The 115,732-nt window shown below is 45.1% G+C and overlaps 2 protein-coding genes across 4 annotated transcripts; one reads left to right on the forward strand and one right to left on the reverse strand.

The window, feature by feature from the left end:
- The first annotated feature begins 3,324 nt into the window (after positions 1-3,324).
- Positions 3,325-69,049, forward strand: LOC116974536 (Golgi pH regulator). Of its 2 annotated transcripts, none has more exons than XM_033023111.1 (14): positions 3,325-3,410; positions 9,265-9,324; positions 16,019-16,122; positions 22,635-22,741; positions 30,744-30,845; positions 39,286-39,406; positions 42,490-42,570; positions 52,945-53,054; positions 53,903-53,991; positions 56,616-56,708; positions 60,853-60,948; positions 63,925-64,014; positions 66,079-66,144; positions 67,998-69,049. In XM_033023111.1, exons 1-14 carry the CDS (start codon positions 3,369-3,371, stop codon positions 68,202-68,204), a joined length of 1,368 nt encoding a protein of 455 aa, XP_032879002.1. In that variant the 5' UTR covers positions 3,325-3,368; the 3' UTR covers positions 68,205-69,049. The 2 variants fall into 2 exon arrangements, with proteins under 2 accessions (XP_032879002.1, XP_032879001.1); XM_033023110.1 differs by having other exon boundaries at positions 3,328-3,410; positions 39,283-39,406.
- A 528-nt stretch (positions 69,050-69,577) lies between these two features.
- pdzk1 (PDZ domain containing 1) lies at positions 69,578-99,960 on the reverse strand. Of its 2 annotated transcripts, none has more exons than XM_033023108.1 (10): positions 99,901-99,960; positions 87,134-87,362; positions 85,851-86,082; positions 79,186-79,322; positions 78,334-78,529; positions 75,877-76,073; positions 74,773-74,979; positions 73,554-74,000; positions 71,310-71,523; positions 69,578-71,216 (listed from the first exon to the last, which is right to left on the reverse strand). In XM_033023108.1, the coding sequence occupies exons 2-9, from the start codon at positions 87,341-87,343 to the stop codon at positions 71,464-71,466; spliced, it is 1,686 nt and encodes a 561-aa protein (XP_032878999.1). In that variant the 5' UTR covers positions 87,344-87,362; positions 99,901-99,960; the 3' UTR covers positions 69,578-71,216; positions 71,310-71,463. The 2 variants fall into 2 exon arrangements, with proteins under 2 accessions (XP_032878999.1, XP_032879000.1); XM_033023109.1 differs by having other exon boundaries at positions 87,134-87,354; positions 99,901-99,950.
- Positions 99,961-115,732: the final 15,772 nt, after the last annotated feature.

The following is a 115,732-nucleotide window of genomic DNA, read 5'->3' on the forward strand; positions in this document are numbered from 1 at the left end:
AAAAACAATTTCACCCAGAGAGTTGTGAATCTGTGGAATTCTCTGCCACAGAAAGCAGTGGCGAATTCAATGGATTTTTTCAAGAGTTAGATTTAGCTCTCAGGGCGAAAGGAATTAAGGAATATGGGGAAAAAGCAGTAACGGGGTACTGATTTTAGATGATCAGCCATGATCATATTGAATGGCGGTGCTGCACCTGTTTTTCTATGTTTCTGTTTATATTAACTGGAGTGAAATATCTATGCAAGGAAAGTGACCGTTACAAGACACTGGGATGACTATTTTTGGTTCTGAGCCTCAGAGAGTGTGCACAGTGCTGTATTTTCGAGTGGAATCACAATGCTTTTTTTCTGTTCCTCCCTCCCTCATTCACCCTCTCCCTCCCCTTCCTCATTCACCCTCTCCCTCCCCTTCCTCATTCACACACTCCTTCGCTCATTCATCGTTCTTCCTTTCTCTCCCTCATTCACCCTAGCCATTTCCCTCCACTCCTTCATAATTCATTCGCCCTAACCCCTTCCTTCCCCTCCCTCATTCATCTGCACCCTCCTCTCCCCTTGTTCATCCTCTTTCTCATTCACCCTCCCCTCTCCTATCTCATTCACCCTAACCCCTTCCCTCCCCACCCTTATTCAACCACCCCTTCCTCTCCCTTTGCTCATTCACCTTCTCCCTCCTCATTCACCCTCCCTCCTCTCCTCAATCATTCATCCTAACCACCTTTAATTCCTCAATCACCCCACCATCTCCTCCCTCATGTCCCTGTTTCCCCTTCCCTCATTCACTGCTTCTCCTTCCCCTCCTTCACCCCCTCCTTCCTCATTCACCTCCTCCTCTCCTCAATCACCCATCTCTCCTCTCCCCATTCACCATCTACCACCCTCAGTCACCCTCACCTCCCTCATTTATCCCACCCACCTCTCCCGCATTCAACCCCTTTCCATTCACTTCTTCCCTCCCCTCCATCACTCACCCCTCCACTATTAACCCTCTCTCCTTTCCCCTCCCCATTCACCATCTCCATCCCTCTCCCTCATTCACCTTCTCCCTCATTCACCCTCACCCTCCCTAGTCCAACTTCTCCCCTCTGTCGTCTGCCCACTCCCTTCCCTCCCTCTATTCACCATCCTATCCCCTCCCTTTGCCTTCTCAATCCTTTCCCCTCGCATCCCTCATTCACCGGCTCCTTCTGCTCCCCTTCCTTCTCTCATTTATCCATCCCTCCACTCCCTCATTCACCCGCTCCCTCCCCTCCCTCATTCACCCTCCTTCCGTTTCGTCATTCACCCTCTTCCTCCCTCTTTCACACTCCCTCCTCTCCCCTGCTGTTATTCACCCTCCTCTCATTCACCTCCTCCCTTCCCTCATTCAGCCCCTACCACTCCTCTGCTCTCATTCACCCCTACCCCACACTTCCCTCATTCACCCCCCCCTCATCACCATCCCCATAAGTCCACCATCCCCCATCACCCCCCACTCTCTTCCATGCCCCCCGCCCGTCCCCTATTCACCCCCCCTCATTCATCCTTCCACCTTCTCCCCCCTCATCCATCACCTCATTCACCCCCTTCCTTCCCCTTTCCACCTTCTCCCCTCCCTCATTCACCCCTCCCCTTCACCGGCTTCACCCGCCCACTCTCACACTAACATCCCTCACCTGTTCGCTGGGGTGGGAGATTGCAATCTTCACGTGGTCCGCAAATGCAATCAACCTGGTATGCACAATCAAATAAGATCAAATAGAACAAGTTGGCTTACAACTTTTGGCTGTGCACGCCATACGCAAGAAGAAGACCCGTTCCCTCATTCAATTAGTCACTCTCCCACTCCCTCAATCACCTCCAGTCTTCTTCTGTCACCATCCTTCTCAGTTTTCCCCCACACTCCCTCTCCAGTTGCCATCGGGGGGGACCCGAAAGCTGCAAAAAACATAATTTTTTTTTGTGTGTTTTAAAACATTGCGGGACCAGGGTTTGTTTTTAGAAAGAAGGTAGACACAAAATGCTGGAGTAACTCAGCGGGACAGGCACCATCTCTGGAGAGAAGGAATAGGTGGTGTTTAGGGCCGAGACCCTTCTTCAGATACTTCGTTTTTAGAAAACTGTGTGTTGACCTACAAAATAAATGCAACATTCCTGTGAAGGGGGAATAAACGGAGATGTGCAAATGTCGGGATCTCTCTCTTTCCCCAAACACATCCTGTGCGTGAGTTCGCAGCTTTATCCTGCGCTACTTAATCGAAGGGCGAGCGGACAGACGGACGAAAGCAACGAGCATAGAGTGGAATAGATGACATTTCGGGTTGAGACCCTTCTTCAGACTGAGTCAGGGGAAAGAGGAACAAGACATATAGACGGTACTAAGGACAAATGAATGGAAGATATGCCTATATCTCCCGTTTCTCTTTCCCTTGACTGTCAGTCTGAAGAGTGGTCTCGACCTGAAATGTCACCTATTCCGCTCTATGATCGTTACTTTCGTCCGTCTGTCCGCATGTTCGCTCGCTCTTGGTGCCGGCGCTTCTCCCCTCAGACTCCGCCAAACAAACACACACACACAGCATGTCCGGCAGATCGGTGCGGGCCGAGACCAGGAGCAGGGCGAAGGATGACATCAAACGGGTCATGGCAGCTATCGACAAAGTACGGAAATGGTAAGGAGGAAATTTAAAAAAAAACACCCGAAGGAAATAGATGTTTAACAAAAAAAGGCGATCGTTCTGTGTCCGTGTCGGAGGGGAGGGGGGGGGGGGGGGGGAGGAGAGGAGGGGGGGGGGGGGGGGAGGAGAGGAGGGGGGGGGGGGGGGGGGAGAGGGAGAGGGGGGGGGGGGGGGGTTGAGTGGGTGCAATATTTTCTGGAGCTCCTTCCTAATGGCAATATTTTTCTTTTCACAAATTCATTTCACTTGCACTTTATGTGCAATGTGGTGAATAAAACCGTATTGTATTGTATTGTATTGTATTGTGTATGTTCACAGTTAATAAGGAGGACTAAGCAGGACTGACAAAATGATCACCTGCAGCTGAGAAACAAAAAGCTGATTTGTGTATGAAGACGCCATGACCAAAGCAAAGATACTAGAGCGGAGACGAAGGTAGACAAAAATGCTGGAGAAACTCAGCGGGTGCAGCAGCATCTATGGAGCGAAGGAAATAGGCAACGTTTCGGGCCGAAACCCTTCTTCAGACGGAGACGAGCGCCGGTTACTACAATGGTGCTGAAGCTTACCCATGACGCTACTACGGCTTTGTCGTCCAGGGAGCGAGCTATAGGATCTTTGGTTGCCATGGTTTCCTCTGGCCCTGCGTCGCGTCGCGCCGCGTCACGCGGTCGCGGGGTGATGACGCGTGCGGGAGCAGGAGGTCGTCATGTCGTTTGTTGTGGACTCCGTCATCATGTTCTCCTCGCAGGTCAGTAGCTGGGATCGCAGGCCCAAAGCAGGCCGGCGCTGCCGCTTCCCCCAGTGCCCTGTGCCGAGGCTCACACCCTGCGTGCATCTGGTCAGCGCCATCCTCGGCCACTCGGCCCCATTCTACCGCCTCCCCCCCCCTGACCCGCCACCGCTGGGTAACCAGGCCTGTGGATGCCGGCGCACTCTCCTCCTACTGTTCAAGAAGGAACTGCAGATGCTGGAAAATCGAAGGTATGCTGGAGAACCTCAGCGGGTGCAACAGCATCTATGGAGCGAAGGGAATAGGCAACGTTTCTGGCCGAAGACTCAGGCTGAAGAAGGGTTTCGGGCCGAAACGTCGCCTATTTCCTTCGCTCCATAGATGCTGCTGCACCCGCTGAGTTTCTCCAGCATTTTTGTGTACCCACACTCTCTTCCTATGTTGGGAACCTGGAGAAATCATTCAAGCATGGTTCACGGAGTCACAATGTGACTCACATAGCACGGAAACTGTCCCTTCGCCCCCCCCCCTCGTTCATGCCGACACAGATGCCTTTCTAAGCTCGTCCCACTTGTCCGCTTTTGACCCAGATCCCTCTAAACTTTGCGTAGGAACTGTAGATGCGGGTTGACACCGAAGGTAGACACAACATGCGAAACAGGCACCATCTCTGAGGAGAAGGAATGGGAGATGCTGCCTGTCCGACTGAGTTAGTCCAGCATTTTGTGACTATCTTCCCTCTAAAGGTTTCCTATCCATGTACTTTTTAAACTTTGTAATTGTACTTGCCTTTACCATTTCCCCTGGCAGCTCATTCCAGCACTCTACTTTTCCCTGAGTAAAATAGTGCATTTTCTGGAATTATATCAATCAGATCTTGCATAATTGGTCTTCCTACCAGACTCTGGCAGCTCATACCCAGCACTCCCTGTGAAAAGGTTGCCACTGAGGTTCCTTTTAAATCTCCCCATCTTATGCCATTTAGTTTTGGACTTCCCTATCCTGGCGAAAAGTACAACCATCCACCTCATCTATGTTTCCCATGATTTTATAAACGAATGCAAGGTCACCTTTCAGCATATTTTGCTCCAGGGAAAACAGTCCCAGCAGTGGCGGGGCTTGTGATGGAAGTCAATATCACTAACAATTTCTCCTGGACCAGCTTTATTGAAGTAATGACCAAGAAAGCACATCAACGCCTCTACTTAATTAGAAGGCAGATTTTGGCATGTTCCCTACAACTCTCACCAACTTCTACAGGCATGATATTCTTCCGATTTTTTTTCTTTTCCTAACAATGAATCAGATTTTTCAATTTTTTGACACAGTTTAGTTGGCAAGATCGTAAAATAAGAGGGTGAGGGTAAGAGAGTCAGTGGAGGTACCAGTCTGGAGGTGGGCTAGCATGAATCATTGTGATTCATGATGGAAGTCAGCAAGGTCACCCAGCAAGGGGGACACGCGGGAGACCGTGGGTGGAGGGAACACAACGATGCTTTTTGGCTACTGCTGAGATCAGCCCGGTGGCACCTTGCTAGCTGTGACGGTTTGTCGGAGGCAACCGGAGAGCAAGCGGGTGAGACACGGGGCCACGAATGGGAGCCCGGGCTCGGGGTGACCGGGATGCCCGGACAGCTCAGACGGGGGTGATGGCTGCAGGGAATTGATCCCCTCCCCCTCCTCTCTTGTGGGGAAAATCAATAAATTAACACAACAGTGTTTTGTGTTTCCCATATGGAGCTGCGACAGGAAAGGGAATGGTACCGGCGATGATAGTGGGGGTTAGAGAGATGCGGGGCCCTACCTTCCGGGCAGCGGCTACCCCCTCCCCTTTTTTCTGTTTATATTGGGAATTTTTGTTTTCATTGTTATTGGCAGAGGTTTTTAGTTTTCTACCTTCTTAGCGTTGTAGATGTGACATCAGTGTATTGTCAGTTAACTGTGCCTTGCAGTATTGTGCATAATTATGCGAGATGGTACCTTTCTAAGGTGATGTGTAGGTTTTACTATTGTATCCTTTTGGCATCTACAAATAGCTCATTTAGAAATTCAGGTAACATTTTTTATAAAGATTTTTTTAGCTGTATGAAGTCAATTATTTAATGAAATATTTATCTTTTGGGGGTTAATTTACTGGCTATGTGTAAGAAAAATTCTAAGCTTCTGTTATGTAAACTACCAGCAGAAAGCTTATGAATTACTTTCAATTTATTGAAAATGCAGGGGCCCCCTGGACCCCAACCGGGATGCTGCCCCTGGACCCCGCTGGGGGCCTAGCCGGCCTCTAGGACCCCCGGCCAATACTTCCTACTTTTTTTCTGGAGGTGAATATCATGCCTGCTTCTACAGATGTACCATAGAAAGCATCTTATCAGGATGCATTATAGCTTGGTCTGGAAAGGAAATGCAGCGAATTGTGGACGCAGCCCAGATCATCATACAAACCAACCTCCTTTCTATTGAAGGTACACAAAAATGCTGGAGAAACTCAGCGGGTGCAGCAGCATCTATTGAGCGAAGGAAATATGCGACGTTTCGGGCCTTCTTCAGACTGATGGGGGGTGGGGGGGAGAAGGAAGGAAAAAGGGAGGAGGAGGAGCCCGAGGGCGGGGGGATGGGAGGAGACAGCTCGAGGGTTAAGGAAGGGGAGGAGACAGCAAGGGCTCGAGTCTGGGTAAGGATGTGATCGTACAGTTGGAGGGCAGGGGGGGATCACAGAGGGTGTGCAGTTAGAGAGGAGGTTGTGAAACTGTCTCCGGAGAGAGGAGGAAAACTTCTTCAAAGTAGGCATACCTTGAGGAGATATCGCAGTGGAGTAGACAAAGTGTTCAAGAAGGAACTGCAGATGCTGGAAGATCGAAGGTACACAAAAATGCTGGAGAAACTCAGCGGGTGCATCGGGCTCCTCCCTTTTTCCTTCCTTCTCCCCCCCACCCCCCATCAGTCTGAAGAAGGGTTTTGGCCCGAAACGTCGCCTATTTCCTTCGCTCCATAGATGCTGCTGCACCCGCTGAGTTTCTCCAGCATTTTTGTGTACTTCCTTTCTATTGACTCCGTTTATACCTCACGCTGCCTTGGCAAGGCCAGTAACATAATCAAGGACTAGTTGCACCCAGACCACTCCATCTTCACCATTCGCCCACCAGGGAAAATGTATAGAAGTGTGAAAACGCACACTGCCAGATACAGGGACAGTTTCTTTCCAGCTGTTCTCAGGCAACTGAATTATTCTCCCACAACCGGAGAGCAATGATGAACTACTTTCATTGGTGACCCTCGGACTACCTTTGATCGGACTTTGCTGGCTTTACCTTGCACTTAACATTATTCCCTTATCATGTATCTATACACTAAATGGCTCATTTGTAATCATGTTTTGTTTTTCTGCTGGTTAGCATGCAATAAAAGTTTTTCACTGTACTTCAGTACACGTGACAATAAAATAAACTGAAACTGATTGGTATGTCTGCTGTTGATCCCCTCAACTTCAAAAGGCAAAAGCAGAGTGACCCAACAGTACATTTCAGCAGTGGAGCACATCAAAGTAGGCATACCTTGAGGAGTACTTTTCAGCAGGTGCTCTTTATTGACTTTACGATCCATTGCGGAATTGCTACCACTCTACTTTTCCCCAAGTAAAAGGGTATGCTGCTGAAATTGTATCATCAGATCATACAAAATTACCATTTATCTTGTTACCAGACTCAGACTTGCCAAACTTTGACTTCTGAGGCCTGAAGCTAGGGTGACACCTGTGCATCATTAAAGGAGTGTCACTCTGTCAGATATGTCTTGAAAATGAAGTTAAACCAAGTTTCTGTGTGTTCTGCTAAGAAGAAATATATATTTTTTAAATCTTGTAACTCTACTGCTTTCTCCATGAGGTGTCATCATCAATGTCCCCATCACAAAACAGATGATCACATTTCTGTTTGCAAAAAGCTACAGATAGACATAAAATGCTGGAGTAACTCAGTGGGTCAGGCAGCATCTCTGCAGAAAAGAAATAGGTGACCTTTCGGATCAGAACACTTCTTCAGACTGAAAGATAGAGAAGGCCAAAAGAAACAGAGCCGGCAACAGATGACATCAGGAAGGGTGGAGTCCATAATGGCCCATTGTTGGCTGGGTAAGATGTGCTAATGACAGGGATACAAGGATCTGAGCAGTGGAATTAGTAGGATATCTAGTGTCTGGGAGGTGGGGGACACATGAGGTGGGGGGGGGGGGAGGGCGGGGTAAGAAATGCAGGAGTTAATTGAAGTGAGAGAATTCAATGTTCATACCGCTGGGTTGTAAGCTGCCAAAGCAAAATATGAGGTGTTCCTCCAATTTGCATGTGGCCTCACTGACAGTGGAGGAGGCCCAGGTCAGTATGGGAAGGGGAGTTAAAAGGTTTGGCAACTGGGAGATCGCCTAGCCCAAGGCGGACTGAGCGTCGGTGTTCAGCGAAACAATCACCCAGTTTGTGCTTGGTCTTGCCGATATATAGGAGCCTACACCGGGAGCACCGGATACAGTAGATGAGGTTGGTAAAAACAATACATTGGGTGCCAGGAAGTGGAATTAACTTAGTTTGTTCTGTTGACAGCAAGGCTAAAGTGGCTTGCTCTTGTTCCATAAATGTTCATGATTCCTGATGCATAAAAGCTGGGTGCAGCAGTTCCTGTATCAGTGAGCTTGGCTTCAGCACCACAAGGACCAAAATTCTACAATTCACTCACAAATCTCTTTCTGTCTTTGTCATTTATCTCAGTAATTAAACCCGCATAATTGATCAAATGTTTAGTCTGTTCCTAATGAGAATGTTTTTATGTATTAAAAGCTAAATGTAAGTTATTGATTTTGCGTGGTTTTCACGTAGATAGCCAGGAGAATGGCATTGATCTAATTATATTCCAGTGTACTCAAGGCAGATCTGTCTCTTTTCGCCCTCTGGACACTAATCGCTTTCAAATTTGCAACTTCTATCCTAGCCCAAACCATGTCCTGGATTCTCTGTTTGTATCTCTCCCTCCTTCAGGATGATCTTTAAACCTCCACTCTCCACCCCCAAACCTCATCCATAGCATTCGATGCTCACAATGTGGCCTCCTCTATATTGGTGCGACCAAGCATAGACTAGCTGACAGTTCTGCAGTGCATTTACACTCAGTCTACATCTGCCATCTTGAGCATCACGTTGTGTGTCATTTCAACTCCCCTTCCCATACTGGCCTGTCTGTCCTCCGTCTTCTCCACTGCCACGGTGAGGCCAAGGGCAAACTGGGAGAACGGTGCCTCATGTATCCACTAGGGTGGCTCACAACCCAATGATATAAACATTACATTTACCAATTTCAGACAATCAACATCCCTTAATGTTCCTTTTCCAATCCCACCAGGCCACTCAGTAGCTCTTTTCCTTTGATCACCTTTTTTATTTCCTTCTCCAACCTGGTTCTATCTGCATTTGATCCCTCAATTATTTGGGTTCACATCACTTACCAGACTCTGTCTCACCATTCTCTCTCACTTTTATATACTGGCCATTCTTCCTTTACATTCAGTCCAGAAACAGGGCCTCAACCTGAAATGTCGACGATCTCCATGCTTTTACAAATGCTGCTTGAGCGGGTGATTTCTTAGTTTAGTTCTTGTGCTCCAGATTCCAGCATCTGCAGGCATCTGCTGTCTTCATTGACTAAGCTGTTGGTCACCTGTCCTAACATTCCCATGCCCATTCATTCTGGTCCTAAATATTGTTTGGATATAACACCTGTAATGCGTCTTGAGCCATTTGCCTTTGCTAAACAATACAGTATATACAATTGTTGAACTATTTTGGTGCTCCATTGTAACCGGATATTTAAATTATTTTTTTCCTCACCAGGTACTTTTTTTTGGCTTTGGATGGCTTTTCTTCATGCGCCAGTTATTCAAGGACTATGAGGTAAATTCCCCAACACTAAAATTCACACTGAGCTGTAGATAGTACTGAACTGCACGTATCTTGGTTAGACCACAAGCTCAGCTCCGTGGACAGCTGTAGACATCGGGTACCTCGGTTAAACCACATGTAGAGCACACAGAGAGCTATGTATAATGAACATTGACCACACAGAGAGCTTGGTATAATGAACATATAAAATCAGTCTGAAGAAGGATTTTGACCCGAAACATTACCTATCCATGTTCTCCAGAGTTGCTGGCTATGAAAGTGCAGGAGGACAATGTGAAGAATAAAGGCTCGCACACAACCGATGGGCAAAATGAATTTATACCAGGTCGTTAAGCTGGAAAGTGTGCAGAGAAGAAATACGTGGATGGTGCCAGTACTCGAGGACTTTGGTTTTATAGACAGGTTGGGCAGATTAGGACTTTATTCCTTGAAGAGTTGGATGCTGAGGAGTATTCTTATGAGTGGGTACAAGATCATGAGGGGACAAATGGGGTGAATCCACAGTCATTTACTCAGAGTAGGAGACATAGGTTTAAGCTGAGTCGGGAAAGATCTAATAGGAACCCAAGAGGCAACATTTTCACACAGAGGGTGGTTGGTGTATGGAACGAACTGCCAGAGGAGGTAGTTGAGGTAGGTGGTATAATAACATTTAAAAGACATTTGGACAGGTACATGGATAGGAAAGGTTCAGAGGGATATGGACCAAACATGAGCTGATGGGACAAGCATAGATGGGGCATCTTGATCTCCATGGACAAATTGGGCTGAACAAACTGTTTCCATGCTGTATGACTCTGACGAAAGCATGATGCACAGGCCGGAGCTCATTTCCTTAGTTCTCTGTTAACCACTGTGACGGGCTGTGCCATTTTGGTATCGAACCGTTGTTGGTCAGGCTCGAACTCTTGCATGGACCAGGCTTGACCTGGGCCGACCAATCATGCAGTCATGAGGGCGGGCCCTCGTGGGGGTAGAGAACAAAGGATTTGGCGGTTGGAGTTTAACTCGTGTTTGCTCACGTTAAATATTAACTTGATCCGAGCGTGAGCGACAGGGCTGTATCGGTTAATTATTCAACGGAATGTTTACACAACGCATGAACCTCTACAGTGGTGACCCCGATGATCCAAAACGGCCTATTTTGGATTTTATCATGTTTGCAGCCGACAACCCAGATCAGCAAAACACAGTTTCGATCAAACTGCCCACTTCCTGGACATCACAGCCCCACGTGTGGTTTGAACAGGCTGAAGCCCAGTTCCACATTCGCCAGATCACTGCTGATGCCACCAAATGCTACTACATGGTCAGTGCGCTGGACCAGGACACTGCCGGGCGCCTAATCGATTACCTTCGCCAGCCACCAGCCGACGACAAGTACAAGGGCCTCAAAACACTCCTCTTGCGCACTTTCGGTCTCAGCAGCCGCAACAGGGCAGCCAAACACCTGCACATGGATGGCCTATGTGTCCGCAAGCCGTCCGTGCTTATGGATGAAATGCTCACATTGACGGATGGACACAAGAACTGCCTCCTGTTCGAACAGGTTTTCCTCGAGCATATGCCTGATGACATCCGCCTGCTCCTCGCGGACGACAATTTCACCGACCCCCGAAGGCACGCACGGCAATGAGGCCAGCCACGAGCGACACCGTCAAAGGTAAGTGGTGCTACTACCACCAAATATGGGGTCTGAGGCCCGCCGATGCCAACCATCCTGCACACATCCAGGAAATGCCTCGGCCGGACGCCAGTAGTGGCTACTGCCAGAAGCATCGCCTCCTCTGCACCTGGGACCGTCATTCGGGGCGGCATTTTCTCGTGGACACGGGAGCAGAGGTCAGTATTTTGCCCCCATCGGAGGCTGACACTCGTTCCGGAAAGATGGGACCTTCTCTGGCCGCAGCCAATGGCAACAACATCAAGACGTACGGGGTCCGCACAATCCCACTCACCTTCAACGCCTATCACTTCAATTGGCCCTTTACTATCGCCGACCTCTCCCAACCGCTACTGGGCGCCGATTTCCTCCTGGTGCACTCCCTGCTGGTCGATGTGACAGGACAACGTCTCGTCAATTCTGGGATGTTCGAGTCGCTCGCCTTGAGCCACGCAGAATTGACTGCGCCACATCTTGGCTCGGTGACCTTCTACGACAATGAGTATGCCTGGATCTTGGCCGGTTTCGCCGACTAACCTCACAGTTCACAACGGCCAGCCCAAGCATAGGGTAGCAATGTTACAAAATTTTGAGATTTTAAAAATCAAGTCTGTAATTTATCCCATCAGATAAAGCATAAAAATAAGTTTAATTTGACACCTAATTCACTTTCATATCTCAAGTATTTAAAAAGTTATGGCCATTTTCATACTGGGAAATGAGCATCTTGTTCCCTATTGATTTTCTATGGACATAACAAAAAAGCTGTGATCGTGAACAGTCAAAAGCCCATAACTTTCTTAAAAATTAAGAGAACTGAATGAAATTTTCAGTTATCATAGATTGAAGCATTCTGAAACAAATATAAAATAATCTTACTTGGATGACCTGAAATTAAAGCATATAATTAGTTAGTTACCTAATTGTAGCTAATTTCAGACTTCAATTACTAGATCTAAACATCTATCCATTTCTTAATAAATGATTAACATTTTTAAATAGCCTAAATGTCCAAATAATATTCACAAATAATTCACAATAAAACATGATTTTTAAATCTCATTTACATTAATTTATAGGCCAAATGGAAGGAATTTAGTGTTTAATTGCTGTAAATAAATGCCCATTTAAATCAGCTTTCCAGTGGGTCCCTGTGGAACGCGCTGGTTTAGAACGTTCACATTGCGGTAGATTTGTGCCCCAAATGCCGAGAAAAATACTGCGCGATATAATGGGCCCAAATTGAGCTACTCGCAATATTAAACTTAGTATAAAGGGATCTTTAGAAGCCCTTTTTAATGTAAAAATATACAACCTAACTTCTGCTATTTGCTTTATGAGACCCTGCGGTTGCTGACGGTCGCGGGTTTAGAGATTGATTTTTAAACTACTATAACTATTATTCAAGGCCTTTAAACCTAATAATAGCTTTTGCGACGGGGTCTTCCAGCGATTTTTCGTTAATAATTAACTAGGCTGAACATTTTCGATTGGAACAGCTTAGAGAAAATCGCGTTTTAAACCCGCCCCCTCTAAACGGCGCCAAAATCGCGCACACCCTCATCAGCAGATCTTCAACGACGCTTCAGGTAGGCTTTGCAACATACCTACATAGGGTGAAGCACCATATCCCCACCACCGGACCGCCACTCCATGCACGCGCACGCAGGCTGTCCCCCCGACAAGCCCCAACTGGCCAAAGATGAGTTCCGCAGGATGGAGGAAATGGGCATAGTGCGCCGCTCAGACAGCCTGTGAGCATCTCCACTTCACATGGTCCCCAAAGCTGGAGACCCTGTGGGGACTACCGCCATCTCAACGACGTCACAACTACTGACCGATACCCTGTCCCTCACATCCAGGACTTCACGGCCAATCTGGACAGCACCAAGGTTTTTTCCCAAATCGTCCTGATACGTGGCTACCATCATATTTCTGTCCACCCAGACGATATCCCCAAGACGACTCTCATCACCCCATTTTTGAGTTCCTATGGATGCCTTTCGGCCTCAAGAACGCCGCCCAGGCTTTCCAACAGCTCATGGACACAGTGTGCCGCGGGCTGGACTTCGTGTTCATTGACCTCGACAACATCCTCGTTGCCAGCCGCTCTGGCCAGGAACACCGTGCACACCTCCGGCTCCTCTGCCAGCGGCTCAACGTGCATGGCCTGGCCATTAACCTTGCCCAGTGTTAGTTTGGCCTCCCTTCCATCAGTTTCCTCCACATTAACCAGCACGGTGCAGTTCCGCTCCCGACCAAGATCGAGGCCATTCGCCAGTTTCCGAAACCCTCTACAGTGAAGGGATTCCAAGAGTTTGTCGGCATGGTAAAATATCACTGTTTCATGCCAGCAGCCGCCAGGATCATGCAACCGCTGTTCAAGGCCCTGGCCAACATGCCGAGAGAGCTCGTTTGGGACGATGCAGCCACGACCGCTTTTAACAACGCCAAAGAGGCAAAGGCAACAAAGATGGTACATCCACGGGCCAACGCACCAACAGCTCTCAGGGTGGACGCATCTAGCACAGCCATCGGTGGAGCGCAGGAACAACTGATCAATGGAAGCTGGCAGCCCCTCGCATTTTTTCAGTCGTCATCTGACCCCCCATCTCGAGCAGAAATACAGCGCTGTCGATCGGGAGCTCCTCGCGCTCTACCTGGCCATCCGGCATTTTCACTCCTTCCTTGAGGGCAGGGGTTTCACAGCTTTCACCGACCACAAGCCACTCACGTTTGCCTTTGCTAAGGTGTCTGATTCCTGGTCATCCCGGCAGCAGTGCCACTTGGCCGACATCTTCGAGTACACGACTTGCGTCCAGCACATCGCAGGCAAGAACATAGAAACATAGACATAGAACATAGAAAATAGGTGCAGGAGTAGGCCATTCGGCCCTTCGAGCCTGCACCGCCATTCAATATGATCATGGCTGATCATCCAACTCAGTATCCTGTACCTGCCTTCTCTCCATACCCCCTGATCCCTTTAGCCACAAGGTCCACATCTAACTCCCTCTTAAATATAGCCAATGAACTGGCCTCAACTACCTTCTGTGGCAGAGAATTCCACAGATTCACCACTCTCTGTGTAAAAAATGATTTTCTCATCTCGGTCCTAAAAGACTTCCCTCTTCTCCTTAAACTGTGACCCCTAGTTCTGGACTTCCCCAACATCGGGAACAATCTTCCTGCATCTAGCATGTCCAACCCCTTAAGAATTTTGTAAGTTTCTATAAGATCCCCCCTCAATCTTCTGAATTCCAGCGTGTACAAGCCGAGTCTATCCAGTCTTTCTTCATATGAAAGTCCTGCCATCCCAGGAATCAGTCTGGTGAACCTTCTCTGTACTCCCTCTATGAACAACCAGGTCACAGCTGCGTTGTCCCATACCGCCATCCACTTCCACGTGTGCACGTGCCCTCACTGTCCACTGGATCGCCTGCTTTGGTGCGTTGGTGGACATCCCCTCGGACAGGTGCGCGGGTCACCTCCGAGTAGTGGTCAGCAATGGCCCATCTGCTTGATGCTCATCTGAACAGCACTACGGCCTACCACCCGCAAGCAAACGGCCTAGTGGAGCGTTTTCACCAGCACCTAGAGGCCCAGCTCACAGGCCCAGACCGGATGAATGAGTTGCCGTGGGTCCTGCTGGGCATACGCAAGATTCAAGGTTCAAGGTTCAAATTTATTTGTCACATGCACCAATTAAGGTAAATTGAAACGAATTACCATGCAGCCATACAATTAAAAAGAACACCCAATACACAATAGAATATAACCTAAACATCCACCACATCATTCTTCACTGATGGAAGGCAATACAGTTCAGTCAATCTTCCTCCTTTGTTCACTCGTGGTCGCCGCTACGGACGGCCCCATGTACAAGCCCTCTGGTCGGGATGATCGAAACTCCGACGACGGGACAGATCGAACACACTCGCGGCTTGGAATTCCCGAATCGGCCACTTCCTTACCAGAGACCGCGGCTTCAGGATGTTATTGGCCGCCGGCCGGTGGTCGGAGCTCTTCTCCGGCGATCCCTGGCATGGGATCCCAGGCTCTGGATGGTAAGACCGCACCACGCTCACGGCTAGAAGCTCCGCAGACCATGGCTCCACGATGCCAAAGTCACCAGGCCAGCGATCAGAGCACTCCTTTCTGGCGATCCCCGGCAAGGGATTGCCCCGCTCCGCGATGGAAAGTCCACGCTGCGCCTGCTGCTGAAGCTCTGAGCCCGACTCTGGGAAAGGCCACTCCAAGCTGTCAGGCTGCGAGGGGGGGCGAAGAAGCGACATGGAAAAAAGTTGCAACTCCGTCAAGGTAAGATGACTGAAAAACGGTTTCCCCCTACCCCCCACATAAGATGCCGAGAGACATTAAAACAAACATTTGGACATACTAAAAAAACAAATAAAAGTTGAAATAACAGACACGCTGCGGGCGAGGTAGCTGACTCGCAGTGCCACCCGATGGGAAGCACTGCCCCGAAGGAGGACCTGGCAATTTCTTCGGCCGAGCTGGTGAACAGCGCCCCGCTTATGGTCCCAGGGGTCTTCATCCCAGTGGCACTTGGACATCAGGAACCGACCATGCTGACGCACCGCCGAGGGTCATGTGGCAGGCTGAGCCATTTTGGTATCGAGCCTTTGTTGGTCGGGCTCGAACTCTCGTGTAGACCGGGCATGATCTGGGCCGACCAATCGCGCGGTGAGGAGGGCAGGCTGTCGTGGGTTTAGAGAACAAAGGATTTGGTGTTTTACTCGTGTGTGCTCACGATCGACGGCACGGTATTAGTTAAATATTAACTTGATACGCACCTGAGCGACAGGGCTGTATAGGTTCATTATTAAAAGGAGTATTTACATAACGCATGGACCTCTACACCACCTCAATTTATTGTGAATGCCTTCTTTTTCCACATCTGATTCAGTGCTCTCTTCAAAATGCAGCGGCATTCCTTATTATATATAATGTATTCCATTATAGGTATTCCTATAATGCCAACTCTCTTTTTTGTTGTAGGTCCGACAGTATGTTGTCCAAATAGTTTTCTCAGTGATGTTTGCTTTCTCCTGCACTATGTTTGAACTCATCATCTTTGAGATTCTGGGTCTTTTAAATAGCAGGTGAGTGTATCCTTTATTGTAATTGCATAGGTTTAAACCTCCCAGTCTGCTCAAGAGCATCCTTTTATAGTTGAGTTGTATACAAAGGATAGCAGAATTCCTTAAAGACTTGATTTGGAATTAATTGTATTCTGGTTACATCTCAAGCACAACAATGCAAAAAGATACATTTTACCTCACTTTTATTTACATCGAAAAATGTTTTGCTTCAGTTTTTAGGGTAACCCGAGGCAATTTGTTGATTAAGTTACTTTGAAGTGTACAGGGATGGTATCCATGCTACAGAAGGGTTCTGTTCGTGAGAACTCAGTAAACTCAATTTTCTATAAATTGGAAATGACCATAGAAACATAGAAAAATAGGTGCAAGAGTAGGCCATTCGGCCTTCGAGTCAGCACCATCATTCAACCGTTTAAAATCAGTACCCCTGCTTTTCCCCCCGTATCCCTTAATTCCTTTAGCCCGAAGAGCTAAATCTAACTCTCTCTTGAATACATCCAGTGAATTGGCCTCCACTGCCTTCTGTGGCAGAGTATTTCACAGATTCACAACTCTCTAAAAATGTTTTTCCTCATCTCAGTCCTAAATGGCCTACCCCTTATTTTTAAACTGTGACCCCCTGATTCTGGACTCACCCAATGTCAGATGCAGGAACATTTTTCCTGCATCTGGTCTGTCCAATACTGTAAGAGTTTTATATGTTTTGATAAGATACCCTCTCATCCTTCTAAATTCCAGTGAATACATCCCAGTCGACCCATTCTTTCATCATATGTCAGTCCCGCCATCCCGGGAATTAACCTGGTGAGGCTACGCTGCACTCCCTCAATAGCAATAATGTCCTTCCTCAAATTAGGAGACCAAAATTGCACACAATACTCCACAAGTGCGGTCTCACCAGGGCCCTGTACAACTGCAGTAAGACCTCCTTGCTCCTCAACTCAAATCATCTTTCAATGAAGGCCATCTTGCCATTAGCTTTCTTCAGCTGTACCGGCATGCTTACTTTAAGTGACTGATGTACAAGCATGCCCAGGTCTCGTTGCACCTCCCCTTTTCCTAACCTGACACCATTCAGATAATAATCTGCCTTCCTGTTCTTGCCACCAAAGTAGATAATCACATATATCCACATTATACTGCATCTGCCATGCATCAGCTCTCTCACCCAACCTATCCAAGTCACCCTGCAGCATCATAGCATCCTCATCGCAGCTCACACTGCCACCCAGCTTTGAGTCATCCGCAAACTTGGAGATGTCACATTTAATTCCCTCGTCTAAATCGTTAATTTTCTATTGTAAATTACTGGGGTCCAAGCACCGAGCCTTGCGGTACCCCACTGGTCACTGCCTGCCATTCTGAAAAGGACCTGTTGAAGAAGGGTTTCGGCCCGAAACGTCGCCTATTTCCTTCGCTCCATAGATGCTGCTGCACCCGCTGAGTTTCCCCAGCAATTTTGTGTACCTTTGTTAATTCCTACCCTTTGCTTCCTGTCTGACAATCAGTTCTCTATTCATGTTCTTACCCTCCCCCCAATATCATGTGCTCTAATTTTGCGCACTAACCTCTTGCGCGAGACCTTGTCAAATACTTTTTGAAAGTCGAGATACACCACATCGACTGGCTCTCCATTATCCATTCTACTTGTTATATCCTCAAAAAATGTCAGATTAGTCGAACATGATTTCCCCTTCATAAATCCATGCTGACTTTGACTGATCCTTTCATTGCTTTCGAAATGCGCTGCTATAACATCTTTAACAATCGACTCAAGCATCTTCCCCACTACTGATGTAAGGCTAACTGGTCTATAATTCCACGTTTTCTCTCTCCTTTCTTAAAAAGTGGGTTAACATTAGCTACCCTCCAGTCCACAGGAACTGATCCAAAGTCGAGAGAACGTTGGAAAAGTATCACCAATGCATCCATGATTTCTATGGCCACCTCCTTGAGTACTCTGGGACGCAGACCATCAGGCCCTGGGGATTTATCTGCCTTCAGTCCCAACAGTTTACCAAACACCATTTCCTGACTAAGACTAGGCTTGTATTCACTGGAGTTTAGAAGGATGAGGGGGATCTTATAGAAACATATAAAATTATAAATGGACTGGACAAGCTAGATGCAGGAAAAATGTTCCCTATGTTGGGCGAGTCCAGAACCAGGGGCCACAGTCTTAGAATAAAGGGGAGGGCATTTCAGACTGAGGTGAGAAAAAACTTTTTCTCCCAGAGAGTTGTGAATTTATGGAATTCCCTGCCACAGAGGGCAGTGGAGGCCAAATCACTGGATGGATTTAAGAGAGAGTTGGAGAGAGCTCTAGGGGCTAGTTGAGTCAAGGGATATGGGGAGAAGGCAGGCACGGGTTATTGATAGGGGACGATCAACCATGATCACAATGAATGGCAGTGCTGGCTCGAAGGGCCGAATGGCCTCCTCCTGCACCTATTTTCTATGTTTCTAATATGGACTCCCTTCAGTTCCTCCCTCCCACTTGGTCCCCTAGTATTTCTGGGAGATTGTTTGAGTCTTCCTTAGTGAAGAGAGAACCAAAGTACTTGTTTAACTGTTCTGCCATGTCTTTGTTTCCCATTATAAATTCAACTGTCTCTGATTGTAAGGGACTTACATTTGTCTTCACTAATCTTTTCCTTTTTACATAGCTAAAGAAGTTTTTAGAAACATTTTTTATATTCCCCACAAGCTTTCTTTCATGCTCTTTTTTCCTCCTCTTAATTAACCCCTTTGTCCTCCTCTGTTGAGTTCTAAATTGCTCCCAGTCCTCCGGTTTGCTGCTTCCTCTGGCCAATTTATACGTCCATTTCAAAGACCAAAGGAACACCTAAAAAGTGAGATGCCTTCAAAAGTGTGATGTTAAGAGTACAGATAATTTTAAGGAAAATCAAAAGAGATTTTCTAAGTACATTTTAAGGGAAAGAACTAGAGAAAGAATAGGGCCCCTCAAAAACTGAAGCAGTCGTCTTCTATGTGGTGTCGCAAAGGATGGGCAAGGTCCTCAATGAGTATTTCTCTTCTGTATTTACCATGGAGAAACATGAATACTGGGGAATTTGGGACAGTTAATAGACGTCTTACAGAGAGTCCGCATTACAGTTGAGATGGTGCTGAATGTCCTAAGGCGCATTAAGGTCTTGTGCCCAATCAGATATATCCAAGGACACTGTGGAAAGTTAGAGAATAAATTGCAGGCGTCATAAGTGATAGGAGCAGAATAAGGCCATTCGGCCCATCAAGTCTGCTCTGCTATTCAATCATGGCTGATCTATCTCTCCCTCCTGACCCCATTCTCCTGTCTTCTCCCCATAACCTCTGACATCTGTACTAATCATCATTAGACACGTGTCAAGTACCAAAAGACAGGCTAATAGTGAGCCTCTATAACCATATAACCATATAACAATTACAGCACGGAAACAGGCCATCTCAGCCCTACAAGTCCGTGTCGAACACTTATTTCCCCCTAGTCCCATCTACCTGCACTCAGACCATAACCCTCCGTTCCTTTCCCATCCATATACCTCTATTTAAGAAGGGCTGCAAGGAAAAACTTGGGAACTATAGATCAGTGAACCTGACATCTGTGGCAGGCAACGAGGTACAAGAGAGGATTCTGAGGGATAAAATATGTATGCATTTGGATGGATTGGGGCTGATTAAGGATAGTCAGCATGTTCTTGTACCTGAGCGATCTTCTGAATCTGAAGAGTTTTTTGAAGAAGTAATCAAAAAGGTTGATGAGGGCAAAACAGTTGATGTTTTCTCTATGGGCTCCATCAAGGTATTTGATAAGGTTCTAGGTTAGGCTGCTCTGGAAGATTAGATCGCATGGGATCCAGGGAGAGCAGGCTGAATGGATAGAGAATTGGTTTAATGGAAGGAAGCACAGGGTGATGGTGGATGGTTACTTTTGGGATTTACGATGTATGATTAGTGGTGTGCCTCAGGGATTAGTGCTGGGCCCATTGCTTTTGCAGGTTTATATTAATGATTTGGATGAGAATGTAGAGAGCATGATTAGTACATTTGTACATTACTACACAGCGAAGATGGTTATCAAAACCTACAGCAGAATTTCTCAAAAAACGTAATGTGGAATTTTTAGCCTTGGCCGCCCTTCGGAACCGATTTTGTAAAGAGCAGGCTGTAGAAAGACAGTGTAGATGAAAATAATTGTTACTAGTAAGTGAACTGTGACAAATGTTTATCTGGAGACACAATAGACTGGGATCTGGATCAAAAAACAAAACTGCTGGACGAACCACAGAGTTACTGCAAATGTTTATTTGAATGCAATCCTGTGGAGCGACGGAAGGAGTTAATCTGCTAATCAGTGACCAAATAGCTGCAGTTTAGTAAAAGAAAGTGTGCACTAATGAGAGATGTCTTGGGGTTCATGACAATTGATCTTATCTAAAAGAGAGTTTGGAGAAGGCAAACATGTTTTCTGTGGTTAACCCATGCATTGTTTCCTGATGAAGAGATTTGAGTGCAATATCTGAGAGAAAAGTCTGGGAGAATTTGTGTAAAGCCAAAATTTCATGTCAGGTTTCCATAACCCAAGAAGCCCCTGTAGTCAGTGTTACAATATAGAAAACATTGCAATCAATTTGAACACAGCAAGCTGCCATAAACAGCAGTAGCGAATGATCAGATAAACTGTTTCTGGTGATGTTGGTTGAAAGAAAAGTAGACTTGTATTTCATTTACATCTTTCACCATCTCAGGGAAGGATTTTTGTATGACAGTCACTGTGGTAATGTTAATGATCAAGAAGGTCTTCTGCACAGCAGGATTCTGCAGACTATAATGTGCTGATTACTATAAAATCTTTTTTCATTTATGTTAGTTGAGTGCTAACTATAAGCCAAGTCATCAAGGAGAATTCTGCTCTTTGAATAGCCCAGCAGGATTGTTTATATTGCTGCGAATGTACGTGTGTGTCAGACTTTCAGTTTTAGTGACACATTTGGATTGTTATCTCTGCATTGCATGTGAGATTTGAGATTAAATCAGCCTTTAAGAATTGCTTGTTTCGGATCTGAGCCAACTGGATTTCAGCCACCAACTGTTAATGTGTTCTCACTGAACTATTCCAAGAGACAACTCTAATATTTATGATGCATTTGTGGTTCAGGTAATCTTAATCTATAAATATTTTAGTGCTTGTCAATTTTCAACAGCTTTGTGTTATCGTTGTTTAAACTCCTTTTATATCAGTATCTTGGACATGGATTTCAAAGAACATCCAACATTCACATTGTCACAATTCTCTTCCGCCATCTGGCTTTAGTTATCATTTGTGGCCATTGTTTCATATGAATCATACTTCTGCCTTATGGGGATTGGTGTTTTTTTTGGAAGATTGATAAAATTAATGAAATGTATGTTAAACGCAACATAAGTAGATGTGAACATTTTATTAGTTATATGATATTCCCTGGTGATATCATATCCCGAATATTGTGTACAAGTCATGGTCTTGCGAAACGTGATAGAGTGGAGGAAAGTTCATCAGATTGATTCCTGAGATGGGGGCAGGGAGGAGGTGTGGTGCTGGGAGGAGACTAATCAGCCAATGCCTTTATTTTCTGGAGTTTAGAAGATTGTGAGAATTTCTCATTGAAATTCTGCAGGACTTGACAAGGTGGTGCAGGATTTACTGGCTGAATTGTCCAGGACCATGGGAAGTCCTGCAGAATTTCAAAGTGAAGGGTCAGTTATTCAAGTTTCAAATGAGAAGATTCTTCAGGGATGGTGATATTTTGGAATTCTCGAACCAAAAATGTCGGGGAGGATCCTTTGTTGAGAATATTTAGGATAGAGGTCAATAATTTTTTGGAATTAAGGTGATCCAAGGATTATGTGACATATGCAGGAATGTGTTGGTGGTATTTTTAAAAACACAGTCATGATTTTATTGAATGGTAGTGTATGCACAAGAATAGAATTACCAGCATGTTTCTAATTCTTCAGTTCTTATATCTTAACCAATATTTCAATGAAATTGAATTGGTATAGAAAATGGAAGACTATGGCTCTTGCCATTGGATAGAAATGGAGAATTTTGGCCAGCAAAGTAGCCATCCAGATTCATTCCATGTTCATTGTTATAAAGACCAGATAGAAGGTATTATTATCCTATCAAATCTGTTTGCATCTAGTCTGAGCCTTCTTTTGATCTGTATACTGAAGTGAATGCAATCAATTTACTGTGAGTGACGCAGTACATGGGAGCGTAAGAGTCTCCAATTAACTAGCTTGGTCTCATTGGATTGGATCAATACTAGGCAGATGGAGACAGAAGGTTCATTTGGATATATAATTACATCCCAGAGAATAAGGAACCTAAATTTTATTTCCAGATGCTAAGTAAGGACTTTACTGTACAAATAAAAAAAACATAAGTAACAGTCATTAATTAAGCTATTAATTGGCAAAGCAGACATTTTAATGCATTTAGACTAATTTATATTTTTGACTTGTTCCAGCTCACGATATTTTCATTGGAAATTGAATTTATATGTCACACTCGTGGCACTTATATTTATCGTCCCTTTCTACATCGGCTATTTTGTGGTCAGCAACATTCGACTTTGTAAGTAATCATGCTATATCATGCCTGCAGTGTGTATAAATATGAAGAAAATTGCATTTTTACAGTAGGTTGAACTAAAGACTATCTCAAGACTATTGTTACATACTAACATACTAGTAAAGATGCCAAAATGTTTCATTCCGATGCTTGCTTTTGACCTCTAAGAAGGAATATAATGTGGAAAAATGTCATACACTTAAGTTAAAAAAAAAAGGTGAGAGAGTGAAAGGTGTTGGTATTCAAAATAATGGTGAGAGAGTGAAAGGTGTTGGTATTCAAAATAAATTTTCATTGTAGTTTAGAGATACAGGGTGGAAACAGGCCCTTTGGCACACCGAGTACGCACCAATCAGCCAACACCTCAACACTATTTCTATTCTACACACGAGGGATATTTTACAGAAGCCAATTAACTTACAAATTTGCACGTCTGGAATTTAGGAAGAAACTGTAGCACCAGGAGAAAACCCACAAGGTCACAGGGAGAACGTACTAACACGTACAGACAGCATTGTCATGATCGAACCCGAGTCTCTGGTGCTGTAAGGTAGCAAGTTATCGCTGTGCCGCCCATATTTATTGCCCCTATATTTGCCAATTTATAATTTGGAGAGAATAAGGCAGGGTCCAAATGTTTGTCAAAGAGTAAGGTCTTAAAGACAAAAAGAGAGAACGGTGAAGATGCTTATAAAGGCAACTACAGCACTCAGATCTTGGCCCCTGAGGACACACCCATCAGTATTGGAGTAATTAACATCTGAAATGATCAATAGACTGGAATCGGAAGAGAGCGGAGATCCTGGAATGTTACGGAATGGGAGAAAAGAAGAGGTGAGGCTATATAGGGATTTTATCAGGAGGAAGATAATTTTTTAATAAATTGATAGGTTGAGAGCTGGTGTATATCGATAAGCATGAATTGTAGATTAACACTATTTAAGATGAGGGTGGCAGAGCAGTAGTTATATCCTGAATTAATAAATTAACTGTAGATGGTTTATGCATGCAACCTATAACGTAGCTACCTCAATACCACTAACCACGCCTACCCATATCAGTATAACTGTGATATCCTCCCCTTGTTCCCCCCTGTTGGTTCCAGCACGCCTGAAGACTAGATGCAGTCAGTGCTGGGACGTGTGTACCATGTGCTATAATAAAAGACTCAGTAAAGGTTACAGTGTGTTAGACTTCCTCCTTTACATGGTGTCAGCAAGTAAGCCTAGCGCCTCCTGTTTATCGTTTTTTTATTTCTCCCTTGTGTATCAGTGTTTAATTTCATTTTGTCATGGCATCTTCATGCCGAAGGCCATCTCCCCTTGTCTTTGACGCTGACATTGCGGAACGATGGGCTACTTTCGTGATGGACTTCAATCACTTCGTTAATATTGTGCACCGAAATGACCCAGATGTGGTCAAAGCCTCCCTTCTGTTGAACCTTGCCGGTCCAGATGCCATGAAACGGGCTCAAGCTTTCGTCTACACTCCAGCGGTCCTGGATGACAACGACCAGGTCGTCGAGCCGGCGGAATCTGCCAATGACCCGGTATGTCTCTTGCGCAAGTTTGCGGAGATTTGTGACTTGCCCTCCAACCGCATATTGGAGCGGGCTAGATTCTTTACTCGTAAGCAGCAGCCTGATGAGCCGGTTGAGTGTTTTATCGCTGACCTGCGCTACCTTGCTCAGCGGTGCCGTTTCGATACCATGCGTGATCAACTCACCAGGGATATCCTGGTCACCGGCATGCTAGATCAGAAACTACGTGCAGATCTGCTGCAGAAGCCAGACCTCACTCTAACTCAGGCAATGCATGCCTGCCGTATCGCTGAAGTGGTTGTCCCGCCACATGGGCTGAGGGGGTCTGAAAACCGTGCCATAAATCTAACTGGCTTCGCTGTGCCCCGTCGCAGGCAGGACAATTTTCGCCCTCCGCCGCGTCCCGCTCACACATCTCGGGTCCCGAATACCAAGAAGTGCCCCAACTGCAGTTATGTCCACTCCATGCAGTCCCAGTGCCCGGCATTTGGAAAGGCCTGTAACTTCTGTGGGAAAATGAACCATTTTGCAGCTGTATGCCGCTCCCGTGGGAAAGCTCCCCAACCTTCCAGACAATTCTTAAACAACCTTCAGCAGGTTGATAATGACCTCGATTCTCAGTCTTCTGTCGACACTGCCCCCGACTCTGAGCTCAGCGTTTCCATGGGAGACACCAGTATTTACACTCTCCTCCATAGTCGATCTCGCCTCCCCGATCCTTCTGTGCTCGTTACTGTGAACAACAAGTCCTTCTCTGCGAAGCTAGATACGGGGGCGAAAGTGAATGTTATGTCAACATCACTGTTCAACAAGATAAGGAATAATGAGCTGTTGACTGCTGATCGCTCTATACTACGTGCTTATGGGGGAGAAGAGCTAACACCTGTGGGGAGGGCCACCTTCCATTGTGTGCTGCAGAAAGCATCCCGTGACCTGTCGTTCTTCATTCTGGACTGCGACTGTGTGACTCTTTTGAGTAATCAAGCCTGCCAGGACCTTGGTCTAGTGTCTTTCGACCGCACGGTCCACGAAGTGCGGGTGATGCTGAATCCACTCTCCGAGTACCCCGACCTCTTCGATGACAAATTGGGGAAGCTGCCTCTTGTGTACAAGATTGCTACTGACCCCTCTGTCACGCCTGTGATCCGTGCCCCACACAGGGTGTCGTTCGCTATGAAGGACAAGGTGGAAGCCATGCTGAACAACATGGTTAAAATGGGGGTGTTGGAAGCCGTCAGCGATCCCACCGAGTGGGTCTCCACCATGGTCGCCACCATGAAGAAGGGTAAGAACGAAATACGGGTGTGCATCAACCCCAAGGATTTGAATATGGCTATAAAACGTCCCCACTACCCTATGCGGACTGTAGAAGATGTTGCTGCCCAGGTCGGTCAGGCCACAGTGTTTTCGGTCCTCGATGCCAGGAGCTCGTTCTGGCAAATACCTCTGGACAAACGCTCCTCAGACTTAACTACTTTTAGCACACCCTTCGGAAGATTCAAGTTTTTACGAATGCCGTTCGGCATCAACTCTGCTAGCGAGGTGTTTCAGCGCTCCATGGAGCAACTGTTTGCCGGTCTGCCGTGTGCCATTATTGTGGGTGCCATTATTGTGGGTGACATTCTTGTTTATGGGAGAGATGCTGCTGAGCATGATCGCAACCTCCGACGGATTCTAGACCGCGCTCGCCAGAGCAACCTAAAGCTTAACCCGTCCAAATGCAGGTTTCGTGTAGCTGAGGTGCCATATGTTGGCCACATTTTTACGTCCCGCGGGCTGAAACCTGATCCGCAGAAGACAAACGCTATCTCCGAGCTGCCTGCCCCGACTGATGTTACCAGCCTGCAGCGTTTCCTGGGCATGGTCAATTATCTGGGCAAGTTTATCCCAAACCTCAGCGAGTTGAGCGCGCCTCTGAGGCAACTGACGAAGAAGGACATCGCCTGGTCCTGGTTTCCCCAACACCAGCAGGCTTTCGATCTCCTCAAAACGAAGCTGATCAGCACACCGACTCTTCGGTTCTTCAATCTGCAGCGTCCAATTGTGGTGACGTGCGACGCTTCCCGTTTTGGACTCGGTGCTGCCTGCCTGCAGCTCTATGATGACGGCTCGCTGCAGCCCATTTCCTATGCCTCGCGAACTATGACGGACAATGAGCAGCGCTATGCTCAAATAGAGAAGGAGCTTCTGGCGGTTGTGTTTGCCTGCTCCAAATTCAAGGACTTCCTTTTCGGTGCCAGGTTCACTGTCGAGACGGATCATCAACCCTTAGTGACTATCCTCAACAAGCCAATCCACATCGCCCCGGCCAGACTGCAGCGGATGATGCTGCAGCTCCAGCGGTTCGACTTCAAGATCGTGTACCAGAAGGGCACTGAGATGCACGTGGCTGACGCGCTGTCCAGAGCCCCCCGGTCCTCCTGTGACAGACATCCCTACGAACAGGAGGATTTGCAGGTTCTCAATGTCAATTTCGTTCCCTCCAAACATCTGCAGTGCCTGGTTGAGCACACTGCCAGCGACCCCGATCTGCAACAGCTTGCTGCTGTCATCAGGCGCGGGTGGCCAGACAAGCGCACCTCGTTGCCTGTGGGTGTGCATCCCTTCTTTCTGGTTCGCGATGAACTGGTGCTCCGGGACGGGATCATCATCAAGGGTCACAAGTTGGTCATCCTTGCTTCCCTGTACGACTCGTACTACACCGCTGCCCACATGGGGCATCCAGGAGCCGATGCCACAGTCTCACATGCCCAAGAACAGTACTATTGGCCTGGCATGGCAGGGTACATTAAGGCCCGTGTAGCCTCCTGTCCTGATTGCAACTCTCTTGCCCCTCACCAGCAGCGCCAGCCGCTTCTGCAACAGCCGGCCCCTGACATGCCCTGGTCATCGCTGGCTGCAGACATTTTTGATTGGCGTGGTAAGCAATACCTCGTGTTGGTTGATTCCTACTCGAACTGGTTCGAAGTGGACCTTCTCCCTGCCATCACCTCTGAGATGGTCATCAGAAAGCTGCGCCGACACTTCGCCACCTTTGGGTCCCCGGTCCGTTTACAGACCGACAACGGCCGTCAGTTCACCAGCGCAGAGTTCAAAGCTTTTGCTGCGAAGTGGAACTTCACTCATTTCACCAGCAGCCCAGAATACCCGCAGAGCAATGGCCTGGCCGAACGTGCTGTCCGCAGCGCCAAGACCTTGCTCGAGCAGTCTCGTCTCTCCAATAGTGATTTCTACCAGGATTTGTTAAACCTCCGTAACATTTCCAGGGACAATACCATGCGATCCCCTGCTCAACGTCTGATGTCACGCGTTCTTCGCCCACCGATGCCAATCGCACAACAATCCTTGGTGCCAAAGGTCCTTCAGCCTGCTGCTGTCCAGCAGCGGATTGCTCAACGGCATGAAGTTCAGCGCCGCTCCCACGACAAGTCCTGCCGCCCTCTCTCACCACTACTGCCTGGCCAGGTCGTTCGCTTGCAGACTTCCACCGGTTTCTCCCGGCTCGCAACCGTGGTCGGGGTGGACAATTCGCCACGGTCCTACTTGGTGGACTTTGAGGGGACTATCTATCGCCGCAGCCGCCAGCACCTGTTGGCTGTCAACGAGCCTAAGCCTCCCCCTGCGGCCCCGCATGCTCCTCGGTTGCGATTCGAGCCTCCAACCACTAACTACCCCTCGACTCGCTGCGTGCCCCCATCTGCCCGTTCGCCGCGGTCCCCTCACCCTGCTCCTCCGGGTTTCTCAACCCCTGTCCGCTCCTCCCCTTCCCGCTCTCCTCTCTCACCGCCTGTTCCGATCTCTCCTGCACAGTCCCCTTCCCCTGGCTCTCCTGTGCCGGTCGGCTCCCCTTCCGCATTCCGGGCTGCGTCCCCGCCGGCGTTCTCCTTCCCAGCTGTTCCTGCTCCTCCTCTTCTTTCGGGTGGGGAGGATGAGGGTGCCATGCGCACCCGCTCGGGTCGGATTGTCAGACCTCCTGACCGTTACGGTGATTTCGTTTAGATTTGCAGGTTTTGTATAATCTCCCTGCCACTGTTATATCTTTGATTTCTTAATTTTCTAAGGGGAAGGATGTAGATGGTTTATGCATGCAACCTATAACGTAGCTACCTCAATACCACTAACCACGCCTACCCATATCAGTATAACTGTGATATCCTCCCCTTGTTCCCCCTGTTGGTTCCAGCACGCCTGAAGACTAGATGCAGTCAGTGCTGGGACGTGTGTACCATGTGCTATAATAAAAGACTCAGTAAAGGTTACAGTGTGTTAGACTTCACTCCTTTACATTAACATTAATCACTTGGTCATTTGGATCTGTTTTAGATATGGATGGATTGTTTAGGACCATTGTACAAGCTTCTTGCTGGTAGTCATGACGATGCAGGAAGGGGTTTTGGAATAATTTTTTGGAACTTAGTAATGGAGATATCACATTAATAAATCTGAATCTAAAGTGGAGTGATGATCCATATTGCATCTGGAAAATCGGAACCGTATTAGGGATAGTCAACATGGCAATAAATGGGGAAGGTTGCATCTTATGTATACATGGACTTCAATAAAGCTTTCAAAGGTTCTTCATGGTAGGCTAATCTTTAATATTAAGGTACATTAGTTACCTGTAGCACTGTGAAACCAGTGATGTTCCTCTAGGATCAGTGCTGAGACCGCCAGTATATGTGGGTACTTGCATGTGTATGTAGGAAGGAACTGCAGGTGCTGGTTTACACCGAAAATACGTCTGAAGTCAGACTTACCAGCCTGAAGAAGGGTCTCGACCCGAAACGTCATGCATTCCTTCTCTCCAGAAATGCTGCCTGTCCTACTGAGTTACTCCAGCATTTTGTGTCTATCTGCTGTGTGTTTGAACTTGTGCACTGGTGTCTATATGCGTGCAGGGATTGAGTATATTTGTTTGATTGAGTGTGTGTATATATCAACAATTTGGATTAGAATGTACAAGGCATGGTAAGGTGACACTAAAGTGGGTGGTTTCATAGATAGCAAAGATGGTTATCAAAAATTACTGCAGGATCGTGATCAGATGACACAAAAATTGGCAGAGATCTGGATAGTAAGCAAGGTTGCCAAAGGATTCTGCAGAATTTAGATTAGTTGGAAATATGGGCAGAGAAATGGCAGGTGGAAGTGTTTCATCTTTGGAGGTCAAATTTAAGAGGAAAGTATACAAAAATGGCAGGGCATTTAGGATCATCGATGTACTGAGAGAACTTGGGATGCAAATGGCAGCACAAGGTAGATAGGATAGAATATTTGTTTGATTGAGGATGCATATTTGCCTTCATCGCTCAGAGTGTTGATTGTAACATTTGGGAAAACATGTTGCAGCTATATAACATTTTGCTGAGGGCACATTTGAACTATTGTATACAGTTCTGATTGCTGAATTACAGGAATAATGTGAATGCTTTGGAGAGAGTGGAAAAGAAGTCATCAAGGTGTTGCATGGATTAGAAATAATTAGTCATAAGGAGAGGTTTGATTGTTTTCTCTAAGGCTGAGGGATGGCTTGATAGAAGTGTATACAATTCTGAGAGGCATGGATAGGATAGATAACCAGAGACATTTGCATATGGTTGATATGTCAAATACTGAAGGGAATGAGGGATGATATTTGAAGAAGATTTATAAGCAAGTTTATTTTACGCAGAGAGCGGTAAGTGGTAAGGGAGTGGAGGGAGATAGACTAGGGTAGGTTGATGGAATTAGTTTAAGTTGACATGGTCATCACAGACATTATGGACCAACGAGCCTGTTCCTGTTCTATGTTCATATTATCCACTTTTGTAAAAACCTACTGGTTATCCGGGAAGACTGATGATTACTTGGTTCAGAATGGAGAAAGATAAGAAGAGATTTAATAGAAATACGAACGGTCTTGGTAAAGTAGATCGGGAGAAAGTGAATCCTGTTTCCAATGAAAGGATAGTTGTTTACACAAAATTAAGGTTATCATGCTAGAAATCTGGGTTTGATCCTGACCTTGGGTGCTTCGGTCTGTGTGGAGTATGCACATTCTCCCGCTGACCACATGGGTTCTCTTTGGCTGCTCCGTTTTCCTCCCACATCACAAAGGGGTGTGGGTTCGTAGGTTAAATTGCTACCGTCAACTGTTCTTAGTATGTACGGAGCGGATGTGAAAGTGGGATAAGATCGAACTGGAAAGAACGGGTGATCAATGGTTGGCGTGAACTCGGTGAGCTGAAGGGGCTGTTTCCATGCTGTATCTTTCCAAAAAACTGGAGGGAGATGGAAAAATGTTTTATACAGTGAGTTACAATGATCTGGAATGTGGCAGGCAAATTCAGTCACAGGTTTCTTAGAGGGTCTTGGAATATTTGTAAGCTCTAGGGAAAGAGCAATTGTTGAGCACGTTAGGCCAAACGATCGCCTATGTTGCATCTTTCTGTGATTCTGTGGAAATAATCAGTATGTTCTCTTCAGTGCAGCGAAAACGATTCCTGTTTGCCTGTGTCGTTTGGTTGGTATTCATATACTTTTTCTGGAAACTTGGAGACCCATTTCCCATCTTAAGCCCGAAACACGGTGAGTCCATTCTAACATCCTGGAAAGGATGAATTAATTCACAGATTTTTACAGGTAACATACCGACGAGATGTTTATCTACCCGCAGCTGTACAGTTTCCACAAAGACTTGCAAAGTGTTGAGCTATGTTCTGTGTCCGTCTGCATCCCATCCAAACTTATTAATCGTGCCTTGTAGATTCCCATCGGAATCATTGATATAGATGACAAACTGCAATGGGCACGTCATCGATCCCTCAGGCCGCCACTAGTCATAAGCCTCCAGTCCGATAAACAACCTTCCATCACCATCCTCTGCTTCCTACCAATGAAGCCAATTCTGTATCCTGTTGGAATCTTAGATAACCTTCTTTTGGAAGGTCGTGCAGTCGGACAGAGCAGGGGAGGTGGGATACTTGATGGGATGAAATAATATTGGTAACATGGTTTTCCCTTCAAGGGCACTGGGCAGGATGGAGGAATTGGGTCTACACAGATTGAAAGCTCAGTGGAAACTGAGCAGGGTGAAAATTCAAAGCGAATGTGCAGTGGGAGCTATGCCTGGGACTGGTACAGAATGAAAATACAGGACTGCAGGGCGATTAGGTTGGACAGATTGAAGATACAGTGCTGAATATCCAGTGTGAAGATTCATTAGGTTCTGGAATGAATGTTCATTGCCAACAAGTCAGTGGAGAGATGAAATGGGACTGGAAAAGAGGAGGGCACAGTGGGAGAATGAAGAGGTATGGAGAAATGGTGGATGGGCAACAGAGACTGCATAGATGAGGGTGCAATGGAGACTGCACAGATAAAGATGTACTGGTGGTCAGAAATGCTGGAGTAACTCAGCAGGTCAGGCAGCAACTCTGAAGAAAATTGATTGCTGATGTTATAGCGGGGTCTCGCAGGAGTCCAGCCAAGAATCAGTCGAAACACAAAGTTGTGTGAACGAGACGTATTTTATTACTATTACAGTGCTGCTCCCTACTCCTCAATGGGCACGGGCGTTGCCCGACCTTAAATGCCCCTAAGGGTCAACCCCGTGACCTGCGCCTCCCACACCGGGACACCTAACTCTTCCCTCCAAAGCCAAGGGTTTGCTCTGCCCGTGGCCTACCACCAGGTGCCGCCACAATGTTTCAGATTGGGCCCCCTCTTCAGACTGATTGTAGGGGGAAGAAACTGGAAGCAAGAAAAGACCAGGACAAATCAGGGCTGGCAACAGATGACATCAGACGGGTTGGTTCCGATAGACTGATTGTTGGCTAGGAATGGTGCGATTCCAAAAGGGATACATTGTTGTGAACTGTGGATGATGGTGTCATCCCAAGAGGGATAGTGGCTGGGCAAGGGGAAGGGGCAGTGCTGGCAGTGCAGGGGGATCGTGAAATAGTTACAGTTTGGGGAGTTACAGTAGTTTTCAATGGACATGATAAAAATAATTACTGCCAGGTAGGGGGATGATTCATTGGGAGTTTTGGCTAGCTGACATTGCAGTGGGGACTGGACAAATTGAAGCTCAGTGGAAATGGGGAAGGGAAGATTGAGTGGAGACGAGGCAGGCATGTTACAGCGGGTTTTAGGATGGGTTAAAGTGCAAGGTAAAGTGAATAGAGGTGACATGGAATGATGCTGGCATCTAGATAGTTCTCATTGAGAACAGAAAGCATGAAAGGAACTTTATGGTTTGGTCACATGAAGCTGATACATACTGTGGCTTTGTTTATAGTTTTGGCATTTAATGGGAACTTGTTGATTTATTCCTACCCACAGTCAATTTCACTGTTCACTTCTGTCATCAGTTAGTTTTCCCACATTGTAACCAATGTTGAAAGCTGTCACTTCCCTTTTACTGCATCCTTCAATGGAGCTTTGGATCATTATCTGATGCTTGTTTTAGCTGGGCCACATGCATTTTGTTCTTCAGGATGTGAACTCTTTGATCCTATGGTCATATCTGACTAAGTAAAGTCTTTGCTTGATGAGTGGTGGGATGCATAACCTCTTTGTTTCCGTTATGTTTAAAACCTTTTGCCTTCCATGAGATACCAAAATGTGCCACAGACATAAAGGGTGAAAACTGCTGAGTGGCCTTAGTAGGCAGCTGTTCACGCTGTACAGAAATATACCCAGAGTGCAGACCATATAAATGTATCACTCTTGCCATGTTCAGCGGCCAAACTTGGTAGCTCCCTTTCCAATACATAATGAAGGCACAAATAGTTACCATTTAAATATAGGACTGAACGCCGAATGGCTTGCTAAATAAAGAAGGGACCCGACCCGAAAATTCACCTATCCATGTTCTCCAGAGATAATGCCTGACTCGCTGAGTTACTCCAGCACTTTGTGTCCTTTTGTCAGCCTGCTAAAGCATTTGTATTTACTATCAAGTAACCAGGGACATTTAATATGGTGAGTGAAAGGCAGCACAAAATAAACATGCTTTATGGGAATGCTCCATGCCTGGTCCACTCTCCATTGAGCTAGCCACTGTGCTGTCCTTTGCTGCTTGTGTCTAGGATCTCACTGTTCACAACTCGTTTCTGCTACTTTCTAAATAATCACTGCTGGTGGCTGGTCGCAAGTATGAAATTGAGTGTCCCTTCATGCTGTTCCCCCACTACCTGGCCAGTTTGCTGTTCTTTAGTGTCTGAAATGATAAGTGTACAGGGAGAGGGTTTTGATGTGGAGAGGAATAAGGGTACATGTTTGCACCATCAGCAGCTTGCAGATTATAAAAGAGTAGGTTGAGGATCATGGGATGGTAGAGTATGAAGAGGAGGAATTATCTTTGAGGATATTTCTTTCCTTGGTAGTATCAGCCTTGCTGCTGCCAGGGTCTGTGCTGTAGGCTTTTCTTAAAACAGTCAGCAAAATCCAAGTGTAGCTGTCTGCCTCTGGCCAACAGCTGTACACCATCTTACCTTGCAAGAGAGAACAAGAGCACTGAATGTTGTGCCACCCCGTGTGTTTAAGCTGTAAAATGTGGTGATCAGCTCTGCAGCAATGCTGAGTTGGTGACGGGAAGTTGAAGGATCAGAATGTTGGTTAGGAGTCCAATTGGGGGTGATTTATCGTTTGGGAATTATTGGGGTGTGGTGGATTGAGAGGTGATCTAGTGACAGTTGATGGATTATTGTAAAATGGCTTTTGAAGGTTTTCCCGTTGACAGGACTAGATAATAGGTGCAGGGGTAGGCCATTTGGCCCTTCGAGCCAGCACTGCCATCCACTGTGATCATGGCTGATCATCCACAATCAGTACCACATTCCTGCCTTCTCCCTATATCTCTTGACTCTGCTATCTTTAAGAGCTCTATCTAATTCTCTCTTGAAAGCATCCAGAGAATCGGCTCCACTGCCTTCTGAGGCAGAGAATTCCACAGATTCACAACTCTCTGGGTGAAAAAGTTTTCCTCATCTCCGTGCTAAATGGCCTACCCCTTATTCTTAAACTGTTGCCCCTGGTTCTGCACTTCCCCAACATCGGGAACATGTTTCCTGCCTCTAGCGCATCCAATCCCTTAATAATCTTATATATTTCAATAAGATTCCCTCTCATCCTTCTAATTTCCAGTGTATACAAGTCCAGTCGCTCCATTCTTTCAACATATGATAGTCTCGCCTTCCCGGGAATTAACCTCGTGAACCTACGCTGCACTCCCTCAATAGCAAGAATGTCCTTCCTCAAATTTGGAGACCAAAACTGCACGCAATACTCCAGGTGTAGTCTCAGCATGGCCCTGGACAACTGCAGGAGGATCTCTTTGCCCCTATACTCAACTCCTCTTGTTATGATGGCCAACATGCCATTAGCTTTCTTCACTGCCTGCTGTACCTTTCAGTGACTGATGAACAAGGACCACCAGATCTCATTGTACTTCCCCTTTTCCTGACGACACCATTCAAATAATAATCTGCCTACCTGTTCTTGCCATCAAAGTGGATAACCTCACATTTATCCACATTAAACTACATCTGCCATGCATCTGCCCACTCACCCAACCTATCCAAGTTACCCTGCATCCTCATGGCATCCTCCTCACAGTTCACACTGCCATCCAGCTTTGTGTCATCTGCAAAGTTGCTAATGTTACTTTTAACCCCTTCATCTAAATCATTAATGTTTATTGTAAATAGCTGCGGTCCCAGCACCGAGCCTTGCGGTACCCCACTAGTCACTGCCTGCCATTCTGAAAGTGACCCGTTAATCCCTACTCTTTGTTTCCTATCTGCCAACCAATTTTCTATCCATGTCATTACCCTATCCCCAATACCATGTGTTCTAAGTTTGTCCACTAATCTCCTTTGTGTGACCTTAACAAAGGCTTTCTGATAGTCCACGTACACTACATCCACTGGCTCTCCCTTGTACATTTTCCTAGTAACATCCTCAAAGAATTCCAGAAGATTAGTCAATCATGATTTCCGCTTCGTAAATCCACGCTGACTCGGACCGATCCTGCTACTGCTATCGAAATGTGTCGCTATTTCATCTTTTATAATTAACTCCAGCATCTTCCCTGTTTTCTCTCTCCCTCCTTTCTTAAAAAGTGGGATAACATTAGTTGCCCTCCAATCCACAGGAACTGATCCTGAATCTATAGAACATTGGAAAATGATCACCTATACTTCCACGATTTCTACAGCCATCTCCTTAAGTACCCTGGGCTGCAGACCACCAGGCCCTGGGGATTTATCAGCCTTCAGTCCCATCAGTCTACCCAACACCATTTCCTGCCTAATGTGAATTTCCTTCAGTTCCTCTGTCACCCTAGGTCCTCTGTCCCCAAGTACATCTGGGAGATTGTATGTGTTTTCCTTAGTGAAGACAGATCCAAAGTACCTGTTCAACTCGTCTGCCATTTCTTTGTTCCCCATAATAAATTCACCTGTTTCTGTCTTCAAGAGACCCACATTTGTCTTAACTAATTTTTTCCTCCTCACATACCTAAAGAAGCTTTTACTATCCTCTTTTATATTCTTGGCTAGCTTACCTTTGTACCTAATCTTTTCTCCCCGAATTGCCTTTTCAGTTATCTTCTGTTGCTCTTTAAAAGTTTCCCAATCCTCCAGCTTCCCGCTCATCTTTGCTATGTTATACTTCTCTTTTATTTTTATACTGTCCTCGACTTCCCTTGTCAGCCACGGTCACCTCTTACTCCCCTTAGAATCTTTCTTCCTCTTTGGAATGAACTGAGCCTGCACCATCTATATTATTCCCAGAAATACCTGCCATTGTTGTTCCACTGTCATCCCTGCTAGGGTCTCTTTCCAGTCAACTTTGGCCAGCTCCTCCCTCATGGCCCCATAGTCCCCTTTGCTCAACTGTAATACTGACACTTCTGATTTTCCCTCCTCCCTCTCAAATTGTAGATTTAAACATATTATGATCACTACCTCCTTTACCTTGAGCTCCCTTATCAAATTTTGTTCATTACACAACACTTAATCCAGAATTGCCTTCTCCTTGGTAGGCTCCAGTACAAGCTGCTCTAAGAATCCATCTCGGAGGCACTCCACAAACTCCCTTTCTTAGGGTCCAGTACCAACCTGATTTTCCCAGTCTACCCGCATGTTGAAATCTCCCATAACTACTGTAGCATTACCTTTGCTACATGCCAATTTTAACTCTTGATTCAACTTGCACCCTATATCCAGGCTACTATTTGGGGGCCTATAGATAACTCCTATTAGGGTATTTTAATCCTTACAATATCTCAGTTCTATCTATACTGACTCCACATCTCCTGATTCAATGTCACCCCTCGCAAGGGACTGAATTTAATCTCTTACCCACAGAGCTACCCCACCCCCTCTGCCCACCTGTCTGTCTTTTCCATTGGATGTATGAATATTCATTTCCCAGCACTGGTCCTCTTGCAACCATGTCTCAGTAAATCCCACAACATCAAACTTGCCAATCTCTAACTGAACCTCAAGCTCATCCACTTTATTTATTATACTTCGCGCATTCATATACAACATTTTAGCTTTGGTATTCACTTCCCCTCTCACACTTCCCCTGGACACTATTGCCCTGACATTACTCTCTTATCCCTTCTCGAACTTTCCTTCCCATTAATTCGGGAGTCTTTTGCAACTTTTCCTGTACTCACTTCCCCTTTAACTCCATCTTTATACTCTCCATTTGTCAACCCCCCCCCCCCCCCCCTGCTATTTAGTTTAATCCCACACGTGTAGGACTAGCAAACCTGCCTGCCAGAATGTTGGTCCCCCTCCAGTTAAGGTGTAACCCGTCCCTTTTGTAAAGGTCACCCCTACCCCAGAAGGGATGCCAGTGGTCTATAAATCTAAATCCTTGCTCCCTGCACCAGCCCCCCAGCCACACATTCAGATCCCCATCTCCCTGTTCCTGCGCTCACCAGCACGAGGTACAGGAAGTTTCAGAGATAACCACCCTAGAAGTCCTGCTTTTCAGTCTTCTTCCTAACTAAACACTTTGCAGAACCTCCTTCCTCTTCTTCCCGATGTCGTTTGTGCCCACATGCACACCTACTTCCGGCTGCTCTCCTTCCCTCTCGAGGATGTTCTGAAGTTGGTTCGAGACATCTTGAACCCTGGCACCAGGGAAGCAACAGACCATCCGCGAGTCCCGCCTGCCTCCACAGAATCTCCAGTCCGCACCTCGGACAATGGAGTTACCCACCATTATGGCTATGCCCGATGTCGGACTCGCTGGTCGAGTCACATCGCTAAGATTGGAGCCACCGACCTGTTCGCCGCACGGACTGGAAGCATCGTCTGGCCCGACAGCTACCTGTTTTCATTAGGTACAGCCACTGGGGAATCCTGCACTCCACGTTAAAAGCCCTGTCCCACGGTACGAGTTCATTCCAAGAGCTCTCCCGAGTTTTAAACTGTAAAGCACGGAGAATGAACGTAGTGGGTACGTCGGAGCTCGGGGACGTCTCTTACCGGCTCGTAACGTGAACGGCAGGTACTCGGGAAGACTCGTGAAGATTTTTCAACATGTTAAAAAATGTCCACGAGAGCCCCGAGTACCGACGAGTGGCCATTACCATAAATCTCAGAGTTCGAATTAGGGCAAACTCGGAAGAGCTCTTGGAATGAACTCGTAACGTGGAACAGGGGTTTTGCTCCCCTTTCTCACAGTCACCCACCTTTGCTCTTCCTGTATCCTTGGCGTGACAACCTCACTGAAAGTCTTGTCCAGGAAACACTCGTTTTCCCGGATGGCCCTGAGATCATCCAGCTGCTTCTCCAGTTCCCCAACGTGTTTATTCAGGAGCTGCACCTGGACACAATTTCTGCAGGTGTAGTTTCCAGAAGCACCAGCGGTATCCCTGACTTCCCACATCCTGCAAGAAACACACTGTACCAACTTGCCTGCCATTTCTTCAGTGGGCATCCAGGTGCTTCTCCAGTTCCCCAACACGTTTATTCAGGAGCTGCACCTGCGCACAATTTCTGCAGGTGTGTCATTCAGATGACTCATTTGGGTTCTTGGAACTTGAATTCTGCCACTGGCACACACGAGTCTCTGCTCTGACTGATGTCCAGAGACTATCTGGACAGCAATTGGCCAGACACAGAACATCTTCTTTCCACTTCCTCCACCAAGGGATCCAATGCAACCAACATTCAAGAACCATTAATCTCACTTCCTCCTTCACTGCTCTGAATGAGTGTCAGATGAGTTTTAGTCACAAACAACACCTCTGGAGGCAAGCATTTTTCTATTTTAGGGTGCACAAAGGCTTTAAGAGTTGATTATGCATTGTAATCCATACACCTGTATCGTGCGTTTTTGGCATTGACCCCTATTAAGTTACGATTAGATGCTGTTATGGCTATAATATTATTTTACAATTGCATATCAATTCTTGCAGATGCCAGGAGAAAGTTAAAGAGATACAGAGTGAAGAATAGATTGGAGGCACATTGATATGTTGGGATTTAAAAAAATATTTTTAGAGGGTTGCAGATTCAAATGAGTCACAGAAAATAAACGAGACCTACTTTGCTTCAATGCCTTGTAAATCGAGAAGCAAATCCTTCCCTGTCACGAACCAGACTTATTTTCAGAATCAATTCTGCTTGAAACTGATGTTTAAGTATATTTAGTAGTTCTTGGGACAGATCTGACTACTTACCTACAGGCTCATAGCTGAGACTGCTCACTGAAGCAGGCAATAGACATCTTCATTACATGGTTTCTTCAGTACATTATGAAATTCCATCAAGAATAATATCAAAATACTGCACAAATTTATATCTACATAACTTTAGGTATGTTTTAAAAAAGCGACTGTCATGTTTTAATAAAAATCTTAAGTTATGAATTTATTTATCTGGGCCATTAATAAAAGGTATGTAGGAAAGGTTTTGCAATTTCTAGTTATTCTGGAGTTAATGTTTTAAAATCTTGCATTTTGTACAAGTATGTCTTATTTGTATTTTCTCCCCAGCAGGGATTCTATCAATTGAACAATTGATCAGCAGAGTTGGTGTCATTGGTGTCACGCTAATGGCATTGTTGTCCGGCTTTGGTGCAGTTAATTGCCCGTACACCTACATGTCATACTTCCTGAGGTGAGAACGTAGATGATTATATTTTGGTAAAGCCTCAATGTCTTCATTATTCCATTAGGATTTGTCACAGCTGGAGCAGGCCGGCAAGTACTGCCAATCATGCCTCACAGTGTAGTCAACTCACCTTCCTCATCTGAAGAAGGGTCTCGCCCTGAAACGTCACCCATTCCTTCTCTCCAGAGATGCTGCCTGTCCCGCTGAGTTACTTCAGCTTTTTGTGTCAATCTTCGGTTTAAACCAGCATCTGCAGTTCCTTCTTACACCTTCCTCCATCTCTTGAAATCCATAACTTGGGAGAAGGATTGGCTCTAATTCTGGGTGAGTTGGTCTAGGATGTGAAGCGAGCAAGAACATGCTATATTTTTTTATTTTTCAGTCTGAGAAAGGATCCCCATGCAAAACATTGTCCATTTCCCTCCACAGATGCTACCTGACTTGCTGCGTCCTCCAGCATTTTATGTTTTGCTCAAGATTCCAGCATCTTCAGTTTCTTGTGCCTTTCTCCATCTCTTATTGAGTCAAATCCAGCTTCTCCCTAAATTTGGAACAATCCCTTCTCTTGTATAATGTGAACCCACTCCTTATATTTTGAACACAAACCAGATCTTTCTCCATCTGCCAATTTCTCATCCTGGGCAAAAGACATCTCTAATCTCCATAGTGACAACCATCATGCACTCACTCACCTGAAAGGAAGGAACCCATGTACAAAATAAATGAGGTTCAGATCATGTGTGATGACTTTTCACCATCTGCCTGGGTAGGAAGAGGCACAGCAGGACTGGAAGACTAACAACACCCAGGACAAAGTGTGACTGGGTCCATGCCACAAATTCCACTTGGTGTCATGTTTAGAATGAGATGAGATGTACAGCAGCTGTTTATCACTCCATTACCTCCCCAGGCAATGTGATCATGCTATTCTCTTCATCTCTTCAATGACTTACGCTTTCCAGGCCCCCACTTCCTCATCTTAACTGTGGATGTCCAGTCACTCTACACCTCCATCCCCCACCAGGAAGGTCTTAAAGCCCTCCGTTTCTTCTTCGACCGCGGAACCAGCCAATTTCTATCTACTAATACTCTCCTCCGCCCAGCAGAGCTCGTCCTTATCCTCAACAACTTCTCCTTCGACGACTCCAACTTCCTCCAAATGCAAGGCGTAGCTATGGGCACTCGAATGGACTCTAGCTATGCCTGCCTCGTTGTAGGGTACATTGAACAATCGCTGTTTTAGGCGTATACTGGCCCTATCACCAAATTATACCTCCGCTACATTGATGACGGCATCGGTGCTACCTCCTGCGCCCATGCAAAACTCACTGACTTCATCAACTTCACGACCAATTTCCATCCTCAAACTCACTCAAATTCACTTGGACCATCTCCGACATCTCTCTACCGTTTCTAGATCTCACCGTTTCCATCATAGGAGACAGACCGACATCTACTACAAACCCACTGACTCCCATAGCTATCTATACGACACTTCTTTCCACCGTGCTTCCTGTAAAGACTCTATCCCCTGCTCCCAATTCCTCCGTCTACGCTGCATCTGCGCCCAGGATGATGTATTCCATACCAGGGCATCGGAGATGTCCTCATTCTTTAGGAAACGGGGATTCCCTTCTTCCATTATTGATGAGGTTCTCGCTAGGGTCTCCTGAATATCCCACAGCTCAGCTCTTGCTTCCCCTCCCCCCATGCGTAGCAAGGACAGAATCCCCCTTATCTTCACCTTCCACCCCATTAACCGTCGCATACAGCATATAATCCTCCAACATTTTCGCCACCTCCAACGGGATCCCACCACTGTCCACATCTTCCCATCTTCACCCCTTTCAGCTTTCCGCAGAGACCGTTCCCTCCGCAACTCCCGGGTCCCTTCCCACCCAAACTACCCCCTCCTCAGGTACTTTCCCCTGCAACTGCAGGAGATGCAACACCTGTCCCTTTATCTCCCCCCTCGACTCCATCCAAGGACCCCGCCAGCCTTTTCAGGTGAGGCAGAGGTTCACTTGCACCTCCTCCAACCTCATCTACTGTATCCGCTGTTCCAGGTGTCAACTCCTGTACATCGGCGAGGCCAAGCGCAGGCTCGGCGATCGTTTCGCTGAACACCTCTGCTCAGTCCGCCTTAACCTACCTGATCTCCCGGTTGCTCAGCACTTTAACTCCCCCTCCCATTCCCAATCTGACCTTTCTGTCCTGGGACTTCTCCATTGTCAGAGTGAGGCCCAGCGCTTGGAGGAACAGCATCTCATATTTTGCTTGGCTTGCTTACACTCCAGTGGTATGAGCATTGACTTATCTGACTTCAAATAGCTCTTGCTTTCCATCTCTCTCCATCCCCTCCCCCTTCCCAGTTCTCCCACCAGTCGCACTGTCTCCGACTACATTCTATCTCTGTCCCGCCCACTTCCCTGACATCAGTCTGAAGAAAGGACTCGATCCGAAACGTCGGCCATTCCTTCCATCCAGAGATGCTGCCTGTCCCGCTGAGTTACTCCTGCATTTTGTGTCTACCTTTGATCATGCTATTAAATGGTGACACAAGGAGCTGCAGATGCTGGTTTACAAAAGAAGACAAAAAGTTCTGGAGTAACTCAGCCGATCAGGCAGCATCTCTGGAGAACATAGGTGACAATTGGGATTTGACCTCTTCTTCAGACTGATTGTGGTGGTGGTGTGAGGTGGTGGTGGTTTGGGATGGGAGGGTTGAAGAAAGCTGGAAGAAAAGTGGGGACAGGACAAAGCCTGGCAAGTGATATGTGGATATGGGTGAGGTGGAGTTGTGATTGGCAGATGTTTGTAGGTTACTTACCTAAATTAGAAAATTCAATGGTCACACCGTTAGATCACGAACTACCTAAGTGGAATATGACGTGCTGTTCCTCCAGGTTGCAATCAGTGTGAAGAAAGGTCCTGACCAGAAATGTCACCTATCCACATTCTCCAGAGATCACTCCTGACCCGCAGAGATACTCGAGCACTTTGTGTCCTTTTGCAAATTACTATCCACTGGATTCACTTAGTTCAGATTTTAATAAGTGACTGTGGCTGTGTTTTATTTTGCACTCTAGGAATGTAACGGATAGTGATATTCTCGCGCTGGAGCGGCGGTTACTCCAGACCATGGATATGATCATCAGCAAGAAGAAGAGGTAAATAACTGCAGAACAGAGAATACTAGGTATTTTTCTCTTTACATCAAAATTTAAGGTTAAGGGCTCAAGTTCTGTACAAAAATAGTGTATAATAACAATGTTGTGTTTGTACATAACGATTTCAACGTAATGGCGTGCAGTGGCACTGTCATCACACGTAGTTGACTCTGAGCCACACAAAGGCATATTTGGGAAAAACTGACAAGACGAGTAAAGATTGGTTGTAAGAAAAGAAAGCTGGAGAGGTTAAGGGAGGAAAGCCCAGAGATTGGCACTTGATATTTGAAGGCAGAGACTCCAGTGATAGATCAATTAAAATAAGTGAATTGTAGAGGCTTAGAATTTCAGAGGCTTAGCCTTGGTGTGATTAAGAGATGGAGACCGTGGAAATTTTTGAACACAAAGAATAAGAATTTTAATACTGAGGGTCTGCCTCGCTGAGTGCCAGAATAAGTTAATGAACATACATAATGTTTGGGACAAAGACCCATCATTTATTTACTTGCCACTGTACTCTGCAATTTGAGATTTGTAATAGAAAAAATCACATGTGGTTAAAGTGCACATTGTCAGATTTTAATAAGGGCCATTTTTACACATTTTGGTTTCACCATGTAGAAATTACAGCAGTGTTTATGCATAGTCCCCCCCCCCCCCATTTCAGGACACCATAATGTTTGGGACACAGCAATGTCATGTAAATGAAAGTAGTTTTGTTTAGTGTTTTGTTGCATATCCTTTGCATGCAATGACTGCTTTAAATCTGCGATTCATGGACATCACCAGTTGCTGGGTGTCTTCTCTGGTGATGCTCTGCCAGACCTATATTGCAGCCATCTTTAGCTTATGCTTGTTTTGGGGGCTAGTCCCCTTCAGTTTTCTCTTCAGCATATAAAAGACATGCTCATTTGGGTGCAGATCGGGTGATTGACTTGGCAACTCAAGAATTGACTTTTTTAGCTTTGAAAAACTCCTTTGTTGCTTTAGCAGTATGTTTGGGATCATTGTCTTGCTGTAGAATGAACCGCTGGCCAATGAGTTTTGAGGCATTTGTTTGAACTTGAGCAGATAGGATGTGTCTATACACTTCAGAATTCATTATGCTACTACCATCAATGATGATAAGTGAGCCAGTATCTTCAGCAGCCATACATGCCAGGCCATTACACACCAACCACCGTGTTTCACAGATGAGGTGGTGTGCTTTGGATCTTGAGCAGTTCCTTCTTTCCTCCATTCTTTGCTCTTGCCATCAGTCTGATATAATTTTATCTTGGTCTCATCTGTCCACAAGACCTTTTTCCAGGACTGTGGTTGCACTTTTAAGTACTTCTTGGCAGACAAGTGGGGTACCGCAAGGCTCAGTGCTGGGACCCCAGCTATTTACAATATATATTAATGATCTGGATGAGGGAATTGAATGCAACATCTCCAAGTTTGCGGATGACACGAAGCTGGGGGGCAGTGTTAGCTGTGAGGAGGATGCTAGGAGGCTGCAAGGTGACTTGGATAGGTTGGGTGAGTGGGCAAATGCATGGCAGATGCAGTATAATGTGGATAAATGTGAGGTTATCCACTTTGGTGTCAAAAACAGGAAAATAGACTATTATCTGAATGGTGGCCGATTAGGAAAAGGGGAGATGCAACGAGACCTGGGTGTCATGGTACACCAGTCATTGAAAGTAGGCATGCAGGTGCAGCAGGTAGTGAAGAAAGCGAATGGTATGTTAGCATTCATAGCAAAAGGATTTGAGTATAAGAGCAGGGAGGTTCTACTGCAGTTGTACAAGGTCTTGGTGAGACCACACCTGGAGTATCGCGTACAGTTTTGGTCTCCTAATCTGAGGAAAGACATTCTTGCCATAGAGGGAGTACAGATAAGGTTCACCAGACTGATTCCTGGGATGGCAGGACTTTCATATGAAGAAAGACTGGATGGACTCGGCTTGTACTCACTAGAATTTAGAAGTTTGAGGGGGATCTTATAGAAACTTACAAAATTCTTAAGGGGTTGGACAGGCTAGATGCAGGAAGATTATTCCCGATTTTGGGGAAGTCCAGAACAAGGGGTCACAGTTTAAGGATAAGAGGGAAGTCTTTTAGGACCGAGATGAGAAAATCATTTTTTACACAGAGAGTGGTGAATCTGTGGAATTCTCTGCCACAGAAGGTGGTTGAGGCCAGTTCATTGGCTATATTTAAGAGGGAGTTAGATGTGGCCCTTGTGGCTAAAGGGATCAGGGGGTATGGAGAGAAGGCAGGTATGGGATACTGAGTTGAATGATCAGCCATGATCATATTGAATGGCGGTGCAGACTCGAAGGGCCGAATGGCCTACTCCTGCACCTATTTTCTATGTTTCTATGTAACTGTAACCCGGCCATCCTATTTTTGCGGCTAACCAGTGGTTTGCATCTTGCAGTGTAGCCTCTGTATTTCTGTTCATGAAGTCTTCTGCGGACAGTGGTCATTGGCAAATCCACACCTGACTCTCGAAGAATGTTTCTGATCTGTCAGACAGGTGTTTGGGAATTTTACTTTATAATAGAGAGAATTCTTCTGACATCAGCTGTGGAGGTCTTCCTTGACCTGCCAGTCTCTTTGCGATTATTAAGTTCACTGGTGCTCTTTTTCTTCTTAATGATGTTCCAAACAGTTGATTTTGGTAAGCCTAAAGTTTGGCTGATGTCTTGAACAGTTTTATTCTTGTTTCTCAGTCTCATAATGGCTTTTTTGACTTTTATTGGCACAACTTTGGTCCTCGTGTTGATGAACAGCAAAAGTTTCCAAAGGTGATGGAAAGACTGGAGGAAAGACTAGGTGCTGAGAGCACTCTTATACCTGCATTAAGCCATGTGTCCCAAACATTATGGTGCCCTGAAATGGGGGGTACTATGTATAAACACAGCTGTAATTTTTACATGGTGAAACCAAAATGTATAAAGATGGCCTTTGATAAAATGTGACAATGTGCACTTTAACCACATGTGATTTTTTCTATTATCAATCTCAAATTGTGAAGCACAGAGGCAAATAAATAAATAATCGTCTTTGTCCCAAACATTATGGAGGGCACTGTGAGTTAGAATTTGTGCAGAAGGGTCCAGAATAAACCAAATTTATGGCAATGGTAACTAAGAGCCTTGTGCTACCTGTTCCTAACTTCTGGAATTTCCTTCCTCAACTTTTGAACCTCACGTGCTTGATGGTGTTCTATAAGACCAAAGCCTTGGCCACAAGCTTTGGTCAAGTATTTTAATGTTTTCTGAGATGGCTAAATGTTAAACTTTACCCAACGAAGGACATTTCGGGGAAATGCACGGTATTACTAAAAATGGTTGTAACATAACTAAAAACAACTGTGGTCATGGTTTTAGATTAAAAATCTCGCAGTCGCACATTTAAACTAGTGGTAAGCTGCACTTTGCCTGTTGTTCACCTTTGCAACATCCATTCTTTCAACAAACTACATGCAATGGAGAGCATTTGAAAGTGGAGCAAGAAACTGAAAGAAAATCCAATCAAAAACAACAGCATTCAGAATCGAAATGGTCTGGAAACAATGATGGAAATGTTGGAGAAAGTCATAGATTTTATCTAAACCAATTAATAAGAAAATGAAGTGGAGTGTGTCTACAACTGTTTCTGTTACTATTTTGAAGGATTTATTAATAGTTTGTTCCTACATGTTCTACTATTTTTTTTTGGTTTCTTTCCTGAGAGACATTTGTTTAAAAGTGAAAAACAGCCAGTATTTCCAGCTTGAGCCTTTCCAGTGCTGCATGAAAATGTGCATCCCAGGCTAATGCGCATGCATACTCACCCACAGTATCAAATGTGTTTAGAAAAGTCAGTTTATACTTTACACAGTGTATACATTTTATAACTTTATGCAGTTTATAAGTCAGTTGACTTTGTACTGTGCGTTTCCTGATGTTAGGGCTTTCCAAAATATACAGAACTCTCAAGAAGTCCCAATTGGAGAAGCCAGTGTGGTAATAAGACACAACTATGTGCCTTACATGGTTTCATTTGTAGCAATGTAATCTTTTGATTGAAATATAAATATTGACCAGGTTAGTGTGAACTCCCTATTGTTTTTTTTAAGTTATACTTTGTCAGTGCATTTTTTGGTTTTGTTGGTATAAAATTCATTGATGTTCTTTGTTTAGAACTTACTGTGCACATGAGAGACAAACTCACTTTCTTGAACATTTGTTTTAATTGTTTGTTTCCCTCTGATAGTCTTGCTAATATGCATAATATTGTTATGGGATAATACCGTTTTTGACGGATGTGGCTTAACTGCATTGCAACTGGAGTCTGAAAGCTTTTTACCTTTTCTTATGCATCTTGTGGTTTGCAGGAAGTCTTCGTTGTGATATCACTGTGGTTTTTAAGATGCTTGCCATATAACGTAGGTCTGTGACCTACATTATTAGCTCGCATCATAAAATGACTGTTGTAAGAACCATTCAAATCAGATTAATATTGCCTTAAACACTGTAGGTAGAAAGTGAATTCCAATGAAGACAAATGACATATAGTGGGGGGAAAAAATAAGCGTGGCAATGACGTAAAATGAGATTGTCTTATTTGCCTTAACCTGAAACTTTCAGTTTCATAATTGAGCAGTTCGACCCATCTACTGTGCTGCGGATTGTCTGGGTAATTTGGGAAACATTTTGCATTTTGCAATGTGAGAAAATATAGAAATATGAAATGCAGTTCTAACTACCCAATTCTTATGAGGTAAGTAAGAATGAAGTTCCTGCATGCAGTCTCGACCCAAAGTCTCACAGGTGCAGCTTGACCCGCTGAGTTCTCCCAATGTTCTGTTTTTTGTTCAACAATAAAGAATGCTCTCTCGTATTTTTCCCAAGGTGAAAATGTCAAATACTAATGGGATTAGGAGATATGCAGCATACGTTCTTGCAGCACATATATTGGTAGGTGCCTAGAATGCATTGCCAGGGGTGGTGGTGAAGAAGATACAATAGTGACATTTAAAAGGCTTTTAGATAGATATATGAATATACAGGGAATGTATGGATATTGAGCAAATGCAGGAATTAGGGATTATATGTAAGTAGGCATGTTCTGCATTTAAGATGTGGGCCGAAGAGCCTCCTCTTGCACTGTGCTGTTCTATGTTATTAATAAATATGCATTTGATTTAAGAGGAGATCCTGGATTTAAATCATGTTTTAAACGGTATCAAGCAGGCCCAATTAAAATCAATAAATCAAAGGCCCGAAGCCGTGGTGGTGGAATAAATTTACCCCTCTATCTGTGTCAGCACTTCGGTTGGGTGGCACAGTGGCGCAGTGGTAAAGTTGCTGCCTGACAGCGCCAGAGACCTGGGTTCGATTCTGACTACGGGTGCTTGTCTGTACGGAGTTTGTACGTTCTCCCCGTGAACTGCGTGGGGTTTTCCCGGGGAACTCCAGTTTCCTCCAAAGACGTGCATGTTTGTACATTAGTTGGCTTGGAAAATTTGTAAAATTGTCCCTAGTGTGTGGGATAGTGTCAATGTGCGGTGGTCACTGGTCGACGCGGACTCAGTGGGCCGAAGGGCCTGTTTCCAAGCTGTATCTCAAAAGCTAAAAGGACTCATCGTAGAATCATGCAGTGCTGGAAGATTTCCTTCAACCCATAATCCTGATGCCAGCTTTTTCAAAGCGTTCTTGCGCTTTTGTGCACTAAGACTGAATTCCTAGGAACAAGAGTGTCAGCAGAATCATTACAGCATTCATTATAGCTCTCTGGCACTCCTGCAGCAATGAAATGGTTAAATTCACCTCATTGCTGCACAGCTCAGTGCGGAGTGAGTCTCTGAGGCAATATGCAATTGTTGCATGTGAAGATTGTTTTTGGGTGGGTTGGGGGTGAACCTTTGAACGTCTTAGCAAAGAGAAATCTATATAGGCAAAGGACAGTTGTGCAGCCAAAAAAAGGGAAAGACAGCAGAGTTCATCATATCCATTAGGGGGCAATGAGACAAACCATGTGATTTGGTTGTCTTTTAAACATGGAGCTGGTGTTGCCCATCCCCAGTAATGGCGATGCACTCAATGTGCAGCCAAACCCCACCTCTGTCTCTGTGCTGAGCAGCTGCATTGCTTCTCCAGCCCACCCAGCACCAGCCTTTGCACATTGACTCACTCCTCAGCAAGTTGTGTTGTGGTATGCAAGAGCACCAGCAGAGGGCACGGGTTATGCCAGTCTCTGGCACAGCAGCACACAACCTGCGCAGACTTTTATTTTAAGTGCAGAGGTTATGTACCTGTAAGTGTTGGGGTCCCAGATCTAAGGTACAAAAACAAATCAATGCTGGGCACTGTGAGAGGTGCCAGTGTAGACACACATCACTGCTGATATAGACACACATCACTGCTGATATAGACACACATCACTGCTTTATTCATGGTTTACGGTGGTTTATTTCCTTTTAAATTATTTTACAACTTCCCTTTTTGAAAGGAGAGACAGAAGACTGCAAATGCTGGAGCAAAAAGCAGCATATTGCTGGAGGAGCCGCAGGCAGGTCAAGCTGTGTCTGTGGAGCAAAAGGAATGATGTAGGGTCCCAATCCAAAATGTCAACAATTCCTTTCCCTTCACAAGCTGCTGCTTGATCTGCTGAGTTCCTTCAGCAGTTTGGGGGTTTTATTTGTTCTCCTTTTGGACATTTCTGATAATTCTTCTCCCTTTGTTCTTTCGTGTGGTATTTTCCACATCACAAGAACTTGCTACATTTAGAAAAATTTCTACTCTTTACTTTGGATATTTTGCCAGTTTGTTACCTTAAATCTATAACCTCTGGTTACTGACTCTCCGACCAATGGAAATGGATCCTCCTTATAAACTTGTTAAAATCATTTGTGGTTTTGAATTTCCCTGTTAAATCTCCCCCTGACCATTAGTGTTGTAAAACGATCAACTTTGTTTTTGTTTAAAAAAAAAAAGAAATAATGAATTAATAAAATATGTTTTTTTAAATACCATGACAAATAAAGAAGATAGATTTTTACTTTGGAATGATCTTGCTTTTATAGGAGACTCCCTTCCTGTACCAGATAGCACAGAGCATTCTAAGTCAGTTTCTCTGGGGGGAAGGGTTTCAACACAATGCAAGGCATTCTTTGTTTTTATGCGACCGGCCATTGGAATTTTCCAGCCTTGGGAGGTCAAAAGTGTAATGGGTTTGTGTAGATAAAAATATAGTTTAAAGTTCAGTGTTCAACCATGTCAAAGAAAACAAATTGGTGAGCACAAGACAATCCAGCATAATGGGAAAAACTGGAAGCTTCCTCTCAGTTGATTTGGATATTGAATCTCAACAATCAAAGTCAATGGTTTCTGATGTCATTGGACCTTTAAGTATCTATGTGAATTCCAGTCTTTTGATTTGTTTTTATGAAGTTAAAAGATGGAATTTCTCAAAAGTTCCAAATTCAGCAGGTAGGCGTGAGCCTTGGTAGCATTTTCACTTCTGAGTCAGATATCATGGGTTTAAAACCCGCCCAGAAAATTAACAGCAAAAATACTGGCTGACATACGAGTGCAAAGAGAGAGTCAAGTTGCTTGGTGTGCATATCTCTGAAGACCTGTCCTGAGCCCAACACATTGATGCCATCACAAAGAAAGCTCATCAGCCCCTCTACTTGGATGATTGAGGAGATTCGGCAAGTCTCTGAATACTCTTATCGAACTTCTACTGGTGCACAATAGAGAGCACATTAACTGGTTGCATCACAGCCTGTTCAGTAACTCAAACTTTCAGCAACAGAGGTCTGGTAGCTGCAAAACATTGCGGGCGTTGACTAGTCAGTCCATCAATGGTATTGACCTCCCCACCATCGAAGGGAGGTGCAGGATGTGCTGCCTCAAAAAGGCAGCTAATATAATCAAAGATCCACACAATCATGGCTGCGCTTATTTCGCTGGTACCATCGGGACAAAGGTACAAGAGCCTGAGAACCGTTACCTCCAGGTTCAAGAACAGCTTATTCCCAGCAACCATTACGCTCTCAAACCACACTGTACAAGCCTAATTACAACTCTACCTCAGCAATGATCTAATGTGGTTTCAGTTGCACTATGTACTTTGGTTGTGCACTGTTATGGTCTAATTACCTAGTATTACTGATTAGCAGTTTATTATATCACTGATGTACATTTATTTTTGTGTGGCTGTATTAGGACTATAAAGCTCCAACAGGTAAGAATTTCATTGTTCTGTTCCTGGGACGTATGACAATTAAACACTCTCGACTCTATTGAAAGTTGTCTGCTGACCACGTCTCAAAATTTAGTTTGTTGCGTGCAAAATGTTTTGGCACCTTCTGAGGTTGTGAAATGTTCTAGAGAAAGATGTGCCTTTCTTGTAAATATCACAACAAGTGGGAGTCACTTGATTAAATAATTTGCATTAAGGAGATTATGCAATGTGTTTTTAACTCAATCCAATTTAGGTGGTCTATTTGTTCGGGGAAATTCTTTTCACAGAAATTTCTACCTCTCCCGCACCCCAAACCTCCCCTTTGTCACTTCTCACTGACTGTCAAGAGTATTTATTGTCATATGTACCAAACCGGAACAAAGCAATTCTTACTTGCAACAAGTTTAGAAACACAGTACTTAATAGTTAATATAATAAACAAACATAAAAATGGTTAAATAAAAAAAACAATAGTGCATTAGTGCAACCAAGGCAGTTTGTAGTTCGGAGTTTAGTTAGAGTTCAGTAGCCTGATGGTGGTTGGAAAGAAGCTGTTCCTGAACCCAGACATTAGTTTTCAGACGGTACACAAAAATGCTGGAGAAACTCAGCGGGTGCAGCAGCATCTATGGAGCGAAGGAGATAGGCAACGTTTCGGGCCGAAACCCTTCTTCAGTTTTCAGACTCCTTCTTCCCAATGGCAGGAGTGAAATGAGAGCATGGTCCTTGAGGATGCCGGCTGCCTTTTTGAGACAATGCCTCCTATAGATGCCCTCGACGGTGGGGAAATCAGTACCCGTGATGGACTGCGCAGTGTTCATCACTTTTTGTATTCCCCTTCATTCCTGGGTGTTCGAACTGCCGAACCAGACCATGATCAGGGCTCGAAATTAGCGGTTGCCCGGGTGCCACTGACCACTCAAAGTGCCGCCGGGCAACCTAAACGGCGAGTCATTTTGCCCGGCTTGGCAACTTGGTTTATACCGAAGATAGACACAAAAAACTAGATTAACTCCGCGGGTCCGGCAGCATCTCTGGAAAAAAGGAACGTGACGTTTTGTGTCGGCGACGGTTGTGGGAAAGATGCTAAGTGTGGCGTGACGGACGGTCGGAGCGAATGTCGGGCCCCGCACAGCAGCTCCATCTCCTCCTCCTCCTGCACCCCACCCCGCCCGGCCTATTAGCGGCCGCTGCTGCCACTCCGCCAACGGAGCTTTCAAAAGAGACCCTTGGAGGAGGGAGGTGTCGGTCGGTAGCGGAAGTAGATTAGGGGGGGTGATTGGAGGAGGGAGACGAGCCAAAACACTCTCGGCAGCCCTGCACCGCAGCCAGGATCGATTCCGGCTCTCCGGCGCTGCAATCGCTGCTGAACCGCCACTGGACCATCCCCGTCCCCACCCGAGAGCCTCCACACGCCCGGGGGTGGCCAGAGGCGTCGGGAGTCAGACGGGCGCGGTGCCCCCAGATCCACAGCCAGCGCAAAACCCAGCTCACTCTGCCTGTCCCGCCAGGTTAACCAACTGTCTCAATCCAGACAGGGCTGTAGGCGAGACAGGCACAGATGAGCTGCATTTAGCGCTGGATTGAGCTGAAATTACCGTTCACAGAAGCCTCGCGCGTGTGTGTGAGTGTGCGCATGCGCGCGCGGCCACCGGGATATTCTGTCCGCGGTCCCCTCCATATTTTGGTTGCGATTTTCGTGCCTGACAGGTGTTGTCCGAGGAGCGCTGGCCTTCCTGCCCACCTGCTCTGCCCCTTCCTCTCTCTCTCTTTCTCTCGTACGCTCCCCTTATCCTGAGACCCCTCCTCTCCATCCCGCACTGATCCCCATTCCTGCCTCTATTCAGTCCTCACTGACATCCCCTGTGCTCCTCTACCCCCCCCCCCCCCCCCCCCATTTTATTTGATCTTCAAAACATTTTATTTGATCTTCATTCCCTTTGTCCTGTTTTCAAACCTCACACTTCCTTATCTATACACTTCCTTATTTATGTACCTCCCACTCTCCTGACTTCAGTCTGAAGAAGGGTCTCGAGCCGAAACGTCACCCATTCCTTCTCTCTAGAGATGCTGCCTTGCCCCGCTGAGTTACTCCAGCATTTTGTGTCTATAAGAGATCCAACCTCTTTTTGTTTGGTTTCCTGATAGAATTGCAATGGCGAGGAGGATGATGTACCAGCGTGGGGAAGTACTGAATAAGCCTGCAGGATTTTGGGGAATGATCAAAAGTGTAACATCATCATCTTCCAATGGTGAAAGTATCCTTTTATTTTAACTAAATGCCATTTCATTTATTCTCCTTCCATTTGGAGATGATACTTTACACAATGATATTTTTAATATGTGGAATATTATAGAAATTACAGAGCAGAAGCAAGCCATTTGGCTCAGCAGGTTGGTACCAGTATTTAAACTTTACTGTAATCTCAAACCTTACTTCACCCCATGACATTGCCATAATTTTTCATTCCTTTACAACAATTTACCTTCCCTTAAAGGCATTTGTGTTATTTGCTTCAAATATATGCTGTGGGAGTGATTCCAAATACGCCTCCTTTCTACACAGTGAAGTTTAATTCCTGAGTTTCCCGCTAGATTTATTCATCACCACCTTATAGTTATGTCAAGCTCCTCCCCTGTCCAATGGAAATACCACCACTACAGTCTCCTCACAAACACCTACAAAATGTTTAATATCTTACTCATATCATCTCTCACACTTTTCTTTTTGCTCACTTTTTCTTGATAATTATAATTTCTCAATTCTGGTGTCATCGTTGTATATATTTTTCTTTGCACTTGTTTCAATTAATTTATGTCATTTTTGTGCTTTAAGAAACCTGAAGCATGCCTAGTAATGACGTTTAAAGGAAGTTTAAAGGTATATATAAAATATATACCAAATATATATATATATATAAACATATGGACAAGAAAATGTCAATATATACTGACATTTTCTTGCCTATTCCTTTTGACAATTGCAGATACTTTCTTCCATTAGTCATCCCCCACAAGATGCTTTGTTATCCCACCAGCTAACGTAAGATTTGCATGCCACAGTGCATTGTGTCCATTTGCCCTTTTCTTTAACACCTTTCTTCAGATCTTTCACTCATTCAGCAGGAAGTAGATGCTCTGGAAGAACTGAGCCGACAATTATTTCTCGAAACGGTTGATCTTCATGCCACAAAGGTATTGATTAAATGGACCCTTTTCCCACCGTTTGCAGCATTGTGCATAGTGTACGCTTTAATTTGTTCATTATATTTAGACTTTAGGTTTGAGAGTCTAAAATCTAAAGCCATTATATGTTTGTAAGAATTTTTTATACTGAAAAGATCAAGTATATTTAAGCATTCCCTTTCTATAAAATCTGCTCGCTTGTTTTAGTAAAATGACAGTTTTGAAGGAGGCTATTCTTCAGCAGCTCTTGCAACTTTATGAAAGGCTTATCCAATTAGCCTCAGTTCTACTGCTCGTCTCTCATAGCTCCCATTATAATTTTTCAAATTGTTACTCAATTCCATTTTGAAAATTACAGGTGAATCTGATTCTACCATCCTAAAGGGCTTACATTGATCACTGGCACTTTTATGTCATTATTTTCAGAAACAAACTGCTGGAGAAATTCAGTGAGTCAAGAGGATCTGTGGAGGCAAATGGATTGTTGATGGACCAGGGTGCATAGGAGGAGGGAGAAAGGGACAGGAGATTTGCAATTGAGTTATAGATTACCCAGGCAGAATATGAGATGCTGTTGCTCTAGCTTATGTTTGGTCCCACCATGGGAGGACAGGTAAGTTGATGTGGGAATGGAATGGGAAATTAAAATGGCTGGCAACCGGGAGACCCAGATGGTGACATCAGACAGAGCCCAAGTGTTTATCAAAGCGGTCGCCAGGTCTGCATTTGGTCTCAGTGGTGAAGAGAAGGCCACTTTGAGACCACACAGTTTGGAGGAGGTGAGCGTGAACCTCTATCTCATTTCGGAGAACTGTCCCTGGGATGGAGGTGAGAGAAGAGGTGTAGGAACAGATCTTACATCCCAAGAGTTGCAGGGGAAAGTGCAGAGGGTGGGGTAGAGAAGAATGGGGAGGGATCGGTGAACAAAGAAGTCACGCAGAGAGTGGTCCGCACGGATATCAGAAAGGATTGGGGAGGGTAAAATGTTTCTTGTGCCGTGACTACGTTGAAGCTGGATGAAACGTGTGGACTGGGGAAATTCCGTCTCTGTTCTGTCAGATGGCAAGGTATATGGTGGATATACGGGTGGGGACACCATCACTGCAAAAGAGGGGCACCGTATATCCTGAAAAAGGAGGGCATTTCAGATGTCCTGGATTAGAAGACGTCTGGAGAACAAATGTGGGGAAAGACAGGGCTGGCATCCTTACAGAAGACAGAAATGGTGGAGGTGTAGTCAAGGAAGCTGTAGGAGTTAGTGGATAAGAATGGATGATTATTCTCCCAAGTTGGAGACGGATCCAGAAAAGGTTTTGTCAGGAAAACAAAGAAGGCATACATCAGGTTTAGGCAGAAGATAAAAATGCTGGAGTAACTCAGCAAGACAGACAACATCTCTGGTGAGAAGGAATGGGTGATGTTTCGGGTCGAGACCCTTCAGGTTTAGGCAGTTGGATGAAGTGAATTCCATGATTAGTATAAGAAATGTAGGAGTACGCTTAAGAGGGAAAACAGGAGGATAAAAAGTGGGGATCTGGCAGGCAAGGGAAAGGAAAATCAAGGGTCCCAACCTGAAATATTCCCTGTTTATTTCCCTTCACAGATATTGCCTAAATTGCTAAGTTTAGTTTAGTTTAGTTTAGTTTAGAGATACAGCGCTGAAACAGGCCCTTCGGCCCACCGGGTCCGTGCCGACCAGCGACCCCTGTATAATCACACTATCCTACACCTCAGACACATTTTTACATTTACCAAGCCAATTAACCTACATACCTGTACATCTTCGGAGTGTGGGAGGAAACCGAAGATCTCTGAGAATACCTACGCAGGTCACGGGGAGAACGTACAAACTCCGTACAGACAGCACCTGTAATCGGGATCAAACCTGGGTCTCCAGCACTGCATTCACTGCAAGGCAGCAACTGCGCCACCGTGTCGCCCGTAATTTGTTCCTCCAGTAATTTGCTTTCTACTAAGGTGGATGAGAGTGCAGGGGAACTGAATGGATATTTGCTCCAGAAAGAAGCAGCGGTTCTCAAAACCTTCCTAATGGGGGCTGGAGGTTACTGTCTGGGACTATCCATTTCAGAATGCGTGAATTCACAGCATTAAAAAAATATATTTTATTCCGCAGATTACTTTAAATCTGCATCGCCCACTGACCCTTCTGCTGATGGTAACAATCTCCCTTAGTCCTCAAACATTCATTATTTTGAACATTCCAATTGAATCTCCCTGTAATTGACTGTATTCGAAAGTAAACAATCCCACTGCTCAGAATCTCCACAGAATATCAGATTTCCACTAAGATTTCCACCTCACATTTTTGACATCCTTCCAAATGCACAGTGATCAGAATTGGCCCCAAGATTAGTCAGTGATTTATAAAAAAAAATAGTATAATTCTTTTAAATCTTGCCTTTCCTAACTTCACGTGCCTTTGACCCAGTGTAGTCTGTGAATTGATAGGTTTGATGCAGTTGAACTAGATCAAGAAATAGATCACAGTCTTAAAAGTTGCACATTAATGGAAAATAACTAGATGGGAGAAATCCAAATGTAACCTAAAGGTGAAATTGAATTGATGCTTGAGACATAGAAATGGTGCTAAAGATTCTGTTTATCTTTTCCAGGAAAGGATTGAATACTCAAAAACATTCCAAGGAAAATATTTTAATTTTCTGGGGTACTTTTTCTCTATCTACTGTGTCTGGAAAATCTTTATGGTGAGTGTAAACAAGAGATGTACACGCCATGTAATCCAAGATCATCTTTACTCAGTATGCAGACTTTAGCAGTACAGTAGATTGTTAGTTGTATGAGCATCCTGACTGCTATCCGAACTGAGCAGTGCAGGAAGTGGGTGTTAATATAAATGATACAGTAAGGTGGGGTTAGTGATGCTAACCTATATATGATTGGTTGTCATGCATAAACCAATCTACAGTGAGTATAACTCTTCTATAGTGCACTCCTAAATATGCAGTTTGGCATTGTTGGAAGTGTTCTCGGTGACCATATGCAGCAGCCTCTCAAAAACTCTGTGAACTATGACTCTTGCTGTCAATTTATCGTGGCTGAATATTGTCATCTGGATTTCTAGCCCAGCTTATTTTAGAGTGTAAATCTTCATTTGGAAAGGCAGAGATTATTCAGGGGTCATTTGTGTGACTTTGTTGAGGGAACGTTGTGTCTGACTAACCATTCATTGTTCTGAGGAAATAACAAAAACAGTCGACGAGGTTAGTATGTTTGAGATAGTCCACATGGATTTTAATATGACATTTGACACCGATTATTATGTCGGGGTCATAGGGAGAAGGCCGGAGAATGGGCTTAAGAGGGAAAGATAGATCAGCCATGCTTGAATGGTGGAATAGACGTGATGTGCTGAATGGCCTAGTTCTGCTCCTATCACTTTTGAATTTAGGAACTTATGAAGGTCCCATGTTCCAATTGATAGACTGGTCAGGTAAGTAAAATCCATGGGTCCATGGAAGAGTGACAAAATTAGCTCAAAAGATGGGCATAATGTTATTCGTGGGGCGACATAGGGCTCCATACCTGGTCCCTTGCTTTCTGTAACATACACTAACGATTTGGACCTAGCTTATGGGATTTAATAAAATAAGATAATAAAAATAATGTGCGTGATTGACAGTGAGGAAGTTGTGCATCAGTTGGGCAAAAATAGCAGTTTAATTTAATCTAGCATTGGGGCAGGGGTAGGTAAGCATGAAAATATACAGCAAATGATACCAAGAAATGTGGAGAAACACATATCGCTCGAAGTAGTAGGTACATACAAAACCATAAAACATCTATTCCTTTATGAGCCAAAACAATGAATATAACCCTGGGTTATGCTAGAAACGCAGAAAATACAAGTTAGACCTCAATTTAAGGACTGCCTGCAGGCCTGGTTACCATCTTACAGGAAAGGTGCCAATTTCACTGGTGAGGGGGCAGAAAAAGTTTATGAAGATATTGCCAGCACTGGAACATTGTAGCTACGAGGAAGCCGGGGTTATTTCCCTTGGAACCTAAAAACTAGGTTATTTAATTGAGGCGTATAAAACTGGGAGGTCCTTCCACTTACTCTATACCTCTTAGCAAAGGGCTAAAAGAAAAATGGAGAATAGTGTTAAAGTCATGTGTAGAGGAATTAAAGGGAAGGTGAGATTTTTCTTTTCACCCAGAAAGCAATAGGTGCAGAGACAAAAAAATCTCATCCATTTGGATGCAGAGCTGCAGACCCATGACAGAAGGTGGGATTTGACATAGTAACTCTTATTCATCTGACACAGACACAGGTTACATTGGCCAAACAGTGGCCGAGTGTGCCGGTGGGCACCTTCAGTGATAGGAGGATGTTACCATGACTGCAAGGATTTAGTTATAAGGAAAGGCTGGGGCCTACCTCCCAGGAAAAAGTCATCCCTTTCCTTCAAGGAGCCATTTCCTGATAAAGTGCAGGCATTGGACCGTACCATATTCATCAATTAAACTAATATCCGGGGTCCTCTGTGCACTGTGGGGATGGGCCAACACTGTACATTCAGTCTGCATGTGTCCGATAGCAGAATACCCGGTTCCCTGGCACCTGCCTCTTTATGAATAGCAGAGGTTAAGATGATTTACTCTGTAAGCCAATGGTAGCAGGAGCATTCTGAACATAACCTTCCCACTACCATCCCGATCTATCCTTTCCACATGCACGTAATATCCTCAGGAGGCAAAAAAAATTAGAAGAAGGAAGCCAGGGTCAGGTCAGGGTGCTGATTCTCCTCTACCTCTTAACGCAAGCATAGCCGACCTAGTGGTCCTTGTAGTTGTGCGTTAACTTTTGAACCATCCATCTTCTCTGTGACTTTTATATGATAATCTCTCTCCCAACTAGGATGTAGTAGTATGAATTCTATTGTCGGAAAAGTAGAAGGTCGGTTTAAATATGTATTTAATTTCAGTAAATTGCTTTAGTAACTTTAAGTTCAATGTAAAAAATTCCTCCCAGTGCCCACACATACATCTAACCCTCTTCCACTCACTGGCATGTCTCCATCCATAACAATATAGTTTAGAGATACAGTGTGGAAAAAGGCCCTTCGGCCCACCGAGTCTGCGCCGACCAGCAATCCCCGCACATTGGCAATATCCTACACCAACTAGGGACAATTTACATTTATACCAAGCCAGTTAATCTACAAACCTGTAAGTCTTTGGAGAGTGGGAGCAAACCGATGGTCTCGGAGCAAACCCACGGTGTCACGGGGGAACATACAAACTCCGTACAAACAGCACTTGTAGTCGGGATCGAACCTGGGTCTATGGAGTTGAAAGCACTGTAAGGCAGCAACTCTACCGCTGTGCCACCATGCCGCCCAGGCATTGTATGCAATCGCCATGCTACAATGAGATTGTATGCAAAAGACTTAAGGCTTGAATATCACATAGATGCAGATGGTAGAAATTTGAAATAATTTGAATCTTTGGCCCAAAACATGAACTGTTTCTCCATATTTAGATGCCACCTCACCTGCAGAGAGTTTCCAGCATTTTCTCTTTTTTAATACGTTGGACTTGGTATCGTGTTCCATGTGTTGATAACACCTCATGCCTATATGTGTTTCATTGGTTTGCATTGACCATACATCGTTCTCCGTGATTGTCACCTTGTCGTGGTGGAGAAGCTTGTGTGGTCCTGAGATCCTGAGAGCGATGCCGTCTGGAGCTATGCTCCTGGTAGGGCCACCCATGGCGGTACGGTCAAGGGGGAGGTCCCTGACAAAGAGCAATCCAACCAAGATCTCAACGGTGGAACAGGCGGAGGATGATGGCTGACTTTAGTGGAGCGTCACAACGGCTGGGAACGCAGATGAAGGCTGCAGCAGAAAATGCCCCCCCGTCGTCTTGGACTCCATGCCACTGGCTCCTGACCCAGATCTGTCAAGGACTGTGTCTGTGCACCAGTCTCCCCACGTTAAACAAAGTCACGCACAGGCGTCCTCCATAGTAGAGAACAGTCATACTCGTTTTGAGTGACCGCCGATGACAACTAAATACACTTGGACTTACCATGTTCCAGGTCTGTGTCAGGTTGTTGTCTCCATCCTAAATAAAACAAATTCTGGTCATGAGCATCTTGCTTGACTGCTATCTCTTATTCTTCAGATAGGTATCCTTATAATAAAACATTGACTGACAAAAAAAAACTGCAGAGCATTCCAAGAAAAAATCTGCTGCTGTTTTATTTGTGCTGCAACTGATTCATTATTTAATGGTTTGAACTCCAGCTGTTTTAAATTAGTTTTAATTTATGCAGTACATAAATTTGTACTCTCCCTTTTCTCACAAAGTGGTTGTAATCTGAAGCTCTTTTCCAAAGGATTGAATGATGCTGATCACTTTGCATCCTGAGATAAACAGATTTTTGCTTGAACTTCAACGATATGATAGTGGATAGAAGGAAACTAATTCTTCTGGAGGAGGGATCCAGATAGAAATACTCAAGAATGGAATCTTTATTGGCTCAGAGTGCTAAGGGTTGTAGAACTGAAGCAAGTCTGTGGAGTTCAGATAATTGTCACCAATAATCTTAAACTGAATTTCTTCAAGATCTTTACGGTCTTCTCCTGTTCCTTCAATTTTGTTTCACTGCACAGTTGGTTTCATATCTTTTAAACATGGATACATTGCTTTTGATGTATATATTTGTTGCTTTCATCTGACATTGTAAATAATTCAGAACGATCTTAGTGTTAATAAAACATGTTAAACTGTATCAACTTTCATCCGTTACATTGGATGTGTGATCTTGAATTTATGTTGGATGGTTAATTTGTGTTTTCCTTCTCCCCACTCAAATGGTAGGCAACAATAAACATTGTCTTCGACCGTGTTGGTAAAACAGACCCGGTCTCACGAGGTATAGAAATCACAGTGAACTATCTGGGCATTCAGTTTAATGTAAGTAAATACACTAGCCAATGTGGCAACTATTCAATAGACAATAGACAATAAGTGCAGGAGTAGACCATTCAGCCCTTCGAGCCATCACTGCCATTCAATGAGATCATGGCTGATCATCCACAATCAGTACCCCATTCTTGCCTTCTCCCCATATCCCTTGACTCCACTATCTTTAAAAGCGTTATCTAACTCTCTCTTGAAAGCATCCAGAGAATTGGCCTTTTGAGGCAGAGAATTACATAGATTCACAACTCTCTCGGTGATAAAGTTTTTACTTATCTCTGTTCTAAATGGCCTACCCCTTATTTTTAAACTATGGCCCCTGGTTCTGGACTCCCCCAACATGTTTCCTGCCTCTAGCGTATCCAATCCCTTAATAATCTTATATGTTTCAATAAGATATCCCCTCATCCTAATTCCAGTGAATACAAGCCCAGTCGCTCTATTCTATCAATATATAACAGTCCCGCCATCCCGGGAATTAACCTCGTGAACCTAAGCTGCACTCCATCAATAGCAAAAATGTTCTTCTTCAATAGCAAGAATGTCCTTCTTCAAATTTGGAGACCAAAACTGCACACAATACTCCAGGTGTGGTCTCACTAGGGCCCTGTACAACTGCAGAAGGACCTCTTTGCTCCTATCCTCAACTCCTCTTGTTGTGAAGGTCAACATGCCATTAGCTTTCTTCACTACCTGCCGTACCTGCATGCTTACCTTCAGTGATTGATGAACAAGGACCCCCAGATCTCATTATACTTCCCCTTTTCCCAACTTGACACCATTCAGATGATAATCTGCCTTCCTGTTTTTGCCACCAAAGTGGATAACCTCACATTTATCCACATTAAACTGCATCTGCCGTGCATCTGCGCACTCACTCAACCTGTCCAAGTCACCCTGCATCCTCATAGCATCCTCCTCACAGTTCACACTGCCACCCAGCTCTGTGCCATCTGCAAATTTGCTAATGTTACTTTTAATCCCTGCATCTAAATCATTAATGTATATTGTAAATAGCTGCAGTCCCAGCACCGAGCCTTGCGGTACCCCACTAGTGTTCAAGAAGGAATTGCAGATGCTGGAAAATCGAAGGTAGACAAAAATGCTGGAGAAACTCAGCGGGTGCGGCAGCATCTATGGAGCGAAGGAAAGGCAGCGTTTCGGCCCGAAATGTTGCCTATTTCCTCCAGCATTTTTCCTGCATTTTTGGGTACCCCACCAGTACCCCTAGTACCCCACTAGTCACTAGTCACTGCCTGCCATTCTGAAAGGGACCCGTTAATCCCTACTCTTTGTTTCATATCTGCCAACCAATTTTCTATCCATGTCAGTACCCTACCCCCAATACCATGTGCTCTAATTTTGCCCACTAATCTCCTATGTGGGACCCTCATTTAAGGCCATTTACTGCGATGGTAATAAATACTCGCATTCATCTAAACAGCCAGATTCTTAATCCAAACTAACCAATGACAAGTGGTTGGGTGGAGCTGGGCGGAGAGGTTGGGGTTGCAGTTTATTTCTACATCATTTTATATTTCATAAAGTCAGAAATGTTGGCCTCTTTTATTAGCTGCAGTTTTTTAAGGAACTACTGCAAGTTTTTGATTATCTCATATTTTAATTGCCTTAGAATATTTAAAGCAACTATTGTTCAAGTTCAAGTTCAAGTGAGTTTATTGTCATGTGTCCCTGTATAGGACAATGAAATTCTTGCTTTGCTTAAGCACACAGAAAATAGTAGGCATTTTGTCTTTTGTTGTCTTTTGTTGCTATTGTTGTCTTTTTTCTAGTGCAGCTGTGAGTCTCAATACATTCATACCTTTAGGTTAGAAGGATGTGTACTATTCATGTAGATCGGTACATTTAGATCAGCACCAAGGGAGCGAGTGCATAATCAGAGGAGCAGTAGAGAGGAAGCGCTGACCGTCAAGGGTTTGGGGAATGGTTCAGGATCAGACGTGTTGGTGGTGGGTTGGATTGATATAGTACAATGGTTGTGTTGCTGGATTAGCATTCCAGAATCCTGGACTAAAGATCCAGATGCACAAGTTCAAATTTCATCATTGCAACTGGAATTTAAAGGTAGTTCATAAATTAAGAGGAAATCAGGCTAGAATCAATAATGGTAACCATTAGCCTACTAGATTGTTGTCAAAACCCTATGGAGTAAACTAAAGACCTTCAGAGAAGGAAGTTATCCACCTTATTCACTTGGGCCTCCATGTAACACTCGAGGTATGCAATGTGATTCACTCTGAACTGCTTTCTGAAATTGTGCAGCTACCAACAGTAAATTACTATCCAGCAGTTCACATGCTATGAATTAAAAAATACACATGGAACAGAGCAGCGCCAAGGGTGTGCTGCACTGTTGAAAGTGCCACGCTTCAAATGCGATATTAAACTCGGGCATTGCTGCTCTGAACAATTGGATGAAAGTTCAAATTTCTGAATCTATTTTGAAATGTAAAAATGAGAGGATATTTAATTTTCTTTTGTAAGTGTTGCCTTAATTGCTGGAAACATTTGCGTATGCCAGTTATGTGACCTTCCATATTCATTGATGAGAGCACCGTGGCATAGAGGATGAGTCAAACTCCATTGTGTATTCGGCAGGATGGTTGCAGATTCAGAATTACAGCATGGGCCCAGGTGTTCCGACTCATAACAATAATTACCACACTTCAAAAGTGTTTTGATTGATACAAATATTCTTTGTAAAAAGCACTATAGAAATTCAAACCTTTTGTGTTCTTAATTGTGTTCTCCATCATAGGTTAAGAATCAAGGCTTATATATTTGCCGCTTTATATGAAAAGTCCTTGAGAGAGACATCGCCCTATTTTTACTGATGCAAGATTATTTAGATTTGAGTTAATAAATGTTTTCCAACAGCTTCTATTTTCTGCGTGGAATGGGAAAATGTGCTGATTTGAGTATTTACGACATGCTTTCCCTTGAATGCAGGTGAAGTTTTGGTCTCAACATATCTCCTTCATTCTTGTGGGGATAATCATCGTCACCTCGATCCGGGGCTTACTGATTACTCTCACCAAGGTGTGTATGTGAGTTGAGGAGCTTTGGCTGTTTACCATAGTATTAAAGAAAGCTGTGAATTTGAAATAAATATAAATGAATGTCTTGCTTTTTGCGCAGTTTATGCAAATCCTTTCATGTGTAACTGTCCCCGCTGTTGCCAAATATAACAGATGGTATCTTTGTTATCACCCTTAAATTGCAATCCTCCCACCTTACTATTGACATAACTAACAAAAGAGGCACACAGCTTGTCGTAGCAGAAACCACGTATTTGCTTTTGGAATAAACCTCTCTTCCCTCTCAATGCCAATCTGCATCTCTGTCAAGATTGTTTTCCCACCCAAACGGCAGTAAACCAAACCCCCTAGCTGTTAACGGCTAATCCCTTCTTTATCACCCCCCCCCCCCCCCCCCCCCCCCCCCCCCCCCTTTACCCGCAACTCATCTACACTGCAGCTGGATCCAGCCTCCATCATCTGCAAACCTATGTGATCCAGAACGGGAGAGAAATGGACAATTTAAGGGTGTGCAGGAGAAGTGCTCCCATATATCAGCACACACTGTCAGACTATCTCACACGTATATCTATAGACATTCTCATTTTCACACAAGCTGCACGAGACTTATTTAATAGGTGCTGTTTGCAGAGTTAAATGTCGGCTGCCTCATTTCTTGAGTTCAGTGTTGTTAGTTTGTTGGAAGGATAATCAATGATGGTATCTAGCTTGCCAGTATTTAGCCACAACTCCAAAAATTGTTTGCGTATAAACAGTGAAGATTGGTTGCACGTATTCATTGGCCTATTAAAAATCTGTTCAGAGTATTACAACCACTCAAACCACAAAAGGCTATGTTTAAACACTTTCACAGGCATGACACACACAGTTTGAAGGCAGCATACAGCCAAATAAATTACTGTCATATCCTTAGATATTGAATCTTATGGCAAACCAACCTATGAACCGCATATACGCTTGGTAACTGTTGGCTTATTTTTCTTCAAACGTAGAAAAGCGGGATAAAATACCTTTGAAATTCTGAGGTTCAGCATAAAATCGTGATTGTGCCTTCAGTGTTGTTTTTTTTGCTTGCGCTTTGTTGTGGTGATCTGTCTTTCACACCATTTGAACAGTGCAGTCCACCTCGACTTAGGATATTATAGTGCTCTGGGTTGGCTAAAATATTGGCACTGATTTTCGTTATGAACCAAGTGTCACATCAAAGTCTTTTGCACCAACTATTGAAAACTTTATGCGGCTGCCATACCCCCCAGAGTATGCTCCTTCCTTCAATAATGGTCAATCAGAAGGTGTTGTTTGTCCACCAAACTAAATCACTTTTCTCAGTTTCTAATAAATTCCCTTGTTCGCAGATGTTGAGTTTCTTAGTAGCAGCATGTTAACCCATGGTTAATATAACTCAGCTTGGATATTTTATTTCATTCTCAAGATATGGCCATAACTCGCACGGCTGGCATTTATTGCCTATCACTGGCATTGATATGGGTATTGGTTTATTATTAACCGGTGCACCAATAAACATTAGAAAACCTTTATTTTGCATGCTATCCAGGTAAAAACATTCATACGTGATTACAACCAAAACCATTCATGAGTACAATAGACAATGCAAAGAGAAAGGAAATAGAGTGTAGAATATAGTGTTACAGCTACAGAGAAAGTGCAGATAAAAAAAGTGCAAGGGCTGTAACAAGGTAGGTTAGAGGATCAGGATTAAAGATTATGAAAGGTCCTTTCAAGAACCTGATAACTACAGAAAAGAAGCTGTACTTGAATCTGGTGGTATATGCTTTCAAGCTTTGGTTCGACTGGAGGGGAGAAGAGGGAATGACCGGGGTGTGAATGGTCTGTGATTATGCAGGTTGCTCGCCCAAGGCACACTGGTTACCCTCGTTTGAAGGTAGGAATTTGAATAACTACCATCTCCAGTGAACTTCCCCTTAACCATCTCAACCTCTCCACTCCTTTCACAGCAAACTCATTCCAGGGGCCATTCTAGTAAACTATTTTACTAAAACATTTTGATCTGTTTTAATTTTATGTTATTTTCTTTCTCTTCTAGTTCTTTTATGCAATTTCCAGCAATAAGTCTTCAAATGTCATAGTACTTTTCCTCGCACAGATTATGGTAAGTAACTGAGGTGCTGCCAAAAAGGGGAATGTTACAGCACCATATTGGAGACTGGCCTTTTGGACACTGTGTAGCAGATGGCACCCAAGGCACAGATGTCTCTTCTGCCAGTTGCCTTTCGGAACAGTACATACAATGAGTTTGGGCAATTAGACTCAGAGTCATATTGTAGTTATACAGTTTGGAAACGGGCCTTCAGCCCAACTCGTCCATGCCGACCAAGATGCTCCATCTCAGCTGGTCGCATTTGCCTGAATTTGGTCCATTTCCCTCTAAACCTTTCCCATACACACACCTGTCCTTATTGCAACCTACTTCCAAACGTGGAAGTGATTCAGGTTCAGGGAAAAATTGGACAAATTAGAAAATCTACAAATCTTTCGACGTTGGCCTCAGGTGGAGGCAGGTTCTTTGGATGCTTTCAAGAGAGAGCTAGATAGGGCTCTTAAAAATAGCGGAGTCAGGGGATATGGGGATAAGGCAAGAATGGGGTACTGATTGGGGATGATCAGCCATGATCACATTGAATCAAATGGCCTACTCCTGCACCTATTGTCTATTGTCCCAGATGACTGGAACAGGTGACGGACGACAGCTTGATATAAGGTGCCAGCTTGGTTCAGTGCTAGCACTCTTTCCTCTTGAGTCTGAAGATTATAGATTCAAATCTTGACCAAGTCCGACATGCATGGGCTGAGAAAACACTGCAGCATTGGAGTATCGCTTTTTGGTCAAGATATTAAAAGCTGTAAAAATGAACCATTTCCCTGAAAACTTCTAAAAATTGTAGTAGCTGCATTTTTATTGCTATTTAAAAGTAAAATAAAAACAGTTTTCCTTTGTAAATAATGTTTTTTGAGGGAGGGGAACGTGATCTTTGAATGTTGTCAAAGTGGGCATTGTTCTATTTAATATTTAGACAGGTAAATTACACGCATCTATTACCTTCAAGCTGTTGGTGATTGAGCACATTTTTGAGAAATGGGAAATTTGTTGTAGACTATTTACAATTCCCCCGCCTTCCTCCCTCCCATGAAGGGCATAACCTAAGGTGGGACTGGAATTGCAGTGACAAGTAGAACATTTAGCGGGGGATCTTAAAATGGAGAATTCAGGACATAAAGGACAGAATTATGTTGAATCTAAATACTCCATGGCTTCAAACCTTGGGCTTGACTGAATTCACATTGGGCAATAATAGCAAAAAAAGCCTTCATTGAATAATAAAATAGTACAGCACAAATAGGACCTTACAGCCCACCTTGTCTATGCCAATCCCATTTGCTGCATTGGGCTCATATCCTTCGACACCTACACAAGTACCTGCCCAGTTGCCTTATAATGATTGTAATATTATCTGCTCTCAGCACCTCCTCTGGCAGCTCGTTCCATATAAACACCCTCTGTGTGAAAAACATACCCCGCACGTGTCCTTTAAACTTCATCGTTCTCACTTTAAATCTGCTCTTTAGTTCTGACTTTGCATTGGAAATTAAATGATTTATTTAGTTCTATCTGCTCTACTATGCCCCTCATAATTTTGTTAAGCCTCTATAAAGTCAAACCTCAGCCTCCTATGTTGCAGTGAGAATAAACTTCACCCTGGCCAATGTCCTTATACTACAGGTAACATCTTGGTGAATCCCTTCTTCATTCTCTCTATTGCTAGCACATCCTTCCTGTAGTGTGGTGACCAGAGCTGAGTATAAAACGTTGGTTGGGCTCCACTCAAGAATACTATTTACAGTATACCGTACACAGTAGGGTAGTGTAGGTTGGGTATTCACATTTATTCTGATGTAGGGCATTCCAAAGTTCATGTTTTTATTTACCATTTAATTCTCTTGCAGGGCATGTATTTTGTGTCATCAGTGTTGCTCATGAGGATGAGCATGCCCCTGGAATATCGCACTATTGTCACTGAGGTCCTTGGGGAACTGCAGTTCAACTTCTACCATCGCTGGTTTGATGTTATCTTCCTCGTCAGTGCGTTGTCCAGCATTATCTTTCTCTACCTTGCTCACAAGCAAGCCCCAGAGAAACAGATGAGCTTTTAGATGCGCCATGACTTCAGACACTGAATCTGTGCTCACACCTACTGTATGAACCTTCATTGTGCATCCAAATTGACTTTTCGAAGTCTTGCGAATATTGAGAAGACTTGAGGGAAAGCAATATTCGGTGAAGCACATTGAGGATTGCAGAACCTTGGAGGATGGGTTCTCTGATGCAATGAATTTGAAACATTTAACTTGAAAGTTTATGTAAGGAAGCAAAATCACTGCTAAAGTTTACATATATTTTTGAACTTAAATCGCAAATCATTTTTGACTGGTGGTGTTGATTTTTTTTAAGTACAAAGGTAAGAAATGTTCTAAGGGATGAATTTTCTGTTGATGTTAATGGAAAAATGCACAGGGGAAGGTCATTTTAGTGTACTCTCGGTGAATAAGGATCCAGGCTGGATTCTGCCTCTTCAGAAATTCTCCCTTGACTGTCATTGGCAGGGACCACCAAGACACTCGTGACTTTGCATTGGAAATGAAATGATTTCCCACCTTGTAAAACCTGTGAAGTATCTTTCCATTGAAAGAAATGTAAAGGCAAATGTTGATGAGTCCCAATTCCTGGCACTTGAAGCATGGAGCGCTGCTGATGTTTACCTGATGTGCCTCAACATTGCCACACTCGGTAGGTTTTAGTGCTCTACAGCTCTCTGTCGAACTAGATTCATGAAGTGTTGCATCAAGTGTATACCTCGATTTTTTTCAATAAATTAAAATTCTTGCTTCTAATCATCAGATGATGTTAACAGAAGCCACTAATGCACTAAAATAGAAATATCTACAGGTCCTGCCATTGTATGCCATCTGTGTCCACATTGAATGCCTTGGTGTTTGTAGTCTGAGTTTGACAGCCCCGTTCCTCTTCCTGTATAAATCCTGTATTCTTCTGACACATGTTTCTGTTGTGAGGATGCTTGTGTATTTTCACATAAAACTGAAACGGTCCAAGAAGTGAAGCACATTTTGTGCAGAAGCCATGTAGATCCTGTGAATAGTCACTGAAGCTGTGGCATAGTATGGTGAGAATGCTTTAATGGTCTGAATGATGTCCTGTTATTTGGCTTTGTGTACCAAACAGTAGATTCCTGTAACTAATGCTTGGACAGTGGGCTTGAATAATTTCTGCCCGTCTCAGATTTTGTTTTAGATCTCTCTGTTTTGCTTCTCTGTTCTCAACACCCATTCATCTACATGTCTTGCATTCTGTGTTAACTTTTAAAGTGAGCACATATCCTCTACTTCAAAATATACTTCAATTAATAGATACTCTTTGGTGTAAACCAGTATCTGCAGTTCCTTTACATATCCATTACTGTTGGATGAGATCCAAAACCCAAATTAAAAAAGATGAGATTCAAATATTATTTTTTTTACACAGTGTATTCCCAATTAGCAAACCTTTCCACCCTATTTAAAATGCCATGGCTTCAGGGGCTGGGAATGCTGTGGTGAAGGACTTGCCTCCTGGCCATCACCTTTTCCCCCCATCTACAAGCCACAAGTTAGGAGTGTGATAGAATGCTGTCCACATGTCTGGATGAGTGTAGGGCAAAGCAATCCACCTGATTGGCATCCACTGCCCTAAACATTCATTCCCTTCAACGATGTATCTGCATGTGTAGAATTGACAAAACATTGTTTAAGTTGCTCTGAGAACAACTACCTAAACCAAACTTTGAATGGACAAGAACAACAGCTAGGTGGAATACTATCACATTCCAGTTTTCAAAGTAATCAGAAGTAAGTCACCGACCGTTTCAGAATGGCGCTCTACTGACAGACTGCAGTAGTTCAAGTTAGCAGTTCCCTACCACCTTCCAAGTAATTGGGGATGGTCGATAAATGCTGCCCTTGCTGGAGACACCCACCTTTCATGAGAATTACTTTTTAGATTGCTTCTTAATTCACACATACATACGTGCATCTACCAGAAGCGAGTTAGTGTTCACATAAAGTTGTTGTAAGCCTTAAAGATGAAAAAAAATTCATCCAGACTTAAAGTGTAACCACAACCCGATTCCTAAATGAAACCCTGTTTCTCAACCTATTTCTTTATCTAAAAGCCTAGCCTCAACCATAACCCTTGCATTACGCTGTTTACAACCTAATCTTTCATCCATTACCTCTCCCCATTGCTTTATTCTCCCCTTTGTTCTTTTAGATCCTCCAGTTTCTTTCAGTTTTGTAAATTTCATTTCTGGAAACATTAACATCTTTTATGAAGGTACTAACTAACCAGGCATGCAATTCCAATAATTCCTGTTCCAAATCAAGTATTTTCAGTTATTTTAACTTCTGCATTTGTCCCCTGGAATGTTTTTCAAAATCCACACATGAATCTAAATGGTGCTTTTTTTTTAACACCAGACGAGAGTACATGAAGTGAATAATATTCTGTATTTTTAATTAAATTGCACCTTTTTATTTTTCAAGATGAATCACAGATATAGGTTTTGTTCATTGAAAACTTAGCATTTCTATTTACAGATAAAATACTATCATAAATACTACATATGATTATACAGCCCCACCGGGGTGGGTCTCGTCCTTGATTATGCTGGTGGCAGCGTGATGTATAGATGGAGTCTATGGAAGGGAGGTTGGTTTGTGTGATGGTCTGGACTGCGTCTGCAATTCTCTGCAATTTCTCGTGATCTTGGATGAAACTAGTGCCAGATGATTATTCCTGTGCTGCTCTTTGGGAGGTTGTGCAACATTATGCACAGAGTTGTTTTAATTGCTGATAGTTCATCAAGGATAATGTGGAGTTTGATCATAACTCGTCAGGAATCTGGCTGGGTTTGATAACTTACCACCCAGCTTGGTGGAAGCAAACTGTCAAGAAAGCTCAGATACTAGAGTTCATCACTTTAAAATGAGAATGACAAAGTTAGAAGGTGGTGGGTGCCTGGAGGGTTGAGAGAACAGGACTAATCAGATCACTCTTTGGAATCGTCAGCACAGCCACAATGGCTTCCTTATGATGCGAGATTTCATACTTCAGATTCAGATTCAGATTCAGAAAACTTTATTGTCTGTCGTAACAGAAAATCTTCTTTGACGTGGCTCAACATACAAACAGGACAAATTTTATAGATTTTATCGATTCTTTCATTGAGCATTATTACTTGGAAGATGTAGGAAATTTGTATGAAGAGAAATGAACCATGATTAGCAATACAGGACCAAGTCACAGTTATTGAAAAGCTGATCATGTGCCTTGTCTGTGTATATTCTCTTCATGATCTTTTTACATTAGTGTATCATTATCTGCAGTAGCTTCATCCGATGAGGAGGAGGAGCACTTGTCCTGTTTAAAAAAAAAAGAAAAAGAAAATGTAACATCCATACTTGCACCAAGTTCCTGTCATGCCTCATCCTGTAGAACACTGATTTCCAATCCAGCAACATCCACTTGTACAATCTTTGTTAGCTGATTACACCCCTCAATGACCTCACTCCTTCCTTCCCTCTGCAGCTTCTTCCAATCTTACAGAACATGGAACAGGACAGCAGAGAAAGAGGCCCTTCAGCCCACAATGTCCGTGCTGAACATTAGAAACATAGAAACATAGAAATTAGGTGCAGGAGTAGGCCATTCGGCCCTTCGAGCCTGCACCGCCATTCAATATGATCATGGCTGATCATCCAACTCAGTATCCCGTACCTGCCTTCTCTCCATACCCTCTGATCCCCTTAGCCACAAGGGCCACATCTAACTCCCTCTTAAATATAGCCAATGAACTGGCCTCGACTACCCTCTGTGGCAGGGAGTTCCAGAGATTCACCACTCTCTGTGTGAAAAAAGTTCTTCTCATCTCGGTTTTAAAGGATTTCCCCCTTATCCTTAAGCTGTGACCCCTTGTCCTGGACTTCCCCAACATCGGGAGCAATCTTCCTGCATCTAGCCTGTCCAACCCCTTAAGTTATACCAAGATCACGTCTTATCTGCCTTCATATAATCCATATCCCTCTCTTCCTTGCATGCGCCTATCCAAAAACCTCTTAATTACCATTGTCATATTTGCCTCCACCATCTTGACTGGCAGCTTGTTCCAGCTACCCACCATCCTCTGACTAAGAAACGTTATCTTTATACTTTGTCCTTCGCTCTTTAAAGTTATGACCCCTAGTCTTTGATACTTCAATCCTGGGGAAAAGGTTCTGACTGTCTTCCCTATCTATGCCTCTCATAATTGAATATACTTCTATCAGGTCGCCCCTCAACCTCTGGCAATCCAGAGAAAACAATACAAGCCTGTCCAACCTCTCCTTGTAGCTAATACCCCCCAAAGCACCCCACCTCTGCACCCTTTACAAAGCCTCCATATCCTTCCTGTATGGGAGTGACTAGAGCTGGACTCAATGCTCCAAATGCGGCCTCATCATAGTCCCACAAAGTTGCATCATTACTTCCTGACTCTTATACACAATGTCCCGAACAATGAAGGCAAGCATACCGTATGCCTTGACCACTCTATCCACTTATGTTGCCACTCAGGAAGTTATAGGTGTGGACCCCAAAAGAGAGAATGGAAGAGGGACACGGTGAAATAGAGAAGATTGTGAAAAAGACACTGGTCTGGGCTACTGCATCTTGCTGTGTTGTAAATGCTCTGTAACTCTGGGCTTCTGCACATCTCTCATTTCCTGCCTTCAGTCATTCCTGCCCTGAACACTGGCATTCCCTCCCTAAACGCTAATCACTCTCCACCTTGAACCTCCTGTAGTGGCCATTTGGCTTATTTTGTGTGTCATTAATTATGGCATTTGTCTTTAAATTTTAGACTGCCCGTAATTATGTGGGTGGGATTTATTACGTAGTCAAGGGCGTTTTTGCTGCTGGGTTTCTTGCACAGAAGCTTAGTTTTAGTTCAGCTCGGAGCTACATAGGGAAGGAATACCCTTCGACCATGTGAAGTTTAACCGAGACATGAGTTTTCTAACGTTTAATGTGATATGCTGGAGTTTGAACAAGATTAACGTGTACGGGTCAGAGAAGAAGGTCGGATGTATATCTTATTGTTTTTCTTTAACAATAAAGAAACTATTAATCAAAAGTCTGTGTTATGAAGATTAATCTGTGAAGAAGTTCTGAAGGTCTCACAGAGAGCTCACATGCATATTACGACATTCTCCTAAAGCCATGTAGTGTCTAGTGGCTAGAGGGAGTAATCTCTTGAACGATATAAAAATCTGCTGCTACACCTCCGTCTGTGACCAATCTCTTGGTTACCTATCCTAATATGTCCACATGTAACTTGATGTCCCCTTCATCAGACTGCTCCTGTAAACCACATTAAAGTCCTGTTTAAACATAAATTGAGGCTGATGATTTACCTGGTCTCCCGGGCGCTGGGCAAGCTCATCAGCCTCTGGCTCTTCCAATGTCTTCTCAACTCTACTATCCTCCTGGGTGTCATTGGGAGTGCTGATGGCCTTAGGTGTTGGCTCCGGTGTTGCCTCACGTGTTGTCCCAGATGTTGGCTCAGGTGTGGCCTCGCGTGTTGCCTCAGGTGTTGCCTCAGGTATTGCCTCAGGTGTTGCCTTAGGTATTGCCTCAGGTGTTGCCTTAGGTATTATCGGTGGAGACAAAGCGGTCTTTGAGGCTTTGAAGTCCTCATACTCTTCCTTCCCGACCACCAGCAAGCTCAGCTTATCTCCGCTGCTGCTGATTTTCTTCACTAATTCATCATGAGTGTCCACCTCCACATTGACGCCATTCACTTCAATCAGAATGTCACTCACTTCCAGGCCAGCCTCACTTGCTGGGCTTCCGTTAACAATCTGGAGGAGGAAAGGAAATTGTTTTACACAGCCGGTTGTTGGAATCTGAAAGGGAGATAGGAGCAGATTCACCAGGAGCCTTCCAATATTTACGCCAGAAAACACTTAAAAATACTCAACAGGTCAGGCAGCACATGTGAAGATACATTTAACATTTTATGCCTGAGATGCTGTGTCAAGATTGGAAAAAGGAAGAATGAATTCACTTTCGCTCTTTCCACATTATGACAATAGGACTCGGACCTGAAATGTTGGCTTCCATTTCTGTACAGATTCTGCCCAGCCTGCTGAGCATTTGTAGGGGTTTCAGATTTACAGCAGTTTTATAATTTTCTCTGCTCGTATTTCTGTGACTCACTTTTGAAAGATAATATGTGCAGATTCTGAGGGATAAGTAGGCAAAGAGTGGGTGATTGCACAGTTACTTCAAGTGATTGAATGAATAAATTAATGAATGAATGAATACTTTCCTGGCACAAGGTGAAATTCCTTGCTTGCATTCCCACGGTATGCAAATAGTCACCCATAAAGAGTGCTTACAAAGTTACAAAGTACCTCTTCGCCAGGTCTCCCTTTGTTCTGCCTCTCGTCACGGTGGTCCCCCCCATGCCAGGTTGTCTATTGTTCCCCCTCCCTCCCGGTGGTCGTCCCACACCGGGTCCCCATTAAGTGCCACAGACTAAATGTGCTGTCTGATTGTAAATTGTAATTCACCCCCTCTCCCTGCTGCCCCGACTCTCCCAAATTATAGCAAGTGCTTCAAAGTTTGTACCTGTCTAATGAACTGCCCCTGCATTCCCCGGACTGCATTGAGAGTGAAGCCGTAGCCTTCTGGGCCTTTGGTGAGGTGGTAGAGTTTGGCACCAGAGTTTGGTGAAGGACTGTCCTCTGATCTCAGACTCTCTCTGGGTGTCACAACTTTCTCTGCACAGGGCGACTCGTGGACTTCATTCCAGTAGCAGATTGGAGAAATGCCAGCCTGTGGGTGGATTTTGAGAGAATGATTCAACATAATTGATTAAATTAACCTCCCTTTTACTCAGCTGCAATGGAATTGTCCTCATTGCACAGAACTCACAGGATTAACCACCCAGGTCATGGGCATCAAAGCCATCATCATTATTATTTCAGACCATTAACAATGAAGACTGGGAACACGCAATCATTAACAGTATTCTATGTAATTATAAGCACGAGGAAAATTGCCTCCTGGTAAATCTCCTAACCCAAGTAGATGTACCCATGATTGGTGGAAAATTGGGAAAGGACATCATGAAGAACGCTCCTGCTCGTCATCAAAGTAATGGCCATGGGTTATCATGAGTCCATCCAAGATGGCAGACAGAGCCCCCACTGTGATCTTTCCTCTGACAGTGCCGTGCTCTGTCGGTGCCAGGTAGACAAAAATGCTGGAGAAACTCAGCGGGTGCAGCAGCATCTATGGAGCGAAGGAAAACGGCAACGTTTCGGGCCAAAACCCTTCTTCAGACGAAAGAAAAAGGCAACGTTTCGGGCCAAAACCCTTCTTCAGACTCCATAGATGCTGCTGCACCCGCTGAGTTTCTCCAGCATTTTTGTGTACCTTCGATTTTCCAGCATCTGCAGTTCCTTCTTAAACACTCTGTCGGTGCCACACTGGACATCAGTATTTTGTGCTCAAGACCTTGATGTGAGACTCCGACACAGAAATGGTTCTCAGTTGGTATTGAGTGTACTGTCCTCTGGGTCACAGATGATACCTAAAAGGTTCTTGCCTTTTTTTCCCCTTAAAATCATACACTAAGGCTTACAGGTAAAGCAGAGTTTGCTGGTGGTGCCACAGTCCTTGGTGTGTAGATTTCCTCATCTGACTCGTTTGATTTAAGCACCTACCTACCTGTTTGTAAAGCTGCTTTGTTGCCTCATTGACAACAAGGAATGTGGTCTTGTTCCCACATTTCTTTATCAGATCAACCACAGGCTCGTGATCAAGATGTTCCACAGCTGTCCCATTCACAGCTACCAGTAAATCCCCATCAGCCAGACCCGCCTTTTCAGCTGGGCTGTTTGGATCAATCGCTCTGATGAAGTGACCTGAAAAATTACCAGAAACAGTCCTTTACTAAGCCACACAGGCTGGGGATTCTGCAGTGTGTGACTCACTTCCTGACATCCCCCCCCCCCCACATCTTCCCCACCATCCACAAGGAACAAGTCAGGAGTGTGAAGATCATTATCCATTTCCATGGTTGAGTGCAGCTCCAACAATCTCAAGAAGCTCGACACCATCCAGGATAAAGCAGCTCACTTGATCGGCAGCCATCGACCACTCTAAGCATTCCCACTCTCCACTATCGACGCACAGTGGCTGCAGTGAACACTTCCTCCAAATTTCCTAATCTGAGGAAGGACATTCTTGCCATAGAGGGAGTACAGAGAAGATTCACCAGACTGATTCCTGTTGGATGATCAGCCATGATCATATTGAATGGCGGTGCAGGCTCGAAAGGCCAAATGGCCTACTCCTGCACCTATTTTCTATGTTTCTATGTTTCACTGCAGTTTTTTAGTTTTCGTTTTAGAGATACAGTGTGGAAATTGGCCCACCACGTCCTCACCAGCCAATAATAACCCACATGCTAGTTTTGTTATCCTAGTATTGCATCCTACACATTCGGGGCAATTTTTACACAAGCCAGTTAATGTACGAGCCTAGACAAAAAATGCTGGAGTAACTCAGGGGGATAGGCAGCATCTCTGGAGAGAAGGAATGGGTGGTGTTTCGGGTCGCTGAAGTCTGAAGTCTCGACTAGAAACGTCACCCATTCCTTCTCTCCAGAAATGCTGCCTATCCCCCTGAGTTACTCCAGCATTTTTTGTCTACCTTCGATTTAAATCAGCATCTGCAGTTCTTTCTTACACATGATGTACGACCCTGCACGTCTTTGGAATGTGGGAAGAAACTGGAGCACCTGGCGAAAACGCACAAGGTCACAGGGAGAACAGGCAAACTCCGTACAGACAGCAGGATCGATCTCAGGTCACTGACGTAAGGCAGCAACTCTACTGCTGCTCCACTGTGCCGCCCAGTTACTTGTCCAGGCTACTCTGATTGCACTTCCCAATCCGCCACCCCTCCCACAAAGGAGGACAAGGGCAGCAGCCACATGGGAACACCATCAGGTTCCTCCAAGCCACACACCATCCTTACTTGGAAACGCATCACCCTGTCATATTCCGCAAATCCGCACCAGCAGCACACAAAATGCTGGAGTAACCTGCAGGTCCCGGGATGCACCTTCATCAGAAAGAGTGCAGTGGCTCAAAAAGGCGGCTCACCTCCACCTTCTCGGGGCGGAGAGGGATGGGTGATAAACGCTGGCCTTTATTCTGCTCAGATCCTGCGAGAAAAAATGGAAGGTTTCTAATAAGCTGATGGCTCTGCAGTGAATATTCAATGGATGGGATCTTGTTAATGGATAGTTGGGAATTTCACTGGGGTCCTGGGAACGCCTTTCTCCAGGTGCAGGGAAACATTCCCAGATGATCTCACAGACTTTCTGCTCTCATGAAGATTACTGCAGCTAAAGGATTTGTGTTCATTCTCCCTGGGTGCTCAGAAATGTCAACCTGGAATCTCATTCCTTCCAACAGTGTAACAATTTATAGAATTAATCCCCTATAAGCTGGCTCCTGATACCCATTTATATTTAATAAGTCTAGAAATCTCTGTCAAGACCCAGATCAGTACCTTGAACAGTGATTTAGTGAAAGACATCAAAGCATTTTACCGAAGCATTACCCACCAAGAAAGAGCACTGGGCCACACCAGTGGATGTCAGGGTTCAAGGGCTTTAGAGAGAGAGAGCGAGAGATGGAATGGTTCAAGGGAGTGAAATGATCAAGCTTGGGGCCCAGGCAACTGAATATGTGGCCATTAGTAGGAAGAAAATAAACTTGGAGCAGTTCAAAAAGCCATATCCGAGGACAGCACCTCTCTCCGGATATTGTGGAGGGGACAAAGTTAGGGAGGCTTCAAATGGTGGAAGTATTTGTAAATTGAGAAGTTTACAACTTGAAGATTTCAGCAGGACACGTTGCCTAAACTATGAGAGCCATAACTGACAGCGATAGATGCAGGTGAAAGAGCCTGGATGCAAATTAGTCTTTGCAGTATATGCTGCAGACATAGGAACATGCATCATGTGACAATAAACTCGATTTGACTTGATGACTCCCTTCTTTAATACAGGGTTCATAAAGGCTAATTCTTTGTCCTGTTTTCCCAATGAGAGTTTCAGCAAGAGGAACATACAATACACTTGTTCTTGCAAATAACGCTTGGTTGCTGTACCCTGATGCCCTTGTTCCATCCTCAGAAAGAACCCGTAGCCTTGCGATTCCTTGGTTAACTCTGCTATCCGTGGCTTGTGAGGCATCTCTTTCACACTGGCCATCGATGCCACAACCTTAATTGCTCGGCTCTTGAAGTATTTATCCGATGCCTCGTCAATCAGCAGCAGCACGATGTTGTTCCCTGAGGATTTCATCTGCAACAGGTTAGAAATGGAAATCAGAAACTGTGATTCCTGCATGCGGGAAGTCCAGCTTTAGCCAGAGCCAATGCACGGAAGGATTTAATCCGGGGAGATCAGCATTGGAGGGATATAATCCCAGGAGCTCAGACCTAATGTGATATAATTCCTGGTACAATTATGCCCCGGTCCCACTTAGGAAACCTGAACGGAAACCTCTGGAGACTTTGCGCCCCGCCCAAGGCTTCCGTGAGGTTCCAGGAGGTTTTTGTCAGTCTCCCTAATGATCGAAAGTGGTTTCCGCTTCGTCTATGTTCCAGCGATTATTTCAAAAAATTCAAATCCGGCCTCAACTAAAAATAGGTTGCCGTTTTAAAAATGGGTCATTTTTTAGTCGAAGCCGGTTGCGATGCTAGTTGAAGGTGGTTGCCGGAGGTTGCAGGTAGTGGAAGGTAAGACCTCCCTGGTGGAATAAAACTGGGTGAAAAGAAGATCTTACCTTCCACTACCTGCATCTTTGGAATAGAGAGGAGACCGGAGCGCCATGTGGAGAGAACCCATGCGGTTACGGGGAGAATGCGTAAACTCCGTACAGATAGCACCCGTAGTCAGGATCGAACCCGGCTCGCTGGCGCTGTAAGGCAGCAATTGTACCACTGTGCCTCCCATACCTTGGACACCATCTGCTGATGGGTGAAGTGCTCAATGTTTTCTCCATTCAGCTCGATGATTCGGTCATTGGGTTGAACTCCAGCGATGGAAGCAGCGCCAAGAGGGGAAATTTCCATCATGAACAGACCAGGAACTCCTGCGGAAAGGAAGCATTCAGTTTAAACTCAAAGCAGGAAGAGTGTCGCCCCTTGTGAGCAATGTTTGCTGTCCGAATGTGGATTCATCATTGGCTCCCAATACTAATGCACAGTTTTAAAATAAACCCGTTATGTAAAAGATCCCAATATCTGCAGTCTCCATCATCTATCATCTTCAACTTTAAACTGTGCAACTCACAACCTCATCCATAAAGTGACACCAAATTACCATTTGAATTCATGTTAATTACAAATGTGTTTTGATCAAGCAGTGCTGGCTTCACACTAATTTGCATCTCATTAACATGTACAATTATAACCAGATGTAAGCAACACCTGGTTAATATCTCTTTTTCTGTGGTTTAAGCCTCTCGTTCATTGGTTCTGGCCCCAGCACTAGCACTGACTCCGGTTTCAATGAAAGGATCTTTGTTGGCTGCATACACTTTGCGTCGGTTTAGTGGTCCTCCACATTCTTGTTCATTGCTGTAACCATGCTGTTCGACAGGCAGGTTCAGCCAACCTGCGGTAACACTGGTCACAAAGTGCCCAATGATGATTGTGCAGAAATAACAACATTGAAGATTTACTGACCGGCAGAAGGCAAAGAGCGGTTGGCTACCGGTGAAAAGTGGTGTTCTGCACGGGTCGGAAGTGGGTCTGCTACTTTTCACATCATATGTTTAATGATTTGGATGAAGGAATTGATGGCTTTGTGGCCAGGTTTACAGATAATACAAAAATAGCTGGAAGAACAGGCAGTGTTGAAGAAGCAGGGAGAAAGACTGCAGAAGGACTTGGACAGGTTGGGAGAGTGGGCAAAGAAGTGGCAAATGGAATATAGTGTAGGAAAGTATACAGTCGTGTACTTTGGTAGGCGGAATATAGGCGTAGACTTCTCTAAATGGGGAGAGGATTCAAAAATCAGAGGTGCAGAGGGACTTCGGAGTATGATGCAGGATCCTCAAAAGGTTTATTATCAGTTTGAGTCTTCGGTAAGGAAGTCAAATGCAATGCCAGTTTCATTTTGAGGGAACTAAAATATTAAAGCAAGGATGTAAAGCTGAGGCTTTATATGCTCTGGTGAGGCCACATTTGGAATATTGTGAACAATATTGGGTTCCATATCTGAGGAAGGATTTGTTGGCGTTGGAGAGGGTTGAGAGGATTAGGAAAATAATTCCAGGGGATTATCTTAACGTATGAGGGCAGTTGCAGGCTCTGGGCCTGTACTTGCTGAGGTTTAGAAGGGTGAGGGGGTGTCTCATTAAAACCAACCAGATAATGAAAAGCCTAGATAGTGTGGACATGGAAAGGGTGTTTCCAATATTGGGAGAGTCTAGAACCAGATGGCACAGCCACAGAATAAAATAACGTACCTTTAGACTGGAGAACAGAAGGAATATCTTTAGCAACAGGGTGGTGAATATAGAAACATAGAAACATAGAAAATAGGTGCAGGAGTAGGCCATTCGACCCTTCGAGCCTGCACCACCATTCAATATAATCATGGCTGATCATCCAACTCAGTATCCTGTACCCGCTTTCTCTCCATACCCCCTGATCCCTTTAGCCACAAGAGCCACATCTAACTCCCTCTTAAATATAGCCAATGAATTGGCCTCAACTACATTCTGTGGTAGAAAATTCCAGAGATTCACCACTCTCTGTGTAAAAAATGTTTTTCTCATCTCAGTCCTTATCCTTAAAATGTGACCCCTTGTTCTGGACTTCCCCAACATCGGGAATAATCTTCCTGCATCTAGCCTGTCCAATCCCTTAAGAATTTTGTTAGTTTCTATAAGATCCCCCCTCAATCCTCTAAATTCTAGCGAGTACAAGCCGAGTCTATCCAGTCTTTCTTCATATGAAAGTCCTGACATCCCAGGAATCAGTCTGGTGAACCTTCTCTGTACTCCCTCTATGGCAAGAATGTCCTTCCTCACATTAGGAGACCAAAACTGTACGCAATACTCCAGGTGTGATCTCACCAAGACCCTGTACAACTGCAGTAGAACCTCCCTGCTCCTATACTCAAATATAACCATATAACAATTACAGCACGGAAACAGGCCATCTCGGCCCTACAAGTCCGCGCCGAACAATTTTTTTCCCTTAGTTCCACCTGCCTGCACTCATACCATAACCCTCCATTCCCTTCTCATCCATATGCCTATCCAATTTATTCTTAAATGATACCAACGAACCTGCCGCCACCACTTCCACTGGAAGCTCATTCCACACCGCTACCACTCTCTGAGTAAAGAAGTTCCCCCTCATGTTACCCCTAAACTTCTGTCCCTTAATTCTGAAGTCATGTCCTCTTGTTTGAATCTTCCCTATTCTCAAAGGGAAAAGCTTGATCACATCAACTCTGTCTATCCCTCTCATCATCTTAAAGACCTCTATCAAGTCCCCCCTTAACCTTCTGCGCTCCAGAGAATAAAGACCTAACTTATTCAACCTATCTCTGTAACTTAGTTGTTGAAACCCAGGCAACATTCTAGTAAATCTCCTCTGTACTCTCTCTATTTTGTTGACATCCTTCCTATAATTAGGCGACCAAAATTGTACACCATACTCCAGATTTGGTCTCACCAATGCCTTGTACAATTTTAACATTACATCCCAGCTTCTATACTCAATGCTCTGATTTATAAAGGCTAGCATACCAAAAGCTTTCTTTACCACCCAACTATATGAGATTCCACCTTCAAGGAACTATGCACGGTTATTCCCAGATCCCTCTGTTCAACTGTATTCTTCAATTCCCTACCATTTATCATGTACGTCCTATTTTGATTTGTCCTGCCAAGGTGTAACACCTCACATTTATCAGCATTAAACTCCATCTGCCATCTTTCAGCCCATTTTTCCAAATGGCCTAAATCACTCTGTAGACTTTGGAAATCCTCTTCATTGTCCACAACACCCCCTATCTTGGTATCATCTGCATACTTACTAATCCAATTTACCACCCCTTCATCCAGATCATTGATGTACATGACAAACAACAAAGGACCCAACACAGATCCCTGAGGCACCCCACTAGTCAGACATTGGGTATTTTTAAAGCAGAGACTAGTATGGGTGTCAAAGGTTATGTGGAGAAGGCAGGATAATGGGGATGAGAAAAAAAATGGGGATGAGAAAAAAAAATAGATCAACCATGATTGAATGGTGGAGTAGACTAATTCTGCTCATATCTCTTGTGGTACCAGGCAATTCACACTCCACTGGCTGGATGAGGACCTGTAACTGAACTCCCCATAACAGAACTGCTCCATCAAAGGTAATAATAATAATAATAATACATTTTATTTATGGGCGCCTTTAAAGAGTCTCAAGGACACCTTACAAAAATTGAGCAGGTAGAGGAAAAACATGTAAGGGGAATGAAATAAATAGTAGAGACATGACTAGTACAAAAAGTAATACAAAACACAGTATGAGGCAATTAATGCACAGATGAAAAGGGACGGGGACGTGGGGCTAAGAATAGGCAGAGGTGAAGAGATGGGTCTTGAGGCGGGACTGGAAGATGGTGAGGGACACGGAATTGCGGATCAGTTGGGGGAGGGAGTTCCAGAGCCTGGGAGCTGCCCTGGAGAAGGCTCTGTCCCCAAAACTGCGGAGGTTGGACTTGTGGATGGAGAGGAGACCGGCTGATGTGGATCTGAGGGACCGTGAGATGGTAGGGGGAGAGGAGGTCAATGAGATATGGGGGGGCCAGATGGTGGAGGGCTTTGTAGGTGAGGATCAGGATTTTGTAGGTGATCCGGTGGGAGATGGGAAGCCAGTGAAGTTGTTTGAGGACTGGAGTGATGTGATGCCAGGATTTGGTATGGGTGATGAGTCGGGCGGCTGCGTTCTGGACCAGTTGGAGTCGGTTGATGTAGGTGGAGCTGATGCCAAGGAGAAGTGAGTTGCAGTAGTGTAACATAGTAGCATCCTGATGAATCTCTGCTGCACTATCACATCCTTCACATACTGTACCTGGGTGACAAGAACTGCACATTGTACTTAACATAGAAACATAGAAAATAGGTGCAGGAGGAGGCCATTCGGCCCTTCGAACCAGCACCGCCATTCATTGTGATCATGGCTGATCATCCCCTATCAATAACCCGTGCCTGCCTTCTCCCCATATCCCTTGACACCACTAGCGCCTAGAGCTCTATCTAACTCTCTCTTAAATCCATCCGGTGACTTGGCCTCCACTGCCCTCTGTGGCAGGGAATTCCATAAATTCACAACTCTCTGGGTGAAAAAGTTTTTTCTCACCTCAGTCTTAAATGACCTCCCCTTTATTCTAAGACTGTGGCCCCTGACTTCAGCTGATGTCTGTCTGAGATTTCTTAACATTGGAGCATAATCTCCCTACGTCTGTATTTAGTGCCCTGGCTAATGAAGGGCAGTATTCCAAATGTCTTCCCAACTATATTGTCTGCCTTTGTTGCCACCTTCAAGGATGAATGAAGTTGTACTCTGCTGCTCAATACCATTCATGATGTATGTCCGGGCCTCATTCTTGTTCACAAAGTGTATCACCTCACATCTGTCTGTGTTGAACTCTGCAATTTTTCAGCCCATTTTACCAACACATCAATATTTCTCTGCCACGTAAGTCTACCTTACATCGAAAGATAGAAAATAGATGCAGGAGTAGGCCATTAGGTCCTTCAAGCCAGCACTGCCATTCAATATGATCATGGCTGATCATCCAGAATCAGTACCCCGTTCCTGCTTTCTCCCCATATCCCTTGATTCCTTTAGCCCTAAGAGCTAGATCTAACTCTCTCTTAAATACATCCAGGGAATTGGTCTCCACTTCTGTGGCAGAGAATTCCACAGATTCACAACTCTCTAAAAATGTTTTTCCTCATCTCAGTCCAAAATGGCCTACCCCTTATTTTTAAACTTTGACCCCTGATTCTGGACTCATCCAACGTCAGATGCAGGAACATTTTTCCTACATCTGGCCTGTCCAATAGCTTAAGAATTTTATATGTTTCTATAAGATTCCCTCTCATCCTAAATTCCAGTGAATATAAACCCATTCTTTCATTATATGTCAGTCCCACCATCCCAGGAATTAACCTAGTGAATCTATGCTGCACTCCCTCAATAGTAATAATGGCCTTCCTCAAATTAGAAGACCTAAACTGCACACAATACTCTAGGTGCGGTTTCACCAGGGTCCTGAACAACTGCAGTAGGACCTCTTTGCTCCTATACTCAAATCTTCTCACTATGAAGGCCAACATGCCATTAGCTTTCTTCACTGCCTGCTGTACCTGCATGATTACTTTCAGTGACTGGGGTGGGAGATTGCAACCTTCACGTGGGCCGCCCTGTTTCGACAAATGCACAATCAAATAAGATCAAATAGAACAAGTTGCCCTACAACTTTAGGTCAGTGACTGATGTGCAAGGACAACTAGGTTTCGTTGAAACTTCCCCTTTTCCTAATTACCATTGACACCATTCAAATTATAATCTGTCTTCCTGTTCTTGCCACCAAAGTCGATAACCTCACATTTATCCACATTAAACTGCAGCTGCCATGCATCTGCCCACTCACCCAACCTATCCAAGTCACCCTGCATCCTCATAGCATCCTCCTCGTAGCTCACATTGCCACCCAGGTTCGTGTCATCTGAAAATTTGGAGATTTAATTCCTTCGTCAAAATCGTTAATATATATTGTAAATAACTGGGGTCCCAGCACTGTGATTTGCGACACCCCACTCGTCACTGCCTGTCATTCTGAAAAGGACCCATTAATTCCTACATTACAATTCTTACACATTAAAAAACAACTCCATCAATCTTGGTGACATTTGCAAAACTTGCTGACCAAGTCTTCCACGTCCACTTTTCAAGTCATTCACATTTATAACGAATAGCAAGGTTCCTATCACCATTGCTTGACCAATACTACAGGCCACAGGGGCCCAATTGCAAAAGCAACCTCAACCATCACCCTCTCTCACTTGAATGAGATAATTCCAATGATTCAAGATTCTCTATAAGATGTGAAATTCCACCTCTTCTTTTTGTCCTCTGCCCCTAGTTCTCGATGCCCTACTATTGGAAATGTCCCCCAAGCACCCAACCTGTCAACCCCCACTCCCCCTACTGCCCCTGCCACCCCCATTTTAACAAGGTCTCCTCCCCTATTGAAAACTCTAACACTAGGCTCAACCTCTCTTCACACATCAACATTTTGAGAGCCAGCATAGTAAGCATTCTCCGTAATACCTCCAATGAAACACATCCTTCCTTAAGTAAGAAGACCAAAACTGTCGTCCAGTATAGCCCCATTCTGATCAATCATTTCTTGTGGGAGTACCCTCTTATCCCTTCAATCAATCCATTATAATCCAAAATATAACCTTCCTGGTACTCCAGGTGTGTCTTGACTGTAGCAAAGTGCATTTCCTCCAGCTCTCTTGAAATAAAAGCCAAAGGTCTATTCGCTACCCTAACTAAATCATTTCAGTCAGGTTGTCGTAAAGCTATACCTTCGATGGTTTTCAGTGAGAATCCAAAGCCACAGTCTTGTTTCATCAAGTAGCAGAGTTTTGGCCGGGGTGTATTCTCACTGACCCCATTCAGCAAAGGCTTGTTTGGACCCGGTTCGGCACAGCTCAGCTGCAGGAGGTCAATGCCTTGTTTGTTGGCGTTAACGTACGAGTCACCGTCCAAAACCGTCAGGCTGACTGACGTCCCCGAATTCTTGATCAGTTCCGCCACCTAAAACAGAGACAGGCAGATTACAGAGGGTGAAGAATCAGCTTCTTCATCAATGAGGGACTACAGTGGGTTTGATATCAAGCATGATTCGCTTTCCCGCTAATCCATAGACGCACGGAGCCTTTCCTGGCCCCCATCAGTCCCTCTCCCAACGTTCTCTCCACAGCCATGGGCATTTGTCCTGATCAAACATTTTTTCCAATTCCCTTTCAAACATTCCCCGTGACTTTGCTTCCACTTCACTTTCAAGCAGTACCTCCCAGATCACAGCTTGGTATGAAAAATAATTCAACTTCATTCCCTTTGATTCTTCTGCTGCTCCCTTCCTCATCTGGTCCCCCACACCCCCTGTCTCTATACCCAGGCCTTAACAAAATTCACAAAGCAAGCGCCAAGAATTGAATGCTCGACTCCAACTCTGCAGAACAGTTCACCATTTCGTCCTCACACTTGTACCCTCTCTGTCCTTTAGAAAATTCAGGGAGATACTTCACGAGGTCTGACGTCTGTCCATTCTTGAGATTGGCAAAGAATATGATAGAAACATAGAAGCATAGAAAATAGGCGCAGGACGAGGCCATTCGGCCCTTCGAGCCAGCACCGCCATTCATTGTGATCATGGCTGATCGTCCCCTATCAATAACCCATGCCTGCCTTCTCCCCATATCCCTTGACTTCACTAGCCCCTAGAGTTCTATCTAACTCTCTCTTAAATCCATCCAGTGTCTTGGCATCCACTGCCCTCTGTGGCAGTGAATTCCATAAATTCACAACTCTCTGGGTGAAATTTTTTTCCTCACCTCAGTCTTAAATGACCTCCCCTTTATTCTAAGACTGTGGCCCCTGGTTCTGGACTCGCCCAACATTGGGAACATTTCTCCTTATCATGGCTTACTGTGAGCCCACCTTGGCAATCCAAATAGGCTTTGATAAACACAAAGTGCTGAAGTCAGCAGTATCTGCAGTTCCTTCCTGCACAAGCCTTTGATAACAACCGTTGATGTGGTGCATTTTGGGATGGACAGCCAGGTCCAAAAGGTGTGCCACGTACCTGTTGATGTTCCTCGGTGTCCACGAAAATGCCGTTGACCATGAGCACTCGGTCCCCATCCTTCAGACCCCCGCAGTCCGCGGGACCCTCCTTCACCACGGCACGGACCAGGTGACCCTTCACAGCCTTCTCAATCCTCAGGAAGAAGCCAAAACTCCCGCCTTCCTTCTTGCACAATTGGCAAAATCGTGGCTGAAGTGGCATCACCATCGCTTGAGGTTCTGGTGACCTTAAACGGTAAATTCTATGTGTCAGTCACCAGTGATACAAAGGCAGGTGTATGTTGGGCCCCAGGCAGTGAACTGTCTACTTCTGCATCATATTTCATGGCAAGTCATGTACACCAGCAAGTTATAAATTATTTAGTAATCGTGTCCCGTTTCATATTTTTGATCATCGCAAAGATCATTCAGCCCATCAAGTCTTTGCCAGCTCTCAGAATTATCCCACCATTCCCATTCCCCATTTATTTCCCTGCGTCAATTTTCTCTCGCCTGCCATCAGCTCCCCATTCGATTCTTGTCCCACCCACCTACACTGACAAGTGGTGCGTTATCCACTAGCCAGGACATCTGTGGGGCGTTGAAGAAGGTGTAAACACCATGCAGACAACAATAAAGTTCAGGACCTGCAATATTGTGGACAGTTTTGCCTGAGGAAGAATCTAATTAACATTATAGCGGAATATCACATAGGTTTCATCCAACCTGGCCACTGAGCTTCTGAGGGGTTCTTGCACTGGTTTCAAGATCTGCATTAAGGAGGAAGATTTAAAAGGTCCAAAGCAGCAAAGCACAAAGTGCTGAAGTAACAGCAGATCAGGCAATTTCTCTAGAAGATATTGATAAACAACGTTTCGGATTGGGGCTTTTCTTCAGATTCACGTAGAAACATAGAAAATAGGTGCAGGAGTAGGCCATTCGGCCCTTCGAGCCTGCACCGCCATTCAATATGATCATGGCTGATCATCCAACTCAGTATCCTGTACCTGCCTTCTCTCCATACCCCCTGATCCCTTTAGCCACAAGGGCCACATCTAACTCCCTCTTAAATATAGCCAATGAACTGGCCTCAATTACCTTCTGTGGTAGAGAATTCCAGAGATTCACCACTCTCTGTGTGAAAAATGTTTTTCTCATCTCGGTCCTAAAAGATTTCCCCCTTATCCTTAAACTGTGACCCCTTGTTCTGGACTTCCCCAACATCGGGAACAATTTTCCTGCATCTAGCCTGTCCAACCCCTTAAGAATTTTGTACATTTCTATAAGATCCCCCCTCAATCTTCTAAATTCTAGCGAGTACAAGCCGAGTCTATCCAGTCTTTCTTCATATGAAAGTCCTGACATCCCAGGAATCAATCTGGTGAACCTTCTCTGTACTCCCTCTATGGCAAGAATGTCTTTCCTCAGATTAGGAGACCAAAATTGTACGCAATACTCCAGGTGTGGTCTCACCAAGACCCTGTACAACAGCAGTAGAATCTCCCTGCTCCTATACTCAAATCCTTTTGCTATGAATGCTAACATACCATTCGCTTTCTTCACTGCATGCTGCACCTGCATGCCTACTTTCAATCTCTGCTCTAGATGTCAGCTGATTTACATCGGTGAGACCAAGCGTAGGTTGGGCGATCGTTTCGCCGAACACCTCCGCTCAGTCCGCAATAACCTACCTGACCTCCCGGTGGCTCAGCACTTCAACTCCCCCTCCCATTCCCAATCCGACCTCTCTGTCCTGGGTCTCCTCCATTGCCAGAGTGAGCAACAGCGGAAATTGGAGGAACAGCACCTCATATTCCGTCTGGGGACCTTGCGTCCTTATGGCATTAACATAGAATTCTCCCAATTTGGCTAGCCCTTGCTGTCTCCTCCCCTTCCTTAACCCTCCAGCTGTCTCCTCCCACCCTCCCACCCGCCCGCCCTCGGGCTCCTCCTCCTCCTCCCCTTTTCCTTCTTTCTTTCCCCCACCCCCCATCAGTCTGAAGAAGGGTTTCGGCCCGAAACGTCGCCTATTTCCTTCGCTCCATAGATGCTGCTGCACCCGCTGAGTTTCCCCAGCAATTTTGTGTACCTTGCCTACTTTCAATGACTGGTGTACCATGACGCCCAGGTCTCGTTGCATCTCCCCTCTTCCTAATCGACCAAAACGTCGGCCTAATAGGTGACGTTTTGGATTGGGACCCTTCTTCAGATCTCTTAAATCAAATTAAAGTACATTTGATTTGCCAACAATCTATCTGATGGGTTTAGTAACTGGTACGTCAAGTTTTAATTCATCTTCAATCACTTATCCCACAAAGATTAACAGCACAGTAGCGCAGCGATAGAGTTGCTTCCTTACAATGCTTGCTGCGCCGGAGGTCGGGGTCCGATCCCGACTACGGGTGCTGTCTGTACGGAGTTTGTACGTTCTCCCCGTTACCGCGTGGGTTTTCCCCCAGATATTCGGTTTCCTCCCACACGTACAGGTTTGTAGGTTAATTGGCTTTGTATAAGTGTAAATTGTCCCTAGTGTGTGTAGGATGGTGTTAGTGTGCGGGGATCGCTGGTCAGTGCGGACCTGTGGGCCAAAGGGCATGTTTCCGAGCTGTATCTCTAAACTAAAAGTATGAATTAAACCAACATGGGTTTTGGTCATAAAGTCATACAATGTGGAAACAGGCCATTCAGTCCATACCGACCAACATGTCCCATCGACAGTAGTCCCACCTGCCTGCGTATAGTCCATATCCCTCTAAACCTGTTCTATCCATGTACCTGTCTAATTGTTTGGTGTTAAAACCATCTTATCATCATTGAAATGGACTGGACTGGGTTAAAGCTCTGAAAGGATTTAGAAAATACAATGAAAGTCAGAGGTCCAAAAACACAGCTGAGTGCATTTGTTCAATTCATAATTTGCTAACAAGTTTGAATTCAAATTTGAGCTTAATAGGTTTAGGCAGAGGAACTTGCAACAAAATGAAATCCTTTTTTCGCTGTACATAACTCAATTGGCGAAAGTGGAATTTAGATAACAGTGTTCCATTTATCTCTTTCCATCTGACCTGTGGTGGAATATTTTAACCTGCCCATCAGCAGGAAGCTTATCAGACTGGGATGGCGGGACTGTCATATGTTGATAGAATGGAGCGGCTGGGCTTGTATACTCTGGAATTTAGACGGATGAGAGGGGATCTTATTGAAGCATCGGTGGGGGCGCTGCTAGCGGCAGCCCTGCCAGCAGAGTGTTATTTTTTTCTACTTTTTTTGGTTTTTAGCGTCTCACTGTGTGTTTTGAATGTCTCTATGTGTGTCTTGTATGGGGGGTGGTGTGGGGGGGGTAAGGGGGAAACTGCTTTGGTCGCCTCCTCCACGGAGAGGCGACTTTTTCCATGTCGCCTCCCCCGTGGCCTAACAGCAAGGATCGGTGCGGACTTTCCCGGAGATGCACGCGGGGTTTCAGCTTCAGCAGCGGGCGCAGCGAGGACTCTTTCGTCGCGGAGCGGGTGAGCCTTCGCCGGGGGTCGTTGGAGGGGAGCGCTCCGTCCGCTGGCCCGCGGCAGCCTGAAGCCGCGGTCTGCAGAGCTCCAGCTGGCGGCGTCCTGGGCCTGGGATCCCTCGTTGGGGACCCGGGAGGAGAAGAGCTCCGACCGCCGGACTGCGGCCAACTTCTACCGCGGGCGCGGCGTGGACTTACCATCCTGAGCGTGGTCCCTCGCCGGGGATCCCTGGAGTGGAGCTCCGACCGCCGGCCCTGCGGTCTGCGGTGCTTCTGGCTGCGGCGCGGCGGGGACTTAAAACCTTCGACCGCCGGCCTGTGGCCTACACCAACTTGAAGCCGCGGTCTCCGGTGGGGAGGCACCAATTCAGGACTTTATCTGGACCTACCATGTCTGAACATCTGGACGCCCGCAGCGGCGACTGCGAAGGTTGAGGTCCCGACCACGGGGGAAAATGGAGGAGGACTGGCCAATTTTTGTGTCTTCCACCACAGTGATGAATGCTGTGGTGGATGTTTGTGTAGATTTTTATTGTGTATTGTGCGTTCTTTTTTATTGTACCGCTGCTGGCAAATTCATTTCACTTGCACTTTATGTGCAATGTGATGAATAAAACTTGACTTGACTTGACTGAAACATATAAGATTATATGCTAGAGGCAGGAAACATGTTCCTGGTGTTGGGGGTACAGAACCAGGGGCCACAGTTTAAGAATAAGGGGGAGGCCATTTAGAATGGAGATGAGAAACAACTTTTTCACCTAGAGAGTTGTGAATCTGTGGGATTCTCTGCCTCAGAAGGCAGTGGGGGCCAATTCTCTGGATGCTTTCAAGAGAGAGCTAGATAGGGCTCTTAAAGATAGCGGAGTCAGGGGATATGGCAAGAAGACAGGAACGGGGTACTGATTGTGGTTGATCAGCCATGATCATATTGGATGGTGGTGCTGGCTCGAAGGGACAAATGGCTTATTCCTGCACCCATTGTCTATTGTCTATTGGAACATTAGTTTTCCATCCTGCTGGATATTACTCTTTATTGAAATGGCTGCTGGACACAGTGCAAATCCAAACTTTCATCCAATGTGAAGGATGTTCTGCTGATTTGCCGCCTGGGGAATATGAAGAATTGATAAATAATTGATCAGTTTTATTCTGGGTTCAGATTAATGTGATCCAACTCCCTGCGATCGCTACAGTTACAAAACACAGTGCCAACGAAACTCTTCATTCCACACGTCTCATTGTTGGTCATCTGTTCCCTGTGTCAAGTGTGCTTTATTGATAAACACTCTCCTCTCAATAATTCATATTTATTTAATACCCGTCCACAACCATATAACCATATAACCATATAACAATTACAGCACGGAAACAGGCCATCTCGGCCCTTCTAGTCCGTGCCGAACACTTATTCTCCCCTAGTCCCATCTACCTGCACTCAGACCATAACCCTCCATTCCTTTCCCGTCCATATACCTATCCAATTTATTTTTAAATGATAAAATCGAACCTGCCTCCACCACTTCCACTGGAATCTCATGCCACACAGCTACCACTCTCTGAGTAAAGAAGTTCCCCCTCATGTTACCCCTAAACTTCTGTCCCTTAATTCTCAAGTCATGTCCTCTTGTTTGAATCTTCCCTACTCTCAGTGGGAAAAGCTTATCCACGTCAACTCTGTCTATCCCTCTCATCATTTTAAAGACCTCTATCAAGTCCCCCCCCTTAACCTTCTGCGCTCCAAAGAATAAAGACCTAACTTGTTCAACCTTTCTCTGTAACTTAGTTGCTGAAACCCAGGCAACATTCTAGTAAATCTCCTCTGTACTCTCTCTATTTTGTTGACATCCTTCCTATAATTTGGCAACCAAAATTGTACACCATACTCCAGAATTGGCCTCAACTTCAAGACATTCACAACCTATGGGTCTCCTCCTGAAGTGTGGTCAGTGTAGGTACGGTAAATGTATTGGCCATTTTATACACAGCATGATCTCACAAACAACATAGATGCAGATACTTTTAATGCTGGTGTTTAAAGGAGAAATTACAGCAAAGTGTAGCTCTCCACTAGTTCCCTGGCCCCATAGCAGAAGCGTCCACGTCGCGGGGCTGGAAACTGAAAGTATCCTGAGCTAATTCTGCTACCACCATCATTTATTGCAACAAGTGATGGCTCCCACTGATTGTCGCCGGAAGTCTTGTGTCCTTTTCAGGACGGAAGATGACAGCGATGTCAACATTTGAAACATGGAAGATGGAATGTTGAATCATTTTTCACACAGAGAGTGGTGAATCTCTGGAACTCCCTGCCACAGAGGGTAGTCGAGGCCAGTTCATTGGCTATATTTAAGAGGGAGTTAGATGTGGCCCTTGTGGCTAAGGGGATCAGAGGGTATGGAGAGAAGGCAGGTACGGGATACTGAGTTGGATGATCAGCCATGATCATATTGAATGGCGGTGCAGGCTCGAAGGGCCGAATGGCCTACTCCTGCACCTAACTTCTATGTTTCTATGTTTCTATGGACACGAATAGAAGAAGACTAGTTCCCTGGTATCTTTAACGAACACGGTCACAAGCTTTAACATTGCTAGGTGACCAAGCTGTCAGTTTATCCGAGCATGGAAACAGGCCCTTCTGCCCATCAAGTCCCCGCTGAATATCGACCACCCGTTCACACTAGATCTATGTTATCCCACATTCTCATCCATCCCCTACACATTCAGGGCAATTTACAGAGGCCAATGAACCCACAAAGCCGCCTGACTTTGGGATATGTGAGGAAACCGGAGCACCCGGAGGAAACCCATGAGGTCACAGGGGAGAACGTGCAAACTCAGCACAATCAGCATGCAAGATCAGGATCAAGCCCGGGTTTTCTGGCGCTATGAGGAAGCAGCTCTACCAGCTGCGCCACTGTGTTGCCCACTGTTCTGGACGATATTTGTACCACGAACATCAATGATTAGGCTATGTGGTTGCTGGGCATGCTGTGAGTTTGATGTGTGTTGGACTAGATGCTGTGGTTCTCTCTATTACAAGTATGTTATACACTTCAAACGATTCTTCATCGACTGTAAGACGCTCTTGTTGTCCAGTGGTTTTCAGTTAGATAGAAACATAGAAACATAGAAAATAGGTGCAGGAGTAGGCCATTCGGCCCTTCGAGCCTGCGCAGCCATTCAATATGATCATGGCTGATCATCCAACTCAGTATCCTGTACCTGCCTTCTCTCCATACCCCCTGATCCTTTTAGCCACAAGGGCCACATCTAACTCCCTCTTAAATATAGCCAATGAACTGGCCTCAACTACCTTCTGTGGCAGAGATTCACCACTCTCTGTGTAAAAAATGTGTTTCTCATCTCGGTCCTAAAAGATTTCCCCCTTATCCTTAAACTGTGACCCCTTGTTCTGGACTTCCCCAACATCGGGAACAATCTCCCTGCACCTAGCCTGTCCAACTCCTTAAGAATTCTGTAAGTTTCTATAAGATCCCCCCTCAAAACAGATGATATAAAATCGGTTCTTTCAGCCTGAGGCAATGTTTGAAGCAAGGAGTTGCGGAAGGGAGACCAGGAGCATGAGCTGCTGACCGTGAATGAAGTTGGAACAAGAGAGGAAGTGGACAGAGGAAGCAAAGACTGACTTTCCACCACAAAGTTACTCAGGTTTAAGGAAGGGGAAATGAGAGTTTGGAAGTCTACCCAACCTTCTAAATTACAAACCGAGTCTTTCTTCATATGAAAATCCTGACATCCCAGGATTCAGTCTGGTGAACCTTCTCTATAGTCCCTCTGTGGCAAGAATGTCTTTCCTCAGATTAGGAGACCAAAACTGTACACAATACTCCAGGTGTGGTCTCACTAAGGCCATGTACAACTGCAGTAGAACGTCCCTGCTCCTATACTCAAATCCTTTTGCTATGAATGCTAACATACCATTCGTTTTCTTCACTGCCTGCTGCACCTGCATGCCTACTTTCAATGACTGGTCAGGTCTCGTTGCATCTCCCCTTTTCCTAATCGGCCAGCATTCAGATAATAGTCTACTTACCTGTTCTTGCCACCAAAGTGGATAACCTCACATTTATCCACATTATACTGCATCTGCCATGCATTTGCCCACTCACCCAACCTATCCAAGTCACCTTGCAGCCTCCTAGCATCCTCCTCACAGCTAATACTGCCCCCCAGCTTCGTGTCATCCGCAAATTTGGAGATGTTGCATTCAATTCTCTCGTCCAAATCATTAATATATAAATTGTAAATAGCTGGGGTCCCAGCACTGAGCCTTGCGGTACCCCACTAGTCACTGCCTGCCATTCTGAAAAGGACCCGTTTACTCCTACTCTTTGCTTCCTGTCTGCCAGCCAGTTCTCTATCCACATCAATACTGAACCCCTAATACCGTGTGCTTTAAGTTTGCATTCTTATCTCTTATGTGGGACCTTGTCGAAAGCCTTCTGAAAGTCCAGATATAACACATCCACTGGTTCTCCCTTATCCACTCTACTAGTTACATCCTCGATGCAGCCTATCTGGCCCTGGGGATTTATCGGCCTTTAATCCATTCAATTTACCTAACACCACTTCCCGACTAACCTGGATGTCACTCAGTTCCTCCATCTCATTTGACCCCCGGTCCCCTGCTATTTCCGGCAGATTATTTATGTCTTCCTTAGTGAAGACGGAAACAAAGTAGTTATTCAATTGGTCTGCCATGTCCTTGTTCCCCATGATCAATTCACCTGTTTCTAACTGCAAGGGGCCTACATTTGTTTTAACTAATCCTTTTATCTTCACATATCTATAAAAACATTTGCAGTCAGTTTTTATGTTCCCTGCCAGTTTTCTTTCATAATCTATTTTCCCTTTCCTAATTAAGCCCTTTGTCCTCCTCTGCTGGACTGAATTTCTCCCAGTCCTCTGGTAGGCTGCTTTTTCTGGCTAATTTGTATGCTTCCATGTTATGCTTCTATGTTAATCAAAGCTAATGATCCATTCCTACCCCACAACAAAGTTTCACAAAGTTTAGACAGGCATTTAAATTGGCAAGGCACAGAAGGATATGTTTCTTGTGTGATACTTGTAAATGGGACAAGTGTAGGTGGGTGAGAAGTTCAGCATGAACATAGGGGACCTCTTCAATGCTGCACAACGCTGACTCGATATTACCTAACAGAGACACCATTACTCAGCACTCTGAGAGTTTGGAATGCCTTGTGCTACAATATATTGCCACATCTATTAATGTGGTTATCTTTGGAACAAAGTTTATTCCTTTAATAAGACACGCAGCAGAGCGGTGGGAATTCTGCTGACGGACACTTTTGGTGTTCACCGCTGATCACGAACAAGACTGCTGCTCTTTCTGCCAAGTTCATCATTAACTGGGTTAACTGCATGCACTGTGGTTGCATAACATGGAAGGCTAGGCGCCTACCCTCAGACGTACTCTGGCCCGCTCAATTACACAGAGAAAGCAGCACACTGCCTTTCCCCAAGTACCCGTGGTTCCGGCAGGGAACTGACCTCATGGCCAAAGAGGTCAGGGAGAGGGGTGGAATCGGTCACCGGGAAGGGTTTGTAAAACAGATGAAGGATCGTGTTTTGGGCTCAGTGAAACCTGGAGAATGTTGCTAAGTGGACGATCCTTCACCTTTGCCTCAGGAGGTTGTGGGTTCAAGTCTCTCCTCAGACACTGTAATTAGACAAGGAAGGCTGAGGATATGATGCAGTACTGAGGGATTCCAACACAGTTGTAGACAGGTGGAGCCAGACAAAGGCCACTCCTGTTGAAGGACAAAGATCACTTGACCATTATTTTGAATAGGAGGGAGGGGTTTCTCCACAGGTTTACCCCTCTGCCAATAACTCTAAAGCATCTTGTTCTTTCTCACATTTCTGTGTATGGGATCGTGCAATCTGATAATCCTTCAAATGTAGTTCTTTGGATATGAGGCACCTTGATACATCTAGTGCAGGAAGGAACTGCAGATGCTGGTTTACCGAAGATAGACACAAAATGTTGGAGTAAGTTTAACCCAGTCGGGCAGCATCTCTGGAGAGAAGCAATGGGTGCCGTTTCGTGTGGAGATCCTTCTTGAGTGTCCACAAATGTCACCTCCATGCACTGCACTCACACCACCCCAGGGCTAAACCTGCACCTGACACGGGTTCTCACAACTTCCTGAGCACACTTGCTCGCAGGACCAAATGGAACAGAAGGCCATTCAGCCCTTTAAGCCTGTTACACGGGGATAGGAGGAGACTTCATCCTCTCAAATCCTGTGTTTATAAACTTAATTTCCATGCTCTAAACATCGGTAACAAGGCCAGCGTTTATTGCCTGTCCCTAACTACATCTTGAGCAGGTTATGGTGAGCTGCTTTTTTTGTCCATTCTGGTGAAGGTACTCCCACGGTGCTGTTATGGGGAGTTCCAGGACTTCCAGGGCAGCATGGTGGTTCAGCGGTAGAGTTACTGTCTTACAGCTCCAGACACCCAGGTTCGATCCTGACTACGGATGCTGTCTGTAAGGAGTTTGTACATTCTCCCCATGACCTTGCGTGGGTTTTCTCTGGTAGCTCCGGTTTCCTCCCACACTCCAAAGACGTACAGGCTCGTAGGTTAATAGACTTGTTTTAATTGTAAATTGTCCCTAGTGTGGGTGAAAAGTGTTAATGTGGGGGATCGCGGGTCGGCGCGGACTCGATGGGCCGAAGGGCCAGTTTACATGCTGTATCGCTAAACTAAACTAAACTAAACTGGACTTATGATGAAGCGCTAGCAATCTGTTTGCAATTAGCATATTCGGCTTGGAGGGAACTTGTAGACTATGGTGCTTCCGTTCATCAGTTAACCTGTAAACAGGAGTAACGCCACACACAAAGGAGTCGCTCTTTGGTCTATTGAACCCTGTTACGGGGAACTGGGCAGTCCATTCACTGGCCAGAGACATGACCATGAGAAGGAAGACATTCAGCCCATCAACACTATGCTGGTCTTTGTGGCTGAGTAGGAGCTTAATCTGTTTACTTTAACATTGTTGCCCAATGAAGTTCCTTCGGTTTCAGCATGTCGATCACTGACTGATGCTAGACCACTAAATGTTTGGAGTTTATTGAAACACCCATAAATGTTGGGAGAAGATGGCACCCAAAGCAGGAGACTCTTTATCTGCTGGTCCTAGTAGTGAATCTGTAATCCTTCATTACAATCGTTCCATTCTTTTAAACCTCCACACCAACAGCAGCTATGGACGGCTTGATTGTAATCATGTATATTCTTTGTATTATCCGCTGACTGAATAGCCCGCAACAAAAACGTGACAGTAAACTAAACTAAAGTATTCCAATGTCCATTGGCTTAGTGAGTGGAGGACAGGGTACTGAAATGGGTTTGGGAGACCTGGATCACCTTGGCCATTCCCATCAGCTGACGGCCCAAAAAAACCCATCCCCGGACTCCTAGAATTTAGAAGATTGAGAGGGGGATCTTATAGAAACTTACAAAATTCTTAAGGGGTTGGACAGGCTAGATGCAGGAAGATTGTTCCCGATGTTGGGGAAGTCCAGAACAAGGGATCACAGTTTAAGGATAAGGGGGAAGTCTTTTAGGACCGAGATGAGAAAAATCATTTTTCACACAGAGAGTGGCGAATCTGTGGAATTCTCTGCCACAGAAGGTAGTTGAGGCCAATTCATTGGCTATATTTAAGAGGGAGTTAGATGTGGCCCTTGTGGCTAAAGGGATCAGGGGGTATGGAGAGAAGGCAGGTACAGGATACTGAGTTGGATGATCAGCCATGATCATATTGAATGGCGGTGCAGGCTCGAAGGGCCGAATGGCCTACTCCTGTACCTATTTTCTATGTTTCTACGTTTCTATGTTTCCTGTTTACTTGATCAACCCTGTCAACGAATTCAAACAGCTCTATCGAATCACCTCTCAACCGGCACTCGAGGCTGGGAACAGCTGGAAACAAATCTGCAGAAGGGTCTCGACCCGAAATGTCACCCATTCCTTCTCTCCAGAGATGCTGCCTGTCCCGCCGAGTTACTCCAGCTTTTTGTGTCTTTTTTGATAAAGTTCTGATAAGGGGTTTTGGACATGAAATGATAACTGTTTCTCTCTCCACAGATGCTACCTGAGCTGTTGAGTGATTCCCAATATCTTCTGTCCCTATTTCTGAATTCAAGCACCTGCAGTACTTTGATCCTCGAAACTTAACCCTTTGTTAGTCATGAACCTGTGAACACCTCACCCCCACCCCCCCCCCACCCCCCACCCCCCTCCTGCATGTATTCAAATAATTACACTCAATGAGTTAAATAGGATGGAAAAAATCTTGCCCTATGTCACAGACACAAATCTCTATCACTGATAAACAGACAAGGCATTCAGAGAGGTGCTCCGAAAATAGACCCGAAGTGTTTTATATTAGCTGATCACCCCATCCACAGAGTTTCAGTAGCAAGATACATATTTAAATCAACTGTGTATTTTAGAAACATAGAAACATAGAAAATAGGTGCAGGAGTAGGCCATTCGGCCCTTCGAGCCTGCACCGCCATTAAATATGATCATGGCTGATCATCCAATTCAGTATCCTGTACCTGCCTTCTCTCCATACCCCCTGATCCCTTTAACCACAAGGGCCACATCTAACTCCCTCTTAAATATAGCCAATGAACTGGCCTCAACTACCTTCTGTGGCAGAGAATTCCAGAGATTCACCACTCTCTGCGTGAACATTTTTTTTCTCATCTCAGTCCTAAAAGATTTCCCCCTTATCCTTAAACTGTAACCCCTTGTTCTGGACTTCCCCAACATCGGGAACAATCTTCCTGCATCTAGCCTGTCCAACCCTTTAAGAATTTTGTAAGTTTCGATAAGATCCCCCCTCAATCTTCTAAATTCTAGCGAGTACAAGATAGAGTACAATTTTCTGTTATATTGGGAGCACACTGACTCACTGAAGTATGGTCTGTAACTGGAGCAAGACCAACAGGATTAGGTTTTCATTTATAATTCCAGTGCGCTGGTTTACTAAACTCATGGAAGTGCACGGAAACACTAGAACTTACCATAAAATGTATTACTAATTCAAATCACCGTGACAAATGTACAACTGCAGTCAATATTTGATCAACAAACTAGAAACGAATTAAAACAGATGCAGACATGAGTTAGATTGCAGCAAAAACAACTTGACAACTAACTGCAAATAATATTACTTTTCCAAAATTAGTTCAGGTGAAATATGTAACAAAAGTGTTTACCAAACGTCAGTGGTTCAGCTCCAGGAGACCTTCGGAGTGTTGTCTGCGAGAATGACTGTGGACTTTGCTCAAAGGTTGGTTAAGGGGTTGTACCACGCGACAGGCATTGGCAAATTGTTCACAAAATGTCAATAACATTCCTGTTGCCGGTCCATCCACTAACTATTTGTGCTTCCACACAAGTCTTGGATCTACTAGTTCAATGTAAGATTAAAATCCGTTAAAATGACAAGAACCCTTGCACTTGGAATAAGCAGATGTTTCTAGCCATCTAGCCATAGTGAAACATAGTGGAGCGGCTGGTAGAGCTGCTGTCTCACGCCGCCAGAGACATGGCCTCGGGTGCTCTTTGTGTGGAGTTTGCATGTCCTCCGTGTGACTGCACTGTTCTCCTCCAGTTTCCTCCCACATTCCAAAGACGAGCGGGTAATTGCAAGTTAATTCGCCTCTACATTGCCCCCAGTGTGGATGAGAAAGTGGAATAATATAGGTGTGAATGGGTGATCGATGTTCAGCCTGTTTCCTTTGCTGTACCTCTAAACTAAACTAAACAGAATCTAGTAATTGTGTTGATTTAGGAAGGCGTCTTCTAGGAGAAATGCTCACTGCTTGACGAGGTTTCGGATATGTGGGAAGCAACTCAGCATGGTGTGGGTGACAAGAGGAAGGGCCAGTAATTGTAATCACAAAGTTATAGGTTTAGGTTCAGGTTTAGATTTAATATTGTCACATGTACCAAGACACAGTGAAAAGCTTTGTTTTGCATGCTATCATAGAAACATAGAAACATAGAAAATAGGTGCAGGAGTAGGCTATTCGGCCCTTCGAGCCTGCACTGCCATTCAATATGATCATGGCTGATCATCCAACTCAGTATCCTGTACCTGCCTTCTCTCCATACCCCCTGATCCCTTTAGCCACAAGGGCCACATCTAACTCCCTCTTAAATACAGCCAATGAACTGGCCTCAACTACCTTCTGTGGCAGAGAATTCCACAGATTCACCACTCTCTGCGTGAAAAATGTTTTTCTCATCTCGGTCCAAAAAGATTTCCCCCTTATCCTTGAACTGTGACCCCCTTGTTCTGGACTTCCCCAACATCGGGAATAATCTTCCTGCATCTAGCCTGTCCAACCCCTTAAGAATTTTGTACGTTTCTATAAGATCCCCCCTCAATCTTCTAAATTTTCTATCAAATCTTCTATCCAATCAGGTCAGTTAATATTATAGATAAATACAATCAAATCCAACCCAGATGCAATAGATGGAGATAAGAGCAAGACACAGAGCGTAGAATATAGTTCTTAGTATTGTAGTTCCATAGTTCCATAGACGGTAAAGTGCCTCAATGTGAGCAGTGAGGAGGTGGGTAGAGAGAAGAATTGCCGCTGTTTGCACACATTAGCTCTGTAATGGGCCTGGCCCACTTAGATGATTTCTTAGGCAACCACAGGCAACTAGTTTGTCGCCACATGTTCGCCGGTGGTCGCCGGGAGTAGTCTCCTCAGTCGCGCAAAAGGTCGTAGCGTCTTTACACAGAGAGTGGTGATTTACACAGAGAGTGGTGAATCTCTGGAACTCTCTGCCACAGAAGGTAGTTGAGGTCATTTCATTGGCTATATTTAAGAGGGAGTTAGATGTGGCCCTTGTGGCTGTAGGGATCAGGGGGTATGGAGAGAAGGCACGGATGGGATACTGAGTTGGATGATCAGCCATGATCAGGTGCAGGCTCGAAGGGCCGAATGGCCTACTCCTGCACCTATTTTCTATGTTTCTATGTTTCTATGTTTCTGGTCGCCACTAAACTTTCAACATGTTGAACATTTTTCGCCGACAGTGGGTTTGATGCCAATGAACGTTTCTTGACTTCTCCTGACGTAGGTTGTCGCCAGGATGACATAGGTTGTAGGTCGCCAGCAGTTGCCTAATAAAATCACCAAGTGGGACAGACCCATAAGCCTCAACACCCTACCACAAACTCTCCACATGACCCCAGCCACAGTAGCTTTTTAAGGGTGAGAGTTCTAGATTCCCACTGCCCCGTGTGGTGGGAAGAATTACCCGATCTCACCCACTTCTTCTTCTTTCGTGTTCATCTTCCAAGTTCCAAATGTTGACTTCGCTGTCATCGTCCGTCCTGAAAAGGAATGCAAGCTTCCGGCGACAATCAGTGGGAGCCATCACTTGTTGCAATAGATGATGGTGGTAGCAGAATTAGCTCAGGTTACTTCCAGTGGACACTTCTGCTATGGGGCCGTCTCACCCTCAATGCAGTACTGAACATCAAAGTCAGGAAATCATGTTGCAGTTTTATGAAACTTTGGTTAGGACGCATTTTAAATACTTGTGTACTGCTCTGATCATTGCAAGAAGGGTGTGGAGGCTTTGGAGAGCCGGCAAAGGGCTTGACCAGTTTGTTGCCTGGATTAGAGAATATTAGTTGTAAATAGAGGTTGGGCAAACTTGGATTGATTTCTCTGGAGTATCGGAGGTTGAGAAGAGACCTGATCGAAGTTTATTCAACTATGAGAGGCATATGCAGGGTAGATTGTCAGAGTCACTTTCCCAGGGTGGATATTTGGTATACTACAGGTGAGAGGCAGAATGTTTAAAGATTTACGAGGCAAGTTTTTTTTTAACCCAGTGAGTGGTAGGGGCCTGAAACACCTGGTGGAAGCACATATGACAGCAGCATGTAAGAAGCATTTAAACAGACACATGAACAGACAGGGAATAGAGGGATACACACCACGTGCAGGCAGATGGGATTAGTTTAGATTGGCGTCATGGTAAACACAGACATGGTGGGCTGAAGGGCCTGTTCCTGTGCTGTGTTCTATATTCCATGGTCGACCCACCCAAGGATGCAGAATAATGGTGAAACCCAGGAACGCAGAAACCCACGAATACTACTTGACCTGCTGAGTTACTCCAGCACTTTGTAAACCAGCATTTGCAGTGCCTTGTTTCTCGAAATATATGTCTCTGTTCTTATTCTGGATTCCCTCAATAGAGGGAAGTTTCTCTCTATCCAGCCAACCTGGATTACATCACCCTAACCTTTTACACCCTATGTCTACAAGCCTACATTGTCCAGCCTGAAGCTGCTGAGAATGTAGAATAGTACAGGTGATTTTTTTTCATATTTCACAAGTGCTGTACAGAAGAACAGTTAACCCTGATGCTCTGGTCAATATCAGTGCCTCAAACAACATAAATGGAAAAAACATGTCGTCTAGCTCATTACAGCATTCCTATTTGTGGGATCTTTCTGTGCACAGTTTGCCCACCTTGCTTTCTCAATTATAATGGTGCATTTCAAAAAGCGACTTCATTGGACACAAACCCCTTGTTTAATGGCGCTGTATTCCTAGTTTGCATTTCAGAATGGAATATTTTCAGTAGAGCTATTGAACAGTCTTAAAGGCACAAGACTGAACCAGAGAGCAGTCCTGTACTACTATGTACCTCATCGGGGACCCGCGGACTAGCTCTCTGATCGTACTTTACTGGCTTTACTTAAATTAATTCCCTTATCATGTATCTATATACAGGTACTGCGAATGGCTCGATTGTAATAATGTATTGTCTTTCTGCTGGCTGGTTAGCACGCAACAAAAACCTTTCAACTGTACCTGCACCTGTATTATCATGTGACAATAAACTAAACTAAGGAGAGAGAGCTTGCTGCGTCGAATGCTAAAAGCTGCATTTTACCGAGGTAAAGGTCCGACTTGCAGTGAACTCCAGAGGAAGTTTCCACCAGAATCCTTTCAGCACAATAATCTCTTCAGTTGGGAATCAGCCAGCCCGTGTCCCTGTCAGTGTGTTGAGTGAAGTCCAATTTTATTCAGATAAAACAACACTAAAATAGTTACAGTTAATCATTCATTACAACCAAATGAGTGCCACAAACCATCTTAGTTTGCAAAACAGCACCGCCAGGTTCAGCTAGAGATTCAAAGGTCCATGAAGCACGTTCAAAAGTTGTCTTACTTTTTGTATTGTGAGTCTGGAATGCAACAAATCATGTCTGGTGCACCTGATTAGAACGGGTTTTTTTCTGACAGAAATTTGCTTAGACGTATAACAGCTGAGAACCCTGTGTTTGCAATTTGGCATTTCAGTGCTCAGGAGTAAAAGTGCCTCTGGACCGTTAATTCAAAGCTCACTTCACTGGAATCTCACCCTGATGGTTTACCAAGATGGCCTCATGCACATTGCCCATTTATATCGCTCCCCCGTGGACAGTTGTTCCTTCAGCTGCTGGGGATCCTGAGCATCTCCCTGAATCTCTCTGCCTCTTCGTGGTAGGAAGCAGAGGGATGGTAGTGGAGGGTTGTTTTTCTGTTTGGAGGCCTGTGACTAGTGGTGTGCTTCAGTTATCAGTGCTGGGCCCATTGCTCTTTCACATCCATATCAATGATTTGCAGAACTTTGTAACTTTGCAAATGACACTAAAATAGATGGTATTGTAGATATTGAAGTTGGTCTTCAGGCCATAAGGTCATAAGGTCATAAGTGATAGGAGCAGAATTAGGCCATTCTGCCCATCAAGTCTACTTCGCCATTCAATCAGGCTGATCTATCCCTCCCTCCTAACCCCATTCTCCTGCCTTCTCCCCATAACCCCTGACACCCATACTAATCAAGAATTTATCTGTTCTGCATTTATTTATGCCTACTATCGTCAAGGACTGCTCTCACCTCAGCCACAGTCTGTTTACCCTCCTACCATCCGGGAGGCGCTACAGGTCTCTCCGTTGCCGGACCAGCAGGTCCAGGAACAGCTTCTTCCCTGCGGCTGTTACATTACTTAACACTGTACCCCGGTGATTGCCACTCACTCCCCCCCCGGACACTCCTTCCCCAGAAATATTGCACTACTACGACTGTATGTGCGTATATATATTTATTGCTCATGTTCTAAGTTCCCTCTTCTGGGGAGATGCTAACTGCATTTCGTTGTCTCTGTACTGTACACTGCACAATGACAATAACGTTTGAATCTGAATCTGAATCTGTATATTCTGTTGTGCTGAAGCAAAGCAAGAATTTCATTGTCCTATCTGGGTCACATGACAATAAACTCTCTATAATCTCTTGAATTTATCTATCTCTGCCTTGGCCTTCACAGCCTTTTGTGGCAGAGAATTCCACAGATTCACCGCCCTCTGACAAAATAAATTCCTTCTCATCTCCTTCATAAAGGAACGTCCTTTAATTCTGAGGCTATTACCTCTAGACCTGTCCAAATGTCTCTCATACGTTATGATAGTCCTGCCTCAACTACCTCCTCCGACATCGTGTTCCATATACCCACCACCCTTTGTGGAGAAAAAATCACCCCTCAGGCTCCAATTAAATATTTCCCCCCTCACCTTAAACGTATGTTTTCATGGTCTCGGTTCCCCTACTCTGGGCAAAAGACTGCATTTATCTGATCTATTCCTCATGATCTTGTACACTATCAGATCATTCCTCATCCTCTTGCGCTCAATGGATAAAGTTCTAGCCTGCTCAACCACGCCCCACAGTTCAGGCTCTCGAGTCCTGGCAACATCCTCGTAAATCTTCTCTTCACCCTTTCCAGCTTGACATCTTTCCTTCAACATGGTGACCAAGATCGCCTGGGACAATTCTCCAAATTCTAGTTACCTGCCTTGCAAAGAAATGTTGTCTCATCTATTTTGAAAGCCAGTCAACATCTTACTTCCTATGATGATTGAGGAGATTCTGTACGTCAACAAATACTCCCTCGAACTTCTACAGGTGTACAGCAGAGAGCATATTGACTGGTTGCATTGCAGCCTGGTTCAGCAACTCGAACGCCCAGGAATAAAGAAGATTGCAAAAAGTGGTAAACACTGCCCAGTGCGTCACGGGTACTGACCACCCCACCATCGAGGGGATCTACAAGAGTCGCTGCCTCTAAAAGGCAGCCGTATCATCAGAGATTCACGCCACCCTGGTCATGCTCTCATGTCACTCCTGCCGTCTGGAAGATAGAGGAGTCACCAGTTAGATCTCAGCAAAAGGGTGGTACTCAGACAGATGTCAGAGTCTCAAAGAGGGCTCAGGGGGGCATTGATCAGAAAGGGATCAGTTCTGCAGAGAGACTGGATACACTGGGACTCTTCCCCTCAGTGCACAGATTTGTCTGGGAGAGATTTCATGGGGTTCAAAACCAGGAAGAATTTAATGGAGTAAATAAGGGGAAACTTTTCAGGGACGGCACAGTGGCGCAGCGGTAGAGTTGCTGCCTTACAGCACCAGGGACCCGGGTTCGATCCTGACTATGGGTGCTGTCTGTATGGAGTTTGTACGTTCTTCCCGTGACCACTTAGGTTTTCCCCGGGTGCTTTGTTTTCCGCCCACATTCGATAAACGCACAGGTTTGTAGGTTAATTGGCTTTGGCAGAATTGTAAATTGTCCCATAGTGTGCAGGATAGTGCTGGTGTGAGTGGATCGCTGGTCGGCATGGACTCGGTGGGCTGAAGGGCCTGTTTCCGCACTGTATCGCTAACTAAACTGAACTAAATTAGACAGGCAGGGAGAATATGCTTATACAGAGAATCACTGTGATCTGCGACATATTGCCTGGAAGGTCCAGTGGAAGTGGATCTAATGGAAACTTTCAAAGGGAAACTGGAAGTGAAAAAGAGAAATGTGCACTTCTCTTTGCACTACCTGGTGTACTTGTGTACGGCTTGATTGTCCTCATGCATAATATGATATAATTTAATGGAATAGCATGCAGGCAAAAGCTGTTCACTGTACCTCAGTACATGTGAAAATAATAAACCAATATCAATATCAATATGCAGAACTGTAGCAAGTGAGCAAGTGTGTGCAATATTTTTTTCAAACAAATAGCACAGTCATGATGGGCTGAATGGCCTTGGCCCCTCTGAATGATTCTTTGCCCCTGGGCTAAGTGGCTCCTCTGTCAGAGGACTTGAGGTGTGATGGTCTCGGGGTGAATGTAACCTCGACCTGCTGCTTGGGTAACGTGGCTGGTGTGGTTGGAGTAAGCATGCAGATACAGCAGAAAGTGAAGAAAGCAAATGGTACGTGTCACTCCTTGCATGGACTGCCACTGGGAAAGTGACCAGGGTTTCCCTATTGTGTTTGCAAGCTGCAGGATCAGCTTGCAACCGATTTCTAGTTGTTGCCAGAACTATGAGGCTGAGGCCAGCGGAAAGCATTCAGCTCAAAGTATAGGGAAGCGTGTGGGGCTATTTGCAGGTGTCAGACAAACCAGCTCTTCTGAAACACTGATTTAACCCAGATAGTGCTATTAATGGCCATCTGAGGAAGTCTGTTATATCTGCAGCGGTTGTGAAGCATATTTAGCTTTAAGTCGAGTGTTATTATTTGTTTCGGCAGAACATTAGCTGAAATTTGTAAGAAGGAACTGCAGATGCTGTTTAAACCGAAGATAGACACAACAGCTGGAGTAACTCAACGGGACAGGCAGCATCTCTGGAGAGAAGGAACGGGTGACGTTTCAGGTCGAGACCCTTCTTCAGACTGGTTAGGGATAAGGGAAACGAGAGATATAGTGGGTGATGTGGAGCGATAAAGAACAATGAATGGTAAAGGAAACAGGCCATTGTCATGGTTGTGGGTGACACGTTCAAAGTAAAAGAAAATGAAACATGTCCTCAATTAAAAGTAGAGGCCTGAGCCTCGAGCAGACAGATGAAGGCCGAGGAATCCATCAGCGTTAGATATTTGAGTATTATGTGCTAGTCAGTATGTGCAGCAATGCTGACCATTCGTGTAGTCCATATTGTACTCATATATTAAATATTCTTCTGTGACTAGTTTAGATTAGTTTAGGTCAGTTCAGTTTAGTTTAGCTTAGATTAGTTTAGTTTAGTTTAGTTTAGTTTAGTTTAGTTTAGTTTAGTTTAGTTTAGTTTAGTTTAGTTTAGTTTAGTTTAGTTTAGTTTAGTTTAGTTTAGTTTAGAGATACAGCGTAGAACCAGGTCCTTCAGCCCACCGAGTCCACGCCAACCAGTAATCCCCGTACACGAACACTATCCTACACACACTGGGGACTATTTCCAATGTTTACTGAAACCAATTAGCCTTCAAATCTGTCCGTCTTTGGAGTGTGGGAGGAAACCAGAGCACCTGGAGAAAACCCATGCGGTCACAGGGTGAACATAAAAAATCCGTACAGTCAGGCTTAAACCCGAGTCTCTGGTGCTGTAATGCCCCTGTCCCACTTAGGAAACCTGAACGGAAACCTCTGGAGACTTTGCGCCCCACACAAGGTTTCCGTGCGGTTCCCGGAGGTTTTTGTCCGTCTCCCTACCTGCTTCCACTAGCTGCAACCTCCGGGAACCGCACGGAAACCTTGGGTGGGGCGCAAAGCCTCCAGAGGTTTCCGTTCAGGTTTCCTAAGTGGGACAGGGGCATAAGGCATCAACTACCGCTGCACCACCGTGCCACTCCACCACTGTAGCTCAAGTGTGAACTTCTGACACCAGGTGCCCACTGATGATTCACATTGAATTTCTGCCAGATCTGGTCTTGCAGCAAAGAACTTAAATGGAATTAATTAATGGAATTAAGGGAACTTAGAGGCAACTGAAGAAGCACAAACACAGACTTGCATGATGCTACCAATACTAAGAAGTTGGAACTATCAAGGAAGGTGTATCAGGCTGGAGATCTGCTAAAGGTGCTTCAGATAATCAAGAACTTTGATATCACAAAGATAGAGCTGGTCCTCCTGGTGGGGATGACAAAGTTAGGGTTTATAAATATAATCACTGAAAAATTACTGATGTGACATCAAAAGGCCGACACTAAGGTTACCAGAAATTAGCTCAAATTCAAAACATCGATAGAAAATGCTGGAAATTGTAGTACGGGTTCTTGATTAGTACAATTCTGCACCTATCACTTATGACCTTATGACCTTATGAAATACTCAGCGGGTCAGGCAGCTTCTGTGGAGAAAGAAGCAGAGTTAATGTTTCAGGGTGAAGAGGCTTCACCTAAACGAACAGCGAGTGAAAAAACAATAATGGAGTTCGACTGTAAACACAGTCTGACAAAGGGTCCTGACCCGAAACGTTGCCTACCCATGTCATCCAGAGATACTGTTTACCTGCTGAGTTCCTTTGGGCTTTTTTCCTGAAGATTCCAGCATCTGCCATTCCTTGTGTCTCAATCATTTCCATATACATATTCAGTTAGCACCTGTGGAGGGAGAAACAGAACAAGGGTCTGAAGAAGGGACCCGAAACATCACCTATTCATTTGCTCCATAGATGCTGCCTCACCCTCTGAGTTTCTCCAACATTTAGAAACATAGAAACATAGAAAATAGGTGCAGGAGGAGGCCATTCGGCCCTTCGAGCCAGCACCGCCATTCATTGTGATCATGGTTGATCATCCCCTATCAATAACCCGTGCCTGCCTTCTCCCCATGCCCCTTGGCTCCACTAGCCCCTAGAGCTCTATCTAACTCTCTCTTAAATCCATCCAGTGATTTGGCCTCCACTGCCCTTTGTGGCAGGGAATTCCATAAATTCACAACTCTCTGGGAGAATTTTTTTTTTCTCACCTCAGTCTTAAATGACCTCCCCTTTATTCTAAGACTGTGGCCCCTGGTTCTGGACTCGCCCAACATTGGGAACATTTTTCCTGCATCTAGCTTGTCCAGTCCATTTATAATTTTATATGTTTCTATAAGATTACCCCCTCATCCTTCTAAACTCCAGTGAATTTTTATCGACCTTCCACTTGTTTGCAAAGTATTTCCAGTTTTATTTCAGAAATCTAGCATCTGCAGCAACTTATTTATCCACCGTCACATTGCTGACTGTGGGAGCTTGCTGTGAACTGTTTAGCACCTGTGTTTGCTACACTTCAAAAATCACTTCACAGTTCGGGTCGTCCCAGTGTTGTGAAGAGTGTGACATAAATACAATATATTCTTTCCTCACACCTGCTGGCAACCTGCTGGCTGCTTGAGGTTTTAAACAAGTAATCAGCGTCTGTACTTCTGTCATTAAACCACAGCCCCATCCCTCCATGGCTTTGCAAACAGGAAGAGTGGAGACTGTGACTGTTTCAGTCTTTAATAAAGTAACGTTCATGCCTTTGTTCCAACAGTTTCCTGTGTACAATGCAGCCCCATCACTGCACTCCGCTGCCTGTGGTAACAAACACCTTTCGCAGCCACTCACTGAGCATAACTGTCTTTCTCGCTGAACGACATTGGGATTTGAATATTGGTAAATGAAAAGCAAACGAGGTGACTGGTTTCTGAGAAGGCAAAACTGTCACATTTCATTTTTTGTCTCCATTATCAATGACAACCTGAATTTAAGTGGCCAAGGAGTTTTGCAGAATTAATCAAATAAAATCTGACACTGAACAAGGTGAAGAGATACTCTTTTGTGGCCAATTCAGTCGAAACGTCACCCATCCTTTATCTCTAGAGATTCTGCCTGACCCGCTGATCAGCAATTTGAGTCTATCCTTGTTTGGTTGGGTTGAGCTGAGTTTAGTTTAGTTTAGTTTAGTTTAGTTTAGTTTATTATTGACACATCATAGGTTTCAGGGGTTAAGGGCAGAAGGCAGAAGAATGGGGTTAGGAGGGAGAGATAGATCAGCCATGATTGGATGGTGGAGCAGACTTGATGGGCCGATTGGCCTAATCAATTATCACCCTTAGCATTTATGACCTTATGACACATGCATAGAGATACAATGAAAAGCTTTAGTTTGCATGTTATCCAGTCAAAGCAAAGACTATACATGAATATAATCAATCAGTCCACAGTGCACAGGTAAAGGATAAAGGTTACAACATTTAGTGCAAAGATATAATGTTGATATAACCGTGTAGAATGGTTCCCTGTGTTTCTCCTGGAGGTGTTGAGTGGTGAAGGCCATGTCCATTGTGCTCTGGGTGAATGGAATCCATGTTGTGGTTTAGGGAGCAGCTCCAGCCCGTGGGACATGGTGTATGGGGAGGACCTTTCAATCACTTCCCCCTGAATGACAGCAGGAGACCTCCCTCTAGTTACCATAGATGGTCAGGCAGCATCTCTGGTGAAAAGGGATAGGTGACGTTTCGGATCGGAACCCTTCTTCAGACGACCACATATTGGAATTGTTTTCTTTTTATGAAGGTGATCACCATTGTGGCATCTCTGAAATCCCAGGCACATCCTACTTTACCCAGCTTCAGAAGATGAGGCTGTGAATTCTTCTCTCTGTCAACATTCAGACCTGCAGCAGGCATTCCGTCTGCTCCTGAGGCCTGTCTGTTTCTCATTTGGCCTGTTGTCTTTGACGTCCTATCATCTGGAATGAAGTCAAGGCTGGACCGGATGGTCTGCCATGGAATGGACTCAAGGGCCCTCATGGCAAAGACAGAGTCGTGGTCAAGGTGGTCTTCCAAATGCAACGTCATCTGTCCATTTTCCTCCACAGATGCTGCCTGATCCGCTGAGTTACTCCAGCAATTCTTTTATTGCTCCAGTCTCCAACATCTGTAGGCTTTTGTGTCTACACCCGCATACAGGGTTGTGCCTTTCCTGACCCTGACCCACAGTTCAAGGTGGAACTAATGCCAGAAATTGGGAGCATCCAGAGAATTTTGTGAATTGAATTGAATTTTTTGAAATTAATTTTATTTTTGTCATTCAGACCTTTCGGTCTGAACGAAATGTCGTTGCCTTGCAGTCATGCATATAATAAAAATGACAAAAACACACAATAAACACAAATTTACATCCACCACAGTGAGTTCACCAGGCACCTCCTCACTGTGATGGAAGGCAAAAGTCTTAAAGTCTTTGTCTCTTCCCTCCTTGTTCTCCCTCTGCGCCGAGGCGATCCAGGCTTCCGATGTTGTGACCGTGTCGGGCGATGGTAAATAATGTCAGTCCCGCGGCTGAATCCGAGCGCCGCGAACTGGCCGGTTCAAACTCCGCGGCCCGGGGTGGTCGAAGCCGCTGAAGCTGCGGCCCTCCAGTCCAGTGGAGTAATCAGTGGAAGAAGCTCACCAACTCCCAAACCACCTCCATGTCCCAACTGGGTTGGAACCTGTGGCTCCCACAATGGCCTGGCCAGGTCACATCAAGGTGACCTGGATAAATGCACCAAAGAACTGCACCAAAGAACATTGCACCCACACCTGCGGAGAAGGGTGGAGATGAGGAGCCGGGATGGGTTTGAGGAGAAGCTAGCTAAAGACACGAAGGAGGGAGGGATAGACACACAATGCTGGAGTAACTCAGTGGGACAGGCAGCATCTCTGGATAGAGGGAAGGTGACTGGGGAGATGGAGAGGAGGCTGGTGTGGAATATGGTTGAATGGCCTGTTTCCACATCCTAGTTCTTAGGATACAAGCAGAACAACAGTCCAAGTCCAGGTGTGGGGGGAGGAGCCATCTTGGGGAACGGCTGCTAACCAGCAGCTGTCCGTTCAATTCACTTGTTTTTATTAGTTTTTAGTGAATTTTGTCCCTTGTTTGTTGGGGAATCTGACTTTTTTATGTGGGGGGGGAAGGGGGAAACTATTTTCTAGGTCCCTACCTGGTCGGTAAGGCAGCTTTTTCCCTGGGCTGCACCGTCGACCCGTCCTTGCGGCCTACCAGCGGGAGTGGAGCGGCGTTTTCCTGGCGGGGACCGCCCAGCACCTTCAGCTTCGGTGGCGGCACAGCGCTGGAGCGCTATCGCAGATGCCTTGCCTGGGTCGCCGCGCTGGAGCTCCGGTATGCTGAGACCGCCGTGATCAACACCGTCGAGCTGCGGGACTGTGGAGCGGCCAGCCGCGGGCGGCGGCGCCGACTTTAACATCGGGAGCCTCGGAGCACCAACCGACGCGGCCCTGTCGGCTTCGGAAGCCACGGACTCCGGTAGGGAATCGGCCGTTCCAGCCGTCCCAGCCGCTGTGAGGACTCTCCTGACGCCGGAGCAACACCACCCGGCGAGAACGGCCAGGAACATCGGGCCTCCGTAGTGGCAACTGTGGAGGCCTCAATAGGCCTAACTATGGGAGAACTGGGGATGGGGACTGGACATTGTGCCTTCCCCCACAGTGGTAACCATTGTGGGGGGATGTATTTTTGTGTGTAAATGATTATTTTATTCTGTGTCCAAGATGGCTGCCGGAAGGGAGAGTGTACGCTGGCGCGCTTTAGCTGCCGCTGCTCTCTCTTCATATTGTGTTTTTAATTTTTGTCTTTGGATTGAATTCTGTCTTTAATTTGTGTACTGGTGATGTCTTTACTATTTATTTCATTCCGCTTACATGTTTTTACTCTATTTGCTAAATTTTGTAAGGTGTCCTTGAGACTCTTGAAAGGCGCCCATAAATAAAATTTATTATTATTATTATTATTAAGTCATTGAACTAATGTTCGCTTTGAAGAAGCAGAAGTTATGAAACACAGGAGTCGATATGACCAATAAAGACCCGCAAATGGAGCCACAACAGCGGAAAATACGACAGATTACTCAGTGGGTACACATTGGAACTCAGTAGTCATCGTCTACAATAACCCCAGCTGCTGAAACCCTACTGTCGGAGGTTGTAGGTTGTGGCACTGCTGCTGCTAATTATAGGCCTGTGGCAAACCACGTGACAATGCTCTAGGTGGCGCCGTACATGACAGCCACGGCAACAGCCTGTCTCGTCTTTCTCTTTTGCTGTTTTTGTCTGCGTTTACTGTGTTTACTCGTATGTTTTTAGTGTACCTTTAGTTTTTGAATTATGTTGGGGTGGGGGGTTGGGGAAAATCTTTTTTATCTCTTTCCTCGACAGAGATGTGACTTTTTCATCCCATCTCCGTCTGAATAGAATAGAATAGAATAGAATAGAATGCTATTTATTGTCATTCAAACCTGGGTTTGAACGGAATTTCCGTTTCTACAGTTTTTTACATTACAAACACAATCCAAGACCCACACTTAACATAGTTTACATAAACATCCATCACAGTGAGTCTCCAACATCTCCTCACTGTGATGGAAGGCAAAGTCTTTATCTCTTCCCTTTGTTCCTTCTCCCGTGGTCCAGCAGTCCAACTGCAGTGTCGAGGCAAACTGGGGCTCCGATGTTAAAGCCCCCGGCGGGCGATGATAAGTCCTGAGGCCGTTTAAGCCACGCCGGGCGATGTTAGGCCCCGGCTCCATGTCCGTTCTACGGATTTAACATCGTGGAGCTGGTGGTCCCTTTGTTAGGGATCGACTGTAGGAGCTCCAACCGCAAGAGCTCCGACCACCGACTGCGGGAGCTCTTGACTGAGGAAGTTTCGATTGCCCCGACCGCGGGAGAAAAGGAGGAAAAAAGGTATAAGTTATTTGCCTTCCGTCACAGTGGGGAATGTGAGGTCGCCGAAAAAGCAAGATGGCCGTGTTGCTTGCGCTGGTGAGGACTCAGAGGAAGCGCCGTGAGTGCAGTGATCTCGGTGTTTTGCGGGGACACGGTTCCATGAGGACATCCCGGAGTCTAGTGCGAGTGTGGGCGGCTTTCTGACCGTTCAGGCGGACAGGGACTGCAGAGAGAGTGACAGCGGTCGGTACAACTCTGGTCACATCACGGTAAAGGAGCGTGTGTGTGTGGCCCGGACATTGAACTGATGGCTGTGGGTCTCCATTTATGCTGTGTGCCCTGGGGATTCTCACACGCCGCTATGGTGGCTGTTTAAGTCTATGTTTAATTTTTATGTGGTCATGTGTCTTGTTGCTTTTTTGTATTACTGTTGGCAAATCAAACTCCTTGTATGTTTACATACTTGGCCAATAAATTAATACAATTACAATTACAATGGGTGGCTTTGCACTGATCACAGAGCCTAGTGCAGGACAGGCTGATCGTTGCCCAAAAGATGAGCTCCAGTACAGACTTCTCTCCGTGGATGGGACAGCAACAGATCGAGGCACACAGTCCCTTTTAGAAACACAAGATGCTTTTAGTCATACAAACACAATTACAGAGTAGTAATAAAATCAAATTAATATATTATCAACTTTATCTACAATACACTTGACCCCCCCCCCCCCCCCCCCCCCCCCCCACGGTGACCACATTCACGGAAGGCCTCCAGAGTCCCCATGGACACAGTGCGCTCCCTCTCCAGGGACATGCGGGCACGGACGTAGGCCCGGAAGAGGGGCAGGCAGTTGCCTCGGGCAGCACCCTCGACTGCCCGCTGCCTGGACCCACGAATGGCCATCTTGGCCAGGTCCAGGAGCAAACCGACAGGACGGAAGACGAGGGCGAGGAAGTGTAGAGTGTGCAGGAGCAGCCTGTACAGCACGCGTCTCTCCGCGTCACGGAACGGCACGCTGGGCATCTCAGGAAGGCGGCTCATGTTGCCTGGGGCAACGAGCCAAGCCTTGGGTCCTATGAGCAATTCCGATGGAGCAGAGGTAAGCTCGGTGGGAATCGCTCCACGCACACGCCACTTCTCGACACCCACCGTGACAGGGTGAGGACCGGTCACTGACACAGTGCCTCAGGCAGGGGGGGGCATAGAGGGAGCGCCGCACCACAGCACGGGAGTGATGTTGGAGTACCGCACTGTGGGAGGGGCAGTGCTGAGGGAGCATCATACTATATGAGGGGCAATACTGAGGTAGCTCTACATTACGTGAGAGGCAGTACTAAGGGAGTGCCGCACTGTGGGAGGTGTGACCTTCAGATTATACTTTATACACCTCACTAATCCCTTCACTCACAAGAACATTAACAGAGGCTGCGGTCTCCCTGTAAAATGGTCGGGGATGTTTATGGAGAGGCTCAGCCGATAGCTTGTTTGCTGCTCGGTAAAGGTACACCTGGCAGT

This window comes from Amblyraja radiata, chromosome 6, assembly GCF_010909765.2.
Source record: "Amblyraja radiata isolate CabotCenter1 chromosome 6, sAmbRad1.1.pri, whole genome shotgun sequence".
Taxonomy (NCBI): Eukaryota; Metazoa; Chordata; class Chondrichthyes; order Rajiformes; family Rajidae; genus Amblyraja; species Amblyraja radiata.

What these genes read in the sequence shown, in the direction of transcription:
- LOC116974536 (XM_033023110.1), top strand. Translation starts at nt 3,369, where the DNA reads ATGTCGTTTGTTGTGGACTCCGTCATCATGTTCTCCTCGCAG. An exon ending in ATCATCTTCCAATGGTGAAA is followed by an intron (nt 53,055 to 53,902) that starts GTATCCTTTTAT and finishes ACCTTTCTTCAG; the next exon opens with ATCTTTCACTCATTCAGCAG. An exon ending in GTGTCTGGAAAATCTTTATG is followed by an intron (nt 56,709 to 60,852) that starts GTGAGTGTAAAC and finishes CTCAAATGGTAG; the next exon opens with GCAACAATAAACATTGTCTT.
- pdzk1 (XM_033023108.1), bottom strand. Translation starts at nt 87,343, where the DNA reads ATGGTGATGCCACTTCAGCCACGATTTTGCCAATTGTGCAAGAAGGAA. An exon ending in CTCACTGAAAACCATCGAAG is followed by an intron (nt 79,323 to 85,850) that starts GTATAGCTTTAC and finishes TCCTTTCCGCAG; the next exon opens with GAGTTCCTGGTCTGTTCATG. An exon ending in CAAAGCAGCTTTACAAACAG is followed by an intron (nt 74,980 to 75,876) that starts GTAGGTAGGTGC and finishes ATCCACCCACAG; the next exon opens with GCTGGCATTTCTCCAATCTG.